We start from the raw sequence: 139,127 nt of genomic DNA, 5'->3' as shown, positions 1-139,127 counted from the left end.
CACCTTGGAGCCTAAAGCTCTGACTGATGGCGGTGTCCCCTTCACACATTTCATGTGTAATTAAAAAATAAACCATATACTCAGAAAAGAAAAACAAAATCCTGATTTTTCTTTTGGTGACTACTTCAATTTCCTTCTTGCAATATCAAATAGAAAAATTCCTTTGGAAATTATTTTATTTTTGTTGTTGAGGCATCTTCTCTGCGGCTGTTGTGGCTCACCCGCCGGATCTCTGGTGACACAGAGCAAGTTCTTTCATTTCTCAAGTCATAGTTTTCTCACCTGCAGTATAACATGGCATGGATAAATTTCCCTCAGCCCTGATTCTCTGGCTTCCTATGGCAGCAAAACAGACACAAAATCACACTCATGATTAAGACCAAAGAAGGATAAATTTGGCAAGAACTAAAGAAGAGAATAGAAGTAGAAAGAAAATCAGAAACAGAGAATAGATGAACAGCAAGGAATGCACTTGGGCACCTGGAGGCTTCCAATTCAAACACACGTGTTGTCCTTTCACTAACCAAAAGCTTAACAGCTCAATCTCCTCAGGGTCACCAGAAGCCCCAGGCCGACCACTGCCAGCTTCAACACACAAAGAACATTGGTCACACCTGCCTCCATGCCTGCAGAGCAGGAACATTTGTATTCCAGAAACAGTCGGAGGAGCTCACCTGGATGTCTGGATTGCCTGTGGATGGCTCAGATCCCGTGGAAGAAGAGAATCTATGTAGAAATAACAAGTGGATGATCTGGAGATGCTATCTATAGGGAGAATGAGTGACTCTCTTTGGGAATATCTTTTCTTCCTGCTTCCTTTTGAAAGGTTGATGTTGGCTGGGAGGCTTCTCTGACTACCTAAAGCACACTCAGCTGGTGCTTCTCATAAGTTCCTGGGCTATTTCTCATGGAGTTTGGGTGTGCATCCCAGACGGCAGCGATGTAGGCTCTGAGATTTTCCTTCTTCAAGTTTTTTTCCAGTGATTGGCCTTATGCTCTTGCCTGAAAGCATTCCTCTGTGGTGAGCAAGGGAATCTCTGCAAAGCCTCTACCATGTGTAGTGAGGAACGCTGATAAATATTACAGGAAATGGTGGTTGTCAGAGGTAAAATTGTTTTAAAATGAGCAGAAACAGTGAGGTCTATGACTACTCTGGGGCCTGTTCCATTGGGGAGCGTCTCCTTGGAAGAGGCTCCGGGGTCTGTGCTGATGATTCGGAAGAGCCAAACCTCTGGAATTTGATTCCACCAAGAGTCTGTGCTGATGATTCGGGAAGAGCCAAGCTCTGAAATTCCATTCAACAAGAGTGAGTATTCAGACACTCATTCGCTGGAACCCATTCACTAGTCCATTTACTTGTGTGCATAGTGATTAATTTGCAGAATTGTTCCTTTCAGCTATTTGTATGACGTATATGTATACTGTTCATTTGGTACAAAGTGCTTCAAATAATGTGTATTTTTAAAGTTAATATTACATAAGAAAAAACACTGAAAATAAATGAGCTAAACATCATATTAGGAAGTTAGATAATAATAGTGAAATAACACCTACCTCAAAAAGCAGAAGAAAGGAAATAATAAAACTAAGAACAGATATGATTTAAATAGAAAGTGGCAAGAACTAAACTCAAAATTGGTTCTTTGAAGAGACAAATCTCTAGTGAGACCGAGTAAGGAGAAGAGAGGAGTGACACAAAGTACCAATAACTAACATCAGGAATGAAAGGGAAAGAAATGCCAGATGATGCAATTATTAAATAATAATACAGAAATCAATAAACAACTTTAAGCCAATGCATTTGAAAATTTAGGTAAAATACACAAATTGTTGAAAAGTATCATTTTAAAAACTGAACTAAGAAGTTTACCAATAGTTCTGTAACTACTGAGGGAATGCTGGCAGTAGGTAATAACGTTTTTTGTTTGTTTGTTTGTTTGTTTTTTGAGATGGAGTCTCAGTCTCTTGCCCAGCCTGGAGTTCACTGGTGCAATCTCGGCTCACTGCAACCTCCACCTCCTGGGTTCAAGTGATTCTCCTGCCTCAGCCTCCTGAGTAGCTGGGATTACAGGCGAGCACCACCACACCTGGGTAATTTCTGTATTTTTAGCAGAGACAGGGCTTCACCATGTTGGTCAGGCTGTTCTCGAACTCCTGACCTCATGACCCGCCTGTCTCAACGTCCCAACAGATTAAAAACTTCTTATAAAGAAATTTCCAGACACAATGTTGGGTGACTTCTTTCAAATATTTAGGGAACAAATAATTTTAATGTTTATGATAACTTGCAAAGAAAGCAAAAGAGGGAGCATTCAATAATATATTTTATGAGGAAAGATGTAACTTTGATATCAAAACATAACATGTACAGTGAAAGAGAAACCTACCGGCCAGTCTAACTCCTAAATATGGAGATAAGAATCCCAAGAACAATATTAAACTTATAAACAATAACTTGCACATATCATCATGCACATAATACCAGGACTCAATATTGCTTTAGCATTAGAAAATTAATTTATTAATCCACTCATGTCAGCAGATGAAAAAGGGAAAAAATGATTATTTCAGTATTTGAAAAACTACTTTTCATTATACTGAAAGTTTATTCAGTAAAATCTTTTTAGAAAATAAGAAATAAAGGTGTGGCTGGCAGGATGGCTGAAGTAGCAGCTCCAGTCTGTAGCTCCCAGCGAGATCAATGCAGAAGGTGGGTAATTTCTGCATTTCCAGCTGAGGTACCTGGCCATCTCATTGGGACTGGCTAGACAGTGGGTGCAGCCCATGGAGGGTGAGCTGAAGCAGGGTGTGGCCTCGCCTCACCCAGGAAGCCTAAGGGGTCAAGGAACTCCCTCCCCTAGCCAAGGGAAGCTTCCAGGGACTGTGCCATGAGGAATGATGCACTCTGGCCCAGATACTGCACTTTTCCCACGTTCTTCGCAACCCGCAGACCAGGAGATTGCCCGGGTGCGTATGCCAGCAGGGGCCTGGGTTTCAAGCACATAAATGTAGCACTTACTGTGTTACAATTCCTTGTAGTATTCAGTACACTAATATGCTGTGCAGGTTTGTCACCTAGGGGCGATGAGCTATTCCATATAGCCTAGGTGTATAGCAGCTACTCTATATACCTTCTAGGTTTGTGTAAGTACACTCTACCACATTTGCACAATGACAAAATCATTTGACAGTACATTTCTCAGAACCTATCCGCATCGTTAAACAACACATGACTGTATAATGCTAGCTTTTTGTAGATGCTTTTTATCAAGTGGATAAAGTTTCCTCTATTCCCACTTTATAGAGAACTTTTATCATGAACGGATATCGAAATGTGTTAAATGTTTATTATGTATCAACTGATACAATGTAACTCTCCTTCTTTTGTTTGTTAACATGGTGGATTATTTTGATTGACTTTTTGATATTAAATCAGCCTTGTATTTCTGGAAACAACCCCCCTAGAACATGGGGTACATTTTTTTTAATATACTGTAGAACTCTATTTGTTAATATTAAGTTATACATACCTTTACATATGCACACACACCCTCTCTCTCCTGGTTTTGGTATCAGTGTAATAATAGCTTCAAAAAGTAAATTGGGGAGTGTTCTCTCCTTTTCTGTCTTCTGGAAAAGATTGTGTAGCATTGGTGTTAATTTTTTAAAAACATGTTAGAGGCCGGGTGCGGTGGCTCAAGCCTGTAATCCCAGCACTTTGGGAGGCCGAGACGGGCGGATCACGAGGTCAAGAGATCGAGACCATCGTGGCTAACACGGTGAAACCCCATCTCTACAAAAAAAAAAAAACACAAAAAATTAGCCAGGCGAGGTGGCGGCGCCTGTAGTCCCAGCTACTCGGGAGGCTGAGGCAGGAGAATGGCGTAAACCCGGGAGGGGGAGCTTGCAGTGAGCTGAGATCTGGCCACTGTACTCCAGCCTGGGCGACAGAGCGAGACTCCATCTCAAAAAAAATAAAATAAAATAAAATAAATAAAAACATGTTAGAATTCTCCAGTGAAACCATCTAAACCTAGAGATTTCTTATTTGGTAGTTTTAAAATTATGAATTCTATTTTCTTAGTCGTTACAGAGTTACTCAGATGATCTATTCCTGCATGGTGAGTTGAGTTAGTTTGTGTTGCAGCAGGAACACGGCATTTTGTCCATTTTGTCTAAGCTGTCTAATTTATGTGTGTGGAGTGGTTTGTAATATTCCTTTATTGTCCTTTGTGATGTGCGGTGTCTGTAGTGATATCACCTGTTTCATTATGATATTTAAAATGTATGTCTTTTCTTTTCCTTTTAATTTCTGCTTGAGTTTGCTAAATTTTTTTAAATCTTTTAACAGAGCTATCTCTTTATTTCATTGATTTAACTATTGTTTTTCTCTTTTAAATGTTAAGTGTTTTCTGTTCTTATCTTCATTAATCCCCACCGTCTACTTGCTTTCAGTTTATTCTGCTCTCCTTTTTCTAGGTTCCTAAGGTGGAAATCTACTGCTCACTCGACACTTTTCCTCTTTCCTAATGTATGCATTTATTGCTATAAGTTTCCTTCTCAGCACTTTGATATGTCACAGTTTCATGTTTATCCAGTCCAATGTATTTTTAAATTTTTCCTTGAGACTTCTTTGTTGACGAATAGATTATTGTGAAGTGTGTTTTTAAATTTCCAAACGTTTAGGGATTTTCATATCTTTCTTATGCTGATTTCCAATTGGATTCCCTACAATGATTTGTGGTTTTCCCTTGCTCTGGATGATTACTATCTCTTTTAAATTGATTGTGGCAAGTTTTAGGGCCTCGGATAGCTCTATCTTGCCATGTGTTTTGTCGGCACTCAAGAAAAAATGTGTATTCTGCTGTTGTTGTGTGGAATATTCTGTAAATTCCAAATTGATTCCTTTGGTTAATGGCATTTTGAGTTGTTTTATATTCTTGTTGATTTTCTTTTTTTTTTTTTTCCTCTTTTTAAAAATATGAAATGTTTCACAAAATTTTGTGTAATCTATATGCAGGAGCCATGTTAATCTTGTCTGCACCATTCTAATTTTAGAAAGTGCTGCCAAAGCCAACACTCCTTGCTGATTTTCTGTCTAGTTCTATCAATTATTGAAAACGGCATGAGGAAATTTCTAACTATAATTGTGGATTCGTCTATATCTCCTTTCAGTTCTGGCAGTTTTCTTTCTTAAAAAAATCAACTAAAATGTATGTAATTGAGCATAAAGTTACTTTCTCATATATCTACAAACACAGTGAATACAGTTCTTGGCATGAAGACACAACCTTTAGAATTTAAAACCTCCCCACCTGCAAGATTACATATATAAAACTCCCACTATTGTTTCTATAAAAGTGGATTAGTTCACCAAATTAAAGTACTTATACTATCTAGAATATAATAAAATGGAAATGATTTACTCATGGATTTGTATTTAAATCATCTTTATTTATAAACTACTATACTAAGAACTATAATTCCTTAAACTTTAATTTGAGAAAGGTGTAATCACTTAAGTAACAGCCGTTACTTAAACTGAAAATGAGATCAGTCTAAATTACTTTTGAAGAGAGCAAAAATATTGTCGGGTTTCTGGTTGTTCAGTAGCAGGCTCCTTGGAAGGCAGAATCAACCCTGAAGGGAACTCGCTTCTACCTTCAGAATGTGGGGTTGGGGTAAAATCCAGGTCTTGGGTGAAGGTAAGGAGGAAAAGCCCTCGGTGGACAGATGTTTCTCATTGCAAATGGAGCATGTGGTGGGCCTGGGAAATCCCTTGGTGGATAGTAATAACCTCGAGACACTCCAAACATGGTTCCTGGAGGAGGTGGGGGGAAAGGCGGTCCTCTTCTCATGAACGGTCCCCTCGTATTCACTGGAAACAGTGGACCTCTGATTGGAGCCAGAGGTGCAGGAACGAAGCCGGTGCCAGTTGCTTCATTTTTAGCAGGGAGAGATGAATCAGGCACATTTAAATTACCAGGATGATCTTTGGCATCATTTCTACTGGATTCCATTTCTGAAGGCATTGACCCATCCATTTGATCCAAAGAAGGCACATTAAAACTTCTGAGTTCTGCTGGCCCAGACAGTCCATCAGAATTAGAATATCCGTCTTCCCTTTGTGGAGGAGGAGCTGAATCAGGGTATGATTGTCCTGGTAGAGGAAACGTCATCCTACGGTCCTGTTCCCATGAGGACGACAGGGACCTAGTGTCAGAAGGAGCCCTGTGAGGATCGGTTAATGTATCGCAGCCTGGTTCTCCTCTTTCATTGGTAATCTGATGGTCCAGAGGATTCCCTGGGCCTCTTGGGCCTCTTCCTCCTCTCCCCGGAAGCACAGGTGAGGGTCTCAGTGGACCCTCCAACACAGTTTGAGGAGAGAGAAAAGCTCTCGTTTCAGATGGAGGCTGACTCAATGGTGAGGGACCACATGGGGAATGCTCTCTGCCAAATGCTGTATTTGAAACATCAGGTGCACAAGGATCTTTTTCTAAAAGTTCAAATTTAAGCTCTGTTTCAGTTAATCTTTTTCTGTTGTGAGCATTTTCTTTCCTTAAATCATTGAGGTTTCTTTCAGCAGTCCGAGCTGCCAACCAATTATCATGTCCTTTTTTCTCATAGGAAATAACCTGCCTTTGATAAAAATTAATAGTTCTCTTCAATTCTTCTTCAAGATCTTTGCCTAGCTTTCCATAGGCCTCCAGCCCTTCAGTGGTGTGGCTGATCTTTTTTTCCACTTTAGAAAGTTTCTCTTCTTGCTGTATCCGGGAATTTTCCTCTACTGTCAATTCCCTGTGGAGTTTCACTTCATTTTCTTGATAGAATTCAGTCATTATTTTAAGTTTCTGTTGAAGCTTCTGATTCTCACGTTCAAAATACATGGTTTCTGACTGCAAAGATGCTTGTTGAGTCTGAAGATTTTTAATACGCTCTGTAAGCTCTTCCTTTGTTTTATCAACTTCAGATAACTCAAAAATAATGTGGTTTCTTTCTCCTTCTAAGGTTTTTAAAGAAACATTTAACTCAGCAGCATGAATCAGTTTCTTCAAAGCTCTTGTTGGAGGATCATCTAAGTAAGTACCATTTTCCGATTCACCGTTCACTTCTAATTCCAAGTTATCATCATCCCTTATGTCCTCTCCAAGCACAGCAGCCTGATCTTTCATCTTTAGCAAGCGTCCAGTCAGAGTCTTGATGTGATTTTCTTTATCATTTAGAACTTGTTCTGCGTGTGCTTTGGAGTCTTCGAATGTTATTTTCTGTTCATTAAGTTCACTCACTTGTTCTTTCCATACTTCAGCTTCTTGCAAAAGCTGCTTCTGGCTTTCCAGAAGTTGAGAATTTTCATTCAAAGCATCTTTTATTGCTATCTCACGTCGTTCTTCACTCATGTTAAAGATCTTGCAGATGATTTTGGCTTCTGCTATTTGTGATTTGAGGGATTTTGACTCATCTTCTAGAGCCTGTATCCTTTTTGAAATATCCGCCATCAATTCATCTTGTTGAGAATGTTTAGATTTCTCTTCTTTGAAGTCTTTTTCTAGACAGAAGCTTTCATCCTCAAGTTCAGAATTGGACCTGTTCAGCTTTTCACAGGTTGCCTCCAAACTTCGTGCTTCTGCTGCCGCCTTCTCAAAGCTGGCATCCTCTAAAGATGACTCTGCTTCATAGGCTTCGTGCTCTTTTTGAATAAGGCTAAATTTTTCAAGTAGTTTACATTTTTCTTCAATTAGTCCAGAAAGCGTTGCAGCAAGTTGTTTTTCTCTTCTCATATAAAGCCGACTCCTAACGGATCTAAAACCTCTCCACAGAAAAAGGAGAACGGCAAAAAATCCAACGACAGCTGCACATACCACCAGTTCCCACGGAAAACCATAAGGACTCGAATATGGTCTCCTACTTTCAGGCAGTGCTGCCACATCCCTGCGTAGCTCCTCCAGGACCAGCCCCAGATAGGGCTGAGGCGTAGCGCCGGGCTCCTCCATAGCGCCGAGGCTGCTCTGGGGTCTCCGCAGTAACACTGGCCACAACAAGCGGTGGAGAACGCGCAGCCTGGGGTCTGGAATCCGAATCCGCACGCGGCAACCTAGCGGAGCGGACCACTGCGGAGTCGGCTGCAGGGGGATCTGGGGAACGCGGGCACCCCACAGGCCTCACAGGCCCATGTTGCTGTCCCCGCATCCTCCCTGCCCCCTTGTTACACTTGACATCCTGAGGCAGCGCAGGTCCGAGTCCCACCCGCCTTAGTTCTGGCAGTTTTCTCATCACATATTTTGAAGCTCTGTTTTTTGGTGAATACACTTTTAAAATTGCTGTCTTCTTCATGGATTAAACCTTTGATCATTATATAATCTCTCTGCTTCCGGTAATTTTCTTTGCTTTAGCTGATATACATACAGGCACTCTTGCTTTCCTTGCATTAATGCTTGCGCAATATACCTTTTTTCATCCTTTTAAATTGTCCTACCCTGTGTTGGTAAATTTCAAGTGAGTTTCTTGTACACAGCATACAAGAAACATATACGAAAGGGTCATACATTTAAATACACTCTTCTATTATCTGTCTCTTAATTGGTAGACCATTCATAATTAAACGAATTATTGATACTTTAGTGCATAAGCCTGACATTGTGCAGGCTTTTTTTTATTTTATCTATTTTATTTTTTTGTAACGCTATACAACCTTCTTTCTATACTCAAAATTTTAATTAGAATATTACTAAAAATTTCTTAATGATTTTATTTCATGGGAAAGAGACTCGGTGAGGAATGTGAAGTATGTCTTACAAGTATTTCTCATTTTGCAGGACACTGTCTGGGTGTCCCTCTCCCATGAATGATCATTGGTGTGGTTTATCTTTATGCTTTGAGAAAACAAGTCTGTAGTATATGTTACTATATTCTACTATATAAAGATACTCTTCAACTTATGATAGGATTATGTTCCAATAAACCCATCAGATGTTGATACTATTCTAAGGTGAAGATGCTGGGTTTTTTTTGTTGTTGTTTTTTTCTAATGTAGACTCTTGTCGTGTTGCCCAGGCTGGAGTGCAGTGGCTATTCTCAGGTGTGCTCATAGTGCACTATATTCTCAAACTCTTCGAGCTCAAACAATCCTCCTCCCTCAGCTTCCTGAGCAGCTGGGTCTGTAGGCACACACCCCTATTCCTGGCTTGAAGATATGTTTAATAAACCTAACCTACCAAACATTATAGCTTATCCTAGCCCACCTTAACCATGCTCAGAACACTAACATTAGCCTACAGTTGGGCAGAATAATCTTACACAAAGCCTATATTATAGAAAGCTGTTGAATATTTTATGTCATTTATTGAGTACTGTACTGAAAATGAAAAACATAATAGTAGCATGGGTACTTGAAATATGGTTTCTACTCAATGAATATCACTTTCCCACCATTGTGCCACTGAAAATCTTAAGTGAAACCATTGTAAGTTGATGACTGTCTGTATTTGTTTATTTATTTTACTACTTTCCCTTTTTCTTTTAATGGTTGAAAGACATGATAAGGTAAAATATTATTGCCTAAAAATACTCTGCTGCTCTGGAAAATAAAAAAGGCAGAAGTTTCCAAGAAATCGTTCAAGAGATATAAAAATCATATGAAAATGAGATAATTAAAGAATAAATCTGTAATTATGCATGTTGTAAAATACAAATAGGAGGCTGGAAGAGAGACTATAGATCACAGTGAAAATGAAAGCAGAAATAAAGTAGGAATGGAAATATTTACATAGGAGTTGTGAGATATAGTATCTTATTTTTGTTCAACACTAAATAGTTTTCAAGTCTAGCAGAGGACTTGGAAATTTTAAGCTACTCAACAGTGAATCTCAGAGTTTTCTCCATTCATCTCACAGTTAGTCTTACATAAATACACAGCTCTGTAATGATTATATGTATCAATTTTTTTTTTCAGTCAAGGAATTTTCCTCCTCCTGTTCATTTCTCTGAAAAATACCACTTGGTACTAGATGATGTAAATGGCTACGATTGAACTGGTTACTTAGGGTAATAGGCTGACATCTTGTTTCAGCAATTAAACAATAAAAAGGATGTTCTTTATTAAGATATGAATTTGTTTCCTAAAGAAATTGGTTCTATAGATTTCCATAGTATTAAGTATGTTGGTAATTCAAATGCCTCATCACTGAACAAAAATGCTCAACCTCAGAGACTGTCCTTGCACATAAAAATTTTTCTTATTTTCAGTTGACTTTGGCCAACTCATATCAAACACTGTTGGTAGATTTCTTTTTCGAGATGGCAATTCGAGGCTTTTAGCATGCCACAGCCACTTGGAAATAGCAAGGCAGTGCATACAGATAAATTCTGTGAGCTCTAATTCAAGAAGGAAAATGGAGATCCACTGGAATTGTGAAGAACACTCCAGATCCCGAGGAGGAGAATGCCGGCAACCAGCCGCCATAATGCTGTCCAGCTGATACAAGTGAATGAAGTCCCAGCACATGAGAGGTAGAAGCTTCCCTCTGTGACTCACGTTTCCACTGGGGATCTGAGCAACCCAGGCTGAGAGAGAGCACTTTGTTTCTCTCAGATCCTGGAGCTAACTTCACGAGAGGCTTGGAGACACTGACAGAGACAGACACTGGAAAAAGCTACAGGCGTTTTCCCAGCCCCAGGACAGAGAATAAGACACCATTTTTAATTTGGGTGCATCTAAAGTCAGCCGTTCTTTGGCAACCCAGCAGCTTGGCCATGCTGGCATTTTAGTATTGGGACAGAGATTGGAGCACCTGCTCTGGATCAGGGTAGGGTCCTCCACAGACAGAACCGTGGAAAACATCTCAACACTAGGCACTGGAATTGTGCTTTCCCCAGTCAGAGACCTTGGGCGAGAGGAGAGCTGCTATGGCTGTGGTTTCTCCTGGGCAATGAGACTTTCAGCCAGGGCCAGCTTGATGAACTAGAACTGGTCTGTGTGTGTTATTGCTGGGTGTCCCAGCCTAATTTCCTGAGGCTGTGGTGTAGCAGGGCCTTCTTCATTCTACACATAAGCAGATCGCCAAGCATTTAAAGCACTTGCTCGCATGGGCTAGCAGCCTGGCTTGCCCCTTCCTTCCTGTGCAGAGATCCTTGTGCAAGGGGGCCATTTCCACTTCAAGCCCAGGCAAATATCCAGGGATTCAGAGTGCCCATTAGCGTGATTCAGCAGTCTGAGCTGCTCCATTCTTCTGGTGCAGAGATTGTGGTGCAATGAGACCCTCTCTGCTTCACAGATTTCCAGGTATTTGGAGCACCTGCCTGAGCCACCCCGTCCTTCCTGTGCAGTGATAGTGGTGCAAGGAGACTCTCTCCACCCCACAACCAGGCAGATCTCCAGGCATTTGCAGCAGCCACTCTCCTGGATTAAGAGATTAGGCTGCCTCTGACACTCCTATGCAGAGAATTTGGGGCCAAGGAGGTTTCCTACCTCCATGCTGAGGCACACCTCTGGACACTTGGTGGCTGCCCACTGGACTCTCCCTCAGAGCTGCTGCTTGTGCCTATCATTGGGGGACCTGTAGATGGACTTGCCAGGTCCAGCCCCACCCAGTGTTTTCCCAGTAAGCAAGGATCAAGTATATACCCAGCCACACTGGCAGCAACCTGCTGTTACCCATAAGCACCATCTTCTGGCTTGTAGGTCAAATATAATATACCCAGCCCAATTATATTTATACCCAGCCCAATATAAAACATGCAGACAACAGTGCACAAGGTTATGGAAGCAAAGCCAAAAGACCCTACCCAGCATTATCCTCAGTCACACCCTCTAGGGAGAGGAGGAAAGGGAAAGGGAAAGAAACAGAGAAAGATATATAGGGAAAGGAAGAAAAATAAAAAATCCGAGCTCTGGCTGGCAAGATGGCCGAATAGGAACAGCTCAGTCTGCAACTCCTAGTGAGATTGATGCAGAAGGTGGGCAATTTCTGCATTTCAAATTGAGGTACCCAGTTCATCTCATAGGATCTGGTTGGACAGTGGGTGTAGGCCACAGAGGGCGAGCCAAAGCAGGTGGGCAGTTGCCTCACCCGGGAAGTGCAAGGGGTCGGGGAACTCCCTCTCCTAGCCAAAGGAAGTCATTAGGGACTGCACCGTGACAAATGGTGCACTCTGGCCCAGATACTGCACTTTTCCCATGGTCTTCACAACCTGCAGATTGGAAGATTCCTTCCAGTGCCTGTGCCCCCAAGGCCCTGGGTTTCAAGCACAAAACTGGGCGGCCATTTGGGCAGACACCTAACTAGCTGCAGGAATTTTTTTTTTTTTCCGTAACTCAGTGGTACCTGGAATGCCAGCGAGATAGAACCGTTCACTCCCCTGGAAAGGGGGCTGAAGCCAGGGAGTCAAGCGGTCTGGCTCAGTGGGTCTCACCCCCACAGAGCCCAGCAAGCTAAGATCCACTGGCTTGAAATTCTCGCTGCCAGCACAGCAGTCTGAGCTCTACCTGGGATGCTCAAGCTTGGTTGGGGGAGGGTCATACACCATTGCTGAGGCTTGACTAGGCAGTTTTACCCCCACAGTGTAAACGAAGCCGCTCTGAAGATCGAACCGGGTGGAGCCCATCACAGCTCAGTAAGGCCACTGTAGCCAGATTGCCACAGCTCAACAAGGCCACTGTGGCCAGACTGCCTCCTTTCTGGGCAGGGCATCTCTGAAAAAATTTAAAAAATTTAAAAAAGCCAGCAGCCCCAGCCAGGGGCTTATAGATAAAACCCCCATCTCCCTGGGACAGAGCACCTGGGAGAAGGCGCGCCTGTGGGTGCAGCTTCAGCAGACTTAAACATCCCTGCCTGATGGCTCTGAAGAGAACAGCAGACCTCCCAGCACAGGGTTCACGCTCTGCTAAGGACCAGACTGCCTTCTCAAGTGGGTCTCTGACTTCTGTGTCTCCTGATTGGGAGACACCTCCCAGTAGGGACCAACAGATACGTCATACAAGAGAGCTCTGGCTGGCATCTGGCAGGTGCCTTTCTGTGACAAAGCTTCCAGAGGAAGGAACAGGTAGCCATATTTGCTGTTCTGCAGCCTCCGCTGGTGATACCCAGACAAACAGGGTCTGGAGTGGACCTCCAGCAAACTCCAGCAGACCTGCATCAGAGAGGCCTGATTGTCAGAAGGAAAACTAACAGATAGAATAAAATAGAATCAACATCAACAAAAGGATGTCCCCTCAGAGACTTCATCTGAAGGTCCCAACATCAAAGACCAAAGGTAGATAAATCCACAAAGATGGGGAGAAACCAGCACAAAAAGGCTGAAAATTCCAAAAACCAGAATGCTGCTTCTCCTCCAAAGGATCACAACTCCTCACCAGCAAGGGAGCAAAACCCAACGGAGAATGAGCTTGACAAATTGACAGAAGTAGGCTTCGGAAGGTGGGTAATAACAAACTCCTCTGAGATAAAGGATCATGTTCTAACACCAAGTGCAAGGAAGCAAGAACCTTGAAAAAAGGCTAGATGAATTGCTAACTAGAATAATCAGTTTGAGAAGAACATAAATGACCTGATGGAGATGAAAAACACAGCACAAGAACTCCATGAAGCATACACAAGTATCAACAGTTGAATCAATCAAGTGGAAGAAAGGCTATCAGAGATTGAAGATCAACTTAATGAAATAAAGGGAGAAGACAAGATTGGAGAAAAAGGAATGAAAAGGAACGAACAAAGCATCCAAGAAATATGGGACTACATGGGACTATGTGAAAAGACCAAATCTACGTTGGATCTTGAGCAGGACTTTGATGTTGCTTTGAGTGCTGCCAACTTAGATGAAGGCCCTCATCCTCTAGCTGTAAAGCAGAGCCAAAGCAGCAACTTCTCTAAATCATGCCTTGAGAGCAGAGATTCAAAAGAAGTAAAAACCCATGAGGTGAGAGAGAAACTCTGGTTTTAAGGGTAGAGTCAGAATTCCCTGGTCATGACTCCATTTAGTGAGTTGATTATTGACCCAGGAATGGATGAAATCCTGATGAATTGGGTTTTATTGTGCTTCCTAGTATACTTTTTTTTTTTTTTTTGCATTTTTTTTGGCAGATTTCTTATTAGCCTTAACCATCTTGAGGCTGGGGATCTTGCCATAACTCAGTTTTTGGTAAGGGGTCTGTAGGTCCTGATGTCCTTTTGTGAGTAGAGTTGTTTTGTTTTGTGGTATTTTTTAAAGCAGGGTCTGGAGGCATGTGGCATAGCCTAGGAGGAGATATGAAGTGACCGAGTGTCCTTCTCTGTGTGGTATGAGCCAAATGGAAAGGCACCTGTACTGTGTGTGGCCTGAAAAACTTTGAGGAACCTAATTATTTCTTTTCTCCAGTGGAAGGTCATTAATTTATGGACATCCCAGAGGATTAGGTTGGAGAAGCCTGTACAAGTATTGAGTGGGCTACCTCTAGTAGCTTATCGATCTGTGTATCTCTTTCTTGGAAAGGGGAGCCTAAGAGAAGAAAGGTAGTATTTGCTTTGGAAAGATATTTCTCTGTAGTCTAGACATTTCTATGGCCCAAAACATCTCATTCTGGGAAGGCTGTTGGGTTTTATACTTTTAATAATCATTTATTTTATGAAAGTCATGAATGTAATGAGATGTTAATTATAGCTTCATATACGTATTGATTAAAACAAAACTCTGGTGTACGCCAAGAGTCAAAGTCCATTTTAGTACAAGACTATGAGCTAAAGAATGAGTGAGTTTGTTTCTCTCACACTAAAAGTAAATTGGTTTGGGAAATTTTTATGGATAACACAAGTAGACAGCATATTGACCAGTCAATTGCTTCATGGGAAGGGTAACATAAATATCTCTTTTAAATTAAAACCAGGGCAAGAGGCTGTGTTTGCTGCAATGGGAACCATTTCACTGTTTCAGTTGGTGATCAGGAGCTGAAAGCTTTTCTAAATGGCCACAACAGAGAGACAAAGAACAAAGATTCTATGCAGAGGACACAGAACTTAAAATGTCTAGGGTTCATTTAAGATAGGAGTGACTTTAATTCCCTTTAGCAGTGCCTGTTATTCCATTTTAACAATATTTGTGAGCAGTAGGAGCTTTGATGGTTCCATTTAGTGTGACCAACCACTGACACTTTGATTTTTTCTGAAACTGTTTCAAAATATTAATTTTTCAAATAAGTCAGGGACTATAAGGCACTCAAGGGAGGAAATATAGGCAGGGTCATTTTAAATAAAGGTAGGGTCATCTTTAAGACTGGTGGCTGTATCTCATGCCTGTAATCCCAGCACTGTGGGAGACCAAGGCAGGTGGATCACGTGAGGCCAGGAGTTCCAGATGAGCCTGGCCAACATGGCCAAACCCTGTCTCTACTAAAAATACAAAAATTACCTGGGCATGGTGGCAAACACTTGTAGACCCAGCTATTTGGAAGGCTCAGGCAGGAGAATCACTGGAATGCAGAAGGCAGAGCTTGCAGTGAGCTGAGATTGTACCACTGCACTCCAGCCTGGGCAACAGAGTGAGACTCCATCTCAAAAACAAACAAAACCACCACCAACAACAACAACCACAAAAACCCACTGCTTTAAAACTTAAAAGTGACCACTGTTATTTCCGTAAAGTATTCTAGGGTGATTTCTGTCTCTTGAAATGTCTCGTTTGCTGGGAATTTAGGTTTTACAGCTATTGCAGCTAATAACCTATAGGAACATATGTGGTCCCTTGTCCAATGCTCTCAGACACGATGATGGGAGTTGGGCATCCTTAAAAATGGTAAAAGCCTTGAGTGTAAGATCTGCTTCCTCTAAGACTCCGTGAAGCTCTTATTTTGAAGCGCGGAATCTTTAAAACCCTCCAGTCTAGGTTGGACACGATCTTGGTATTGGAAAAGAAATCAATTATATATCCTGAGCAAAGTGTTCCTTGGATGAATGACCTTTACTGTAAAGTAACTGCTTTTTTTATGTAACTAGGAATAACCTGATTGGTTTTGGCAGTTGGACTCTGCTTGCTCTGTGATTCAGTAGTCAGACACATAGTCTAATGCAGGCAGAGTCACAGGCGATGGCAAATCCAGTAACTGTATAGAACAGTATGTTGGCTGAGAGTGTGGGCTCCGAATTCTAGGGTTGGAAACGTGGATTCACTGCTTACTAGTTCTCAGCAAAATGAAGAGAGTAATTGTACTCCTTGGTAGGAATGTTGTGAGCATAAATCAATATAAAAGCACTTAAAACAGTTTCTGAAAAGCAGCAGTTTATTGATGATTCACCTAACCTACACTGATATCCTTGGGAGTAAATGTGGTCTGGAAAATAGATTTTTAGGGTCATTGCTTGAATGGGATTATATAATCATATAAATGCCCAATATATTTTTTTGTTATAACTCCCCTGTCTGCTACAATAGTTCAGACTGAACTGAATCTTCCCATATGTAACTTTACTAATTCAAACCTGAATAGTCCTCAAAGCCCATACATTTTAACTACCTGTTCAAATGATTGGTTATTTAAGACAAAAACTATGTGACTGGGGGTTGACTGCAAGATCCTATTAAAAGAAGTATCATTTGTGAGGGTGAATCAGTCTCAGGCATTGAATATATATTTATCTAAGTGAAGCACACAGCTGCTTAGGTTTCAGTCTGCAGACCCAGGAAAGCATTGTTCCAACTGATTGTCAAACCTAAGTGCTGAGAATTTGTTTTTAATCATTGTGAGTGTCCTAAAATGGCTTGGTTCTCCATCGTGAGGCCAATTACACTGGACTTTAATTTCCCAATCTCCACCTAAGTTCTTCTTTTTTAGCAACAGAGAGTGATATGGCTAGGCTTTGTGTCCCCACCCAAATCTCCTCTTGAATTGTAATACCTAGGTGTTAAGGGAGAGAACTGGTTGGAGGTGATTGGATCATGGGGGTAGTTCTCCCCCATGCTGTTCTCGTGATAGTGAGTGAGTTCTGAAGAGATCTGGTGTTTTATTCAGTGTTTGGTAGTTCCTCTCCTGCTCTCCCATCTCTCGCCTGCCACCATGTAAGAAATGCTTGCCTTCCCTTTTGTAATGATTGTAAGTTTCCTGAGACTACCCTAGGCTTGCAAAATTGTGGGCCAATTAAACATCTTTCCTTCATAAATTACTCAGCCTTGGGTATTTCTTCATGGCAATGTGAAAATGAACTAATACAGAGAGTTAGTTGTTTTAGGGCTATCAAGGGCCTAGGAATAAAAAGCAGTGGCTTTGTTGTTGTTAATTCTCCCCTTCCATCTGTAATGCACAATAAAGATGATTGGCTTTTTTGCAGGTTATTCTTGATGAAAAGGACAATACATTCAAGGATACTTGATAAATTTGTTGGTAGCCTAGGGAAAAGAAACCAAGGGATCATTCTTACTGAATTTTAAAACAGAAATGGCTCATCAAACGGCTCCATGGGGCTGCCTTTGGGTTTATCCCCTTGATAGGAGGTAATATGATATTTGAAGTGGTGACTGGGAGGCTGCCCTCAGAGTAAGCTCTAGGTCACTCCTCAGCGTGAGGACTTTTTCTCTCCATCTATTACTCCACGTCTTTGTTCTCTAGATCTCCAGCTTGAGAGATAGTTTACAATTTCTATCTTAATTTTTTCTCAACACCGTTTTTCCCAACCTATGCTTAACATTTCAAAATAATGCTCTCTCCCTTTGTCATCTTGAAGAGTTTATAGAGATGATGGTTATATTTTTATGAAGAAAGTTTCTCATGGCTTTCCCAAATGAAAAGCGAATCAGTATAAAGAGCTGTGTGTAGAAAATGTAGGACCTTCTGTAAGCTGAGTACGGCACCAAAGTATCTTCCTATGAGAACTAGGAAGTGCACCGATCTTGCACAAGAAGACTTTTCAAAATGGAAGCCAGGCATGGTACTAAAGACCTTGTATCAGGAACAAGCTCATGAAAATAATATCATGAGAAGTACAATCATGCCCTGCTTTTAAGGAGATAGCATCAACTGAAAAGTAGCTCTCCTTCTTTGGAAATCTTGGCCACGTCTAATGTCTTGGCTGACCTGCTGTTCATGTGCTTGCTACATGCTGCTGAGGACATATTGTGGGGGCACTTTTGATCTTAGATGAATCAGTGTATCAGAGATGTATCTGGGCAATACTCAGAAAGGTCTGGCTTCTATTTCAAAGCTCCTGGTGAAGACAGCCTAGGGGGCTGGATAAATAACTTATCATAGGAAACTAGGTTAGATTCAATAAGTGGGACAACAATTTGAAGTAGGCTAATAGCATCTTTTTGTTTTCTTCTATAGAAATGGAGACTAACATATCAGATGTACCTGTATGAAGGTGCCACGTATAGGCATCTCAGCTGTCTTGTTTTGGAGTTGGGAGACCACATAAAATAATTTGAATTTTTTTGGAGGGGTTCTTAATTTTTCATTATTGTTATTGTGGGATGTATCTCTGTTCCAGAACCTAATAACATGGCAGAATAGGAAAAATGTTAATTCAAAATGAAAGTGTCTACACTGTAGTTAACTTTGGCTGGAAATGTTAATTAGTAGAGGAGAGGAATTGACACAGAAACATAGTAGAAATAGGGCCCAAGAAATGTCAGATAAATAATTGTTTCCTCAAAATACAGAAAGTCCTGAAAATAGCTTATACTATTCTCTGACATAAGTCCCTAGGAAAAGGAGAAATAAGAATTAACGGAAAATTCACTTTCACAATGCAGCCTGTATTCAGAAGCTGAAAATAGGAGAATAGTTCTAATTGCACTAAAGCTTCTTTCTGGAATAGTGAAACCATTTTCTTGAATAGGGATAAATAAGAGAAGTCTTTTCTTCTTCTTCTTCTTCTTTTTTTTTTTTTTTTTTTTTTTTTTTTTTTTTTTTTTTTTGAGACAGAGTCTCGCTCTGTCACCCAGGCTGGAGTGCAGTGGCCGGATCTCAACTCACTGCAAGCTTCGCCTCCCGGGTTTACGCCATTCTCCTGCCTCAGCCTCCCGAGTAGCTGGGATTACAGGCGCCCGCCACCTCACCCGGCTAGTTTTTTGTATTTTTTTAGTAGAGACGGGGTTTCACCGTGTTAGCCAGGATGGTCTCGATCTCCTGACCTCGTGATCCGCCCGTCTCGGCCTCCCAAAGTGCTGGGATTACAGGCTTGAGCCACCGCGCCCGGCCTTCTTTTTTTTTTTTAGATGGAGTCTCACTCTTGCCCAGGCTGGAGTGCAGTGGCATGATCTCAGCTCAGGGCAACCTCCCATCCCGAGTTCAAGTGATTCTCCTGCCTCAGATTCCCAAGTAGCTGGGATTACAGGCATGTGCCACCACACCCGGCTAATTTTTGTATTTCCAGTAGAGACGGGGTTTTGCCATGTTGGCCAGGCTGGTGTCAGATGCCAGACCTCAGGTGATCCGCCTAAAGACAGCAAACATATACAATAGCTGGAAATCCTCATCTAGTCTTCTCCCATGATCATACATTCTTGTTAGTAATGTATTAATCCAATAGCCCCCCACACCAAAACTGATATGTGACAGGCCCTGCCCTTCGGGCTGTAGATACACTGTGAATAGGGCAGGTCTAGTCCCTGCCCCTATGAAGTTTCCATGTAGTGAGAAAGAGAGATTTTAAACAAATAATTACAAATGGGATGACTGATATATAAAGGAAGTTACAGGTTTTATGGGAACATGAGGCTCAGAGACATGGCTCGAGGAAATGACCTCTGGGTTAAGAGCTGAAGAAAAAAAAAAGAAAACCTTAAAAAACACTGATACCCCAGTCCGAATTAATATAGAGAAGTGCCGTCCCTTCTCCAAGGCTACCACTAGCTCATAAAATGCCTCTGCGTGAATTAGAGAATGGAGCTCTTGCTATCCTGGCTGGCTCAATGGCGCACCCCAGTGGCCCACCTTTGTGTGTGACCCAAATGGCACGTCCACAAAGTGTGTCCCTTCTCCACCGGGCAGGTTTTGTTTTATTATAAACACTATTTCACCGAATTTAGCTAATGGAGAAAATATAGGTTGAAGTTACTCACATTTCAAAAGATTGCAGACCAGTCAAGATTAATTAAGTCCTGGTTAAAGATAATTAAAGATTTAACAGGAAAAAGGAAAAAGTGAAAATGTTTCAATTTCTTATGATAAAATATAAATGATATATGATTCCTCACTCTGAAAATGTAACTCTAAAAAGAACCTGTTTCTAGTTGACTTTTGTTGTTCTACCCAAAAGGAAGCCCAAACATCAGAAACTTCTCTACTCTATTGTGAAGTGGAGGGAAGACCAGGTGGAAGAAAGGAATGACCCAGAAGCACAGAACAATCTGTAGAGATGATGATGAGGGTTGCATTTGCACAGCTGAAATGTGTGCATCACAGCTGCAATAATGAAAGCGAGGGATACAGGTGGGAGGCAAAGCTGGAAACACTCACAGAGACCAAATCATGGAAGACTATGTTGGTATGCAAGCTGTGTTGTGAATTTTAATACAGTTTATATCTTTTTTTTTTTTTTTTTTTTTTTTTTTGAGACGGAGTCTCGCTCTGTCACCCAGACTGGAGTGCAGTGGCCGGATCTCAGCTCACTGCAAGTTCCGCCTCCCGAGTTTACGCCATTCTCCTGCCTCAGCCTCCCGAGTAGCTGGGACTACAGACGCCCGCCACCACGCCCGGCTAGTTTTTTGTATTTTTTAGTAGAGACGGGGTTTCACCTTGTTAGCCAGGATGGTCTCGATCTCCTGACCTCGTGATCCGCCCGTATCGGCCTCCCAAAGTGCTGGGATTACAGGCTTGAGCCACCGTGCCTGGCCTTAATACAGTTTGTATCTATCTTGTTTAAAAGGTGTCATGCTTATATAGGGTAGAAAACATATGTGGTAGAAATACAATACTAAATTACTAACAAAGAGTTTATAAGAAAAACAACAGGAATCTGCCCAAACCCTACTCCCTCTTTATCTCCCCTGTTTCTCTACTTTTTCAATCCTACTCTCCCTAAGAAACTATTTCAAAACTTAAAAAAAAAAACAAGCCTTTTACTTCTCTTTATTTTTCTTTTCTGTTCCTTCTTTTCTTCCTTTCTTTCTCTCTCTCTCTCTCTCTCTCTCTCTCTCTCTCTTTCTTTTCTTTCTGACAGAGTCTTGCTCTGTTGCCCAGGCTACAGTGCAGTGGTGTGATCTCAGCTCACTGCAATCTCCGCCTGCTGGATTCCAGAGATTCTCCTGCCTCAGGCTCCCAAGTTGCTGGGACTACAGGTGCGAGCCACTGCACCCCACTAATTTTGCATTTTTTTTTTAGTAGAAATAGGGTTTCCCCATACTGGCCTGCCTGGTCTTGAACTCCTGACCTCGTGATCTGCCCGCCTCAGCCTGCCAAAGTGCTGGGATTACAGATGTGAACCACTGCGCCCAGCAAAAGTCTTTTACTTCTATAGGTATAAATAGTAGACTTACACCATTACAATTTTATTACAAACTTTCCAATCATAAGCAAAAGTTGAGTAAGGATCCTTCAAGAGCCCCTTCACTCAGCTTCAATAACAAACAACATTTGGCATTGTCGTTACCAGTTCTCCAGTACCAAAGAAAATGTATGCTTCCCAGTACAGCCAGTAAAAGTCTGTGGTATGCACTTCATCACCCTGGCAAGGGTCACCTTCCCATCACTTGAACCAATCCTTGTTGGAAGGTATGGACAATTAGATGAGCCAGGCATGGATTCTGTGCCCACTCCTGCCACCAGTGTGGGCCAACCCCTTCCAAACCAAGTGGACTCTGTGTTGAGGTTGGTGTACCAAAGGAAACCAAAGGAAAAGTGATGGGGCTTTTAGCAAAGCAACTGAGTGGCTCATGGGAGGGAAAAGCAAACCAAACCCATATCCTGTACAGTAGTGATTGGACAAAAATATATAGTCCAAGGGAAATTATAAGAACTAGCTCCAAAGTGAGACAAGCTAGATTCAGTATCTATCCTACTGTTCACAGGACATGATTTTTCTTTGGGTTGGTTCCAAGACCACCCAATAATTTTCTTCTAATGATTTTTCTAGACTTAGAACTGTGAAATTGTGGAAGTAAATGTCTCAGAAATCATGGATTATCCCTATCACTGGCAGCAAATTAGTTTCTATGAATAGACAAAATGATCTGAGAGTATTGCAGTTACAATTAACTATAACTTTAAAACAAGAGGCGAAGTCACAGTCTCTCTGTATGAGAGACAAGGAGCTACAGACTCCAACTTCTACCAGGAAGTGTGTGTATGTGTGGAAGAAGCCAGACATTGTCTCTGTCTCTAGGCAATCTATTAAACCCAGTGATATCCATCATTTTACCCTAACATCACTGTTAAGAACACCAGTTCTGCAACCTACAGAATAGGAGAAAATTTTAGAAAGCTACCCGTCTGACAAGGTCTAATATCCAGAATCTGCAAGGAACTTAAACAAATTTACAAGAAAAAAAAAACACCAAAAAGTGGGTGAAGGATATGAAAAGACACTTCTGAAAAGAAGACATTTATGCAGCCAAGAAACACGTGAAAAAAAGCTCATCATCACTGGTCACTAGGGAAAGGTAAACCAAAACCACAATGAGGTACCATCTCATGCCAGTTATGCCAGTTAGAATGGCTATTATTAAAAAGTCAGGAAACAACAGATGCTGGTGAGGCTGTGGAGAAATAAGAATGCTTTTACACTGTTTTTGGGAGTGTGAATTAGTTCAATCATTGTGGAAGACAATGTGGTGATTCCTCAAGGATCTAGAACAAGAAATACCATTTGACCCGGCAATCCCATTACTGGGTATATACCCAAAGGACTATAAACCATTCTACTATAAAGACAGATGCACACATATGTTTATTGCAGCATTATTTACAATAGCAAAGACTTGGAACCAACCCAAATGCCCACCAATGATAGACTGGATAAAGAAAATATGGCACATATATACAATTGAATACTATGCAGCCATGAAAAAGAATGAGTTCATGTCCTTTGCAGGGACATGGATGAAGACGGAAGCCATAAATCTCAGCAAACGAACACAGGAACAGAAAAGCAAATACCACGTATTCTCACTCATAAGTGGGAGATGAAAAATGAGAACACATGGACACAGGGAGGGGAACACCACACTGGGGCCTGTCGGGAGGTTGGGGGCAATGGGAGGGAGAGCATTAAGACAAATACCTGATGCATGCAGAGCTTAAAATCCAGATGATAGATTGATAGGTGCAGCAAACCACCATGGCGTATGTATACCCATGTAACAAACCTGCACGTTCTGCACATGTATCCCAGAACTTAAAGGAAAAAAAAAAAAAAAAAAAAAAAAAAGAACACCAGTTCTGGAGTTTAATTTCCTGGTTTCAAATTCCTTCTCTACCCAAGGCTGGATTACCCAGAGGCAGACAAATCACATTCTGAGGCAGGTAGAAAATCAGATACCAACACCTTTCTGGAAGTTCAATCTGTTACTGACTGAAAATTCAGTAGTAAACATTGGAAAAATCCAGACTCTGTTGAACATATTTTCATCTATTTTCTAGGTGACATTTTGTTTAAATTGTAAACCATTCATGAAGAATGAGTTTCACAATGTTTTCATTGCTATGGACTTCAATTAAGCCCTGGCTCTGCCTCTTATTCACTTTGTGACTTCAAAAAACTTATTTTATGTCCCTTAGTGTCAGTTTCCTCATCTATGAAATGGGGATGATACTAGTACCTACCTCAGAGGTCTGCTGGGAAGATAACATGAAATTACTCACAGTAAATAGCTCACATAATGCCTGGAACATACTAATCACTCATTATGTGTTACGTGTCATTACTGTTCTTCCCTTTGACAAATATTTCATGAACACCTTTCATGTATAAAGCCCCTGGCAAAGGGTACTAGAGAAATAAAAAGAAATTATCTAGAATTGGGAAGGATATACTGATGGGATTCAGCAAAAGACATGCCCTAAATTAGTTCTCCTCGTGGGAAGTCACTCTACTCTCCACAAAGCCTAAGGAATGATACTCAAAACAAACAATAATATGGTCTAAAAGTAAACTAGAGAAAGTAGCTAGGCATACACCCATGAATCCCAGAGACAAATCTCCAGTGAGAACCCCCCCCAACCGAAGAGTCATGATGGGCTAGAATGAGATTAAGAGAAAGTTCAGGGGATGCTGGGGTGTGGGTTGATGAAGTGAGGATTGCGTCTGCTGCACCCAGTAATCCTGTTCCAGAGTGAAGCCCACTGTGCCTGTGGAGGCCCCACCACTGACAGTGCCTTGATACCGTGGCGACAGATGCCTGTTTTGTGGCATGAACAAATAGGCATGTAGACTTAGTAGCAGCTGTTAACATGACTTTGTCCTTTGGTTGAAGGGCAAAGGGCAAACCCTGGGAGATGGAGCTAACCCCAAAGACCCAACCTCACAGCCCTCAGTTTGAGCACATGGCATTTTTCTTTGGGTTAGGTTATACCCGAGAATCATTCCAGAAGTGGGAGAATAAATAGAGAAAGAGCTAGGATACTGCTGACAACTACCATTATTACCATGTCTGGGAAAACACTGATATTCTCTAAATATACAAGGACTGAATGCTAATGCCAAGGGGGTCAACACTGAAGAGAGATTCAGTGCCCAGAATGTGCACGCAAGACTGAACACCGTAACAGTCCACTATGGGACCAGGAGAAATCTCAGGAATACCCTTATAGACACGTAATGTCTCTGCATGTGGTGGTGCACAAACATGTTCACCATTATCAAACAACAGCTGTGCGAGGAAAAGATTTGTATGCTCATGTCATGGATGTGAGACAGAAACACAGTGAGGTGAAGTGATTTTCCATAGAACCAAAGCCGGTTTAGGGCTCTCTCCACTATTCCAGTGTGTCTCGCTTGCTATATGAAAACTTCTTAAAGCATAATAAATTAGAAGCCGTGTCCAGGGACGGCAGGGATGAGAATGGGATATCAGGTTGTTATGGGAACCCATGGTCTTTAGAGCCTATTGGTCAAAAATAGAAGCCTCAGGATGGCAGGATGAAAGATCCTCTCCGGGAGACTAAGAGGTGAGGTGAGTCTCTTGGGGAAAGCAATAGTGTAAGCAGAAAAACAATAAAAAGAAGCAGAAGGCACCTTTTTCAGAAAGGGGTTCCATTTTTTCTTACGACCTTGGCCACCATCTAGTGGTCAGGCTTGGAAGCAGGATCCAGGCTCCAGATACTGAGCACACATGGCCAAAGCCTCGTGGTGGAGTTGCCGGTGTGACCCTGCTTTTTCTCTCCCGCCTTGCGGGGCATCCTTCACTCCTTGGCATGGAGGTATACTTGCATGGGGTTTTCCTGCCACTCTGGTAGGGAGGCCAGGCTGTCAGCCACCTCCTTCTGGACAGGCCAGCCCCAGGCCTCAAAGAAGGGAACCAGGTTCTTCTTCACTTTCTCAGAGAACTTCTTTACCCATAGGTTCATCCTGCCAGTGTTGTCTTTGGGGAAATGAGAGAGGGTCTGGTACTCAGCAAAGAGCTGGGTGAATGGCTCCCACCCGAAGGCCTCCTGGAGCTGAAAAGGGAAAGAAGGAACAGAATGAGGTGTCAAGTTTGCAAAAGTGATGCGACATGTGCGTTCTTAAATATATTTCATTCACATGATCACCTCCCCTCAATCGTTACCTTCATCCTGAGTATGTGTCCCTATCTCCCCACTCTACCCCTGCACAATAATGCAATTTCATTGCTCATTCCACCTCTCAGCCACAAAACACCATCCCCTGAATCTAGTGGGGGTACTCACGGAAAACCTAATGTCTGAATAGAGGTAAACACTCAATAAATGTCCACTATTAGTATCTTTAATTTAAAAAATTGTCTTCCCAGATCTCAAGTGTTTTCCTCAGCATCAAGACAGGTTTGGATCTGACTGAGATGAGAAACCCTCACTTCCTACATATTTGGCCTAATGAGAGTCTAAAAAGCTGCAAACCTCAAATACTATACTTTCCAGGTATGATACTAATCCTTATTTTTTAAATAACCGTCTCGGACCTGTGACTATCTGCAGTGATACAAAATTGCTCTGTAGAACACTGCATTTAGGGCAGAAAAAGAAAAAACTCCAGCCTGTCTTGAGGGGCTGCAAATGAGAGTGGCTCATACTTCTTAAGGGGCAGCCCTCCGGACAGCCCTTGGCAGAAGGCCCCTATTCACTAAGATTATACAAATTTCCAGTTAGCAGGGATCTGGGGTTTCCATCTCCACTCTCCCTTTAATAGATGAGCATTCTCTGACTCTAGCTTGTAAAAGCCCGAGGATAGATAACACTATCGAAGTCAAGCCTCCCTCAGAGTCTCACTGCTGCACCCTCATTATTGCTCATCTGTTCTTTACTGGCTTGCTCTTTGACACTTATTAATGAATACATCAATAAATTAAGCATTTAATAAACATACAACATGTATTAGACATCCAGACCCTGCCAGCTACTGTGCTAGGCAAACATGATTAAGAGCTCTTGTCCTTCTAGAGAACACTGGCCAAAGGGAGAAACACATGTAAATAAGCACATTACTAAAAATGTTGGTTTATCAAGGAGGCGATGTCCAGGAGAGAAGGGGACAACAGAGCTGAATTTGGACAGGTGACTTGACAGCTAATGGACAAAATGTTCCAGCATGATTCAGCAGCAGGAAGCAAACAAGGGGAAGCACAGAAGCCAAAACAGCAAGATGTGTCCATAAGCATAAGCAGGTTGGCATGCCGGAGGGTAAATGTGGAGGTAAGAGCGGGAGATGTAGCTAGAGGCGCTGGTGGTGCTGGTCATGAAGGGCCTCCTATGCCCTGCTAATGAGCTTGACTTTTCCCTATATGTGCTAGAGAACACTGTAAGCATTTTATAGACAGAGTATTCACATTACTTTGGAAGGAGTGTAAGGAAGATGAATCATAGAGGATTGAGGCAAGATGCTAGGACAATTTAGAAGGCTACTGGAATACACTGAGGGAAGACTAACGAGGCCTGAGCTAAGCAGCAGCAGCACAGATGCTGGGGAGAAGCCCTCTAGCAGGAAGAGGAGTCAGAAGGTGCCTGTTTGTCTTGAGGCCAAGTCCCAGACTTGGTCTCTCTAGAGCTATTGAGAAATGATATTCAGGGCTCCACAGTGAGTAGATAGCAGAATAGGACAGAATCAGGGCTTAAATTTACAGTTTAGGGGCAGCCTACCATTGTGGTCAGTGGTCCTATAGCTAAGGATATGGAAATGAATGCAGTACTAAGTTACCTCATTAACTGGGACTGTCTCACATTCACTCTTCACAAAATTAGTGAAAGGCACAAAAAACTAAGAGAGGGTATGGCAATGCGAAAGCCTGGGGCTTGTCATTAGGTCCTGATTTTAAGTTCTAGGTCCTTCACTTAAATGGGGGATACTGGACAGGTTGCTTAAACTCTTTAACTTATGCTATATTTCTATTTTTTTTATAATATTTTTCATTTCCTCGTACATCACAAAATCAGAAGGTGAGTGAGACAGGTGCTATTCTCTCTGCCTTAGAGGGGTATAACCCAAGAAGCACCACCATGCAGCCCAGTCCCTCTCATTTCCAGGGGAGGTGGTGGTCCCTGGACCTAGTGGGGTGGTGAAGGAGCTGGAGAGCTACTGAGATCCAGGTCGCTACCTAACTGAAGGGTCTGGTCATTCCCTTCTCCCAGAATTTCTGCTCAGTACCTGTAGATATGTTTCCAGGGCTGTCCACACATTCCAGTCACACAGAGGGGCTCCCTTTCCCAGGTGGGCCTTGATTCTCTTCTCTCGCTCTGGAGGGCTCAGAGCCTCGTGGGCCTGAGCCCTGGGGATCCCTAGGACTGTTTCATGCACGTAGACTGACCAAAGGTTGCAGGTGGCCTCAGTAGTGTGCGGGGGGAACTCCCATCCATGCCGCTGTTGGTTGTGGCCCAGCTCATGGATGGGGCCCCACACACCCCTGCTTCTCATGTCCATCTCGTTGATGATCTCCTTCACAGACTCCAGGTGGCACATGATGGGGTATCCTGAATGCATCCAGCCTGGGAACACAGAAGGAAGAGATGAGCATTGAGGAGGGTTTGCCCAAACTATCTCCTTCATTCTTCTCTATTATGGGACTTTTCTTCACCATCCTGATTATCCCCAATAATTGCAGAATCTCTGTGATGATTGGAAAGCAAATAGCTTTCTCCTACTTGGTCAGAAACTGAATAGTACCTAATCCCCTTCTCACACCTGAGTCGTGGCCTCCTCCTCACTCTGGCCCCGGAGAATATGGTTACACTTTACATAGTCATTCTTGCTGTAATTCGACACCTCCATTTTGTGTGTGTGAGTGTCCTTTACATGTCAGTCTGATATATGATGTCCTATGACTGGATCTGAGATCCTTGAGGGCTAGAACAGTGTCATTCTTTCTTCCCCATGTATACTACTTTTGTCCAAATTTACACTCTATGATAGAGGTAATTTTTGTCCTTATTTGAAGCTATGAAATTTGAGGTACAAAGAACTTTCCCCATGTGGGATCCGGAGTTCCTTATTTCTCTTCCTATGCACCGCTTTCTTTTTAATCACTCAGTACTTACCATAAACCTCCTTACGTATTTCCTCTTTTCATTTCCAACTCGGCTTATGTTTGAAGAAAATAGTTGATTTTCTATGCTGTCCTTGAAATGACTCTGGTTGCCATGTATGAATTCGCAGTACAACTTTTTCTGAGATTGTTCTACCATCTGGTGAAATCTCACCTTGTAGATATCAATAATTTGTTTTTTTCACATGTAAACATTCTTTCATCCCCATTGTGGTCAATGTCTTTTATATATTTTTCCCTTGCTTTACTAATAAAATTATGCTTACACATCTTGGATGTTCATAAAAGGCAAAGTAATAGATACATGGTTTCCACTGACTAGGAGGATTCCCTGGGAGCACCCACCAGCTGAGATCTGCACATCAGCCACAATCCTCTCGGGACGGCGGAGAGGGAAGGGCTCAGCCGCCAGCCTGGCCACAGCCTCCATCATCTCATCCCAGAGGCGGAGCACAGGCTCAGGGTCCTTCAGGGCTTGGAGGTTTGTGGTTGGCACTGTCAGGATGATGTTGTCTGTGGCCAGCTCTCCCCAGGGAGCCGGGTCCTCCTGCATCTGCCTCTTCCACTCTTCTAGTGATGTCTTACCTGGGAATAAATATCATGGAACCTACCACACCCACTTCCCCAACTTCCCTTGAGTTGAAAAATGCCACCTGAACTCTGGAAGAACATTGCAATAATGAACCACTATCCCAGGGGTCTATAGGCTATAAAGTGAAGAAAACGCTTCCTGACTCTTCTTTTTGTCTGCTCTGAAGTATCCATAGACACAGGGTATTCCATATCTCCTTCCCCCACGTTCTCCCCAAACAGTTCTTCCTCTTTCTCTCCACCAAACCTTATTTCTCTCCCATTTAGCAACCATCCCACAGTTTCCATGGCATCTGCCGCTCTTCCTCCTCCCTAAATATTCATTCCACTTACCCAGCTTATAGTATGGGGCAGGCACAGCCCCCCTGATAGTGACAGACACAGGGACCTAGTTGGCTGCCCTTGGGCACGATGACGTAGAGGAGGCCGCCCCAGAGGCAGGAGACTGACCGTTCAGTCCTGTCCATACAGCATTGATGAGTCACCACGGGGGCTCGAGATAGCTTCCTGGCCTTGGTTAGGTCATCGGTGTGGCAGCCAATCTGTACCTGGACAGGTGATTCCACCAAGTGATGGAGGAATTAGAATCCTTGTGATGTGTGTGTGAGGTTGTTTAGATGGAAGATATTAGACAAACATGCCCATGAAACCCCAGCTTCCCTTATCTATGTGCTAGGCATGGAAATATCTCAATTTTAGCAGTCCAAAGTCATCTGGACTTCAAAGCATGTAAAATCATTTTTCCAAGGATTTAAACAGCTCCACCATAAATCTTCACCTGACATGAATTGGTGAGAGACCAGGCTGATCCTGGCAAAGGTCTTGTGTCTTTCTGCCAGGCAAAATCCTGGGCTCTTCTAACAGGACCTAAGCCAGTCTGGTGACGCTGATGTTGGGGATGAGCTGGGGGACTGTGCTCTGTCCTCTGTGAACACACAGGAGGCCCATCCAGAGTGAATGAGGTTGATTCTGTCTTCCTCTTTGTCCAGAGCTTCCCTTTCTGGCTGCCAGATGGGTAGAGATCTGTTTTGTCTGGAGTCCTGGAGTTGCTTTTCTTAGGTTTGATATAAGCAAGCTCCAGAAAGAATGCTGACAGAAAAGAGGCTCTAGCTGTGGTAGGAAGTGGCCCTCAGAGCCAAGGAGGCTGAATGAATTTAAATTCTGCATGTAGGGCATATTTTGTGGAGTGATGAGATTTTCACACCCTTCAGATGTCAAGATAAAGAGATAAAACCACAGCACTTTGGGAGGCCGAGGCGGGCGGATCACAAGGTCAGGAGATCGAGACCACGGTGAAACCCCGTCTCTACTAAAAATACAAAAAATTAGCTGGGCGCAGTGGCGGGCGCCTGTAGTCCCAGCTACTGGGGAGGCTGAGGCAGGAGAATGGCGTGAACCTGGGAGGCGGAGCTTGCAGTGAGCCGAGATCGCGCCATTGCACTCCAGCCTGGGCGACAGAGCGAGACTCCGTCTCAAAAAAAAAAAAAAAAAGATAATACCAGAGTTTGTGCAGAATGAGCTTGCTGACACCCAGCCCAAATTTCTACCACATGTTTCATACTCACTCCCTCTGAATTTGCACGTGGGACCCATGAGGAGGCACGAAGAGGTAACTGCCCATGCCCGAGGATTCCCAGCCCTTCCTTTTCCTTCTGTCAGTCACCTACTAATCACATCATCCACTCCCTAAACCTTTTCTAATAAAGTAACTCTTTAAGTACAATGGGACAGATTTGAGCTGGGCTCCTGTCTCCTTGTTAGTCCAGTTGCAATAAAATGCTTTTTTTTTTTTTAAATGAAAAATTCAAGTGTCATAGTTTTGGCTTCAGTCCATTCTGCAGTGAGCTTCTTTTGCTTGATAATACTAGGCACTTCAGTCACTCACTTAGATGGCCTAAAATTTAGCTGCTTCATATGTAAAATCTGTAAAATGGGCAGAATAATGCATCTCTGTACTCCTGGCAGCATTGCCATGAGCTGGAACTAGAGAGTGGATGAGAATGACACAGCTCTAGGGTTTTGAGGGTGGCAGATGTGGGTGTTCAGACCTTACCCGTAGGCCAGCAGAGGCAGCAACTTCAGACAGTGAGACTTCCGCATTTTGTCCTTCCAGGAGGTAGAGCCCGGTACTTACCCAGCAATCACTGTTGCCTGACAAAAGTCATAGAGAAGGCTCAGTTCTTCCTTCCTATGTGACTCTATCTCCACTTAGGGCCTCCCAGCCTCTCCCAGTGGTACAGCTTCTCCCCTGTGTATCTCAAGTCAGCCACACTTCTTCTTAGACTCATCCCTCCTAAACCTTAAGCGGAGTCCCAGCCCACATCTTCTTGAAAGTACCTGATAAAGAATGGAGTCTGCCGGGCCCAGTGGCTCATGCCTGTAATCCCAGCACTTTGGGAGGCCGAGGCAGGTGGATCACCTGAGGTCAGGAATTCCAGACCAGCCTTACCATTATGCATTTATGCTATTTCTCTTACTGCTTATGAAACCCCATCTCTACTAAAAGTACAAAAATTAGACGGGCCTGGTGGTGTGTGCCTGTAGTCCCAGTGACTCAGGAGGCTGAGAGAGGAGAATTGCTTAAACCCAGGAGGTGCAGGTTGCATGAGCCGAGATCACGCCACTGCACTCCAGCCTGGGTGACAGAGTGAGACTCCGTCTCAAAAAAAAAAAAAAAAAAAAAAAAAAAAAAAGAATGAGGTCAATCTTCCTGAAGGTAAGTACTTGCAATGTCCTGTGTAGTGTCAGCCAATCCCACTTTCCCCTATGTCTTTAATGTTCTGGGCATTCTCTCCTGTTTTCATACCTGGGTTGATTCCGTCAATCTCCACAGTGATGGGGTGTTTTGAGGGGTACAAACTAGAGGAGCAGGTCCAGATGCCAAGCCCCTGGGCCAGCTGGGAGCAGTCAGTTCCAGAGTGAGCCAGCCCAGTGGCCAGGGAGAGCATGGCAGCCTCATAGGAGTCACTGGCAACTGGATTTTCCCGGCTCACAGCTGGGAGGCCCGACCCTCGTAGCATCTTCCTCAGGAGCCTGTGCAGGGATATGTAAGCAGGGATCCCCGCCGCAGGAATCTGCAGGAAGGCTGCACCATCAACTCTCAACTTTGCCAGACAGCTCTTTTCCAAGTTCCCATTCTTCGTGGTTCAGGATAGCCTGGAATTCAGAGAGCGCCTTGCGGAAGTGGTAGCTTCTCATCTCAGGGGTGGGAATGGGGAAACAGCCTGCTTTGAGAGTCTGAGGCAGGATGCTGAGGCCAAAGCAGTTGAGGATGACGTTACCAGGGAAGCCAGCCAAGGGGCAGTGGCCAGGGTTCTGGGAGGCCCACCACCAGGCCTGGCCCCCAATCAGCAGCCCCCCACCCTCGGCCACAAACTCCTGCAGCTGCTTTGCCTCCTTGTCACTGTACGCCTTGCAGCAGTAGACACACAAGTTGCTGTTCAGATGAGGCTCCAGGCTGCATTGCAGGCCATGTTCCGATAGGAGGGGACACAGATCTTTTAGATTTGTGTTCACCCCAACTTTGCCTGTCTGGCCTCTGGCCAGCCAGTGCACCGCATTGAGCAAGAAGGACCCCATCTTGGGAGCACAGAGCAGGCACTCGTGGGCAGCCAGGACCACACGGCCCCGGCCATAGCGAGCAGCTGCCAAAAAGCAGTTGAGTGAGGCATCCAGCCCCAGAGGGAAGGCCAGGGCTCCATGCACCAGCAGCTGTGAGGGGACTCCCCCTGTCCTGATGTCCAGCTCTGAGATCCCCTCCAGGAGCTGCTGCTGGTCCTGCCTGACATCCTCCCCACACCTGGAAGAGACAGGAGAAACAATGAGTCTACAGTCAGTTAATGAGCTACTGAATCAAACTCATTGAATAGAGAAATCTATGTGCAGGTAGGAAGATTGCATTGTTCATGTCAATCTTCACATTCTTACTAATATTAGGATTTTAGCATGTCAACATCATTTATTTTCATCATGTTTAAGGCATATTTTTTCACTTTTTTTTTTTTTTTTTTTTTTTTTTTTACAACTGATGGCATATTATCATCTAATTGGCACTGTTTGGTCTTTTTTTTTTTTTTTTTTTTTTTTTTTTTTTGAGATGGAGTCTTGCTCTGTCACCAGGCTAGAGTGCAATAGCACCATCTCAGCTCACTGCAACCTCGGCCTCCTGGGGTCAGGCAATTCTCCCGCCTCAGCCTCCTAAGTGCTGGGACTATAGGCGCATGCCACCATACCCAGCTAATTTTTGTATTTTTAATAGAGACAGGGTTTCACAGTGTTGGCCAGGATGGTCTCGATCTCATGACCTCGTGAGCCTGCCTTGGCATTCCAAAGTGCTGGGATTACAGGCGTGAGCCACCACGCCCAGCCTGGTCTTTCTCAGTGATACATAAAATAATGGCATTTTTCACAATCAATGTTGTCACAGATTTCAGGAAACACTATAGAGGTAGTACCCTTACTTGTATATCTTAAAATCCACATTTTCTAAATGAACACCTCCAGGAATTCCTCCCATTTAGTCAACTAAGTGTTGAATATTGTGGCTTCAGTTTCTTGACTTTTAAAATAATTAAACACATAAACAAATTAAGTTAGAAAAATTAGTTTATTATGTCCAGAGAAAGTAGTACTGCTTATGAATTACTCGAGCTAACTTTCTACAAAGGAAGATTGCAAAAACACCAAATTTGGACTCTCCATAGGGTAGTTCTGATCTAGGAACCCATCAGAAGTAAATTGTTTAACACTACACTTGAAGATTTATACAAACACACACTGTTCTTAAAAACTCACTTAGATCTGGTTAGAGTATTCACTTCTTTTTATTAAGGAATGGTCAAAATGTAATGAATCAAGAAAAGGTTTTGTATTTCAAGAATTTTTAAAAACAATTTGTATATACTATAAACATCAAGCAATAGGAGGTTGGTTAAATAAGTTATGGTTAACAGTAGATTGTAAAACATATTGTGATGAAAATAATTATCAGATAATTTGAAAAATGCTTAATGGAAAAACTTTTAAGATTAGATTCCAGAATACCATGCTCTAAATAAGCCAAATTTTGGGGAAAAAAATCAAAAACCATAAAACCAGACATTGAAGCAGAACCTAAAGCATATTTATCAAAATATCTTTGTTAAAAAAAAAGTCTTCAGTGGCCATCTTGGCTGGTGGGATTTTAGGTCCTTTTAATTATCTTATAAAACTTTATTGTCTCAAATTTTAAAATTAACATCTACTTCTCTTATAATTAAAAATTAAATGTTATATTTTTTAAAAGTATAGTTCATTTATTCTGGTAGTAAAACATTATTGAAAAATGTAACACTTGTTCAGATTCTCTTTCTTTTCAGCATGAAAATGAGGAGATGGCATGTCTTAGTTTTGCCATCCCATTTTCAGGCTGACATGGTAAATGTCATATCAGGTATCAGTTCTGCCTGTGGCTTTTTGTTACCTGTTGGAACTCAAGATAATTTGGGGAGTTAATGACACTGAGCTACAAGACTTAATAATAAAACATTCCACTCTAAGTGTGCTTAGCATCTTCTCACAGGCACCTGGCAAAGTCTCAGCTAATGGCAGTAAACCTTCAATATGGAAAGCTGCGGTTACCTGCAGATATCCTCTCCAAAGCTAATTGAAATGATTGCATACATTCATCCATGTGCCCACACACACATACAAACCACAGTAGCACTGGGAATCTAGGAAGTGACTAGAATGGGTGACAAAAGTTGCAACAACCACATAGAATTAAAGAAAAAACTCAAGAACTTCTTAGCATAAAGGCAGCATAAATAAAGTTAAAGAAGGTGAGATCATTGAGAGAAAAATATTTGCAACAGATTGAACAGATACAAAATTAGAATCCAGAATATATGAGTAATTTCTAAGAATAAACAGAAAAGCAAAAAAACTGAAAATAGTTTTAAACTATATCCTCAAACAGCCCATGAAAGATGAAATCCAAGTGAAATATCCAACATTTGAAAAGATATAATCATGTAAATGCAAATTATATATGATAACGTTTTTTATCCAGAAAATTAGTGAAAGTTTCAAAAGCTAACAATATTAAGTGCTGGCAAGAGTGTGGAGAAAAATAATCTTTCATAAAATCTGGAGATCAATTTGGCAGTATCCAATAACATTAAAAATAGAAATAGCCTATAGCAGTATACACGGAGGCAGTACTAGGAAGTTCATTGCAAATTGTTGGCAATAGTGAAAAAGTATGAAGAAGTTAAATATTCACTAACATGAATGCAAATAAAAATTGGCATTTAATCATACGATGGATTACTGTTTACCAGTCAATAAGAATAGTTCCACCTATGCTAATTAACAAGGGAAGATGTTCAAAACATTTGCTGAGTAAAACAATTTCAAAAATAGCAGAACTTGGTGATGCTACTTATGGAAGACCAATATAAAGCAAAGTAAACATACGTCAGTATATGTCCAAAATGTTAGGAAACAACTACAATAAACTGATAAGAGTTTTTCTATTGGATTGTGGGATAGACAGAAAGGACTGACATTGAAAGAGATGATCAAAGGGGCTTTTGCCTCAATAATTTATTTCTTCAAATAAGGGGAATGTACAATTATATTTCTCAGGTAATTCCAAATTAAATATAAAATGTTAAGATAACTGCTCCAAAAATAGAAGTAAAATGTATAATCTACAAATGTGTTGAGGAAATTTAAGAAATGGATAAAACGTAGTAGTAAGCAAGGAAAAATGTAAAAAGAAATAAAGCATAAAAATAGAAAATAAAATTAAAAGGGGGTAAGAGCAAGAAATACATTTGAATCATCAAAGTATATATGAATGTATTGAATTTCTATTTGATAGAGGCTGTTAGATTAGTTTAAAAACATCTGGATATAAGCTGCTTATAAAAGACACCCTTGAAACTAAGTGACATAAAAGCATTGAAAATGACAAAATCAACAAAGTTTTATTTCAAAAAATACAAAAACAAAAAAGCAGACATGCCAGCATTACTAAGGGATGCAATAATTTCAAAGAGGGAAAATTAAAAATGAACATTTTCTATGGATAAAAGTTATACTCTAACAAAAATAAAAATTTTATTAATTTTTATGTCCTGCAAAAACACAATACTGAAAGCAAGAACTGCTACAAAGAAAATAAAAATATGAATTGACATTACATTTGGAGATGGTAATGTATTCTCAGCATCCATTGGAAAAAAAAAAAGGATGGAGATGATTTGATCAGAATGACTTACAAGCTTACTTACAGCCAGAAGACAATTGTCCTTCATGCTGAGGACAAGAAAATGAGACCCTAAAAGGTTGTGGTCTGCTAAGTTGTTGCATAAATATAAAGTAAAAAGGCGGACATTCTCCAACATGATACATTAACTAAAAAATCAATGCGCAGAGCACACACACACATAGATAAGCATCTGAGATGATCCATATCAAACTTTTAGGATTGGCTACCTCGGTCCAGAGGCATGAGACTGGAGCTGGTGGTGTGGGGAGGAGGATGAGTTGCCATTTTCCTCTCTATATTTCTGTATTGGTGCGCATTTTTTCACAATAAATTTGAATTCCTTTTGAAATATTTTCATAAAGAGGCATTTCTTAAAAAGAAAAATAAAGAAAGAAAGGAAACGAGGAAAGAAGGAAGGAAGGGGATGACAGAGGGAGGGAGGGGAAGGGAGTTGGGAAGTGGGGAGGGAGGGAGGGAAAAGTGAGTAAGCATAGCAGTTAGGATATCAGGTAAATTTCAACAGATGATTTGACAGTATCCTAAGGGCAATATTAATGATCTCAGACAGCTAGTTACCAATATTAAATCTTGTATAATATCTGTTTATAATGTTTAAGTGTGGAAAATAATGAAAGTAGCTGCTATTTAATGAGGTTTAATATATGCTAGGCATTTAATATATGTATTATCTCTTTCAATCATTATAATAAACTTGAAAGTTACTATTCTCACTTTAAAGATGGAGTTTGGAAAAGCTAGGCAATTTTCTCCATGTTTCTTAGCTAATAACTGGCAGGGACAGGAAGCAAATCTGACAGAGCAGGAGCACATCTCAGACACACACCACTAATTTACATTCCAGCTCCCTTTGTAGCCCCATGCATTTCAAGGAAATCACTTCTCTTTTAACTACAAGCAGCCAGAAAGAGCAGACAGTAAAACACAGATAAGACAGCTCTGGCACAGAGGGAGGAGGGGGCAAAGTCTCTTGGGTAACTGCCCAACTTCATCCTCACACAATGGGCCCCAGTTAAACAGTGGGCCTTAATAAGCACATTCCTTTCCCTTTGGGTGCACTGTCAGGGAAGCTAAAAGATAAGAAGCTAAAAGTGGGGTATGCCTGCATCTGCAGAAAGAGTTATGGGAACAGAGACACAACTCTCCCTCCCAGATAAGCACAACAAAGAGACAAAGAAGCAGTCGAAGTCTCTGATAAACTCTCCCATCCTGAATCCTTAAAAACTGTTAGTCTGTAAGGGAGTGTGCCTCTGACCTAACTTGGCCAGAAGCCCCTCTCGTTTGTTTTCTTTAAATTAAACCTGTCCTTGACTGTCAAGCCATCTATCGTGTTTCTTACCTATTTCTTTAATTTTTACTAAACCCAGGCTGGCTTTCTTCCAAAGCCACTGATGTCTACACACCAGAACTCTGTCACTCAATTACTGAGGCTTTGACGGAACCTACATCTGGGTACATGGTTATCAACAGGTATATGTTGTGCAAAGGAAGCCTTACAGGATGTGAAGGTGCGAATAATACTGTGTTTAAGAAAGGAAAAGCATGTGTTACTTCAGAGCTGGAAGTGCAGGGGAAGCCACTGAGGATGAAAAGAAAGGGATATGATGGTGTGGTTAGGAAATGTTCACAAACCACACCTGAGCAGACAGGAAACATGGGCGATAGGTTTCTGAATGTCAATTAAAAAACTGCCAAATTAGGAAGGTACTGCACTGAATAAAACAGTAAGTGTGAAGTGCGCTGCTGTCATTTTCACCATATTGAATGTAAAACATCTAACAATTTATGTATTTTTTCTTGAACATAAAAGTAATGAAGTCTACTGGTAGTAATCAAATATATCTTCACTTAGCTTGTTTTGTTTTTCTGTTCAGATTGTATAGGATGTAAAAATACTCTTCTGGATTTATTTCACTTTCTGATAAATACGAACAGGACAGAAATACTAGAATCTAGAAATGATGTTTTCTTAGGATCTGTAACATCAAGAAAAGGACTAGAGAGAACTATGTTGATCAGATGCTGTAAAAAACATTTTGAAGACCTGCAGCCCCCAACACTTGAGTATCTTTATTTGTATTTTTAATTCCTTAAATACAGATAAACCGTAGTAAATAACAAAACTTTAAAAATTGTCTTCATCATCACTGAACAATATGGGCATAGATGATCAGAGAGGTGCCTTGAAATTGTAAATGTATTTTTTTTCTTTTATTTTAAGCTGGTAAATACAGGGTAAAATCTCTTTAGATCTCAATCATGCCTATTAGACACACAATTTTATTTAACCTATTTAACCTGTCAGATTTAAGAAAATAATTTGGAAAACTCACTTTTGTAACAAATTGCAGGTACATAAATTACTCACTTGGAATAGTCAGAATACAGATGTATTTTGACTGTGAGCACAGATATATCCATATTTATACGTCATACCAAAACCCTGCTTAAACATACAAACATTCCTATGAATGTCATAATGTTTACTCTTTCTCCTGGTTTAATAAACTACATTTCCAATATTATTGGAAGATTATTGTTAGAACTGAAGGAGATAATATAGGATTGAGCAGCTCTTATGGAAAATGCTTGGGACCAAGCACTAGTGTTTCAGATTTTGATTTTTTTCCGGTTGTGGAATATTTGCATACACATAAGGAGATACCTTGGTGACGGGACCCAACTCTAAACACAAAATTCATTTATGTTTCCTATATACCTTTACACAGAGCCTAAAGGTAATTTATAAAATATTTTAAATAAGTTTGTGCATGAAACAAAGTTTGTGTACATTGAACCATCAGAAAGCAAAGGTGTCCCAAAAGTGGGAATTTCCACTTCTGGCATTAACATTGGTGGCACTCAAAAAGTTTTGAATTTTGGAGCATTTCAGATTTTGGATTTTTGATTAGGCCTGGTTTCCCCACTCTTAGGGGATCTAGTAAGCTACGCCCACTTCACCAAACCACAGATGGAACTCACATGGGGAGTTTATACTTGAAAGTTTTTTTTCTTGTCTATTCACCCAATTTGTTCATGTTTCTATGAATTAGAAAGCATTAATGATAACTATTGAATTTGTGATTTTGACTATTTTCTTTCCATTGTACATGGGAGGTTGATTGGTGTAAAGAGATACTCGATCCTGGGCCACTCATCAATCACCTGTTCTTTTTGGCCAGTGTATAGGAATGTATGTCATCATCATAAAAACCTTTGATATCCACCCATTTATTAATTATTTTTCATTCATTTTGTCAAATTTGATAGAGCAATTCTGGGATCTAGCCTCATTTTACAGTTTTTACCTGGAAACTACATTCATGGATCTTGAATATAAACCTTATATACCTCCCACACATTTATCTCTGTCTCTGAGTCAGATTCCCAGGAACCCAAGCTGAAACAAGTGGAATTTAGCAGTGCCTAGAGAAATTATGCATGAATTTCCTTCGTGACTCTGAAAGCCCATTTCCAGTGATATGGCAAAATATGATACACACACAAAGGTATGTGGTGCTTGTCATCTGGAACTCCTTGGACAAAGACTTTCTACTCTACAGGACTTTGTTGAGGACAGAGATAATAAATAATTCTCAAGAGAGTCATAAACCTAAGCCACTAGTACATATTTACAATCTTTACTTACAAAATAGTGACAGGTTCTCACTATGTTGCTCAGGCTGGAGTGCAGTGGTTATTTGCAGATGCAATTATAGCACACTGCAGCCTTGGACTCCCAGCCTCAAGAGAGCCTCCTACCTCAGCCTCTCGAGTATGTGAGTACATGTGCATCAGCATGCCCAGGTACATATTTAATTTTATATGGGCAGCTGCTAATATGTTTTAGAGCTTGTAGATAATACCATGTGTAAGTGTAATGGGTGGTTGGTTGGTATCTGAGGTTAACTTTTCCTCCAGACTCTTCTGTCATGGTATAAAGGTAGCAAGTGCCTTTGGATTTGCTTTTAAGTATTAAAGCACCTGCACTATCCTCCTGTTATATAAACACAGGTGTGCCCTTGGGGATAGGATGTGAGAGGAGCTTTTGTTGGTTTTTAGAGACTGCCACATTCCTTGGCAGGCAGAGTTGGGGCAGGCCAGCAATCAGTTCTCTTAAGAAGCTCCAGGGCCTTCCAGCTGAGATTTGAAGTGGAGGAACCTGCTGGGTCAGTCCAAGTGCCTTTGACCAATATTTGTTGGCAGGAATGCTCACTGAAAACCTCTAATGGGACTTGCTCTGAAGGTGGGAAGAATCTGAGCCAGAGACTCAGACTCTAACCTTCTGAGACTCTCAAGGAATTGGTTAGCTCTGGCTCTGTTGTTGACTGAGGCTGGAAGGCTCTGGCGCAACCCCTAGCCCCATATTCCCTAGCAGGAAGCTGTCTGCAGGATTAACACTAGTATGTGAGGCTGCCTTTTCTCTTGCTATGGATTTGGATGTGTATTCATTCCTATTTTTTCATTAATTTATATAGTTTACAAATATTCATTGATCTCTAATGTTAAATACTCCAGACACTGAAAATAAAGCAGTAAATGCAACAGGCAAGATCACAGAGCTCTATATTCTGGTTGGTTAGACAGGCCCTAGCAAGAAACAGCAGAGATAGTTATAGAGAGTGATAGTGTTTAAGGAATAAATGGAGAAATGTGATGAAGTGAAACTGGATGGAAAGTCCTAATTTCAGTATGGTCACTGGGGAAGACTGCTCTGAGGAGGGTGTTTGAGCTGAAACGAATTAAGAAGAATAAACTGGATTTTCAAGAGCTGAGAGAAAGCTTGATATTTTATAAAACAAGAAACCTAATGTTACATGTTGTGGTCTTTCCATTGAGGAACAGTTCTAAAATACTTCAAAGATGTGTATGGATGACATATGTTATCGCCAACCCCCCAGTACTCAACTAGAAAATATCTGAATATTTAAGCAATCTTCTATTACAGACACATGTTTCTTCCACTGTTTCACTTAACAGTGAAAATATAGGTAAAAAATATTTGGTTCATAGCCCGACTTCTCCCTGTCTCCAATGCTTCTTCCTTCACCTTTCCACAGCTGCTGATCCTGAGAGCACAACCTCATAAACCTCCCACACATTTGTCTCTGTCTCTGAGTCAGATTCCTAGGAACCTCAGCTGCAACAAGGGGAATTTAGCAGTGCCTAGTGAAATTACGTATGAATTTACCCCATGACTCAGAAATCCCATTTCCAATGATATCACAAAATATAAGGATGCACGTACAAAGGTATTCAGTGCAGCACATGTGTAACAGTAGAAGTACCAGAAAAATAATGCATACTGGAAACTCAAGTGCCTGTCAATAAGGGACTTATTGAATAAACAATATCATATCCATACACCATGGTATAATAGAGTATACAGTGTATCTCTATATACTATTCTGAGGCCATATCCAGGAAATAATGTCAAGTGAAAAAAAGTAAGGAGGAAAAAATGTATAGAGTATGTAATTGCCTTAGCCAGTGAAGAGAAGACTACTAATACGTGTGTGTTTGTGGATATATAAACAAATCATGGAGCATTAACCATTAAAAAAAAAGCAGGGAAGGAAGAAGGGAATTGTTTGAAGGAAACAGGGACAGCATATAGGTTACTTAAAATTTTACTTTGGACCCAGATTACTATTTTACATAATTTTAAACAAAATTAAATTACACAAGCAATTCCAAAATGAAATAAAATAACCAATGAATTGACATGTACATCTGTTTAGCAATATAACCACAAAGAGAGGAAGTATTGGAAGTGACTTTAAAGATAGTATTTTGACTTTACATATATATATAATAAAATATATCATCGGGGCCAGGCACTGTGGCTCACGCCTGTAATCCCAGGACTTTGGGAGGCCGAGGTGGGCAGATCACGAGGTCCGGAGATCGAGATCATCCTGGCTAACATGGTGAAACCCGTCTCTATAAAATCACAAAAAATTAGCTGGGCGCAGTGGCGGGCGCCTGTAGTCCCAGCTACTGGGGAGGCTGAGGCAGGAGAATGGCGTGAACCCAGGAGGCAGAGCTTGCAGTGAGCCAAGATCGCGCCACTGCACTCCAGCCTGGGTGACAGAGTAAGACTCTGTCTCAAAAAAAAAAAAAAAAAAAAAAAAAAAAATATATATATATATATATATATATATATATGTATATATATGTATATCACTGGGACAAAAAAACTGCAAGTAATCTTTGCTACAATAATCATCATATTGCTGGTAGTAGTGCTATTATTCATATTTTGCAACTGTTGTTTGTATATCATGGGATAGAGCAAATGGGTAATTACATTGGTGTCTTATAGAAAAAGAATTTTTCATCATGAGAGATAGGAGATGCAGAGGTAAATTGCTGAAATCAAATTAAAACCCTGTAGCCCCAAATCTGATCTGAAGTATCAGTATAAACCAAAAAGATCTATTTCTTAGCTGTGCCTATTTAGAAGGCCTAGAAACAATGATCAAACAATGCACACCTCTAACACCAAGACTGGGGTTTCTAAATGCAAATTAGGACTCCCAGAAATATGGGCTGTATATTAAAAAAAAAATAGAAGAAAGAAAAAAATAGGGCTTTTTGGAGAAATGGCAGCTCCTGGGCCTGAGAAGGAAATACATGAGACCAAATTGAAACTTCCTGTTGTATTAAAAAACCAGGAAGCCCATTGAGATTGAGTGGAAAAGATTCAGGAATCGGCCGGGCGCGGTGGCTCAAGCCTGTAATCCCAGCACTTTGGGAGGCCGAGACGGGTGGATCACGAGGTCAGGAGATCGAGATCATCCTGGCTAACACGGTGAAACCCTGTCTCTACTAAAAAAAATACAAAAAAAAACCCTAGCCGGGCGAGGTGGTGGGCGCCTGTATTCCCAGCTACTCGGGAGGCTGAGGCAGGAGAATGGCGTGAACCCGGGAGGCGGAGCTTGCAGTGAGCTGAGATCGCGCCACTGCACTCCAGCCTGGGCGACAAAGCAAGACTCCATCTCAAAAAAAAAAAAAAAGATTCAGGAATCATCTTGAAATGGCTCACAATGACCAAACAGGACAATTTCAACATCAGTAAGGACAATAAATGAAACACATTGTGTTTCCAATCATGATTTCATAAGAATTCTAAGAAAAATTTAAAAACATTGGTGACCTCTGGAAGATGCTAGGGAACCATCTCAATATTGGAAACTGGTTTTAAAATGAGAAAGAGAGAATTAAGTATTTATTTTGCCTTTCCTATATAAATTATACCATAGAGTATGTAATTGGTGAAGGAAAGTGTGTTTTACACAACTATTCCAAATAACAAAGGAATATTAACATTTTTAAGTCATCATTTTATAAGCACAAATTAACGGGTCTAGGTCTAAGCAATGGTTATTAAGGACTGCCAACCTCACAGTAAGAGAGAAAATTAGACCACTGTGTTCTACCCAGTGGAAGTGCATACTACCACCTATAAAGTAGGTCAAAAATTCAAACATGAATCTCATCAAACCTCTAGATCAGGAGTTAGGAAAGTTTTCCTTAAAAGGCCTGACAAATATTTTAGACAAATATGGGCCATGTGGTCTCTGCTGAAACTACTCAACAATGGTAAACACTGGAGATTGAAAGCAGCAACAGTTTGTGAATGAATGGGCATGGCTGTGCTCCAACAAAACTTCATTCACAAAAACAGGGGCTGGTCTAAGTTTGTCAATCCTGACCTAAAATCGAGATCTAACTTTTAATTTGTATTATACAGAAAACACAAGGAAAAGATGAATACGTTAAATCAGTGGTCCCCGACCTTTTGGTACCAGGGACGTGTTTATAGAAGACAATTTTTCCATGGACCTGGCAGGGGCTTCAGGATAATTCAAGTGTGTTACATTTATGGCGCACTTTTTTCCTATTATTAGTACATTGTAATACATAATGAACTAACTATACAACCCACCATAATGTAGAATCAATGGGAGCCCTGAGCTTGCTTTCCTGCAACTAGATGGCCCCATCTGGGGGTGACGGGAGACAGTGACAAATCATCAGGCATTAGATTTTCAATAAGGAGCACACTACCTAGACCCTTTGCATGAGCAGTTTGCAACAGGGTTTGTCTCCCTATGAGACTCTAATGCTGCCACTGATCTAACAGGAGGTAGAGCTTAGGTGGTAATGCGAGTGATGGGGAGCAGCTGTAAATACAGATGAAGCTTTGTTTGCTCACCCACTGCTCACATTCTGCTGTGAGGTCTGGTTCCTAATAGGCCATAGACTGGTACCCCCGTTTTAAACGATACCATAGGAAGGCAATGCATTTGCCTTTCCAGGTTTTCACCATTGCTCTTCACTCTGTCTGGAATCCTCCTCTCACAGATGCCCTCATGGCTCATTCCCTGACTTCCTTGAGGTCTGCTTTCAAAGTCCAGACTGAAGGAAACTGTTTGATAAGGAGTAGCTGGTGTCTTCAACAATAGCAACAAAACTGCAAGAAATAGAAAGTTGGAAAGGAAAAGTGTATCTTAAAAGAGATAAAAAATTTGTATCAGGAAATCAGAATATTTGGGCTTTATTTAAATGTCAATGTCAACACTTTTTTTCGTTTCTTTTTTTTTTTTTTTTTTTTTTTTTTTTTTTTTTTTTTTTGAGACAGAGTCTCACTCTGTTGCCCAGGTTGGAGTCCAATGGCACGATCTAGGCTCACTGCAACCTCCACCTCCCGGGTTCATGTGATTCTCCAACTTCAGCCTCGCGAATAGCTAAGACCACAGGCGTGCACCACAACACTTGGCCAATTTTGGTATTTTTAGTAGAGTATTCCTATGTTGGCCAGTCTGGTCCCAAACTCCTGACCTCAAGTGATCCACCTACCTTGGCCTCCCAAAGTACTGGAATTAAAAGCGCGAGCCACCACGCCTGGCCCAACGTTAACAAATTTTAAAAAATAAGACAATCATGGAAATAAATGATGATGCTCAAGAATTATTCTTTTAGGTGTGATAATGGTGACTTGCATTTATGTTTTCAACATCCTTCATACCTTTAGAGATGTATATTTAAATACTTGTAGATGAAAAGACATGATGTCTGCTGTTTGCTTGAAAATAATCGTGGGTGGGGAAGAGTGGGGCTATGGGTGAAATAAGATAGAACTGGAGTTGACTATTTTGGGGATGGGGAATGGCTACATGGGGGTTCATTGTACTCTTTTGTCTAGTTTTGCATATGTTCAATGTTTTCAGTAATTAAGAGTTAGAATAACAAACACACAAAATACACCTGAGAATTGGTGGCAGGGATTAAAAATGTAGGTATAGATGAAGAAAAGCAGGTTGAGTTAGCTAAATAGGAGAGTCCCTTGGGGCAATTAAGAGGCATTATGGTGATGAGCTTTCACCTGCTTGTCCCTCCTTAGTGTTAGAATAAAAAAGTTGAAGTGAATCAGATCCACTCTAATGTCTCTGAGAAAACCCATCCCCTCCCCAAATCTCTCAGAAGGGAAGGAATTCAAAGAGGTCCAGAGTTTGGGGCTGAGGGTTTGGGGCACTGCCAGCTGCTCACTAGTATCTGAATGCCCCTTCTTCTTTCTACAGAATCTTGATTTCTTCAGAGACGCCAGCACCCATTTAAAAATAGCCAGCCCTGGCCGGGCGCGGTGGCTCAAGCCTGTAATCCCAGCACTTTGGGAGGCCGAGACGGGCGGATCACGAGGTCAGGAGATCGTAGACCACCCTGGCTAACACGGTGAAACCCTGTCTCTACTAAAAATACAAAAAAAAAAAAAAAAACTAGCCGGGCGAGGTGGTGGCGCCTGTAGTCCCAGCTACTCAGGAGGCTGAGGCAGGAGAATGGCGTGAACCCGGGAGGCGGAGCTTGCAGTGAGCTGAGATCTGGCCACTGCACTCCAGCCTGGGTGACAGAGCGAGACTCCGTCTCAAAAAAAAAAAAAAAAAAAAAAAAAAAAAAAAAAAAATAGCCAGCCCTTCAGACCTTCTGGTAGTTAGGTCTGAAAGTCAGGGCTCCCACTGATTCTACATTATGGTGGGTTGTGTAATTATTTCATTATATATTACAATGTACTAATAATAGAAATAAAGTGGATAATAAATGCAATGCACTTGAATTATCCTGAAACCCCTGCCAGGTCCATGGAAAAATTATCTTCTACAAAACAGGTCCCTGGGAGCAAAAGGTTAGGAACTACTGATTTAACGAGGCTGGCCACTAAAATATAAATAGAAGTCTAGGACTTTCAGAAAATATATGATTGTATAAACTTAAAGTAGGTGTATCCATTCCAATTTATTATTGCATGGGTGTAATTATAGTGCCTGGGGTAGTAGTGGCAATCTTGTAGCCATAAGGATAAAATAACACACCATGACAGGGGCAGGCAGTGATAGGGAGTCACTGCCCCAGAGTTGGACTACCTACCCGTAGCTCATGTTTCATAGAAAAATTAAATAGCTATATGGTTAATCTGCTATACTAAGGTTTCTGCTACATGTGGGCAAACATAAGTAAGTAGTTACTAATATCTGAAACCCAAAACATCCAAAATGAAACTCCTGATCTCCTCGAATCCATTTTCTCATTGTCCTTTCACAGATCACTAAACAGCAGCACCTGTGTTTAATTTTTTGTCTTTTTCAGACCAAAAGTCTCAAATCCTCTTTCTCCTTACTCAATTCATCAGCCAAGCCTGTTGGGTTCTCCCTTTGAGGTGTGTCCAGAAGGGAACCGGTTCTCAGTAGCTCCACAGCTTCTACCAGCCTTGTCTGGGCCACCACCATCTCTCCTGTGGTCTATGTCAGTGGCCTCCTGATTGGTCTGCTGCTTCCACCTTTGCCTCCCACAGTCTGTTCTCCACCATCAACCACAGGGTTCCTTTTGAAGTTTAAGTCACATCATAGCAATCTTCTGTAGAGAATACAAAATGCCTTCCCATCTCACTGCAAATAAGATCTAAAGTTCTACTCCTGGCCTGTCAGTTCTTACATGACCTGAGCTGTCATTCACTGAGCTCCCATCATTCTGGCTTCCTTGATTGCCAGGTGTGTCCCTGGCTGATGGATGAAATGAGTGCTCAGACACAGGTATGCTCTATAAGGACAGCTAGGTGACTGCCTGGCTCTAGTGGCCAGAGAGTAGCTCCAAGAAGCTGAAGGTGCTTGCTTTTATTTACTGCAGGCATAATGCCAAAAGCCTGGAGCCTACACAATCCGTAAATGACTAACATTTATTGTTCCTCATTCAGAGAACATCATGCGTGCGGATGTTCAAATGTCAGCTCCTGTACAACTTCAAACAAACAAGTCTGATCAAGACAAATTCCCCTACAGTCACTTGTATCTACTCCTTGCCCTCTGCCTCAGGGTTACAGAACAGCTGCCTTCAGCTATTCTGCTCTGGGGCTTTGCAGAGCCTTCTGACGTTACAGAAAGGCCACTCCCTTTCCCTTGGAACATACCAAGCAGGCTTCCCTTCCAGGTTTTCACACTCTCTCCTCACTCTGCCTGGAATCTTCCTCTCACAGATGCCCACATGGTTCATTCCCTCACTTCCTTGAGGTCTTCTTTCAAGTGTCACCTACCAGACCAGCCTTCCAAGCTAGCCATGGGCTTGTTTGTACTCATCTCCATTCCCCTTTCATCTTGGTCATCCTCCGTGTTGCAGAAAACTGCATATCTGTGGCTCCCCTGTTCCCTGGATCCTGGTGGGTTCAGCCCATGGGAGGCAGAGGTAGAAGACTGAAATCAGGAAGGAAGAGGGAAGGAGGCTAAGTGTTTGCTTCTCTCTTCAGGCTGTATTTCTGGTAACCACAGTGTCTTCTCTGAGACTCCAGCTCCCAGCAGACAGACCTTGCATCTGTGTTCCAGCTCCTGCTGGGAAGGCGTAGCATGGCTCCCGCTTCTACCAGGTGGCTGCAGCACCCGGACTGCAGTAATACCACCATCTCCCTCTGCTGTTTCTGCTGTTGCTGATCTCTGGGTTTCTTGCTGTCCCCTGTGTGTATTTTCAGCTCCTCTATCACGGGTATAGTCAATTCCCCACACTAAATCCCTTCTGCCAGCAATGCCAACAAATCCTGACCAATCCAACTTGGCCTGACTCATAGGACCTCCCTGAACACCTTAAATAAAATAGCCTCCATCAGCCTTCCAGTTGTCATGCTATCCACTTATATTGTTATCCTTCATGGATCTTAGCAATGCCTGACAGAGCACATATATATTAGTTTCCTTAATTGCCTATCTCTCCCCTGGAATACAAACCTCAGGATGGCATGATTTGCCTGCCTCGATCTCTGCTAGACCCCCATTATCCAGAATGAGGCGTGACCAACAGTAGGTGCTCATGCAAACAAACAACTATTCTTTCATGCATTTAAGAGGTACTGATGAGCACTCTCTATGTTCTATGCACTAGACATGGAGATAGAGTGGTAAGACAAGCTTTTCTATTCAGCTTTGGCCACAGGAGGGAGTGGCAGTGAGGGCCCAGCCTCTCTTGTGTCTTGGTGCATTTTAATCATCCTGCTTTTGATTTGTGGTGGTTCCAAACTGGGTGGAAAATCACCTGATATTGAAAAATGGAAGCTCGTTGAAGAGGGGAACCAACTCTATTGTTTACCCTGAGTCATACTCCCTAAGAGAGGAACAGACACTCACCTGACATGGAGTGGGATCTTGGGCACCTTCTTAGAGACCTTGAACCGGTCTCTGTCCCCATAGGTGTCGGTGAAGTACACTCCGGCCACACTTGTCACCTTGTTCCCAGGGAACCTGGAGAGCACCTTCTCAGGGCCATGCTGGCTGGCCCAGTACCAGGCCTGGCCCCCGATTAACAAGCCCCCTCCATGTTTCACAAACTGGATCAGTGTTGCAGTCATGGTGTCATTGTAGGCATTGATGCAGTAAACCCCTAGGGGCTCTCCTGGTTCTGGCTTGACCTGTGCCTCAAGCCCAGCATCCTGCAGGATGTTTACTAGAGGTGCCAGGGATGGATGCACTCCCATGGGAGCCCCAGGGCAGGGACACAGCCAGCTCACTGCATTGAGGAGAAATGGAGCCAAGCCAGCATGCAACAGGTAGCCCTCATGGGACACAACCACGAGGCGGCCTTGGCCGTAGGAGGAGGCAGCAATGAGCACCTGGCCCTTGTCATTCACCATCACAGGGAAGGCAGCCTCTCCAATAAGAAGGAGTTCACTGGGGACGGGGTCTCTGGGGACATCCCAGCATGTCACTCCATCCATGAGGGCCTCGAATGCAGCAGCGGCAGTGGTCGCCATGGTTCTATCAGCTGCTGCAGGGGGAGGCAAAGACTTTCATGTATTTAAGAGATACTGATATGCACTGCTGGTCAGAACAGATGAAGGAACAGGTGAAAAAAGCAAACAACTAAATTCATTCACCTCCAAATTTTACTGGATTCTCTACTGTGGGCCAAGCAGTGTTCTAGCACTGGGAGTACAGCAAGAAACAAAACAGATAAGGTTTCCCTTTTTGTGATTTGAATATTTTAGAAGGAGAAAGAAAAAAGAATAAATAGGTAGATAGAAAGATAAATAAAATGCAGCAATCACTATGATGAAAATAAAACATGATGGTGTGATATGGAGGAACTGGAAGATTATTTTAGATTGGGTGATAGGAACGGCCTCTGAGAAACTGGCATTGAAGCTGAAACCTGAAATGCAGTGAGCAAAGAGCATTCCAGCAAAGAGACCACTTTGGGGTGGCTGAGAGCCAGGGGCAGGGAAGAGCAGGACCCTAGGAGGAGGGAGGGAGGGGCTAGATCCTGCGGGGCTGGTAGATCCAGGTGGTAGTTAAGTTCGTGAGCCTGAGTTGACACAGTACCTGATCTTTTTGAATAGAAAGGTCATAGACCTGTCAAAACATGCATTTCTTCTGACAGCTCTGATAAGTTGGAAAGTGCCCCCCAATTTATAAAGTCTGCCCTAATGGAGAGGGCCTCCCTGTATTTGGTAGCATTCTGCAGTTTCTGGAGGTCTTTCAAAATTTGCTGTGCCTAAAACTGGGCCTATTTTTCCCTTTAAGCAGTTCCTCTTGGATAAATGACTTCAACCTCAGTTTCCCCATCTACAAAAAGAGAATAATACAGCCCTGGGAAGATTGTTTTTGAAGATTAAAGGAATACGGGTAGGCCAGGCACGGTAGCTTATGCTTGTAATCCGAGCACATTAGGAGGCTGAGGCGGGTGGATCACCTGAGCTCAGGAGTTCAAGACCAGCCTGGCCAACATGGCGAAACCCGTCTCTACTAAATCTACAAAATATAGCTGGGTATGGTGGCATGCACCTCTAATCCCAGCTACTCAGGAAGCTGAGTCATGAGAATTTCTTGAACCCTGGCGGGAGTGGAGGTTGCAGTGAGCTGATATCGCACCACTGGACTCTAGCCTGGGCAAAAGAACAAGACTCTGCCTCAAAAAATAGAATAGAATAGAATAGAATAGAATAGAATAGAATAGAATAGAATAGAATAATAAAACAAAACAAAGAATATGGCTAAAAATGCCTTGTCTGGAGTTGGTACACACACAGTGGGCAAGGAATAAATGAGAGTGTCGGTCCCTTTGCTGTCATTTCTAGTTTCCCGGATTGATGAGGACAGTGTTGTAGATTGCAGTCCTGCAGTAGTCCCCTGGCTGCCTGTGCCACCTAACTATACGCATCTCGGAGGAGCCCACTGTGAGGGACTCTCCTGTGTGTTCAGATGGCTTCTCACCTCTGCAGATGCACAGGGCAGCCCTGAAGTAGCAGTGAGTTGACACCAGGGTGAGCTTCACCCAGTAGAGCCGGGAGTCATAGAAAAGTACCCCATGGCTTTCCAGAGGCGCTCATCACAGAGATCCTCGGAAGGCACCCAAAGGAATGGAGCGCCACGTTGAAGACCCTCAGCCACATGCCCCTCCCGGCTTTCCCTTTTTCCTTGTCTCATTCTCTCCACTTCCTCATTTGGGCTTTTTGGTCTCCCTTACCGCAAAAAAATCACCTGCAGGTAAGCCCTTGCATAAGGCTTTGCTTTAGGGGAGAATCTAAACTAAAACACACACCAAGCCCTTGAGCCACACGTGCCTCCTTCCTCTCTTCCTCCTGTTCCCATATGCAGTCAACCAACTCATTTTGTTAATCTCTCACCATCGCTCTCAAACATCAGTCCCTTTAGTTGGCAATCATTCTAGACTAAACCAATCTGATTTTAGTCCCCGGGATGTATTCTCATCCACAGTCGTCCTCTACAAGAACTCTAACAAGAACCGTTACATTTCGTCCACTCTCTCTAAGGTGAAACTTCCACAGCGCCTCAGCCTCACTTCTCCAGGGTCTGGCATGCCAGTAATTACTGGACGTTTTCCCTGCTACTTTCTTCCACGAAATCTCTCCAAGCTAGAAAGGTTGGCCCTGCATTTCCTGTAGAATTCCATCTCTTCCCCTCTTCCCTTCCTATCTACCACCTTTTTCTTAATAATGCTCGCGGGAAAGAAATTCACAAAAGAGAGCCAATACTCGGCAGAGCACTGAGAATGCGGGTACATGATCTCAGCCTTAGAAGTTACCAGTGGAAAAAAAAGCAGCGGAGAGAGAGATCTGGAAGCTTGAGCTCAAGATCGTGCTAGCTACTTTCCAAAAGACAAGCGACGTCTTTCACTTCTGAGGCAGAACCAGTTTGACAGGATAAACAAAAACTGACAAAAAAACCTCAGATGAGTAATATGTCCCGGAAAGCTGACCCAGCATTCCGCAAGGACATGTGTCCTCGTGCACGCACACACCATGTACATCTTTGTCAAATTCATAATTACAAGTTCAAATAGGAGGGAGAAATGTGTTTTGAGACAAATTGCAAATAGCACCAGACTAATAAAACGAAATGAAACCAGACCTGGACCTAAGAAGGGAGGGACACCTCCTGACGCCGGGAATGGCCTGGGGCCTCTAGCACTTTGCGGCGACTCCCAGTGCCCTAGGTGCTCAGCCACCGCCCCCACCCAGGACCCACTCGGATTGGAAAACTCACCCCTGAGCAGTGCTGGGGACTGAGGATCCCTGGGGACTGAGGGACTGGCTCTGCAGTGGCGCGCTGGGGACGTGTCGGAGGCGGGGCGGGGCGGTCCCGGAGGCGGGACGGTCTCGGAGGTGGGGGCCGTGTTGGAGGCAGGGCCGTCTCGGAGGCGGGGCCGTCCCTGGGCACGGAGCTGTCTCGGAGGTGCAGCCCTGCTGTCCCGGAGGCGGGTTGTACCGTAGGCGGGGCCGTCCTGGAGGCCAGGCTCTTCTGGGGGCGGAGCTGTCTCGGAGGTTGGGAGGTCTCGGAAACGGGGCTGTCCCGGAGGCGGGGCACAAGCTGGGGTGAGGCGGAGCCGTCCCTGAGGCGGGCCCGGGGAGCGGTTACCGCGCCCTGAGCCACGCCCGTGGTCTCCCGTTCCATCGGTGGACCCCACCTCGGGCCGTGCTGCGGACTCTCGGGGCACCTACCAGGTGAGCGACCCCGCCTTCTCGGAGGGATGCTTTGGCCTGCGTGGGGCCTCAAACCGGCTCCCTCAGAGTCTCTGCGGGTTCTTGAATGCGAGAGGGGACCCAGCCAGGTTGCTGTCGCACTTGATAAGAAAAGCAAACCCTAAGTCTCCAATAAACCATATTCTGGGCGAATAGTTGCCTAACAACAACGTATGCCACGGGGGAGGCCCCGCGTGGAATCAGGCTCCCTTCCTTCTGATTCTGGGGTGGGCTCAGCAGAGCCGGTGGCCGCTGCGTCGCCCCAGTCGCTCGAGCCTCTGCGTGGAGGGCTGCCCCCTAGTGGTCAGCGGCGGGCCATGCACTTCGAGCCAGGTGGATGCTTATGGCCATGGGGCGGGTGCTCAACTAGGAGGACATTTTTCTCCAGTAGTATCCACAGAAATGCTGCCCAGTAAGTGATATTCTTGCTGGGAAGGAAACGTGCCTGTGGCATCACTAACACAGATTCATCCTTGCATGGCTGGAGAAATTAAGCTAAAGCTATAGAGTGGCTGGTGCTCGAATTTCTACGCAAGAGAGGTCAGAAGGTGAAAATCAAGGTGGAAGGGTGTGGTTAGGAGGAGGATTTGGTGGAGTCTGGAGGTTAGGAACGTCTTTCCTAGGAAAGTGATGACTATGCTAGAATGAGGGAAAAAAGAATAGTCTGTCTGCATTTTGCCCACCATTGGGTCCTCATGGCCTATTTTCATTTCTGACATAGAATAGGCTTTAGTTTCCTGATAAATAACTAAATATATGCTAAATAAATAAGGATACAGTGAACGTCCAAAAATATGTGTCGAGTTTGTGAGTTAATAACTGACTCTTTAGAGGACTAGTGGAAATCTGATTGGCAGAGGACCAAATACATTCAGGTTTCAGAAACAAATAGCAAGGAGAAACTTACACAGAAAAGAAAGTGTGGATAAGACTTGCCAGAATTTGGAATAATTCAGGTTAGAAATCCAGCGTGTGGTGAAGTACATTGAGTTCTTAGGCTTCATATCAGGGAACAACAGACCTTTGGGAGTTGAAGAGGGAGATGGAAATCAAAAAAGTGGGTCAGTAAAGTTCCACGTTAAAAGCTGACTCAGGGCCAGGTCCGGGGCTCAGGCCGAGGCAGGTGGATCACCTGAGGTCAGGAGTTCAAGACCAGCCTGGCCAACATGGTGAAATCCCGTCTCCTAAAAATACAAAAATTAGCCGGGCCATGGTGGCGCAGGCCTGTAATCCCAGCTACTTGGGAGGCTGAGGCAGGAGAATTGCTTGAACCCGGGAGGCGGAGGTTGCAGTCAGTGGAGATCATGCCACTGCACTCCAGCCATCAACCTCACTCCTCATGGTAAAGTACCACTATTGTTCTAAATTAACTCCTGAGAGTATTTTGGTGTTGCTCTAATAGAAGAAAGGGCTTTAAACAAAGGTGATTTTCTAGGGTCAGAGAACAGAAAGTACCTGCCATTTGGGAGCAGGAGCTGCCTGAGGAATGGAACCTAACAACATAGGATCGACATAACGGCTCATTAAAAAAAGAGAAAGAAAGGAAAGAAAGGAAAGAAAGAAAGAAAGGAAAGAAAAGAAAGAAAGAAGGAAGGAAGGAAGGAAGGAAGGAAGGAAGGAAGGAAGGAAGGAAGGAAGGAAGGAAGGAAGGAAGGAAGGAAGGAAAGATGGTGACCAGCATTTACATTCTGCCTAAATGGTGTCTGACAGAGAATACAGTCATGGGTTCTTAGTTTTTGTTTCTGGTTGGGTGAGTAAAACCCCTTCCTCATCCCTTTTTTCTCCTTTCACTAGAGACAGAAACTAAAAACCATGAATTTAGGCTGCTAGAAGTCTAAAATAAAACAAAACAGATCAACAACAAAAATAAGGCAGGTTGGATAAGCTTCGAAATGGTTATTACTCATGCAAAGGTGCAGGCCCAGATCTTTCCTTTTACTTGGGAGAAAACAGAAGCCATTCAGTGAAAGTCAACATCTCCTTACTGGACTTATTCTGTGAGGCACTCTGGGAGATAGAAATGCTATTATGGTCAGTAAATCTAGAGAGGAAAAAAGACATGAAAACAACTATACCAAAATTGGCTACAAATTAGGTGCAAGGGCACATAAAAGCAGTAGCAATTATTTCTGATCAAAGGATTAGAGAAGAATGTGCAGAGAAGGTGACACAGAAATTCAGCTTAGAAAAATGTATATTTGTGGGGAGATAAGAGTGGGAGGTATTACAGTGTGAGACTGTATAATATTCGAAAGCATGGAGATACGAATGTGAAAGGCTTAATTTGAGAAAGACAAAATATTCATAGTGACTGAAACTTGTTAGCAGAACTTGCATAGTGCTAGCTCTAAAGAGAAGTTTGGGCGCGGTTTAGAGGAACTTCGGCTGCCATACTAGGGAGTTTGGATTCCATTCTACAGTTTGGAGGAAGAGTTTTTGAAAGCACCATTTAGTAAACACTGTGGTTGCCTCCTCAACATCTATTCCTTACACTACTCCTATTGTCCTTTCTAACCAAATCTGTTTTGTTTTTTTTTTTAATCAGATAATCCACCTCTCCCTTATGAGATTCAGGGGACAATGAAGTAATCTCCAGTTCCAAGGGTAGATCTATACTTGCTTAAGTCAGGCAGGCTAACTCATACTTTTTGTGCTTCCATGACAGACTCTTTCTGGGTTATACAAAATAAATATACATAAACAATATTATACTTCATTGTCCAGCATATACAAGAGGCAAACAGAAATCAGAAATATTATTTTTACCAGTGGTACATCAGTCCATGTTTTGTCAAATAGAGAGAAATTGCTGCAGTAATTGCAGTTTATCACTAAGCCAAATGCAGGGGTAACTCATACATGTGCCTTCTAATTGTGGGCTAGTATTAATAGTCACTGGCCTCCTTCTTAAATTATTTTCAGTCATGAGCTTAACTTAATGTGGTACCATATATTCTTTCTTTTAAGGACCTTAAGAATCTGGAAAGAATTAGCCACACTCTAATTTAGGAACAGAGATGGATGAATCCACCTATGGACATTTACTGTTATGAGTCACTGGGGAGGTTTACTAAGTCACTATTTAAGATGATCCAGAACAGGTGTCTACAGCTGCTTTAAGAATGAGTCCTGTGGTGGCGATGAAAATGTTCCTCTCGGATGTCCAGCTGCAGGGGGTGGGTATGAAATTGCCAGATGGCCCCAGCTGGTGTGCTCTGGAATCCTTGACGCCAAGGCCATGCTGCCAAGGGCTTCTCCAGGCTGGTGATTAAATGTAGTGAGGATCCTAAGGCAGGCCCATTCCTGGAAGACATGGGACTCTCCTGATGGGTGAGTTTGGCTCAAGGACTCCTCATGGTCCTGAAAGAAACTCTCTGAGACCTGTACTTCAGTGGAAGCCTTTCTTTCCTTTGCTCTCTCCTTCCTAAGGGTTAAACCTACATTGCAGTCTAATGGTGGCTCTCCTGGCCTCCTCTGGCTCCCTCCACATTTTCTCTCACAGGCATTTCCTTTAATAAATCTCTTGCATATCTGATACTCTCTTGGCTTTTGCTTCTTGGAGGACCCAGAATAACACAAGTACTGTCATACTTATATCTCCTCACTTTAAATCTCTCAAACGTAATTACTAAAATTGTGTTGTAGTGGGAGTCAAAAGCAAAGTTACTCACTTGAGAGTATTTATGAAACACCCATCAAGTTTCATTCTTTAGCACATTTATAATAACTTTTATTCCAATTATAGCATGGTCTATCTCCAAGGGCAAGTTCCTGCCTGTGTCTTCATTGAAAACAGTGGAACTTTGAAGCAACGAGGGAGTTTGTTGCTTCTCTTGACAAGTGGCCAGCCCTAATTCAGTTATGAAAGCTTTCATATTCTGCTTTGGCATATTTGTAAAATATACTTGGGCATACATTTTTTTTTTCTGTTTGGATCATAAGTGTGTGAAACATACGTGGTAAGAGCCAGTTATATTCCAATCACAGAGGATGTCTTGGAACATATCACTGCCACTCCAGAGGTGCTAAAACTTTCTTCCTCTAGTCAGGGACATGGCTCGGGTGGGGGTGAGAAGAGATGTTCTTACATTTCTAAACTGTTTCTTCCATGACCAGACCAGACATAAAGTTTGGTTTTGTCCTGAAGATTTTAGTTGTCTGGGAGCCAGTGGAACTGAGTTAGCCCAAGAATGAGAGTGGTTGTCCTTTTTCTCTTTCTGTCTTTGAAATATTAGATTCATTGGACAGGTGCTCAATAGATCCAATTTTCTTTAATTGCACCTACATCAGTGTAATATAAATGTCTTCATTCACAATCCCACAAGGGCTGTAGATATCAATATGTCAGGGGGGATAGTGTATGGGAATTGAGGGTCATAGTAGGTCAATTCTATATAAGAAAATTCCTACAGAGAGTGAGTCAAAATCTCTACTCCTACGGGACCAGTGCCTGTTATCGTCTATTTCTTTACTTATTTGGAAATGTAAGCAATTATTTCCCAATGGATTTATTACAAAGTTCCTGTGACATCAAGATCGTTCCTTCTCAAAGCTTTTCATTATATATTGAGACTTACAGTCTTCATTTAATTTTGGTTTTCCCCAAGACTTCCACCAAGTCTAGGGGATCGGTAGGGACCATCCTTTCCCAAGGTACATCATGCATACTTTCTGCTATTAATTTTTTTTTTTCCGTCTGTCCCTTGTGGGCAATCAAGAGAAACGCAGATTTGAATCTCTGTAAGAAGAGCAGAGTTTCTCCCTTTTTTTACTTTTGAACTGAGAAAAAAAAAAAAAACCAGCAGCCCCTGCATCCAGAAACTTGTCTGGCACTAAGAGCTAGACCATATTGTTCTCCCATTGTACAAAAACAATTTCAGAAAACATCAACATCAGACAAGGTCACTCTGAGACCATCACAAAGTGAGGCACATACAAGATCACCATGCAACCCACAAAGTACTGATTAACGTTCTCTTTTTTTTTTTTTTTTTTTTTTTTGAGACAGAGTCTCGCTCTGTCTCCCAGGCTGGAGTGCAGTGGCCGGATCTCAGCTCACTACAAGCTCTGCCTCCCGGGTTTACGCCATTCTCCTGCCTCAGCCTCCCAAGCAGCTGGGACCACAGGCGCCCGCCACCTCGCCCGGCTAGTTTTTTGTATTTTTTAGTAGAGACGGGGTTTCACTGTGTTAGCCCGGATGGTCTCGATCTCCTGACCTCGTGATCCACCCATCTCGGCCTCCCAAAGTGCTGGGATTACAGGCTTGAGCCACCGCGCCCGGCCATGTTCTCTTATCTAAAATGAGTAATTGCACTTTTTAGAAACCAATCGCAGCTTTATTCTCATTTTATTTTATTTTTGTTTTTGAGACAGAGTTTCACTCTTGTTGCCCAGTCTGGAGTGCAATGGCATGATCTCAGCTCACAACCACCTCAGCCTTCTGGGTTCAAGCGATTCTCCTGCCTCAGCCACCCAAGTAGCTGGGACTACAGGCATGCGCCACCATGCCTGGCTAATTTTGTATTTTTAGTAGAGATGGGGTTTCTCCATGTTGGTCAGGCTGGTCTCGAACTCCTGACCTCAGGTGATCCGCCCACCTTGGCCTCCCAAAGTGCTGGGATTACAGGCGTGAGACACTGCGCCTAGCCTTTATGCTCATTTTAGTCAGCTCTCCTTATATATGAAATTTATTGAGATGTTAGTCGTAGAATTGCTTCTGGTTCTTGACAGTATGTCATCCAAAATAAAGTCAGACACTTCCCAAAATTATCCAACCAAAGCCCACGGCCTGTAATAGGTTCTTTCTGACAGCTTTTTACTGATGTACCCACAGTTCCCTATGGTGTGCATTTTCCCTAGCTGCAATGAACAGTAGATTCAACTTGTTTAATTATAGATGTGTTTCTGTTGGTCTTGGGCTGTAGGGCATTAATAATATTATGTACTATTAATGCATTAATAATATTAATAATGCCCTACAGCCAAAAGTACTTTTTCCAGTGCTAGAGATCCACCAGGCTATCTGTTAAAGGTCACTCTAACATTACTGACACAAGTCGGTTGCTTGCCTTTTAATGCTTTTGCCAGCTGCAATAGTTTATCTCAGAGTTTTGTATGAGGATCTGAGATTTAAGTCTGCTCTAGGTGTTGAAAGCCACACGCTCATAGTGCCAGCTGTCTTGTGATTAAATGTCAAAAGCGTTAATTAAGGCTTATTATTTTCTCCTTTGTAATACTTTGGCTCCCAGGCTACACAAGCAGCAAGAAAAAAAGGAAAAACTGTTTTATTAAAACTCCACTTGCCTTGGTGGAGGGTCAAGAAAAGGTTTAGAACCTATTTTCAGGTTTTTGGCTCCTGTTTGAAGCATAGAAACCTCACAGACAATATAGGTAAGCCTGCTGGGTCCTGGCCTACAGGGTCTGTTCAGGAAGAAGAGGGGTCTTCTCTCTAAACCTGTGAGATCTCTTCTAGACTCTTTTATAGATTGTTTTTACATTGTATGTTTGATCACTTTGTCCTCCCCTAACCCCCTTTGGGCACTATCTCAGACTTTAAATATACTAAATAATTTTGGCAGTATGTAAAAAGTGAATTTTATGTCACTAAGCAATTCATGGAAATGTTTCTTAGTACCTACATGTACAGATTTCTTAACCAATTATGTATATTTGAGTTCCTAAGAATAGAAGTAACTTTTTAATGACCCTCAGGTACACATATTTGAATTAAAATAAATCTTCGTTCCTGTCATCATTGGTCACTACATTTTAAAAAAAGGTTGCAGTTGCTTCCCAACCTCTCTTTATCTTTCATTTATTTACTCATCCCTTTATTCTATTTATTTCTAATATAATGAGCACCTGTGAAATGCATCCAGTCTCAGACTAGAACATCAATAACTTAAGCTACTCAAACTTTCCTATCAAAGACATGCTTCTTTATAGCACTCAAATGCACAAGAATCCAAATGCATAGGAAGGATTTCTTAGTTCTCTTGATTGTGAGGTAAGTTGTTTTTTTGTGTAGTTAGAAGAAAGATCTCTGAGAAGTTGAAGATCACCTTCTGCCCCCGCCGTATCAAAGACTGACTGCAATGATGTGGGTCAAAGAAAGAAATCATTTTAAAAGTAGAAGCCAAGCAGGTGTACAGAGGCTTTGTAAGGAGTCGAGAATAGAGGAGGGAAATAGTCTTTAAAGAAGGGATAGAGTATGTTACTTTTGTTGGCAAAAAAGAGTCAACATCTAAGGCCATCCCTAGTTATCTGTTGGCCTGTTAGGGACATATATTAGTTTAGGTTTTGACCTTGGGTGAGGACATTGCTTTAAGCACTAAATAGATCAGATTAATCCCGTGAAGAGGAGATAGGAAATATTTCTGATAAATACTGCTTTGAATATTGGCTTTAAGGCCAATACTCATCGGAGAGCTCCAGTTGACTATGGGAGTTAGACAACAGAGGAAAGTAAACTCATGACATATTTCAATTTCTCTTTACAGGAATTCAGATGCAGTGGTATGGTAGAAGACAAAATAATTTGGGTTATTTCTTGATAACATGAGCAATCTGGAAACTACTCCCATTTGTGAGGATAAATCTCTATTACAATACATAGAAAATAGGACAGATGCTAATTCAGGTAAGAAAAGGTCTTTATACAAATATTTACCTTCAGACAGAAATGTTAATGGAGATGGAGAAGGAACAGCTACCAAGAAACTAGGGATAGTAGGACACAAAAAACCTGGTAGTGAGTATGAACCAGTCTGGTGCCTTGCCTACAAGGGGGAGCAACATCACGGAGCTACTGGACAACAAGTCCTGCACTTCCCTTAGACCACAGACCAGCTCACTTTGCAGCCACCAAAAGATAAGCACCCAAGGAGAACTTACCAGCCAAGGATCCTCAGAAAACAGAACAGCCCAGTGCCCAGCCTTCAGGGGACAAGCATCTGAGTAGGCATACCAGTCACACAAACTTCTGCAGCCAAGACACTGAGGTACTTGCAGGCAATACTGACATTAACTACAGCTAAAGAAGCTGCATGGAGACTACACTACTGCATCCACCCAGAACAAAAACAAATGTACCCTACCCAACCAACATGCTAGGACACATCGGCAGGTGTTAAGTCTTTTCCGATGAAAGCTACTCTACAAAGTTAGAAAAGGTGATTGTTCCATTAGATGCACAGATGCCAGTGCAGGGATACAAGAAACATAAAAAAGCAAGGAAACATGACACCACCAAAGAATCACAATAATTCTCTAGTAACTGACATCAACCAAAAATAAAAATTTATGAATTGCCTGAAAAGGAATTCAAGACAGTGAGCTTGAGGAAACTTGGTGAGGCATGAAAGAACACAAACAGATCATTCAACAATCCGGAGAAACAATTCATGATCTGAATGAGAAATTCAACAAAGAGAGAGATATCATAAGAAAGAACCAAACAGAAATCTTGGGGCCAAAAAATTCAATGAATGAAATTAAAAATGCAATTGAGAGCAAATTCAACAGCAAAATAGATCAAACAGAAGAATTTTTGAACTTGAAAACAGGCCTTTTGAAATAGTCCAGTCAGAGGTAAAGGAAAAAAAAAAAGGAATGAAGAAGGCTATGGCACTTATGGGACACCATAAGTGAACAAATGTTTGCATTTTGACAACTTAAGAAGAAGACGAGATGAAGAAAGGCAAAGAAAGCTTATTTAACAAGGTAATAGTTGAAAACTTCCCAATTCTTGGAGAGATATGGACATCCAGATCCATGAAGTTCAAAGGATCCCAGAGATTCAACCCAAAGAGGTCCTCTCTGAGGCATATAACCAAACTGCCAAAAGTCAAAGAAAAAATACTAAAAGCAGCATGAGAAAACCATCAAGACACATAAAAGGTAATTGCCATTGGACTATTAGCAGATTTCCCAGCAGCCACCTTGCAGCCCAGGAGAGAATGGGATGATATATTTAAAATACTAGAAGAAAAAAAAAAAGCTGCTAGCCTAGAATACTATACCTAGCAAATCTTTTCTTCAGAAATGAAGGAGAAATAGTCTTTCCCAGATCAGCAAAAACTGAGGGAACTCATTACCACTAGACCAGACTTACAAGAAATACTTGAGTATTTCTATTGGAAAAAAAAAACTTTTAATGATAATTTCTACCATTAAAAAACATGAAGTATAAATCTCACTGCTGGCAGTAAATGCATTATCAAATTCATAATACTTCATTACTGCAATGGTGATATGTAATTTTTCAAATCTCTAGTATGAAGGTTAAAAACCACAAGAGTTGGGTGCTGTGGCATGTGCTTGTAGTCCCAGTTATTTAGGAGGCTGAAATGGAAGTCTCATTGGAGCCCAGGAGTTTGAGTCCAACCTGGGCAACATAATGAGACCCCATTTAAAAAAAATAATTAAAAAAAAATGCAGCTCTATGGGATGCCAATAAATGAAAATGGTAATAATGATTATAGCTATGATAAGTTGTTAAGGAATAAACAATATATAAAGATGTATATTAAGGCAACAAAATTATAAATCTGGGGGCAGAATGAAAGTCTAGAGTATTGGTATGCAATGAAAATTAACATTATCAGCTTAAAATAGTCTATTTTAAGTATGAGAGTTTTTAACATAACCCCAATACTAACCACAAAGAAAAAATTACAACAGACATACAAATGAGAAAGAGAAAGGAATAAAAGCTTAACACAACAAATACCCTCATCAAGCCAGAAAGATAAACATGAGAGAGGAAGGAACAAAGGATAAACAAAAGAACCAGAAAATAATGAACAAAATGGCAGAAGTCCTTACCTATCAATAATAACTTTTGAATATAAATGAAATAAATTCCCAATTAAATTACATACAGTGGCTGAATGGATTAAAAAAAAAAAAGATTCAGCAACATGCTGCCTATCAGATACTCACTTCACCTGTAAGGCCACACATAGACTGAAGTGAAGGAATAGAAAATGAAATTCTGTGAAAATGGAAACCAAAAGAGAGCAGGTGTAGTAATACTTACATCAGACAAAATAGACTCTAAGTAAAAAACTAAAAAGAGAAAAGAAGGTCATTATATAATAACTCAATTCAGCAAAAGGTTAGGACAGTTGTAAGTATATGAGCACACAACACCAGAGCACCCATATATAAAATAAATATATAAAGCAACACATAAAGCATATATTATGTGAACTAAAGGGAAAGAAAAATTGAAATAAAAAGGACTTTAGCACCATCTTTCAGCAATGGATGGATCATCCAGATAGAAAATCAACAAAGAATTATCAGATTTAAATTACACTCTAGACCAAATAGACCCAGCAGATATTTACAAAATATTCCCCCCAATAACTACAGAATGTACATTTTGCTCAATAGCACATGGAACTTTCTCCAGGATAGAATATATGTTACTCCACAAAACATATTTGAAGAAATTTTAAAAAATCAAAATCATATCAAGCATCTTCTCTTATCACAATGTAGTAAAAACTAGAAATGAATACCAAGAGGAACTATGGAACATACACAAATATGTGAAAACTAAAAACAAGTTTTTGTACAACCAGAGCATCAATAAAGAAATTAAAAAGAAGATTTAAAAATTCCTTGAGGCAAATAAAAATGGAAACATAATATACCAAAACCTATGGGATACAGCAAAAGCTATTCTAAGAGGGAGTTTATAGCAACAGATGCCTATATCAAAAAAGTATAAGAATCTTACATAAACAACTTTATGCGGCACCTCAAGGAATGAGAAAAACAAGGGCCAGCTGAACCCAAAACTACCAGAAGACTCATAAAGATCAGGCAGAAGTAAGTGCAGCAGAGACTGAAAATAATATAAAAATCAGTAGAACAAAGAGTTGGTTCTTTGAAAAGATAAATGTTTTAGCTAGACTAACAAAACAGAGAAGACTCAAATAAATATAATCAGAGATTAAGAAAAGGAGATGCCACGTAAATACAAAGGATCATAAAAGACTTTTATGAGAAATTATATGCCAATAAATTGGAAAACCTAAAAGAACTACATAAATTCCTGAACACATGAAACCTACCAAAATTTAACTACTATGAAGAAATAAAATACCTAAACAGGCCAATAATGTGTAACAAGAATGAATCAACAATAAGTCTCCCATCAAAGAAAAGCCCAGGACCTAATGATTTTACTGCTAAGTTCTACCAAACATGTAAAGAATAATATCACTTCTTTTTAAACTATTTTGAAAAGTTGAAGAGGCGGAAATTCTTCCAAACTCATTCTATGAGGCCAACATTATCAAAACTAGACAAGGATACAACACAAAAAGAAAACTATAGGCCAATCTCCTTTATCAACATAGATGCAAAAATCCTTAATGAAATCAAGTGAAACAAATTCAACAGCATATTGAAAAGATAATTCACCACAATCAAGTGGGATTTGTCCCAGGGATGCAAGGATGGTTCAATATATATAAGTCAATAAATGTGATATATCACATTAACAGAATGAAGGACAAAAATGACATAATTGTTTCAACAGACAAAGAAAAAAACATTTGATAAAATTTAACATCCCTTCATGATAAAAATTCTCAACAAATTAGATATGAAAGTAACATACCTCAACACAATAAAGGCCATAAATGACAAGCTCATAGATAACATCATACTGAAAAGTTGAAAGCTATTCCTCTATGATATGCAACAAGACAAGGATGCCACATTTACCACTTTTGTTCAGTATATTACTGGAAGTCCTAGCCAGAACAATTAGGCGAGAGAAATGAAAGGCATCCAAATAGGAAAGGGGGAAGTCAAATTGTCCTTGTTTGCAGATGACATGATCTTATATATAGAAAATCCTAAAGATTCCACAAAAAAATTGTTAGAATAAATAAATTCAATAAAGTTGCAGGATACAAAATCAACATGCAAAAATCAGTAGTGTTTCTATATGCCAATAGCAAGCTACCTAAAAAAAGATATCAAGAAAGCAATCCATTGACAATAGCTATACAATAAATACCCAGGAATATAGTAAACCAAGGAGGTGAAAGATCTCGAGTGGAAACTATAAAATACGGATAAAAGAAATTGAAGAGCTCACATATAAATGGAAAGATAATAATGAATTGCAAAAATTAACATTGTCGAAATGTCCATATTATCCAAAGCAATTTACGAATTCAACGCAATCCCTATTCTTCACAGAAATAGAAAAAATCCTAAAACTTCTATGGAACCACAAAAGACCCCAAATAGCCAGAGCAATCCTGAGCAAAGGTAAAGCTCAATGCATCACACTACATGACTTTAAAATATACTACAAAGCTATAGTAACCAAATCAACATGGAACTGGTATAAAAATAGACACACAGATAACTGAAACAGAATACAGAACAGAAATAAATCCATGCATTTACAGTCAACTGATTTTCAACAAAAGTTGTCAGCAACATGCATTAGGAAAAGGAGAGGCTCTTCAATAGATGGCACTGGGAGAACTGAATATCCACATGTAGAAGAATAAAATTAGACCCCTATCTCTCACCATATATAAAAATCAGTTCAAAATTTATTAAAAACTTTAAGAGCTGAAACTGTAAGCATACTAGAAGAAAACATGGGAGAAACAATTCATGACATTGGTTTTTTGAGTAAGACCTCAAAAGCATACAACAAAAGCAAAGAGAAATGGTACTACAGTAAATTAAAATTCAAATGTACAGCAAAAGAAACAGATTGAAGGTAACTTAAGGAATGGGAGAAAACATATGCAAACTATGCATCTGACAAGGGGTTAATGCCCAGACTATATAGAAAACTCAACTCAATAGCAGAATAATAAATAATTCCATTTAAAAATGGGCAAAATGCCTCAATAGACATTTCTCTAAAGAAGACATACTAATGCTTAGCATCACTAATCATCAGGAAAATGCAAATTAAAACCATAATGACATATCACCTCAGTCCAGTTAGAATGGCTATTATCAAAAAGACAAAAAATGACAAATGTTGGGGTAAATGTGAAGAAAGAGGAAGTCTTATATGCTGTTGTAAATTAGTCCAGCAATGATGGAAAACGGAATGAAGTTTCCTTAAAAAAATTAAAAAATGGAAGTATCATATGATCCTGAACCCCACTACTGAGCATATATCCAAAGGAAATAAAATCAGTTATGTGGAAGGATATCTGCATTCCCATGTTTACTGCAGCATTATTCACAATAGCTGCATGGAATCAACCTAAGTGTCCATCAATGGATGAATGGATAAAGAAAATGTGGTGTATATACACAATGGAATACTATTCAACTGTAAAAAGAAATTTTGTCATTTGTGGCAACATGATTGGGCCCAGAGGACATTATGTTAAGTGAAATAAGCAAGGCATGTAAAGACGACTACTATACAATCTCACACAAAAGTAGATTCTATAATTTTAAAAGTTGATTTCATAGCAGTACAGAGTAGAATAGTGGTTACCAGAGGCTTGGGAGGGTAGTGGGGCACAGGAGATGGGGATAGACTGGTCAACAGGTACAGAGGTTCAGTTAGATAGGAACAAGTTCTGGTGTTCTATTGCACAGTAGGGTGACTATAGTTAACAATAGTATATTGTATATTTCAAAATAGCTAGAAGAGAGGATTTTGAATGTTCTTACCACAAAGGGATGATAAATGTTTGAGGTGAAAAATATGCTAAATACCCTGATTTGATCATCACAAAATGTATACATGTATCAAAACATCACACTATACCCTATAAGTATGTACAATTATTATGAGTCAATTAAAAGTAAAATAAAACTTAAAAAAAAAAAAGAAAGAAACTTGGTGGCCTAAAGATTTCCATTAGATAGTTGGCTGTTTCTCCAAAGTACAGGGTTAAAAATAGCTGAAAAGAGGTTATGATGTTCAGGGAAAGTAGCAAAGAGTACACCAGGGAGACTGACAGGTGGACAGAAATCCTCTGACACCAGCTGGCCTCATGTAAGACTAAAACTTACTAAAACTGTCAAATGAAGAGGAGTGCAGGAAAGCTTAGGGCCCTGGATGGTCCTTCTTGAAATGTTTCCCAGAAAAGGGGCAAACATCAAAGGCCTTCTTGGAAAAGAATAAAGTTGGCAAGCTTCATTCAATGTTGTATTGGACATTCTTTCATTCAACAAATATTAAAAAAACCACTAGATGGTAAGCTTACTCAGCAGACATGGTGAGATCAGCAGTAGGCTTTGTTTTTTTGTGGAACACCTGTACAAACAAAAGAATGTGAAGTGTGTTTTAGTAACTGGAAGATACTTAATGTGTTTTAACAACTGGAAGATACTTAAGAGACTAGTGGGGAGATATCATGAGTCTGGACACATCAAGTGGACCTAGATACTTGAGGACCTTGAAAACCATGTTAAAAGCTTTAGCTGGGTTGCATCTTAATCAATGTGAAGTCACTGGAAGATTTTTATTTGGGTTTATTAAAAATTTTTTCAAAGTAATACATGCACAAGGTAAAAAATTAAATAGTACAGAAGGACTTAAAATGAAAAACACAGTTTCCCATCCCACCCTTTTTACATCTAGTCCCATTCTCTAGAAGTAATGCTTTTAACAATATTTATTTTAGATCGTCTGGTAACTAACTTTCTAACTTTAAATAATATGTTTGAGCAATAATTTCCTGACTTAGTGACTTTACACCATCTTTAATAATTCCCCATTACAAAAGATAAGGATTTAACTTACACTATCTCCACTTTCCTTTGTCCATCTCTCTCCAAATGTCTGATAGTTACATCATTTTTAATACATCTATTGGTTTGATTTATAGCTTTGAACAATACACTGATCCTCTAGTTCTTGTTCCATTAACTGAAGATCTTTTCATCCCCACTTTGAATATATAAGTATCTCTACCTTTGATTCCACCTATCTTCCTCTAATTCTCAATCCCTTTCTGCTTTCTTTCCCTTTGTCAGCATTAATTACTTTCAACTTCAGTTCTGAATAAAAAATGAAGCCTTTCACACTTTTGTCAATAGGCTGATCTGAACACTGAATACTAATAAATGATATCGACATTATTTTGGCTATTTAGATACTTCTTACTGAGAGCTTACTATAAGCTAGGATATTTTCTTCCCTACACACCCAATATCATCATGCCTGTGCCATAGAAAAGGAAATGTACCTATCGAGACTCTTCTTATTCTTCATGAGTAACTCAAAATCATGCCTCATTTTATTTTGCTCTATAATTGGACCTGAATTTTTTGACATATTGTTGATTTGTCTTTTTCTTGACTAAATAACCTCCTCAAGCATGCCAGCTTCTCAATGATACCATCTATGGCACTGAATGCACATTCTTCCCAGAAAGCCCAAGACTGTGTTCTCATCTGAAATTAGTCTGCTGCATAGCTGTCACTCTAGAGTGAGGCATCCTTTTGGATAACTGTCACTTTAGAATGAGACATCCTAAAGTAAGGTCCACTGTTTTATGGATCCCATTTCTTCTTCTTTCTGCTGTTTTTTGGATCCCATTCCTTCTTCTTTCCTGGTTTTCATCCTCATTTTGCTGGAGAGCTTCCTCAAGATACTTTCTCAGTAAGGGTGCAAAGGAAGGAGACTTTCTGAAAATTTGCCTGTCAGAAAATGTCTTCACTTTGATACTCTTCTTGACAGTTTGCCTTACTGTGAAATTCTAGGTACAAAAATTTTCCATAAGCTATGTGAAGATGTTGACCCATTGACTTCTGGCATTCAGTGTTGCTGATGACAAATCTGTCAGCAGTCTATTTCTCATCCATTTTTGTGTTGAGCTAATCGTGATGACCTCATTGGTTTTCTCCCTGGCCACTTTAATCTCTTCCTTCTATTCTTAATATTCCAAAATTTTACAATATTGTGTCTAGATGTAGATTTTATTGGTACCTCTAAATCTGGAGACTTAACTTGCTCTGTTCTTCAATTCTTTCTCTTTTTACTTCTTCACCTACATTGTCTCTGTTCTCTCTTCCAGGAACTCCTAACATTAAATATTGATTGTCTATGTCTCTTTTCTTTCTTTCTATTTTCTATCTCTTTTTGCTCTTTATCTGGAGAGATTCCCTCAACTTTATTTTCCAGACTGTATACCAAATACTTATAGCAGTCTTATTTTCAAAGAGATCTTCTTATTCTCAGTTTTCTCTTTCTTTTGCTGCTTTTTAAGAGACAGGGTCTCACTCTGTCCCCCAGGCTGGAGTGCAATGGCACCATCATGGTTCACTGTAGCCCTGAACTTCTGGGCTCAAGTGATCTTCCCATCTCAGCCTCCCAAGGAGCCAGGACCACAGGCACATGCCACCATGCCTGGCTAATTTTTAAAAATTATTTTGTAGAGACAGGGTGTTGCCATCTTGCCTAGGCTGGTCTCAAACTCCTGAGTTTTCCGTTTCTTTGTAGTATCCTGTTTTTCATCTTAAATACACCTCAACTCTCTCTGAAGATGGAATTAAAATTAAGTTATTCTTTCTACATTGTCTTTGTTTCCCTCAGAGTTTGTCATATCTTCAAGGCCCCTAATTCTACCTGGTGACTTTTCTTATTCCTCTTCCCTCCCCATCACCCATGTCTGGGAATTTCTAACTCACTATTCCCATTTAAGAATCAACATAACTGTTAACTTCTGTAACAGTCGGCATGGGTTTCCTCTGCTGTTGTATGGTTAGGTCTGTTTCTTCAGCAAATCTCTTCTATACCTGAAGGCAACAGGCACTTGAGTAGGAGGTCTCAGCTGTCAGTAGAGAATTAGCTACTGGCTGGGGGCACTTATTTCCACTAGAAGAGAAATTTTTTTCTGGAGCACCAACTCTTATCTCTCTGCAGGCAGTCTGTTCAATTCCTTTATACAAACGACAGCAACAATAACAAGACAATTTTAATGGGTATCAATAGTGAAGACTGCCTGTGTTCTGTGCATAAGAGTTGGGGAAGAGTAGGAGAGGGCTCAATTTTACAACTGGAGTAATTCTTCAGTAGACAAGCTTTTCAGGTGCTCAAGTCTCTTTGGGGTTATGTTGTTCAGATCAGCTTATATTTTATCTGAAAGGTTCTTCATTCTTTCATTATCATGCTTCATCCACTTTCTCTCTTCCAGAAATGTGCTGAGATCTTCTCCACTTATAACCAAATCCCTTCAGTTTTCTTTGCTGAGATGTGTCAATTCCTTTTTGCATTTCTTGACTTCAATTTCAGTGGGGCCTGGGGAGGGAGGGAAGGTAAACTTATGTTTAGTTCATTATCTCAAATTAGAAATTCCACTGGAGGCTTTTAGACACGGAAGTAACATGGATAACTTTATATTTTAAATATATCCCTGGGATGTACTGCTAAAAATATATTAAAGAGGGCAAGAATGGATACACATATTCTCAAAGATGGAGGTTCTAATTTCCTCTCTGAGAACATGCAGTGTTTGGGATCTTTGGGAGTCAGGTACTTCACTGAAATAGTCCATCATTCAAAATCCAACAAACTAGAGAACACTTTCATGGTGCCCTAGAAAGAATAACCCAGAACCTAAAAGATCTGGCTGATGCTAAAGGGCTCACTCCAGCACTATCTATTGGGAAACACTTCAGGAGCCTACCTTAAATTCTTTGAATTGTCATTTGGGATAAGCAAAATGACTTTTTGTTCTGATAAAAATAGATGATGGGTAAGTATATGCAGCCAAAGCTCCGGCAAGTAGGGACATAATGATCCTTTGGTTTGCTGGTTGGCTTCTTTATTTACCCATTGATTGGGTCATTCAAAGCACTGTAGTTATGAATGCCCATTCTATAATCAGAATGCCTGAATTCAAATCCCAGATCAACCACTTATTAGCAATATAGCCTCAGATAATTTACCTTATCTTCATTAAATTCAGTTCTCTGTTTCACAAAATAAAATGGGAGTGATAATAGTTGCCATGTCATGAGATTATTGTGAAGATTAAATGAAACAATCTATATAAAGGAATCACTACAATAACTGGTACGCACCCAATAATTGATAACAATTATTTTAAATGTTGAACAAATATCCAATGTCTAATGTTTAAAGCAGCTAGGCAATGGATATTCATGCAATCAGGAGAAATAATCCTAGGACTGACAAATAACATGATAAATCTACTGGGAGGCCGAGGTGGGTGGATCACCCAGGTCAGGAGTTTGAGACCAGCCTGGCCAACATGGTGAAACCCCATCTCTACTAAAAATACAAAAAAATTAGCTGGGTGTGGTGGTGGGCGCCTGTCATTCCAGCTACTCGCGAGGTTGCGGCAGGAGAATCGCTTGAACCTGGGAGGTGGAGGTTGCAGTGAGCTAAGACCATGCCATTGCACTCCAGCCTGGGTGACAAGAGTGATACTCCGTCTCAAGGAAAAAAAAAATCCAAATAAAAAATTCTACAAGTCAAATTTTACAGTCTACATATCTACCCAATTACCAATTAAGCAAATACAATGATATTTAAAATAACTAAAATAAACAGTGAGCTAAAGAAAAACTGGCTGGATGTATATGACATCAATCAAAAGGAGCTAACTTTAGTTAAAACTATAAAGAAATAGGGGATTCTGAATAAAATTAAAAGGAAGTAAGTTTGGGTGAACTCTATCCAATCATCTTGTTTCAGAGTAAAGTCCTCTATGTGTGTGGACTTTGTCTGCCAAACTGGTGAGTAACTCGACAGGGACTGTGTCTTGAATCTGCGTTACAGAAATATAAACACTGTCATGAAACCAGATACACTCTGTTTGTTAAGGCCAAATGTCATTAAGGAATTGATCTCGTTTCTTCAAGACATCTAGTCTTGATTTAATCAAAGAAGGAATTGGAACTATAAGATAGAACTGGGTAAGGAGATCCAAGGCAGAGCTCCAAATTCACAATGGGGTTCTTATAAATAGCTTTACAAATCTAAGTTAAACTAAAATTTTTAGCTATTTTTAAAAAACCTATTGTGAATTTAGAGCTCTTCCTTTAGATTCATAAGGCAACATAGCAGAATCCTTTCAGAGGTTGCTGTATAAAGTGCAACATGGGCTAGGATTAACTACAACCGCCTCTGTAAATATAATCTAAAAGTCAAGTCTAGCTCATAAAGAATAATCATTCAATTCGATAATAATAATGGCAGCAGACATTTTCTCAACACCTACTACCTGCCAGGGACTGTTCCATTGCTTTTTAGAGGTATTATAAAATGTAATCTTCACAATAATCCTATGAGATTTTAAAGATGAGAAAGCTAAATCACAGAGAAGTTAAGGAAATTGCCAGGGTTATACAATTCGTGGGTGAAAGAACCAGGATTTGAACACAGGCAAGCTACTTGTAGAAAGAGTTATCCTAACCTCTAAATTCTGGAGAGAGGATGGAAAATAGTAAGCTCATTATCCTGTGGACCAGCATAAAATAGAAAAACCCCTTAGATGACATGCTCTGCAGACCTCACAAGCCTCTTCAGAATTTATCAGTCTGAACCTCCAGACAACCCTGTGAACTGGGAATTTTTATCCCCATTTTACACACAGGAAATGAGAGTACCAAGTTGAAATGACTTTTCCAAGAGCTAACCCTACCTAGTTCTGGGCTCTTCCCACACTATACCAGAATGCTTGTCTAGCACTTTGAAAACTGCTCAAGTCACAAAATATATGAGCCCATCCGGGAGTTGTCTGAGTCTCATGGTAAATTTGTGTTCCAGTTGAGTTTTATGGTCAAGTTTTTGGAACAACTGATCAAAAACAAAGCCCAAAGGGAGTCCTCAGGATGCCAACATGAGAACTACCCCCTCTGGGCTATGGCCTATGATGGTGAATCCAGGGCTGATATAGAAGCAGGTGCCAAAGCTCTCGGAACTGGGCCAGTGCAGGGTCAGGAGGGAATGTGACAGCTGAGAGCAGAGGAATAAGATGCAGAAAAAGAAGCCCCTGCACCTGAGAAATTCTGATTCCACTTTTGGCTGTGTTCTGAACCCACTTCCTAGAGACAGAAGTCGGTAATAAGGTATAGGGCAATGAACTAAGAGGATAAGGCCAGACCCTGGGAGGCAGAGGTAGAGGAGTGAATCCCCACCTCTGCCTACCTCCCCAAACCTCTCTACCTGCCACCTCGATGGGCACTCCTTACATCTGTGTGAGGAGGTACAATTTCATAATATTTTCCTTCCATTCAGGCAGATAGGCCAGGCTGGTAGCCACTTCCTTCTGGATGGGCCAGGCCCAGGCCTCAAAAAACGGAGCCAGGTTCTTCTGCACTTGGTGGGAGAACATCTTGACCCACAGATTCATTTTGTCAACATTATCTGTGGGCAAGTTGGTCTGGTTTCTATACTCAGTGAAGAGACGGATGAATGGCTCCCAACCAAAGGCTTCCTGTAGCTGTAAAGAGAAAGAAAAATACAGGTGAGATTGAGAAATAAAAGAGGGTCCAACAAGAACCACTATAATAAGTGAACTTAGTGTATTTAACCCCTTACCCATCAGCTTCACGTCTATCACCGACCTGCTCTCCTCCCTTTTGCCTACTGGCCTCATGCCCTGCTCTCCCACATTCTAGTCTTAGGAAGGGCCTTGGGACCAGCACAGTGCTCAACACCAAGTGAACACTCAATCAGTGAGGGCCATGGTAATAACTGCAATGCTTAATATCAATATTTTCATTATCCATGTATCCCACTAGATCATGCAAATAGAGATACGATATTACACAAGGATTTAAAATTGGCAGAATTGGAAAAATCCTCCTCTCTCTCAAGAGTTGAAAAGTGAAACTTCAATAATAGGGAAACTTCCACCTCATCCTGGCACAAAGAAATCCTCATTAATCATAGATCTTTGTCAATGTGTAAGGCTATTAAAATGGCCTTTGGGGAAAAAAGTGAGTTGGATAGAAGAAGAAGACTACAGATTTTCTGGGTAACTAGAATTAAGAGTAAGTTGTAATTTTTGAAAAAGGTAGCCATCCTGAGGCTGTTGAGTTACAGAGCTTGAATTATGAAGCACTTGAGCAGTTCTCCAGACCAACTTCACATTTATTTCACCAATGAGAAACTTGGTGTTTCTGGGGCAAAGCAGCCATAACAAGGTTGAAGTGGAGCCTCCCTGGCTGTTTCCCATAATCCTCATGGCAGTGGGAATGAATAGGACAGCCTCCAGCAGGTGGAAGAACCAGAATAGAGCATGCTTGGCCTGAGACTGAGTTCTGAAATTCAAGGTTATGAAACTCTCCAGTTTCATGCCAGGAACTGATCCAGGCATTGCAGGGAGGGAACTGGGCATTAAACAACTGGTCAAAGGCAAGGCCACCTCCTTGTCCAGGTCAGTGAGGACTCTTGGACTGCCTACATAACAGGGACTCTGAGGCATGGCCAAGGCATAATGAGAAGATGGAACATTCATTTAAGGAAAAAAACATAAGTCATAGCCTATGGATTATGTGTATGGGGGAAGGGGAGACTGGTTTTAGATAGCTATTATGTAGAAGAGTTTGGCTTCAGTCTCAGGTATGTCTGGCTTTAAAGCCAGAGACAGTGAGTACATGTATAGTACTTTATTTGCCTCTACCATTTTTAACCTTTCTCAGTGCTTTCTATTTACTATCATGTAGCTCTATGGGGTGGAAGGTGAGGCTCAGGCAATTAAATCCACTTGAGGGTCATGCAAAGCGATGCACGGAGAGACATCATCAATATGACTGTCACAGCTGGACTTTGTCAGGGCCCCCATATCCTGGTGTGGGAGACAGGGGCCATGGGAGGTCTTCTGGGCCACTAGAACATTATATGACAGTTCCCCAGATGGTCCCCGCAGTAGGGGTCCCCCGTCACCTGCCGTTCTTGCCCAGTACCTGTAAATACGTTTCCAGTGCGGTCCATGCATTCCAGTTTTTCACATTGGGACCCTTGCTCAGGTAGATTCTGACTCTTTTCTCCCGAACTGGGGGCCACAGAGCAATATTGGCACGGCTTCGAGGAATGCCCAAGATCGTCTCATGCACATACACACACCACAGGTTGCAGGTGGCCTCGGTGGTGTGTGGTGGGAACTCCCACTCCTGCCGCTGCTGGTTGCGGCCCAGCTCGTGGACGGGGCCCCACAGCCCCTTGGTTCTGATGAGCTTCTCATTGATGAGCTCCTGCACTGACTCCAGATGGCACATGATGGGGTACCCTGCATGCATCCAGCCTGGAAAATGCAGGAGGGAAGACAGAGTTAGGGTCCTCCCCATTTAACTAGTAACATTCTTCTAGGTATTGTGTCTGTTTGAAAACAGTAACCCCAGCCAAATTCCAGCACACCAGAATGCTCAGAAAAGCAACCCAAACCAAGACCCTGCTAGGTGTTCCTTCTCCTCTTCTCATTCTGTAAGAATTCCTTCATCTTCACTCTGACGCAAAATAGTGTGACTATGGAAGGAGATGCAGCTTATAGATAAGGAGCCGTTAATGCTACCATTCAATTTTTCTATTTTGATGAGGATGCCTTATCCATGTGAATCTGTGTCACTATAACCTTTTCTCAAAATTCAGAGCTCTTTAAGGTAGCTCCTCTCTCACTGTTCAGATATGGCGTTGCCACATCAACACAAGTTTACAGTGAACATCTGTATAAGAGAAGAAAATGAGGGTCCAGAGAAATTCCCATGTTTCTTTAATGTCTGTATATTTCCCTCATTTTCCATGTTCCTTGACCATAGGCAAAGATCACTTTATTCAGTGTGTTCATAAAGTTATAAAATATCCCTGTTCCAACCAAACAATTCTGACCTAGGTCAAGGCCCTCTGCCATTTTTACCAGCTTGAAGTCCCTGATGAATGCCTGTGAAAGCTCAGGTGGCATTTCTTGATGTCCTTGACATGCTGACATAAACTATTTTATATATATATATATATATATATATATATATATATATCCTTCCCATTTAAATAGCAAGGATACATCTATATGTCTTGCTAGCAAAATATGTTTCCCCTAATGGCTGCCTACTGCATGGCTGATGAAGCACAGGAAGGCGCTCGGAGGCAGCATGCACAGAGGGTTTGCTTGGAGCACCCACCCACTGAGATCTGCACGTCGGCAACAATCCTCTGAGGCAGGCGCAAAGGGAAGGGCTCAGCTCCCAGTCGCGCCACAGCCTGCATCACCTCGTCCCAGAGGCGGAGCAGGGGCTCAGGGTTCTCCAGAGTACGAAGATTTGCGGTCGGCACAGTCAGAATGATGTTGTCCGTGGCCAGCTCTCCCCAGGGCCCTGGATTCTCCTGGATACGCCTCTTCCACTCCTCCAGGGTGGTCTCCCCTAGGAAGAGAGATCATAGAGCTTGAAATCCTTTGCCAAATCCCACAAATTACAACATACAGCTTGGACTCCAGAAAGAGAACACCAAAATCATGAACTGCCACACCCCTCCTCTTTTTAAAAAAAATTAATTTAAAGTTCCGGGATACGTGTGCAGGACATGCAGGTTTGTTCCATAGGTAAAAGTGTATGATGGTGGTTTGCTGCACCTATCAACCCATCACCTAGGTATTAAGCCCAGCATGCATTAGCTATTTATCCTGATGCTTTCCCTCCATCTGCCCTGCTACCCGGTAACCCCACTGACAGGTCGCAATGTGTGTTGTTACCCTCCCTGTGTCCACGTGTTCTCATTGTTCAGCTCCCACTTATAAGTAAGAACACGTCGTGTTTGGTTTTCTGTTCCTGCATTAGTTTGCTGAGGCCATATCCCTTTTCTCTATGCTTTTTCTATGAAGTCCCCAAGGATGTGGTTTGGTCTTTATCTGTATAACCCCAAAGCCGAATCTAAGGAAGCTGACCCTCCTTCCTCTATTAGTCCGTGTCTCTCTCTTTGTGCATCAAACAGGCTTTAGTCACCTCCTGGACTCCCACACTCTCTGGAGTCATCCCAGTTCTTCCCCTTCCCTCGGGAGCACCCAGAGCTTCCACTCACCCAGCTTGTAGTATGGAGCATGCACAGCCCCCTTCACGGTGACGGGCACAGAACCCAGTTTGCTGTTCTGAGGAACGATTATATAGAGGAGTCCACCCCAGAGGCACGTGATCGATTTTGTGGGTTTGTCCAAGCAGCACCGGTTAATTACGAGTGGGCCTCGGAAAAGCTTGCTGGCCCTGGTCAGGTCATCTGTGTGGCAGCCAATCTGTATCTGGAGCAGAGAGATTCCCCCCCCCAGAGTCACCATGGGACACGAATGGGTGGAAGAAGAGAGCCCAGCAAGGGACTCAGAATGGGTCATTCAGCCATGACCCCACGTGAGCGCAGCCGTCCCACCACTGATGAACCATGTGTGATACCCCCGCGAAACTATAGCATTCCTTGGGGCATATGGACTAAAGAATGTATAAATATTTTCCCAAGGCATTCAAACAGCTCCATGATGGGTCTTGTTAGATAGACATTAATGTAAGGAGTGCCAGGTGTAACCTATAAGGCCAATTCTGAGGAGGGCTGACTCCCATGCCCAGTCCCCTGGTGTTGCTAACAAATAGAACACTCGGTCGTCTATCTCATGGTGGTGATTCCGGCATTTGGAATGGGGCAGAGGGAACCCTGCCTTTTGCTGATCAGAGAGAGGGCCCAGTGGGAGGCAGTGTAATCTGGCTAAGATCGTGGAGGGTTGATTCAGTTTCTCCCCTTTCTCCAAGCTCTCTTCCTGGGCAGGTACTTGGTAGAGTCCTAGGATTCTTTTCCCTGGGTTTATGCTAACCAAGTTCCAGGATAGGCACAGGCACAGAATAGACGAAAACCATCACAGTGACCCTCAAGGGGGATAGGGAAGGACAGCAAACTCATTTTGCAAATGGGTGTATCTCTACATAAAACTGACAGAGGGAAGGTGAACTGGGCAATCCAGGAATGGTCTTGGGTGTCACGGGGAAGAAGCCAAAGTCAGCAAGACCTTGTGCTACCATGGGAATGGATACAGAGATGAACAGTGAACTCAGATTTACTGAACGCCTACTCTGTGCGAGGTTACCTTCCATTTGATATCTCTTATTCCCTACTCTAGGATGTAAGTCAAAAGCACAAAACTTAAGAGCCAGAAATTAGTTAGGTTTGAGTCCTGGGCACTTATTTGTATTAGCTCTATGCATTTCAATCAATCAATCAATCAATCAATCAATCCATCAGCGTTTCTGCACCTTAGTTACTTCATCCTTAAAACAAGGGTAAAATCACCTGCTCTGTATTACCAGCAGGGCTTTGTGAGCATCAAATAAGATACTGACTGTGCTAGGAAGAGCCTTTGGCTTCCATGTTACATGGTGAGGTGGGGCATGGCCTTACCTTCAGGTCGGCAGAGGCAGCAGCTTCAGGCAGTGAGACTTCTATAATTTGCCTTCCAGGTATGTAGAGCCCAGTACTCATCCAGCAATATCTGGTGCCTGCCAAAAGCAGGAGGCATAGGCAGACTTTATCCCTCCTCCATGATGCCATCTCCACCCAGCTTCACCAGAGACCCCTCATAAGCACGTATCTTCCCCTTCATGCTGCCCCGTCTCTTCTCTTCCAAACAGTACTTAAAATCCCAACCCTTATCTTCTTCAAAGTCCATGGTAAAAAACGGAGACCGCCCTCTGGACATGATCGGGTCCCTGAAATGGACTGCTGACGTCAGCCTGTCCCCATTTCTCCATTCCCGTAATACTGAGCTCCCAACCCCTGTTCCTTACCTGGATTGGTGCAGTTGACCTCGACAGTGACAGGAGATTCTGAGGGGCGCAGATAGGGGCTGCTGTACATATCTTCAATTTCTGGGACTAACAGAGAGAGGTCACTTCCGGAGTGGGCCAGCCCTGTGGCCAGGGAAAGCATAGCACCCCTGCAGCAGTCATTGATAACAGGGTTCTCTCGGGTTGCTACTGGGAGCCGGTATCGACTTAGCAGCTTCCTCAGGAGTCGATGCACAGACATGTAGGCAGGGATCTCTTCTGCGGGAATCTGCAGGAAAGCTGCACCATCTGGTCCCAGCTTTGCCAACCAGCCCTTTTCCACATTTCCTCTCTTCCTGCCCATTATAACCTGGAACTCGGCCAAGGTGGAGCGAAAGTGATAGGTCCTTATCCCTGCTTTAGGAGTACGAAAGGGCCCTGGATTGAGGCTTTGGCTTGTAATGCTGATGCCAAAGGGGTTGAGGAGGAGGTTTCCTGGGAATCGAGCCAAAGGGGACACTCCGGGGTTCTTGAAGGCCCACCACCAGGCTTGGGCTCCAACAAATAGCCCACCACCCTCTGCTACAAACTCCTGCAGTTCTTTGACTCCCACTTCGCTCACAGGTTCAAAGCAATAGACACTTGCATCACTGGTCAGATTGGGCTCGATGCTGGTGTCTATGCCCCCCACTGCGAGGAGGCCACTCAGGGTTCTCAGCTCTGTCTGCACCACGATCTTGCCTCTGCGGCCCCCATCCAGCCAGCGGACAGCATTGAGCAGAAAGGGGCCCAGTTTACCAACAGTGAATAATACCTTATGGCCAGTCACAACCACCCGGCCCCGGCCATAGCGGGCAGCCGCTATAACACAGCCATGGTAGGAATCTAACCCTAAGGGAAAGGCTAAAGCCCCATGCACTAGCAGCTGGGATGGGAAGCAATCCGAGTTGCTGATGTCCAGCTCTGAAATCCCATGCAGAAGCTCCTCTCTGTCCTCGGAGAGGTCATCTTCACAACTGCAAAAGACACATGCATTCTTTATTAGAGGTACAGTTCTGTATAAAGCTGTTAGAACAGTGGACAGCATACAGTGAGTGCTATAGATGTGTTAACTTTGCTAATATTGTTATTTTGAGTTCTTAGGGGAAAGTTGGGAGAACAAAATGGACAGATCTGACCTCACTGGGTATGGAGACTTGTTGGAGGGGTGGCAGAAAGACTCAGTGTTAATTCTGCTCTGCTCATTCTTAGAGCACAAATTCTCCAATGGAAATTGCAAAGGGAGCCCTGCTGTGTTTACCCAATACCATGTCTTAAATATTCTGGATTTAAGTTCATGGTAATTTCAACCCTCTAAGCAATACATATATAAAAAAAAGAATGGGAAATCATGTTTTTTTTTTTTTTTTCCTTATAAGGCGTCTTATTTATAAATTGCAGGAAATTGCTGCTAATTTCCTACAAATAAAGTCTGGAAGGCCAAGTCAGTAGTGCTAGTGAAGAATCATTATTATCTCTAAAGGTAGGGTAGGGGAACTGCCTGGCTTCAACTCTAGTGGGACCTTCTGGTTACCGGAGCCCAAGAGGACTTTACTGTCTGCATCTAGAACTCCACTTGTTCACTGCCTGCTCAACAGGAGTGATGCACATCCATGCTATAAGGTTTTGCTCAGCACCATCTGTTTACTGTCTGTGGGTAACCCAGCCCTAGAAGTCCTCAAGATGCCCATAAATCCAAAATGAGATGGAATACTGGATAAGGTGGGGTTAAGGAGTAGAGTGGCCTCTCTAGCTTGAGATTCCAGAGTTGGTTCTGTCACTTTTGTTAGGTAAAGCTATGGCAATGGTATAGCAGGATGCAGCTGTAAGATAACACTAAAAAATAGGGGTCAGGTAGACAATAAATTTGCAGTATTCGTGCTGTACTCTCTATGGCTGGCAGAGCTCTACTGATGGGAAAGCTATGGTCATCTTAGCAAGTACAAACCTTTACTAAAGATACAGCTACCACCATACTAATTGGCAGATGAGTCTCTAACTCCGTAAACAACTATCATTAACATCATTCAACTATCTCTTCTTGCTCTGTTTCGAGGCTTACCAAACAACTCTGTGATTATAATATTGCTTTCCATGATCACCTGCCTAATGAGAGAAAGAAGTCACTGGCTAGGCCAACCAGAATATTCTAGATTTGTAACATTTATTTATTTTATTCAAGCAACATTTTGGATAGTCTGTATTTAATTTGGTGACTCTAAAAATTTTTTTAAATTCATTTTTAATTGTAGTACTTTAAATATGTATGCAAAATTTAATGAAAAATGTGTTTTAGTTCTCATAGAGTTCTGTTTATACATTTTTTTCTCTTTTATTTTTGAGTTTTTAATTTAATGGGGGGGGCTTACTATGTTGCTCAGATTGGTCTTGAACTCCTGGGCTCAAGCAATCCTCCTGCCTTGGCCTCCCAAAGTGCTGGGATTATAGGCATGAGCCATTGCACCTGGCCTTCTTTACAGATTTCATGCAATTATTTTTTTTTTAAGAGTAAAATCAGTGAAGAGGTGGGCTACTGTGCTCTAAGTGAATACATCAGCTTCAGGATTTCTACACGAGTCTACTGACAAGATGAGAGCAACTAAACCTGCAAAGCTGAGATTCAGACACTGAGGTATTAGAACTTCATCTGAACAATGAGACTACATGAGGTCTTGCTCAGTGCTTAGCCAGGGGGCACCCTCGGAGGCATCTGTCTATTAGTTCCAACAGCCATGATTTGTATACAGTAGGGGCTAAGTAATTCTTTAATATATTGAAAAAATAAGTTGGATTTTACTTCTCTTCCTTACCCTCTTCTGAAGTGAAACAAAAGTTATTTAAAAAAATAAATCCTGGTGAAACCCTGTCTCTACAAAAATACAAAAATTAGCTGGGCATGATGGCGGGTGCCTATAATCCCAGCTATTCAGGAGGCTGAGGCAGGAGAATTGCTTGAATCTGGGAGGTGGAGGTTGCAGTGAGCTGAGATCATGCCAATGCACTCCAGCCTGGGCGACAGAGCGAAACTCCGTCTCAATATAAATAAATAAATAAATAAATAAATAAATAAATAAATAAACAAATAAATCCATAATAGCACTGGATTTTGAGAAGAGTGCCATCTGCAAACTGGGATAGTGGGGACATTTATAAAAAATATAAATCAAATGGAATCTGATTGATCAGAAAGCCATGAGAACAGACGACTCTAACTGCATACATGTGAAAGAGAAGATCAGGAGAACAAAGGACCAAGGATTATGATTTGTCCCAAGAAAATGCTCTGCAGTAATCAATAATGATCAACCTAGGATTTAAATGTAATTTAAAATTAAAATAGACAAGAACCACCAAATATTTGACGAGAATTAACAGCATGAAAGAGAAGCACCCAACTAAACTCCCAAGGGAACAACAGCAACAAATGGAGAAGAACGTTCTAAGTATGTATTGCATGTCATCAGAAAGTTCTGAGATGATATATTGCCTCTCTCTTGGAAAAATGGGACACGCTACTCTAAAAAGTTATTGATCAGGCTGGGCGCGGTGGCTCACGCCTGTAATCTCAGCATTTTGGGAGGCCGAGGTGGGCGGATCACAAGTTCTGGAGGCTAAGACCATCCTGGCTAACACGGTGAAACCCTGTCTCTACTAAAAATACAAAAAAAAAAAAAAAAAAATAGCCAGGCGCGGTGGCGGGCGCCTCCCGCTACTCAGGAGGTTGAGGCAGGAGAATGGCTTGAACCCGGGAGGCGGAGCTTGCAGTGAGCCGAGATCGCGCCACTGCACTCCAGCCTGGGTGACAGAGCGAGACTCCGTCTCAAACAAAAACAAAAACAAAAACAAAAAAGTCAAATAAATAGGAAAAGAGAATAAAACAATGGTGGTTACTAGGGATGAGGAGGGGAGGAAACAGGGAGGAGTACCTCAAAGGGTGGAAATTTTCACTTAGGTAGAATGAACAAGCCTAGATAACTATGGATGACATGAAGACTATCTTGAATAATGTATACTGAAATTTTGCTGAGAGTAGGGTGCTTTTACCACACACATACTGAAGAGAAGTAACTATGGAAGGTGATGGATATGTAAATTTGTCTGATTATAGTAACCATTTTGCTCTGCATATCAAAACTTGTTGTACACTTAAATATATACAGTAAAATAAATTAAAAATGGTAAATGGGTTGATTTAAACATAAAAAAGAAAATAGCAAGTTTCAAAAATTTATGCGTAGCATGCTATGTTTAATTTGTGAAATATCTGGAACAATATGTATCTATGCTCATATACTTCCATCAAAACCAAACAGAAAATAACAGTCAAGAAACTAATGAAATTGGGTACCTACAGGAGTTAGTGGGAACAGATTACAAGTAATAGGGAAGAGAATGAGACTTCTTTAATTGCACCCATTTAAATGGTGTTGAAATTTCAAACATGCCCATTTTTAACAATCATCTTCACTGATATGATAAAATTCACAAAGTACATCTTGATGAGCTTTGGCTAAGTTTATACATCTGAGTAACCACCACCACCACCACCACAGTGAAAATATACAACTTTTTTATCACCCTCAAAAGCTACCTTTTGCCCCAGTATGATCAATCCAGGTCCCACACACAACCACAGGCACCTACTGATGCGCTTTCTATCCATAAACATTAGATTTGTCTTTTCTAAAGCTTCATATAATGTAATAATAAAGTATGTACTCCTTTGAGTTTGGCTTCTTTGACTCAGAATAACTTCGTGAGAACCATGCATACTGTGGCACTATCCGTAATGCATCTTCATCTACGGCTGTGTATTATGCCATTCTGGGGACAGTCTCCACTTTGTTAATCTTGTCATCTGTTGATGGACATTTGGGTAGTCTTTGGTTTGGGTTTGCTGCCCTAAACATTAATGTACAAGTTTTTGTGTGGACATGTTTTCCTTTCTCTTGGATAAAGGGTGATGAAATGGCTAAATTGTATGTTAATTGTCAGTTAACTTTATATGAAATTGCCAAATCATCTTCCAAAGTGGTTGTGTCATTTTATTTTCCCACTGACGATGTATAAAACCACATTCTTGTCAACAATTCGTATAGTGAGTCTTTAATTTTGGCCATTTTTATGGTGCCATAGGGTATTTCATTGTGATTTTAGTTTTTGCATTTTTCTGATGATTAATGATAGAATCATTTGGGCTTTTTAGCCTTTTATATTTTATCTTTTGTGAAATGTGTTAAAATATTTAGGCTTAAAAAAAAAAAAAAAACTTGCAGGATGTGGTATCTCATGCCTATAATCCCAGCACTTCGGGAGGCCAAGGCAGGACTGCTTGAGCCCAGGAGGCTGAGAACAGCCTGGGCAATATGGTGAGACTCCATCTCTACAAAAAATGTTTATAATGGCCAGGTGTGGTAGTGTGCACCTGTAGTCCCGGCTACTCAGGAGACTGAGGAGAAAGGATTGCTTGAGTGCCATGTTTGTGCTACTGCACTTCAGCCTGGGACAGAAAGGGAGACCCTGTCTCAGGAAACAAAAACAGAAACAAACAAACATGAGTGGTCTTATTATTGGAATGTAAGAGTTCTCTATGTATTCTGAATGCAAGTCCATTGTCAGATATAAGTATTGCGAATATTTTTTTTCCAGTCTGTGGCTTGCCTTTCTGTTTCCTTAATACTGACTATTGAACTGCAGAAGCTATTTACTTTTAAAAAAATAAAGCTCAATTTATTAATCTTTTCCTTTTATGGTTCATGTACTTTTTGTGTTCTATGTAGGCAAAAACTGCAAAGGTCAAGGTCACAGATATTTTCTCCTATGTTTTCATTTAGAAGTTTTTAAAATTTAGCTTTTGCATTTAGCTCTAGATCTATTTTTAAATATTTGCTTTTATGGAGTGGGGTGAGGGTCACAATGCACCAGTTGTTCCAGAACCATATGTTGAAAAGACTGTCATTTCCTCATTGAATTACCTGAGCAACTTTGTCAAAAAACAATTGACCATAAATCTGTGGGTCTATCTCTAAATAGGTCTGTTTCATTGATCTGCATGTCTATCTTTATGCCAATATCAAAGTGTTTTGACTACTTCATCTCTGTAAAAAGTCTTAAAACTAGCCTATGTTAGTTGTATTTCATTTGTATATTTGTAGAATCATTTTGAACTACGGACTGCATTAAATCTGTAGGTTAATGGGGGGAAATTGACATCTTAAAATATCAAGTGTTCTGATCCATCAACATGGTGTATTTCTCCATTTCTGTAGGTTTTATTTAATTTCTCTCAAAGATGTTTTGTAGTTTTCACCATACAGGTCTCATGACATATCTTGTTAAATTTAACGCTTACTACTTCATAATTTGGGTTCTATTTTAAATGTTGTATTTTTAAATTTTAATTACCAATTGTTGGTTGCTAATATATTAAAAAAGTAATTGGTTTTTGTAAATTGATTTTTGTATCTTACAACCTTGTTAAAATTAATTATTATAGCTTTTCTGTAGATATTTTAGGATTTTTTTTACATAGATGATCATGCTTTTTGCAAATACTTCTAAAAATAAAATAATTCCATTCTAGGAAATGCTCTGCTGACTTACTTTATGTTTAAACAGATCTTGTCATTTAAAAATCTTCTAAATGTAAGATGATTTTTCTTTTAAATTTGTTTTCTGACACCAAGATTCAAACATTTCCCGTCTTTTGACTCAGTGTTCTAGAAAAACAAAACACATATATAAGTTTTTATTTTTAATTTCCAATCTCTATGCCTTCTTTTCCTTGCCTTATTACACTGGGTAGGACCTGTAGCACAATGTTGAATAGAAGAGGTGAGTGCAGGTATTATTCCTTGTCTTGTTCTCAGTCTTAGGGGGAAATGTTCAGTATTCACCATTAAGAATATTTTTAACTATATATTTTTCATAGACATTTTTATCAGGTTGAAGAAGTTCCTTTTTATTTCTCATTTGCTGAAATTTTATCATAATTTGGTATGATTTGGTATTGAATTTGGTCAATATTTCATATGTGTATTACTGAATTATATGATTTTTCTTCTTCTTTTTTTTTTTTTTGAGACAGTCTCACTCTGTTGCCCAGGCTGAGTACAGAGACACAATCTCAGCTCACTGCAACCTCTGCCTCCCAGGTTCAAATGATTCTCACGCCTCAGCCTCCCCAGTAGCTGGGACTGCAGGCGCACGCCACATGCCCAGCTAACTTTTATATTTTAATAGAGACAGTGTTTCACCATGGTGGTCAGGCCGGTCTCAAATCAAACTCCTGATCTCAAATGATCCGCTCACCTTGGCCTCCCAAAGTGCTGGGATTACAGGTGTGAGCCACCATGCCCAGCCTTGAATTACATGGTTTTTCTCATTCATTCTATTAATATGGTGAGTTAATCTGATTACTGAATGTTAAACCAGTCATTCATCCTAGGATAGCTTTACTTGGTCATAATGTATTATTCTTTTTATATATTTCTGCATTCTTTTTTTTTTTTTTTTTTTTTTTTTTGAGACGGAGTCTTGCTCTGTCGCCCAGGCTAGAGTGCAGTGGCTGGATCTCAGCTCACTGCAAGCTCCGCCTCCCGGGTTTACGCCATTCTCCTGCCTCAGCCTCCGGAGTAGCTGGGACTACAGGCGCCGCCACCTCGCCCGGCTAGATTTTTGTATTTTTAGTAGAGACGGGGTTTCACCATGTTAGCCAGGATGGTCTCGATCTCCTGACCTTGTGATCCGCCCGTCTCGGCCTCCCAAAGTGCTGGGATTACAGGCTTGAGCCACCGCGCCCGGCCATATTTCTGCATTCTATTAATATTTTATTAAGAACTTTTTCATCTATATTCACGAAGGATATTGTTTTGTAGCTTTCTTACAATGTCCTTTTCTGGTTTCAGTATTAGAGAAATGCTGTTTTAATAAATCAAGTTGAAAAATCTTCCCTCCTTTTCTATTTTTAAAAAGAGTTTATGTAGGATTTGTATTATTTGTTCCTTGAATGTTTGATAAAATTCATCAATGAAGCTGTCTGGGCCTGGAATTTTCTTTGTGTTGTTGATTTTAAATACAAATTTCTATTTTGAAATGTAAGAAAATTGAAAACTTGCAATATAGTAAAACATCCATTGTACATTTGGCAAAACTAAGAAGTCAACAGTGATCAAATGCTACTAAATAAACTCCAGATTTTATATAAATATCATCAGTTTTCACACCAATGTCTTTTAGGATCCATTCCAGGATACCACATAGTATTTAGTGTTGGAATGTTTAAAATTACAATTCAATTTATTTAGCATATATTTCATGTTTCTTTTTGTATCAATTTTGGTAATTTTTGTCTGTCAGGAAATTGGTCTATCTCATCTAAGGTATCAAATTTATTGGCATAAAGTTGTAATATTCCCTTATTACCCTTGTAATGTCTGTAGAATCTGTACTAATGTTCCTTCTTCTATTCCTGAAATTCATAATTTGTGTGTTCTCTCTCCTATTGTCATAGTCTATCTAGAGGTTAATCACTTTTAATGATTTTTTTTCAACTAATCAGCTTTTGGTTTCAGTGATTTACTTTTTTTTTTTTTAAAGTTGTTTCACAGATTTCTGCTCTCTTTATTATTTCCTCGTTTCTTCTACAGATTTTGAGTTTGATTCAATTTCCTTTTTTTAGATTCTTAATATGGAAACATAGTTCATTGAGTTTCAACTTTTCTCCTTTCCTAATAAAAGTATTTAAAGGCATATCTTTCTTAGCACTGTTTTAATAGAACTCTACATGCTATGCTTTCATTTTTATTCAGTTCTAAATATTTTCTAATTTCCTTTGTAATTTCTGCTTTGACTTAAGGAGTATTTAGAAACATGTTTTTAAATTTACAAATATTTAGGAATTTTTCAGATATGTTTTATGTTATTTAATTCTAATTTAATTCCACTGTGATGAGGACATATATGGTATGATTTCAATTCTTTTACTCTTGCTAAGGCTTATTTTATAGCACAGCAAATGGTCTATCTTCATGAATATTTTCATGTGCACATAAAAGAGTGTGTATTCTGCTATTGTAGCCATGCTAACAGTTAGCATTCATAAGATAAAATTAAATAAACAAATATGGAGAAAACCCCACATGGAATAAAAACAGGCCCAAATGTAAAAAGCAACTCAAATACTTTTGAATATAGTACTTGCTGGACTCTATACGCTCAGTGTGGTATATTTGGAAGGCAAAAATAACTTATCAAGTTTGTCATTGGTAATAGTATGGGTATAGTAATCATGAAACTCGTTTGTGTGTATTACTGGACTGAGCAAATAAGTAAATGTTGAAGCTGTTGAAACCAGGATTCTCACTATGGCAGAAGAATACTAATATGGAATGAGTGAAAGAGAAGAAGAATCCTGTGGTTTTGAATTAAAATTGAAGGTATCAGTATGAATGTATGATTAAAAGATATCATGGTTCTCTCTTCTGAGGAACCCAGAAATGATGACACCATAGCAGTGAGCATGCTTTAGATCTCGGTTTCTAAATACCATTCACCACTAAAAGGAACTAGCATTCCTTGAGGAAATGGCTGAATCCAGGTTTTGAGAAGAGAAGTACAACATAAACTTGCAACATCTTTTTATGTCAGAAATTAAGTAAATACTAAAAAAATCTGATGGGCTCAGGAGACAGCTTAATGAGGCTTTAACTTGCCAAATTTGGGACAACTTGACCTTCAAAAAATACTGACTATAAATGGATTGTAATATATTCGATCTTAAAAGAAAAGGATCCATGAGTATAGAGTGATACTAAAACAAACATTTAAAAAGAACAAACCTAACAGTAAATGTGAAGGTGAGGAGGCAAAGGTCTTATTTACCAAAGGATGTCAATCAGTTCTTGGAGAAATTTACAAGTAAACCATCACTTAGCCCGAGGTAAGTGCTAAGATGTTGGGTTAATATAGGAGCACAAAAGACTCATCTATATCAGAATGAGAGGAGAGGAGTAAGGGACAGGTTTCTAAAGATGTGATACCTGAGATGAATTTTGAAGAAAGGTTCAGAAGTGGCTGAAGTGGTAGAAGTAGCCACTTTCATAAATATTTACTCAGGCACAGATCACCAATGAAACCTAAAACCACTGGGTGAAAGGTTGTTGGCAAACAGGATATTCATATAGATCTCAAATTGTCACACCACACACTAAATTAGTTTTAAAAAGGGGGGGGAAGGAATAAAATAAATAGAAATAAAATATAATAAATAAAATCAGTAAAATAGGAAAATCTGGCAAACTCCAATTTAATTAAATGACCAATTTGAACATCACCAATAATTGGACAAACTGAGCTCATGCGCCTTTAATTTGTGACACTGTGATGAAAGCAACATAAATTATTTTCTCGCCAAAAATGTGTGAACTGAGTGTAATTATGGAAAAAAAAAAACAATTAGACAAAGTCAAACTGAAGGGCATTCCATAAAACAACTGAACTGCAGACTTCAAAAATACTAATGTCCTGGAAGATTTTTAAAAAGCTAGGGAACTATTTTGATTAAAGGAGACTAAAGAAACATGATACAGAAACTTGATTAAATCCTATATTTTTAAAAATCTAAAAAAAGGGATATTTTTGGAACAATTAGAGACATTTGAACATGGACATTAGATAACAGCATTCTATCAATGTTACATGTTTTGAGCGAGATAACTATTGTGGTTATATGGGAGAATGTCCTTGTTAGGAGCTACAGGCTGAAGTAGTCAGGTATGATGTGTCATATCTATCACCTGCCTCCTTCATTCTTGAGATCTGTAGGTTACTCTCAAATGGCTAGGCCAAATAATCTCTTCCTATGTATACTTATGCAGTATATGTGACAAAATGTAACCACTGGTGAATCTAGGTAAAGGGTATGTTGATTATTATGTTATTCTGACTTTTCCTTAAGTATGAAAAATTTGAAAGAAAGAGCTGGGAGAAATTAAAGGCAGCTACAATAATGATACAAAAATTGTGTATAATTTCCAAACAGAGAGAAGGGGAAAAGAAACTCCAATCAAGCTAAAGGCATCAAAGGAAAATTTAAAAAGAAGCAACAAGGATGTTTAACAAAGAACATCAAATAAGATGATGGAACTAGAAGAAAAACATCAATGTCCTTAATTATATAAAAATATCAATGTCCTTAATTATATACATTTTTAACTCTTAATTGAGTTAAAAATCAGATTTGTACCAAGAGATATATCTTTAAAAACAGAAGAAAGAATAAAAAGATCAACAAATAAAACAAAGTAGGAGTCATAATTATGTTAGACAAAATAGAGTTTAAGATGAAAAATACTAAATGCAAGAAATAATATTTTAGACGACAAAAATGTATGAGCCATAAAAAGGTCATGAGTTTTTATAAACATAAAATATAGCTTTGAAATATATAAAGCAAAAGCCAAATTCAATTCTAAAATCACATTGAGAGTATGAAACAATTGTGATATACATATCTCTATACTTAACCTTTAGATCAACATATAATATAAATATATTATTTATATTTCCATGACTTAACTGATTATATAATCAGTTGATTTAAAGAGTTAAGTACAGACATACGTACATAACAGGTGACACTTATGGAATCCTTTTGAAAATGATATGGTTACTGACATTTTGTTAGGACAGAAAAATAGTGATAATCTTAAAAATGGGCTAACAGTGTTGTGACTATATTTAAAAATTTGTCTTTATCTTTTGGAGATATACTGTTTTATGGGAAAAACGATACACTGTTGGAGACTGGCTTCAAAACAAACGGGAAAGGTTAAGGAGTGGGTGGGGTGTGATTTGATACCATCACCTGGGTGATGAGTACATGTGCTCATTGTTCTATTTCTATTTCTGTTATGTATTTAAAAATTTCCAAAATTACATGTTTCTAAAAGGAAATTGCCAAGTCTTTAAAATGAAAAGGGGTATGTCAAGCTTAGGGGTTGTAGTGAAAAGACAGTCATTGTATTATTATTTATAAGAAAAAACTAGAAATAACATTAATGTGCTAATAGGCAAACGGTTAAATGAATTTCGGGACAATTCAAATGAATGCAAGATGGGCTACAAAAGGATGATGCCCATCTTCTTATAGGGATATGAAAAAATGCTCAGGATATAGTAAATGAAAGAGCAAGTTGCAGATCTCTCTCTTTTTCTCTCTCTTTCTACCAGTCCAGCTCTCCCAACTCTAACCCCAATGCATAAATGGAGGAAAAACATTAGAAAAGATACCTTCCAAACCATTAGCAGTGATCATTTCTTGGGAAGGGGCGAAGAAAAGAATTAGTGAGAGGCAGAGGATGAGGTGGAGAACAAAGATCTTTCACTTTTTACTTTGTATGCTTCTGAATTATTTTAGTTTTTTCCCAAGAAGCACGTATTTTAAAATTAAAAAGGAAAAAAATGTTCATTAAAAGGAAAAGAAAACAATTGTGACGAGGCAATCTCTGTTATAAAATAGCACATTTTGCCACTTGTGCTCACTCTCTAAAAAGTTCTATTTTGTGAAAATCAGTTAAAACAACTTTAGTATATATGGCTAAGAAAATAGTAAGAAGTACAAAGCATGAGTTAGGTAAATACATTCACCCCACCACGCTTGAGCACTGATTCTGACCTAAAACCTTTAATTAGGATTCTATATATGCCTAACATGTAACCAGCAATAACCAGCAATGACCTCCAAGGCTGTGCAAGATGCTTATTATAAATAAACTTACAACCAAGTCTCTTTTGTGTCTAATATCCCTTCGCCATTTTTCAAACTGAAGGGGGCATGGATAGCATTAATTTATAAGGTTGGTCAATTCAGGTTTCCTGGGGGTATTTTCAAACCAAATTTATTGGAGCATTTGGGCATTTAGAGTATGACCATTTGCACGGAGTTCTTTTCTATGCATCTCTGATGACTGTGAACATACGGAGATCACTGTAGACTGAAAAATGGAATAATAGCTACAAGGGACAGTAGGAGCTTCTATGCCAACACTTTCCTTTAGAGAGAAAAAGAGAATTGAAAGGACATGTTAAGGTCACACTGTGCAATTACTGGTTGTAGATTAGATCCAGGTTTCCAGGTTTTATGAACAATGACAGCATAGCCCTCTTCCTACAACAGTTACTTGGTTTTCAACTTTTGTTTCCAAGTCTTGTCATTGGAGATGTTCCTGCACCCCTAATTCTCAGATCTTTGCAAATCAGGTTCTTGAAATAAGAAATAATGCCTGGGATATAATATATTCAATAAACTCTGGCTAAATAAATGGATGAATGAACAGAGTTTGAACTCCTTTGCAGAAGCCCAATATTTGGGCTAAAATGATATGAGTCATCTTTTTGTCCAAAACCAGAGTAGACTAACTATTCTGGTTGATCTTCCTAAAACTTCCCTAAAAGTCCCATGCCAAGGAGAAGTCATAGCTCATTTCCCACACCTTCATGATACCCTTGGTGTGTCTTCCTCACCCAATCCTACCTTGCTCCATGCCCATCAGTCAGAAATATCAGTGTTGTTTGTTCTGAGGATGCTGAGAATGTTAATATAGAATATGGAGAGTGACCTAACGTACTTTTTCTGCTCCTGGGACTAATCCAGCTTCTAATCCCTCTCATTCATTCATGCAGTCATGCATGTAAGAGATGTTTACTGAGCACCTACTGACCTGCTATCTGTTAGGCACTATATGTGGTGCTGGAGTGCAGTGAGAGCAAAGCAGACAGGGCAGTACACTCCAATAACTTCCCGTGCAGCCTGTCCCGTACCCATCACCTGACTCCTTCATTACTGATCATCAATCTTTTGCCCCTCCTAGATTTAGCACATATAACTTGGACCATCTTTTCTGATATCTTAACTTCTGAAGGCTTCTACTTCCTATCGCATCCTAACCTCACCTGGATGGACATTTCAAAACCTTTCCCACACATCTCTAGGCTTTGGTTCATGGGGTCCTTCATGCCTGTTTTCCTTTTCTTCACATTCCTGTTGAAAGCAACCTCTCCTGTAAACCATCTGGATTAACTACGCCAACTGTTGGGGTCAACAGCACAGTTTTGATTATGCAAGACACTGGGACCATAGCCATCAGTAAGTTCCAACTATCAAAGAGCTAAATGGTCTGGTCTGGGAAGACAGGGGCAGTGAGGACCTTGCCCCTCCTATGCCTCAGGGCATTTAAAAAATCTAGTTGATATGTAGTGATTCCATAACTGAGTGCCTGGGAGCACTCTTCCATTAGCTTTGGAGCAACCTGAAGCTAAGAACCGGGTCTGCTTTTTAACCCTGGAGCCAACTCCCAAGTGGGGGTAAGGTACTCACCTAACCAACACTGGGATCTTGGGCATCTTCTTGGAGACTTTAAAGAAACTCGTGTCCCCTTTGTTGTCAGTAAAGTAAATGCCAGCCACACTGGTCACAAGGTTCCCGGGGAATGTGAAGAGAACCCTTTCATCATCACCCTGGTTGGCCCAGTCCCAGGCTTGTCCTCCTATGAGCAAGCCGCCACCACGTTTCATGAACTTGACCAGCTTTTCCGTCATGGTTTCATTGTAGGCATCAATACAATAAACCCCCAGGGAGTCTTTCACTTCTGGCTCAACCTTTGCATCCATTCCAGAGCCCTCGAGGATTTTGGCCAAAGGTGCCAGGGATGGGTGTACACCAATGGGAGACCCAGGGGAAGAGCAAAGCCACCCCACTGCATTCAGGAGAAAGGGCGTGAGCTGGGCTTCCACCAAGTAGTCCTCATGGGACATGACCACCAGGCGGCCGCGCCCATAGGAGGAGGCAGCAATGAGGACCTGGCCCATATCATTCACCATCACAGGAAATGAAGCCTCTCCAATAAGAAGCAGTTCACATGGAACGGCATCTTCTGGTACATCCCAGCTTGTCACACCATTCATAAGGGCCTCAAAGGCAGCAGAAGGAGTCGCCATGGCTCTGTTGGTTTCTGCAGAGAAGAAAGCAAAGGCTCAGCTTGGTGAACAATGGATTAACAAAGAAACAAATAGAGCAGTTCACTCTTCCAGTAGCTGGGGGATTCTTCCCACTATGCAGATGAGGTTGACACTGGGAAATGATTCAAGCACTCGGTGTTAGTGACTGAAGTCCAGGAGACCCCACTGGGCCCTCTCCTCTTAAACTCTGTGGACAAACTCAGAGAGCTTGATACTTTTCCATCACAGACGGAAACAAACAGAAGGAAGGAATGAGCATGGAATTGTGTCCCCCAAAGAGACATTTGAAGTCCTAACCCATAGCACTTATTTGGAAAGAGGTTTTCATAGATGTAATGAAGCTAAGATGAGGTCATAGGTGATCCAAATGGGTCGTAATCTAATGACTGATATCCTCGTAAGAGGACATTTGGAAACACATGGGAGAATGCTATCAGAAAATGGGGGCAGAGATCGGAGTGATGAGTCTACAAGCCAAGGAAGACCAAGAATTGCTGGCAAACACCAGGAGCTAAGAGAGGCATGGAACAGATTCTGCCTCAGAATCTCCACACTGCTGACACCTGGATTTCAAACTTCTAAACCTTCAGAACTGTGAAATGATGTCTTCCTGTTATTTTAAGCCACCCCATTTGTGGTCATTTGCTACAGCAGCTGCTGGGAATTCATAGAGTGGAGCGGCATGTTGTGCTCCCAGCCCATTCCATCCCTCTTGGCTCCCACACTAATCAGATTACTCAGAACTTCTATGTGAAATGCCTGGGCTTTCAGAGAAGGTTCTGTGGTCAATGTCACAGGCTAGGTAAGAGGAAAGTGGAAGTCCTCTGTGGTTTAAATGCAAGTCTCCTACCACCAGGAGCAGAAGGTAACAAGATATGAAATTACTGCAGAATCCTAATTGCACCTGGAATGCAGCTGACAACAGTGTGGAGGTGAACTCACAAATATCCTCTGCTTCTTCACAATGAGATCCCCACTAACAATGCTCTATGGTCTGACCTCTGCTACAAGTACTGTACTGAAACACTTCCTCCATGGACAGATGTGTTTTCATGGTCAGGTCATGCAGGGTGTCTCATCTTCAGTGACCACTCAGCAGCACAGAACATCACTGCTCTCCCAGTCCATGAGGCTGAACCACCTCTGTCAGTACTGGCCCGAGGTAACCTCTTTGTATCCAAACTCTAGAACCACTTACTTTCTGTCCTTTTCTGAACTCCTCTTAGAATATGCAGATAGTCCTTACATTTTAATCTTTGGCCTTTACCACTTGTCTATTTCCCTTGTCAGATAACATGCTCACTCTCAACATAATATGCAACACGATTATAAACTTGGGCTCTGGACTTATGGCAGTCTGAGTTTGAATTTCAACTCTGCTGCTTAACAATTGTGAGACTTAGACAACACATCTCAGATTTAGTTTCCTTGTTAATTAAATAGGAATTATAATATCTGCCATATAAGCTTGTCCTGAGGATTAAAGGAAATAACATAGGTTAAATGCCCTTTCATAAGTATGCAATTATTTATATATGCATACTCATATATGCTTATAATTATTTGGTTAAGAATAAACCATTTAATTTAAGTATGTGAGTAATAGAGAATTCTTGCAAAGTGGAAAAAGAATTTAACCTAACATAGGTTTTATAAGCACTGCATTGAGCATGTAGATTCTGATTTAATAGTTTTCATATTTTGTTACCAATATTAATACTAACACTAATGCTAACTACTATTACATTCGTTTCTCATGTATCTCTATGTGCCTTCCACAAGCCAGGATAAAAGAGCCCCAGTCTTGAGGTAACAAGTTCAAGACCCCACTGGCCATTTATAGCCAGTCTCTAAGCTAAAAAAGTCTTAAATTTATTAATTTCCCTCTAAGGGAGCTCTCTTAAGGCAAATTACATAAGCTCAATGTTTTTAGTAGTTAAACAGAAGCATTAATAACCTACCTATCTCAGGGAACTATTAAGAAGATACTGACACGAACATTTGGTAAGTAAGAAGCTTGTCTCTTCCCTGCTCCTCCTGGTGCCCATAAATAATCAGGACAGCAAAGCACACAGTGTCACCGTATGTCCCTTCTCCCTGCTGCTCCCATATCCAGCTGGTCACAAGTCTGATCAATATCCTTGTTCATGGTTTCCAATCACACTGCCATTAACCTAGTTTAGGTCCTTAGTAATTCATGCCTGGACTCAACCGACCCAATTTCAAAGTGACCAGGACCTGTTCCTACCCTTTACTTTTCTAAGACCACTCTAACCATGTTATTTACTCTCAATGCTCCATCTTGGTCTCCAGGGACAATCTACTGCCTTCCAGTGTGGACTGCCTGCAGAGCTGGCCATTCCCTGGCTTTTCCTGCCTTTTCTCCTGCTGCCTGTTTCCCTGCAGCATCCAGTCTGCCAGGTGCCCCTGGACATGTCCTGCTTTCATTTTAGATTATCTTCCCATTCTCTTTCCATTCCGTTCCCTCTCCCAAATCTTTCTATCTATGGAAATACTATCCTTCCAAGAGCAGATATGGCACAGAAAAGAAGATTTAAACGGCCACTTCTGTGGAAAAGATGCTCAATCTCACTAGTAGTCAAGTAACGGAAAATATATTGTGTGTTGCTCATAATATTGTCAAAAAAAGACAATACTCCTTTCTAGGAGAAAGTGGAGGAGGAGAATGGGAAGAACATGAAGATGAAGAAGACAAAGGTGGCTAATAAGTTTTAATATTTGAAAGGCTAATACTGTTCTATACTGAAAGACCATCGCAATCTGCAGGAATGATAGAGAATATCTGCACTCTTTTTCAGAAACAATTTTATGGTGCCTACTTGGCTTCAAAGGTGTGCCTATATTTAGACCCAACAAACCTTCTTCTAATAACCCTTCTTACAGAAATAAGGACAGTATCAAAGATATATGTACAGGGATGCTTACTGCTACACCAAATTACAAATGGAGATAAATGAAAACCTAGAAGTACAGATAGACAGACTAATGACAAAGAATGTTTCCTAGAACCATTTTTGATGCTTGTGGGTGCAGCATCTCTAACCCAAACCCACACCTATCCAACTTCCACATAGCCCCCAGATACCCCATTGTATCCAGCATAAGACCCTGTAGCACTGCCCCCAGTCATCTACCCATACACACCCCCAAAGAGTTGCCCATTAGAAGCCTTCTCCCTCAGCCTCTGCTGCCTCTAGTGCTGGCACAAGTACAACCCGAACAGAGGCCTCACATATCTATCTCACTAGTTGTTTTCTGAGCTAGTTCAAGGATGAGTTGAATATATTTTACATCCACCTAGAAGAATGTCCTAGATACATTTTAAGTGAAAATTTCAAGTCACTATGATATGCAGAACATGAAGTCATTTTTGTATGGGCAAAGATAATAATAGCAGCAGTAGTAATTAGTAGCGGTAGTGGTAATTATTAGTAGTAGTAGTAACAACAGTGCTTACCAGGTTCCTGGCATTATTACATGTGATTTCTGTAACTTATTTAATGCTGACAATAAACCTATGAGGTATTTACTATCACTATCCCCATTTTATGGATAGGCAAAACAAAAACTCCAAAATCATAATGCCCAGAGAATTAGTTATTTGCTCAAAATCACACAGGTGGTAAGTGGTGGTGGATCTAGGATTCAAATCCAGGAAACCCAGGGCCGGAGTCCATACTCTCAAGCACCAGGAATACAAAAGTACCTGTTACATGCCAGGCTTTATAGGCATTGAAAATCTATGGAGGCCACATTTCAACATAATCACATTGATTACATTAGGAAGGAAAGAGGTGAACCGTTCTCTCTGCCTTTAGACAAATCTGCATCCTTTTGAATTGTATTGCTACTACAATGAGAAACAACACCGAGTTCATACAAATTCAGTCAAAGCATGTAAACACACATTAAAAGATTAGATACAGTTTTTACAGGATGAGGTAGACTGGTCAACTGATCCTGGCTCACCGGACCTAAAAGGTCTTCTTTCATCTCTGATCAGGTTGTGCATCTGCCCACCTATGAATTTCATTTCCTCCTCTACAGGGGTTCCTTGAACTCTGCAGCTGGTTGTGTCCCCACTTCAACCAGCTATCAGTGACTCCATCACTTGATTTTTGAACCAAATGCCCCCCCTTCATGCCCGAATCCATGTTTGTCCTCCAATCTTGGTGAGCTCAAATGAATAAAACCTGGAGGAAATGTCCTTTCATTTCTTTCCCTAACCCCTCCCATGGTTCCTGCTTTCTTTCTCCTGCGCCCACCTCTGGCCCCTTTTAGCTTGCTGGAACCAAAGCCACCTCCAAAGCAGAAGGTATTGAAGGCACAACCTGTAACTCAGGGAGAGAGCAGAGCTTCCACTCCTACCACAAAGCAGCGCCATGGCTCGTAAACCTGGTTTCCCTTTGAGAAATGCGTGGAAGGACAGGTGGATGGAGGGCCATGCTGGATGCTGCACCACCCATATCCCGTATGGTAGTGTGATTTCAAATCCTGAAACTAGAGTAAGTGTGTGAGGCCAGAGTATACATTGTATTCTCTGGATGAATAGATATTCCATGTCTGGATGATTAAATGACAGATGAGGGTATAAAGGTAAAACCCAGGATCATTTTTTCAGCAAATGGCTAACCTGACCTTGAAAATTGGTTTATATTACAGACATTCAATTCTATAGGTCTTCTCTCCTTCATGCTGTTTTTTTTTTTTTTTTTTTCTCATGAACCTTCTGTTTCTTTTTCTTTCTACATCCAGTATCTTTTCCAATATATTGGGCTAGTTCAACTCCTTCTTTTGAATTCTGTCCCAGACATTCCCAGCTCAGTCTTAATTATTTTTCACTTAAGATTGTTTAATTCATACATCTGTAAGAGTATGTAATACATGTGGAGGGATATAGATGGTAAAATAACAATAAAACAATCTGAAAAATTAAACTCCCATATACCTACCACTCAGCTTAAAAAATACTTTTACCACCATCTTTGAAGCCCCTTCTCTGATCCTCCCCATTCAGCCCCTCCACTATCCCCATAGGAGTAAGAAGGGTTGGAGTCTTTGCTTCTTCTAGTCCTCTATTTCTACCTTACCAAACTGCCTACTTAATTCTCAAGTTCCCGGGAGGCTCTGTCTTTCACTTCTATTCGCTCACTTTCCTCCCAGGTCACTCAAGAGGATGACATAATTGAGGAGCATAAGCCCAGGAGTGAGAAGACCAGGGTATTATTACCTTTTTAAATGTAGGTGCTGCCTCCCCCCAGCTGTGGATCTGCGTGCCTCAGGGAGTGTTCTATCAAATGCACCGTGTGTGAGAAGGGACGTCTAAACTCCCAGGGGCTGTCAGCACTCAGCTTGGAGTCTGGCGGGGGCTCCACTCTCTCTTTTCCTCCCAGGCCCAAAGCCAGTCTGCAAAGAGCACAACGGTGACGTCTGAGGAGGGAGGGGGCTGGGGAGTGGGGGCAGACGGCAGGGAGGAGGGGAGCTCCTCCGTGTGCGTAAACACACACACACACACACACACACACACACACACACGAACGCTCACTCCAGTCTCCAGGGGCCAGTGCCAGTGGGGGACAGATCTCAGTCCCGAAGACAGTGTTCACAAAGATCAAAGGGCAGTAGGACAGTAGGCCACAAGTGATGCTCTGTCCCAGCTACCCGCGACCCTGCTCAAGCCCCAGGCATTCTCATCTGACAAAACAGGGGATAAGACGGATTAGACGCAGTTCTCTAGGTCAGGCCCTTAGGTAACTCAACCACACAAAGCAAGCACACACAAACATCAGATGTCAGAACCTGGAGGGGAGGAGCAATGCGGCAGGGGGATGCAGGGCCCGAGTGCACAGTAAAATCACCAGCAGAAACACGGACACAAAGGGGATTCTCTGTCCCCGACTTCAGCACACCCAGACCCACAACGCGCCGATCGCGCCCCGCACTCCCGCCCCGGCCTCCCGCACCACCCTCCCCAAGCACCCAGGCCGAGTCCACCATCGTTGGCCCCTTCTCCAGCCTGCGAGGCTTTTGGAGAGGGCCACTCACCAGGTTACCCTGCGATTTCCACGGGGGCAGGTGGGAGCGGGCAGAGCCTGGCGTAAAGAGGGTCGCACAGGGGAGGCTTCCCTATACCAGTGGGCTACCGAGCCGGGATTTGGGAGCGGGGAGGAGACCGGAGCAGGAGGAGAGGAGGGGTTTCCACGGGAGTCCCCTCCTCCCCACTTCCTCCCAGGCTGGAGTGGGAGCTCGAGAGGGCGGCGCTTGGCGGGGGACAGCGCTTCTTTGTGTCGCCGGCCCTGGTTGCTTGGCATTGCTGCGGCTTAGGGACGCCTGGCGACCCCATCCTGGCAGTGTGGATGGCCGTTTCATTAAAGATATAAACTTCTCTGACTCTACATTAGTAAGGGAAAGGCTGAGCAAATTGTGGGACAAACATTCTGCTTAGTATTATTCAGTTCTTACGAAGAGCCTGACTCTCCATTTAGTCGGTGAATACACAGTGATATATTGCCAAAGGGAAAATACAAATTGTAGAAATTGTTGAATATGCTTTTGTTTTTATAAGAAAAACAAACCCCGTATATATTTGTATTATGGTGGGGAGAAGGCAAGGCTATTTCTACCCGTTAGTATTGTTTAACTTGAGAAATAGAAGAGGTGTAACTTTTTATATAACTGCACGGTTTGCAGTTACTTCTGTAAATTAAAAATAATATACAGTTCAAACAATAGTTAACTAAAATGTATTCTTCGGTGTACAGTTCAAATCGCATTTCCTTTTTCCTTTTTTTCTTTTTCTTTGGAGACGGAGTCTCGCTCTGTCGCCCAGGCTGGAGTGCAATGGCGCGATCTCCGCTCTCTGCAACCTCCGCCTTCCGAGTTCAAGAGATTCTCCTGCCTCAACCTCCCAAATAGCTGGGATTATAGGCGCCCGCCATCACGCCTGACTATTTTTTGTATTTTTGTAGAGACGGGATTTCACCAAGTTGGCCAGGCTGGTCTCAAATTACTGACCTCGAATGATCCGCCCGCTTCGGCCTCCCAAAATGTTGGGATTACAGGCGTGAGCCACCGCGCCCGCTCCCCATTTCTTTCCTTTCTGATATCAGCTGAGAGCTGCCCCTCTCTCTTGTGTGTGTGGCCACTTCACCTTTCACAGGTGCTGGCTCCAGCATGGGAGATGCAGGGTGGTGACAGAGACCCAGACTAGGTGGACTGGATTCAAATCCCAGAGCTACACTTTACCAAGGTGTGACTTTGGGCAAATTACCTAATTCCTCTGTGCCTCAGTGTTATTACCTATACAACGGGGATAAAAAAAATACCTATACTAAGCCTTATTATAAGTCTTCAATTACGTGAGTTTATGCTTGTAAAGTTCATGAATCAATGCTTGGTATACGGGCCGGGCGCGGTGGCTCAAGCCTGTAATCCCAGCACTTTGGGAGGTCGAGGCGGGCGGATCACGAGGTCAGGAGATGGAGACCATCCTGGCTAACACGGTGAAACCCCGTCTCTACTAAAAATACAAAATATTAGTCGGGCGTGGTGGCGGGCGCCTGTAGTCCCAGCTATTCTGGAGGCTGAGGCAGGAGAATGGCATGAACCCGGGAGGCGGAGCTTGCAGTGAGCTGAGATCTGGCCACTGCACTCCAGCCTGGGCGACAAGCGAGACTCCGTCTCAAAAAAAAAAAAAAAAATGTATATATATGTATATATATATACACACACACACACACACACACATACATATATATATTTGGTATACGGTAAGACTGGATGAGTGCCTGATAAATATTCAAATCATCCTAAGATTCAATATTTCATATTTCAGGAAAATGCATACCTTTTATTCCTGACTAGGGTTTGAGTCCCAACCTAAGCTATACTCCCTTTCCCCATCTTCCTTCAACTCCCCTTCTCCAAATTGGATCATTAGGAACAAGTCAGCGGCAGGTTTTATGTAAAAGAAATGGCAGGGAGAGAAATCAAGAGAACCTGAATTCAGGATCCTGCCAAGTCACGGGCCACCTGAGAGACAGTGAACACATCTTTTATCTTCTTCAGTGTTCAGATTTTTCAGCTAAATGAGATGGGCTGGTGACTGGCACTCACTAAGTCCCTTCCGGGTCTGCAATGTCAGGACTAACAGCACCGCAGGTTAAAACCCTGTAATACTGAATCTCGTGCAAAAATTTTAAATTCAGAACAAAAACACATATATTGGTTACCTAAAAATACACATTAATTATAAAGGACGAAATATACAAGGGAACGGATGCAAGCTAACTTACCTCGGAGGATGGGGGTATGAGATTTGGTGGGGGGGAAGAGGTTTTTAATTGTTTTATTTCTTAGAAAGAAAGGGGGGTGGAGGAAGAGAGGGAGCGCTGAAGCAAAGGTGATAAAATGTCAGCATATAGTAAATCTGTCTATTATCTTCTGTGCGTAGCTTTGAAATATATTTCACAATAAAACATGTTTTTAAGGGGAAGACTTGCTGGTTAGGTTCCTGGAGAAGAAATGCAGTACGAAAGAAATGAGACGGGAAGAAGCTGAAACAGAAACAGCAATGGAGAAGCGTAGGGAACCCTCTTTGAAAGACATCTATCTCCCTGGACCCCAAACCCAACGAGTCTCAGGCCCAAAACGCGACCACTTTGGCAGCCCAGCGTGCGCCCCCTCGGCCGCGCTCCCCAGGGAGCCCGACCCAGTGCCTCCTTCTCCCACCCGCACCTCAGCGGACTGCATCGGGAGCCGCCCCTGAATTGGTCCGTGTGCCCGGGCCTGCTCTAGTCCCAGAAACCAGCTTTGGACGAGACTCACCCTTTCGTCCAGCAATTTCCACACCGGGCTACTTCGGAGTAGGGGAGTCTTCCACAGAGGTGGGGGAAGGCTCCGGGGCAGACGCCTTGGGATTTGCAAATTGATAGTGAAGTGGCTGGGAAGAGGCGTGTGGGGGGAGGTGGGCTGCAGTGCAGACGGGTGGGCGGTGGGAGCGTCCTCGGGAGCTGATTGGCTGCCGGGGTGGGGGCGGAGCTTGGCCGCCGCCCCCGGACCGCTGAGGCCCCGCTTTGTGTCAGTTTCTACCCTAAGATGCAGCCCCAGATCCGGGATGGAGGCCCAGGCGCCCGCCCTGAGAGTGCGGCAGGACGATTTGTTTCAAAGTAAATCATTGAGACTATTAACAAGGGAGCGATAGATAAATAATGATGATCTCTATATAAAATAATATGCAACCATTTCCAAGGATGGTTTAAATCTACTTATATAAATCTACTTATATATTGCCTCTATCTATATATATGTTTATATACTATTTTTAAAATAAACATTTAACATAGTAAAAAACGTTCTATTTTGTGTAAAAAAACTTAAAAACTGTTCATATGTACTTATATAAACACAGAAATTGTATGGAAGATAAACTACTTGAACCAGTTACTTCAGACAGGAAAGTGCATTACTTGTTATTTTTTTCTTGATACACCTCATTAGCGTTTCAACAGTCACACGTATTATTTTGTAATAAAAATAAATTTAATCAACTAAAAAACGACATAAAATATCCTCGCACAAGCGGCTGGCAGCGGCTTCTCTACAAATATGATTTCTCTCTGTGGAAAGGTTTCTTGAACTTTGTTCCTAATTCTAATTCATGTTATTTGAGTGGAACAGGAGACCTTACCATGGAGCCAGGAACTGGCTTTATGCCTGACCAGGTCCTGCACTCGCATCTGCTTATCTAACCTGGAGAGCTCAACTGTAAAACCTGGAGTCTCTTTTTATGGCTGGTCCCCAGGGACCCAGGGAGATCTGCATGGCCCCTGTCCTGTCTCCAGATTCCTCACCCCTCACTGCCCTGGCCCCTGTTTGCTGGATACCTAAGGAAGGGTTGTGCTGGGACCAAACTGTTCTCAGGAAGAGACCATCGCAAAGCCTTCTCCCCTACTACAAAAGTGTAGTGTCCAGAGTGGACCTTCCAGGGGAATATGGCTTCAGTGGTGAAGAGGACGGGGTACGACATCCCGTATAAATTAACGGTTTCATTTCAACTGCACCAACTAGAGGAAGCATAGGTTAAGAACTGTATTTTATTCTTTCTATTCCCCTACTTCACCTAGATCACAAACAGGTGCTCTGTAATGTCCACTGGATGGATGGATGAAATGGAGTAAGAAAGAAAATCCTTAGAATCATTCCTCAAATTACAAACTTCCTGTGCTGTAAGTTTTCCTTCATCTTTTCTTTTAATGCTTCCTCAAATTTTACTTTTTTTTTTTTTTTTTTTTTTTTTTTTGAGACAGGGTCTTGTGCTGGAGTGCAACGGAGCGAGGCTCACAGCAACCTCCACCTCTTGGGTCAATTGATCCGCCCACCTCAGCCTCCCCAGTAGTTGGGACTACAGACGCCTGTGCCATTAGGACCAGGGATTTTTTCTTTTTTTTTTTTTTGTAGAGATGGGGTCTCACTTTGTTGCCCAGGCTGGTCTTGAAGTTCTGGGCTCAAGTGACCTCCTGCTTCCCCTCCCAAAGTACTGGGATTACAGGTATAAGCCACCCTGTCTGGCTGCTTCCTCAAATTTTGAGCTGGTTCCATCTCCTCTTTCTCAGTCTCAGACACTACATTACAAGCTCAATTTTAAATCCTGGATCCTTTCTTATTTCTACTTCCTCTTGAGTTTGTTTTCCTTTCTAATGTTCTGCTTGGAGTAGCTCTGAGTAATGAAGACTACCATGAAATCCTGAAAGTATTCAAATAACTTTTGAGATACTAAGTTTGGTAAATATTCCATAACATGTGAATAAATGAACAACTAAAAATCCATATTAGAAATATTATGCAATCCTTTAAAATGAGCTCAATTCATACCTTGAGAAATTGTCTTAATGTACATTTTCAGCAATAAAAGTATGACCCTACGTTTTGCAGGGAAAAAAAACTGTCATTGCGTGTTTCTGTTTACCTAAGCACAGAAAACATAATGACAAATTTCGCTGCTTCAGGAAGTGGGGGAGGATTGAGCAGTAATTTTTTTCTTTAGACACTCTGTATTTTGAAAATGTTATAAATATCATTTTGAAACGCAAAATAAGACTATTCAGTAATACCACTCTTAGGTGTGCACCCAATATACACATTTTTACTGAAGGACAATGGAATCCTCAAAGCATCACCATCCAATATAGTCTAAAACTGGAAAACTACTCAAATCCTACCCTCCCTGCTTTCTCAGCTCTAATCCACCCTGCTCTCTATCAGCTGGGTACCATCAACAGTAGAATGTTTAAATAAATTGTGGCATATTCACAATGAAATATGGTACAGCAATGAGAATGAATGATTTGCATTTTTCACAATATAGCTGAATCTCACCAACATATTGTAGTGAACTAAGCCAGAAACAAGAGAGTACATACTATATTGTTATATTTACATAAATATAAAAACAGGTGAAACTAATATTTGATACTAAGACTCAGAATAATATTTACTCTTGGGTCAGGTAGTGACTAGACAGGAACACAAAGGAGACTTCTGGGTCACTGGTAATGTTCTCTTAATCAATTTAGGTGCTGGTCCAAGGTCGTGTTCAGTTTATAAAAATGTATCAAGCTGTACATTTATGATATACTGATATATAACCACACATGCAAATATCTAACTTTAATAAGGTGTTAAAAATAATGTTTTAGTTCTAGAAATGTAGATAAATGTCCCAAAACATACTACTGATGCAAACAACATATATACACAAAATATTATAAATTCATCACTGAGATGATATTAAAGAGTACACAAAGCCAGAAACAAACTAAAAGCAGGAAACATTGAAGGAAGCAAGCATGAAAGCTGGCTCTCACCACAATGCTTCCACAAAACCCTGGAGAATGTATGGGGAGTGACTGTACGAGGTTTCCAGCCTAGGACATTAGGACCAAGCTCACATAAAGAATTTAATTTAAAGTGACATCCCGGCACAAAGCTCAGACACCAAAGGGGTATTCCAACAGGGTAAAGGTAAATAGTAAGTAAATTCATATCACACAAGAAATCAATGCAATTTGCTTGTCTTGACTCTGCTGAAGGGGAAAAAGATCAACAAGAATGAAAAACCACAAACCAGTTTTCCATGTAGGTTTGCAATATTAATTCATGCTACGTCTGTGGATTGAAAAACCCTAAGCAAATAATTTGAGGTGGTCCCAATTTGCTAATGTATTCAATTGGAAGATGCACACGCATATCTTTTCTAGAGAAATTTAACTTTAATGTGTCTAGAAATAATTTCTAGGACAAAAATTCACACGAAAGGAGAAGCTCACATTAATAATTTTTAAAATCACATAACACTCAGGAAATAAAGCACAATGAAAGAGAGCCATTACAAACAAGAGAATCAGAAACAGGCAAAATTCAGATATCAGAATTACTAGTCACAGAATATAGAATAGCCATGTTTTGTACATTTGAAAAATAAAATAGAAACTAGAAACTCGAACAGAAAATAATTGTATTTATAAAAAGAATCAAATAAAACTAGAAATAAAAAATAATTGAAATAAAATAGTTCAAAAAATTTATTGAAGAGACTAAACAGAAGATTAAACAAAGTTGAAGAAAGAATTACTGAGCTGGATCTGGAGTAGAGGAAATTATCCATAATTTAGTCTAAAATCGAAAAAATGATGGAAAATACCAAAAAGGATAGATGATATAGAGCGCATAGTGAGAAGACCTAAGACACATCTGATCTGAGGTTCAAAGAGATGTAACAGAAAGATTGTGCGAGAGTTATTATTGAAATAAAAGACTGAATTTTCCAGAGATCTTGAAAGATACCAATCCTCAGATCCAGGGAGTCTAACAAATCCTAAAATGATAAAAAGAAATACTCATCTAAATATCTGTAGTGAATCAAAGAAGAGAAGACACCAAAGACATCTCAATTGGTTCAGCTTACACAATTCTGACTGAAAAATGAAAGTTGAGCAAATTCTCCACTTGATGGGATGCATCAAGATCAGCTGCAGAAAAGAGAAGAACTTTCAATGGAGATTTCAAACAAGTAAGATCAAGATTCTGAAGCATATCCTCGAAGAACTATAACAGGAGAGGAAACATGGCTTTACCAGTATGATCCTGAAGACAAAGCAGAATCAAAGCAATGGCTACCAAGAGGCAGAAGTGGTCCAGTCAAAGCAAAAGCAGACTGGTCAAAAGCAAAGGCCATGGCGACAGTTTTTTGAGATGCTCAAGGTGTTTTGCTTGTTGACTTTCTGGAAGACCAAAGAATGATAACATCTGCTTATTACTGTAGTGCTCTGAGAAAGTCAGCCATAGCTTTAGCAGGAAAACACCCATGAAAGCTTCACCAGACAGTCCTCCTCCACCATGGCAACGACTTTGTCCATTCCTCTCATCAACTAAGGGCAATTTTGAAAGAGTTTCAATGGGGAATCATTAGGCATCCACCTTAGAATCCTGATTTGGCTCCTTCTGACTTCTTTTTGTTTCCTTATCTTAAAAAATCTGTGGGCCGGGCGCGGTGGCTCAAGCCTGTAATCCCAGCACTTTGGGAGGCCGAGACGGGTGGATCGCGAGGTCAGGAGATCGAGACCATCCTGGCTAACACGGCGAAACCCCGTCTCTACTAAAAAATACAAAAAACTAGCCGGGCGAGTTGGCGGGTGCCTGTAGTCCCAGCTACTTGGGAGGCTGAGGCAGGAGAATGGCGTAAACCCGGGAGGCGGAGCTTGCAGTGAGCTGAGATCCGGCCACTGCACTCCAGCCTGGGCGACAGAGCGAGACTCCGTCTGAAAAAAAAAAAAAAAAAAAAAAAAAAAAAAAAAAAAAAAAAAAAAAAAAAATCTGTGAAGGGTACCCATTTTTCTTTAGTTAATAATGTAAAAAGACTGTATCCACATGGCTAAATTCCCAGACCTTCAGTTTCTTAGCGAGGGACTAAATTGCTTTTATCACTGCTTATAAAAGTGTCTTGAACTTGAAAGGGCTTATGTTGAGGCAACATTTATTTTTTTAAAATTGTTTAATTCCATTTTTTCCCACAAACTTCCTGAAATTCCCTCATATCTTTGGAACAATCCTCCCATTGGAAACAATAATAAAAGCTCAACAAACTATAGGAAACAACTGAAGACTCGGAAAAGTAAACAACATAAACAGGACAAGAGGACTGTAATCCTTGATGAACAGAAAACACGACATGAGTTGTATATTTGCTATGGCTTTTTACTTTGGGACATTTTCCATTTTACAGTGCAGGGTTACTGAGGCTGAATAGGAAGTGTCAGTCTTACTGGTTCAAGACTATCAAACCAGGTGGAGCTCAAAGGCAAAGTTTCAGACATGAAGAAACCAGACAAGTTAATAAAAAATTTTATATATGAATTCCCCTAATGTCACTGGCTTATTCCTAAGCTATACATGCAAGAGGAGAGACCTCAGGACTACTTGTAGGAAATAGTGGCCAAAAAGCTAAACATTTGAGCAGTCATTTCAGTGGTTATATTGTTCTGAGAAAAGCAATGGAGTTTATGCCCCAACAAAAAGAAAGGTTCTTATAAACACTCCATGATTTCAGTTGACACATAAGAAAATCTCTGACATATGAAGAAGAAACATATCTTACGGTTTAAGGACTATGTTCTTGGAGAAAGATCAAACCTTGAATGGGCTAGTCCTAACAAAGCCTAAAACTAATCTTTGATAGCATCAAAGTAATCTGCTGGTACTTTATCTGCCCACTTCCCCAAAAAATCCTCTTGAAAGAAAATAACATCAACCAAAACTTTAATATTTTTTCATCTACAATATTCTGCATTCAATCAAAAATTAAGAAAGAGGTTAAAAAACAGAATAAATTGACAATAACTCAAGAGAACAGAAAACAGACATGGGCATAAGTGGTTCAAAGCAACTGTGATTAATATGTTAAGAAATTATATAGAAACAAGGCTGTGGAATTTCAGCATAGAAATAAAACTCATAAAAAAGTAAAATTAAAAATTAAAAAAGAAAAATAATTAAAATTGGTACTTGACAGATTGCTTTAATAGCATATTAAACACAAAAGACCAGAGAATTCATGAAGTATAGCAAAGGTAAGTAGAAAGTATTCATACATAAGAGGAAAGAAAACATGATACACAAAGAGATCAAAAGATACAGAAAGAGTGTAACAGGATTACAAGACAGGGTGAAAAGTTGTAAGATATGAGTAATCAGAGTCCCAGAAGGAAAGGAGAGAGATAATAAAACAAGCAAAATGTTATTAATTAATGATTTGAAAAACATCAAACCACAAGCTGAAGAAACTTTACGTTTCCCAAGCAGAATAAACAAAAAGAAAACTACATTCAGACACATCACATTCAAACTGCTGAAAACCAAATTCATAGAGAAAATCTGAAAAGCAGCCAGAGATAAAGGATACTTCTCATTTAAATGAACAAAAAAATACAGCTAAGTTTTCAAAACAATGATGAAAATGAGAACACAACAGAATTCCTAAAAGAAAAAGAAAAATCTGCCAACCTAAAATTCTATATATAAGAAAAATATTCCCAAAAAATAAAGGCAATGCAAAGATAATTTTAGATATACTAAAGCTGAAAGAATGTGTTCCCAGCAGAATATAACAACTAAAACTATTCTTTCATGATTAAGGACAATTATTCCTCATAGAAGCACAGTGCTTTAGGAATTAATAGAGAACACTGAAAAGAGTAAATACACAGGCAAATATAAATGAATACTGATTGTTTAAATAAACAAATATAATTCCTTATGGAATATAGAAGCATATAAGAAAATAAAACAGACAACAGTACAGCTGCAAGATGTAGATAAACTTTTAAAATTTTACATTGAGAGTACATAGAAGTAATAATTTAAAGTAGGTCATAACAAATCAGTAAGGTGAACTGTAATATCTAAAGTAACCAATAAAATAATAAAAAATTTATAATTCAAAATATAGAAGAAAAATTAATAGAAAGTGTTGAATTCAAAAGAAATCAAGAAAAGAGAAAATAAGAAAGAAGAGATTGGACAAAGAGAAAACTGTGCAAATTGGTAGACTTGAACCCAATTTTTTTTTTTTTTTTTTTTTTTTTTTGAGACGGAGTGTCGTTCTGTTGCCAGGCTAGAGTGCAGTGGTGCGATCTCGGCTCACTGCAACCTTGCTTAAACCCAATTTTTATAGATTGCATGTTTGTGTCCCTCCAAAATTTGTATGTTGAAATTCTAACCCCCAGTGGAATGGTATTAGGAAGTGGGCCTTTGGTAGGTAATTAGATGTAGGTAGTTAGTGTGAAACACTCATGATGGGATTAGTATCTTTCTAAGAAGAGAACGAGACTAGAGCTCCCTCTCTTGGCCATGTGAAAATACAGTGAGAAAGGTAGCTGTCTATAAGCTAGGAGGCCAGCCCTCACCAGACATTAAATCTGCTGGTTTATCTTTAAATGTTTTCTGTTTAAGTACCAGTCTATCACATTTGTGTCATAGCAGCCCAAAACAACTAAGATACCAAATATGTAAATAATTATACTAAATATACATGGATTAAAAAATCCAATTAGAAAAAGAGTTCATTTAGAAGAGAAATATTGAAAGTAAAAGGATGGAAAAAGGTATACCATGCAAACGTTAACCAAAAGAAAGCTAGTATGGTATATGTACAATGGGCAAAGTAAACATTACTGTCAACAAGTGTTACTATAGATATAAAACACATTTCATAATGATAAAAGGATCAATTCAGTACAGCAATACAAAAATTTTAAATTTGTATCCTTAATAATATAACTTCAAAATTTATAAAGCAAAGTTGACAATAATAAAAGAAGTAATAGACAAGTCCACAAGCATAGTTGAAGATGTAAGTACATCTTTCTCAGTAATCTGATAAAACATGTGCATAAAAAATCAGTAAGGATATACAAGATTTGAATGACATAATTAACAAATTTGACCCTGTTGACACATATGGTACATATACACTCACCAACAACAGAATATACTTGATTTTTAGTGTATGTCAAACATTTTCTCAAATAAAACATATATTGGCATGAAGCAAGTCTCAAGAAACTCAGAAAGGTGTAGAATATATTCTCTGATCTTAATGGAATTAAACCAGAAATAAATAACCCTAATTTAATTAGAAAATTCCCATGTTTGGAAATTAAGGAGTACACTTCTGAACACCCCTAAGGTCAGAGAAGAAATCACAATAGAAATTAGAAAATATTTTAACTAAATAATAATTAAAATACAATTTATCAAAATTTGTGGGAGGCAGCAAGAGCAATTACTTAATAAAGGAAAACTATATAGCTCTAAATGCCTACATTAATAAAAGGGAAAGACTGAAGGTAAACTATTTCAAAATATTAGAAACAGAACAACAAATTTGAAGTAAATCCAAGAATATAATAAACATAAAAGCAAGAATCAAATTTTAAAAAATTTAGAAATTCAGTAAAACCAGAAGTTGGTTTTAATGAACCAAACTAAGAATGATCAATAAAGAGACACAGAGGGCGAATCCATTATAATTATCAGGGGATGTTATTACAATCCCAAAATACATTAAAAATATAACAAAGTGCTATTATGAGTAACCATATGCCAATAAATTTAACAAATTCAGATGAATTTTCAAATTCCTTAAAGAACATAATTTATCCAAAATGGCAAGAAGAAACAGAAAATATAAATAATCCTATACATCAAAAAAATGTAGTCCAAAATCAAAACATTCCGCAAAAAAGTTTGGGCCCCAAAGGATTTTTATGGCGAATTTTCCTAAACACTTGAGAAAAATATAATACTAATATTATAAAACTTCTTCCAGAGAATAGTAAACAAAGAAAGAAATCCTTCCCAACTCATTTTTATTACACTCAGCATAACTTTGATAGCAAAATCACGTAAGTACATTACAAGAACAAAAAGCTAGAGACGAATATTACTCAATGAACATAGATTCAAAAAGTCTAACGGTGTGAAAGGCCTTTCAATAAGTAATTCTTGATCCATTGGACGTCTGTATAAAAACCAGTGAACCTTAACCCATACCTCATATCATATACAAAAAATAACCTGATATAAATTATAAAACGAAATGTGAATGACAGAACTATTAAGCATAGGGAATCTTTTTGTGACCTAGAGGTAGGCAAAATTCTCTTCAATACGACTCAAGTCCTAAGCATAAATATTTGGGTTTATTAACAAAAAAATTAGATATTATAAAAATTAAATAAAGAGGTTCTTTTTATTAAAAGATATAATTGCCAACGTGAAAAGGCAAGTCAAAGATTGGAAGAGGATATTTGCAAATCGCTGATACAAGAAAAAATGTATATGCCTATCCAGAATATCATTTAACACACTCACAAAATTGATTTAAAAAAGAAACTACCCCTTTACCCCCAAATGGACAAAATACATCTACAGGTGCATCACAAAATATGGTATTCAAATGGCCAGTAGGCATACAAAAAGATGCTTAATATAATTAGTCATCAAAACAATGCAAATTAAAACCATAATAAGATACCTATATCCATTCCAGGTGGCTAAAATTAATTATAGTGACAATATCAAATGGTGATGAGAATCTGGAGCTGATGGAACTTATATATATTTCTGATGGGAGTGTAAACTGATACAGCTATGTGGTTAAACTGTTTGACATTACTTAGGCTGATCAGATGTATGTTCATGAAAAGTAAGTTTTTATGTCTACCAAAGATATGTTCAAATGAGATTATTTGTAATAGTCAAAAACTGGAAAAAATAAATTTCCATCAACAGTAGAATGGATAAATAACTCTACATTACTATAGAAAAAAGTACTGCTATATATTATATACCACTATATGGAAGAATCTTCATTAAACTAATGCTGCATAAAACAAACACAAAAGGATACCTATTTATGACTCAATTTATGTGAAGATCAAGATTGGACCAATATATCATGACAAGAGTTCTGAATAGTGGTTATTTCTGAGAGTGAAAATTACCCGGAATAGGGAAAAACAAAGTCTTCTGAAGTGCTGTCAATATTCTATATCTTGATCTGACCATATACATATTTAAAATTTATTGAGCTGTATACTTAATATTTGTGAACCTTACTCTACGTCATACCTCGGGCTTTTTTGCAAAAAGAAAAATCTGTAAACACGTATTGGTAAATACATATTTAATACGCTGATGGTATTAAATAACGATCAAAATTTGATACTTGCAGGGTAAGAGATAAAGTACTAAGGATCAATTTAACTTAGGTATGCTAAATTAAATCTGTTATAAAACTAGTTAAACATCTCAAAAAATAGGAATTATATGGGTTAAATATATTATAAAATTAAAACATCAGAACTAAAACATGTAACGTCCAAATAATAGAAAGGAAAAAATGGGCAAACAAAGACAGAAGAAAAGGTGGGGAGAGGAAGAAAAAAGAAACATAAAAGGTGGAAAAATAAAAAGCAAATAATAAGATGGTAGAAATAAATCTAATTGTATTACTAGTCACAATAAATATACATGAATTATTCAATGACAAGTTATAAATTGTCAAACAAAATTTAAAAATCCAGACTTTAAAAAAAATCCAAGTAAGTTTACTACATATATACTTAAAACATAGATTCAGATGATTTAGAGCCAAATGATAAAAAAGAGATAAATGAGGCAAAAACCAAAGAAACCTTGATTTGATCTTTGAAAAAAAAATAGGATTTTAAAACAAAAAACATTAATAGGTAACATAATGTAAGGCCCCTACATTATAAAATGTTCAATTTACAACAACTCACTGATAACACAGCCTCAAAATATATGAAGCAAAAATATATAGATTAATGAGAAATTGTCAAATCCACCATCATAGTGAGAATATTTAACATACCTATTTCTGTAATTGACGATTCAAGCAAATAAAAAATTAAAGATATGTAAGATTGGGTTGTATTATTAAAAGTTGTTTTAAAGATATACACAGAACATCATGTAATTACAGATGACACATTCTTTTTATGCACACAAAGAAAACTTACTGGGTTTTAAAGCTAGCTTCAGTGAATTTAAAAGAATTGGTACCATGCAATCTCTGACTACGATATAAATTAGGCAACTACAGCTAGAAGATAACAAAAGAAACTTCAAATGGCCAAATGGAATTTAAAAAGTACTTATCTAAAAAATTCATGTCTCAAAGAAGAGACTACAAAGAAAATTATAATTAAAGCTACATGATCAAAAATAATCATATCAAAACTTGTAAGATGTAGCTAAAAAGTAGTGATAGAAATTTATAGCTTTAGGCTGGGCGCGGTGGCTCACGCCTGTAATCCCAGCACTTTGGGAGGCCAAGGTGGACGGATCACGAGGTCAGATCGAGACCATTCTGGCTAACACGGTGAACCCCCGTCTCTACTAAAAATACAAAAAATTGGCCAGGCGTGGTGGAGGGCGCCTGTAGTCTCAGCTACTCAGGAGGCTGAGACAGGAGAATGGCGTGAACCTGGGAGGGGGAGCTTGCAGTGAGCCAAGATCATGCCACTGCACTCCAGCCTGGGTGACAGAGCGAGACTCCATCTCATAAAAAAAAAAAAAGAAATTTATAGCTTTAAAAACTTACATATGAAGAAAAGCTCACCATTAATGAGCTAAGCATATAAAAGCTTAGAAAATAAATCATGGAAAAAATTCCAAGAAAGAAGGAAGAAGTAATAAAATAAGTAAAAATATGAAAAAGACATAAAGCTTTTATGTTGCTGTTTGAACAACTAATAAAGTAGACCAAGTTCTGGAAAAAATAAAACAAAAAGAGAAAGAAAATATACACATATTAATAATAAAAAAGTGGCCATATCAATAGATAATGGAAAGATTTATAAACAGAATAAGAGGATATTATAAACAATTTTATTGATCTTGAATATATATATTCATGTATATACATTTGACCCTTGAACAATGCAGGTTTGAACTGTCTTGGTCCACTTATATCTGGATTTTCTTCTATCTCTGCCACCCCAGAGACAGCAACACCAATCCCTCCCCTTCCTCCTCATCCTCAGCTTACTCAGTGTGAAGATGACAAGGAAGACCTTCATGATGATTCACTTTTACTTAATGAATTGGAAATATGTTTCTCTTCCTTATGATTTTCTTAATAACATTCTCTTTTCTCTGGTTAAGAATATAACATATAAAATATGTGTTAATCAACTGCTTACGTTACCAGTAAGACTTCCACTCACCAGCAGGCTATTAGTATTGAGTTTTGGAGGACTCAAAAGTTATATACAAATTTTCAATTCTGACGGGGGTCAGTATCCCAACTGCTGCATTCTTCAATGGTCAAATGTATTTTCATATATTGAATAAACATATACATGTATGTATACTAATACACTCATGTATATGTGAAATTGTTACATATCTTGGAAAATACAATTTACCACTACTGACTCCATAGGGAAACCTAAATAGTTCTATAATCATTAAAATCTTCTGACAAAATACACTCCAAACGCAGATGATTTTACAGGTGATTCAAGGAAATATTCAAGGACCAGATAATCCCAATCTTGCACAAATTCTTCCAAAGAATAGCATAACGGAGAATGCTATTCATATTATTTTATGATAATACCAACATCAGAAAAGGATAGTACAGAAAAGTATAATTACATGCCAATCTTAAATCACACATATAAATATAAATATCTAATGTTTACCTTTGTATCTATAACCACATACAGAAGTTACTACATATTTACCAGGAAAGGTTTATTCCAAGAATACAAAATTGGTTTAATACCAGAAATTAAATACTATACTATGTTCTTAATATAGTTAAAGGAAAAAAGTATATATATTCTCAACAGCTACAGGAAAACCATTTGAAAAAACATCCATTTATAATAAAAGTGCTTACCAAAAGAAGAACAGAACTTTCTTATCATAGGGAAGATGTTTACAAAGTAACTATAGCAAATGCCATTTTTAAGTTGATACAGTGAAATATTTCTCTTTATTATCTTAAGGACAAAACAAGATGCCCTTTACTACTTTCATTCAACAGTGTACTGGAGCTCCTAGTCATTGTCATAAGACAGAAAAAAGAAATTAAAGGTATAAGAATTGGAAAGGAATAAACAAAATTATCATTATTTTCAGATGATTGCCTATGTAGCAAATCTGAAAGAAGCTACAGGTAAATTTAGAATTATTAATTTTCAAGTTTGATTGATATATAATATATAAAAGGCAACTGAATTTCTGTATGCCAGCAACAATAAGCTAGAAAATATAAGTTTTACAAAAGGAAATACTTACAATAACAGTAAAAATACAATGTGCCTAGAAATTTAACAAAAACTGACCCAAAAGAAAACAATAAAAAATAGTACAAAACATTGAAGATGACATAAATAGTGTCATAAACCATGATCATTGAGGAAGAGAGCCAATGTCTTAGAAGTAATTTCTTCCCAAAATGATTTATAGAGAGCAATGGTTTGAATGTGTCCCTCAAAAAGCAGGTGTTGGAAACTTAATCCCCAATGTAACTGTGTTGAGAGGTGGGCTTAATGAGAGGCCATCAGGCCATGACGGCAGAGTGAATGAATTAATGCCGTCACTACGGGAGTGAGTTCATTATAAAAGGCGGCGTTCACCCTCCTTTTACTTTCTTTCGCCCTTTTGCTGCCTTTATGCCATGGAACGACACAGTAAGAAGGCTCCTGCCAGATGTCAGCCAGTCAATCTTGGACTTCCCAGCCTCCAGAACTGTGAGCTGATAAATTTCAGTTCCTTATACATTACTCAGTCTCAGGTATTTTGCTACAGTAGCGCAAAACAGACTAAGACACAGAGTTGATCCAATATCAATCAGAATTCCAACAGGTTTATTTGCTTGTTTGTTTCTTGTTTTGGAGAACTTGATAAGTTTATTTAAATATTTATATGGAAGGTCAAAGGTCCAAGTAAAACTAAAATACTCGTAACGAAGAAAAAACAGGTGATAGGACTTTTCCTATCAAATTTCAAGGCTTTTAATAAAACTATAGTGGTTAAAAATTATTAGTATTGAGGCAGAGTTAGACAAATAGAAAATAAGAATGGGCTTAAAACAAATTCATGCTTATATGGAAATCCTGATTCATGCAAATCACTGGTGCTGGGGCAATTGATTATTCATATGGAATAAACAACATAAAAATCAGTTTCCATGTGGATTAAGTCTAATTGCCAAAGGCAAAACCATAACACTTTTAGAAAATGATACACTAAAATTAATCTATGATCTTGAGAAAACAATTATCAAACAAGACAAGCTATAAAAGAAAGTACTACTAACTTGAAATTAAATTCAAAACTTAGATTCATTGATAGAGAAAGAAACAGACATAAAGACAGAGAAAAAAAACCTCAAAAGCAATTTGGAAAGATGTCTGTGGCATATATAGCTAACAATTATTGTTTAGTACCCAGATTATATAAAGAAAGCATTCCAATGAGTCAACAAAAAAGGTAAACAATCCAATATAAAAATGAATACGAGACAGGAATCAGAATTTCACAAAGAGCACAAAAACTGATCAACATATAAAAAGACAGCCAATCTCATTAGTTATGGGAAAATGCCAATTAAAACCACAGTGAAATGTTATTTCATACCTGCCAGACTGACAAAAAATGAAATTTTACAAGACCAGCAAGTATGTAGAGCAACAAATGTTCATCCACTGCTGGAGGGAGTGAAAACTGGTTTAACACTTTGGAAACAGTTTAGAAATGACCTAATAAAATTGAATATACATAAATCTTATAATTCAGCAACTCTACTCCCAGCTGTATACTCTAGAGAAGCTCCCACACAAGTGTACTTGAATATTGGAGGACGTGGGCAGGCTTTAAAGGGGCCCCGATAATCCCTGCCTCCACGTGTTCATGTCCTTGTATCACCCCCTTCCCTTCAGTGTCAGATGGACCTAGGGACTCACTTCTAATGGATAAAAAATGGCAAAAATAATGGAATGTCGCTTCTAAGGTTACAAAAAGAATCTGACTTCTGTCTTCTCTTTTTCTCTGTGGGAGCCTTCACTCTGGGGGGAGTAAGCTGCCATGTTGCAACCATTATTTATACAGAGGCCCATGTGGCAAAGAACTGATGTATCCAGCCAGGGTCAGTGAGGCCAATCAGCAGCCAGCAATCACGTGAATAAGCCTAGGAGAGGTCCTCGACCCTACACCTAGCCTTGAGATGACTGAGGCCCAGTCAATACCTTGATTGTTGATACAGCCTGTGAGAGACCCTGAGTCAGAGACCCCCAGCTAAGCCCCTCCTGGATTCCTGATCACAGAAACTGTAAGATAGGAGGTAACATGATTTATTTTGCTTGTTCGCTTTGGTTTGAAGCTGCTAGGTGTTGGGGTAATTCGTTACATAGCTTATAGATAAATCATACACCTCCAAAACTAGAAACAATCCAATGTCCATCAGCAGTAGAATGGATAAATTATGTACATTTACACCATAAACGATGAAAAGGGAAGGAAGCACGAAAGATGAATCTATAAAACTTAGGAATACGTACAGAATAATGTCATTGATATAAAAGTACAAAACTGAGAAAGCCAACACATATGTTTTAGGAATACACACACAAATATGGTAAAACTAAAAAGAAAAGCAAGGGAATCATTAAGATAAAAATCACGAAAGATGTCACATCTCAGAGAAGGGAGGAGAATTGGCATCAGTTTGGACTCATGGGCTTCTAAGGTACTGTGGCACCCTATTTCTTGACCCAAGGAGATGGTCAGGCATTCGTTTCATTATTTTTTAGAACATTCTGAGATGTTTCATGTACTTTTTATTAAACATTTTAAAAACCAAGTATTGAAACCAATTCATCAACAAATCTGGCGGATGAAAGTGATGGACCGATGGTTGGCTGGTCAGCTAGACAGACACATTATGTCCTTTATGTCTAGTTCGAGCTGTACTTCTTCTAAATTTCCATGATTATCCAATTCGCAAAGATCTTTTTCTCCTGTACTCAAGGACTTCTTCCGTTGCAGGTTGGGCCAAACCAGCGGCCAGCTCTCGGCTGTTTACCAGCGAACTGTATCATCCAGCACTTGCTGCTTCAGGCCAAATGCATTCCGGACTAACATTCAGCCTGAATCCCCGCGCCGCTCTCACCGCAACCCCTCCCCAGGTCCCTTCCCCCACCACAAACCCACACCGAGCCCGTGGGCGCCTAGAGCACTGGGGTGGATGAGAACTTCCACCTGGGCTTAACAGAGGCAAGCTAGCCTAGAAGAATGCAAGCCCCCAGCAGGCGAGATCAGATCGCCTCGAGGGTTCCTGCTAGCTCAGATCTAGATCTTAATGGCTCCTTGCGGGGCAAAAAACACATCCTACGAAAATAGGGAGGGTCATCGCCTCCCGCCCAGCAGAGGGCATAACAATGCGGCGAGAATGAAATAGGGACCGAGCTGCAGAGAAAAATCATCAACGGGGTAGAGACGAAGGAAGGGATCCTCGGTGGAACAGCTCTATCACCTGGGGCAGCGCGGAGAGGCCGCAGTCTACGCCCGGCCCTCCCCAGACGCTCAGCATCACACCCCGCGCACCGCTCCCCGACCCGGACACTAACCCGGAGCCCAGGCCTCGGTCACCGCGGGCCTCTCCCGGTCCAGAGTCTACGCTGAACCCCACTCACTGTTTGCCCCGCTGTTCCCTGCAGCGCGGGTTCGGGGCAGTAGGAACCTGCTAGGAGCGGGAGGCGGTTGTTCCCAGGAGGAAGCAGCTTCTCTGCCCAGGAGGCACAGGGCGGCGGGCTCGGGACTGCAGGATGTGGAAAACCGTAGGCGGAGACTGCGGGGGCGGGGGGTGGCGAGGAGGTGCTGTCCCGGGAGCTGATTGATCGACGCGGACGGGGGCGGGGCTTGGGCGTTGCCGCCCCACCCCTAGACATCAGAGGCCCTGCCCCCAGATGTGACTCCGAATCCCGGATGCAGGCCTAGGCGCCCGCCGAGGAATATAGGGAGTAAATTGTTGAAAACAAAACAAAAATGAGGCTATTTCTGAACAAGTGAGGGCCTTGATAAATAGCGAGAGATGTTTATATAAAATAATACACGACTGTTTTTAAGGACGAGTAAAATCTATCGGTTCTAGATATATTTTTTAATTAAAAAAGCAGGTTGTATTAAAATGGAGAGTAGGATCTCTTTTTTTCTTTCTTTTCTTCTTTCTTAATTTCCTTTTTTTTTCTTCGGGGGCTGGGTCTGGTTCTGCCACCCAGGCTGGAGTGCAGTGGTGCAGTCATAGCTCACTGCAGCCTCAACCTCCCAGGCTCAAGCGATCCTTCCACCTCCTCAGTGGCTGGGACCACAAGTGCTCCACCACCGCGCCCAGCTAAATTTTTGATTTTTTGTTAGAGACGGGGTTTTACTTTGTTGCCCAGGCTGGTCTCGAACGCCAGGGCTCAAGTGATCCTCCCGCCTCGGCATCCCAAAGTACTGGGATAGCAGGCCTGAGCCACCGCACCAGCTTTAGCATTACATTCTTGTATGAAGAAGACATGCTGCATGTGCTTATGTAAGAGGCGGGGCTAATGGTGGAGAAATTGTCTGTTGATTCTTACTTTCACAACCACTGAATTGTTTTTTTAAAAATCACATACGTTGTTTTTATAAGTTTAATAAAACAGTAAGGCATTGAGAAAGTTACTAACCAATCAATAGATGACAGATATTGGGCATGAGGGAGGAAACAAAGAAAGGAGTAGCAGGGAAAAAGCCTGGACTTTGAAGCCACCACATCCCCTGCTTAAAAGCTGGGGTGTATATTCATTGTTAAGGCTGCTGTGATAAATTACCACACATTTAGTGGCTTAAAACAACACAGATTCACTACATCTTCCAGGACTATAGGTCAGAAGTACAGCACAGGTCTTACTGGACTATCATCCTGGTGTAGGCAGGGATGCATTTCTCTCTGCAGGATCTAGGGGCAAATCTATTTTCCTTGCTTTTTCCAGCTTCCAGAGGCTGCCTGCATTCTCTGGCTTGCAGCCTTTTCCTTCATCTTCAAAGTCAGCAATTTCATGGCTCCAGCCTCTGCTTCTGTGTCACATCTCCTTCTCCAAGTCTCCTGCTTCCCTCTTTCACTTTGAAAGACCCTGTGATTAAATTGGACCTATCCGTTAATCTAGATAATTTCCCATCTCAAGGTCAGCTAATCAGCAGCCTTCATTCTGTCTGCAACCTTAATTCTCCCTTGCCATGCAGCATTGCATATCACAAGCTCTGGAAATTAGGATCTGGACATCGTATTAATCCATTTTCATGCTGCCGATAAAGACATTTCTGAGACTGGGCGATTTACAAAAGGAAGAGGTTTAATTGGACTCACAGTTCCACGTGGCTGGGGAGGCCTCACAATCATGGCAGAAGGCAAGGAGGAGCAAGTCACATCTTACATGGATGGCAGCAGGCAAAGAGACAGCTTATGCAGAGAAACTCCTATTTTTAAAACCATCAGATCTCCTGTGACCTCTCCACTATCATGAGAAGGCACGGGAAAGATCCGCCCCCTTGATTCAATCATCTCCCACCAGGTCCCTCCCATAATACATGGGAATTATGGGAGCTACAAGATGAGATTTGGGTGGGGGCACAGAGCCAAACCATAGCAACATCTTTAGGGAGCCATTTTCCTACCTATCGCAGAGGACTTGTTAACTTCTGTCTTAGTGTTTTCATCTGTAACATTGGGGATAGTGATTGTCTCTACTTCATGTAATTTTTATGAGGATTAAATGACTTAATACAGATAAAGCTCTTAAAGCAGTGTCTGGCACATGGAAAACCCTATGTGAGTGTTCACCATAACCAGAGAATGGACAGATCCTTCCAGACTTCTTCCATGATTTCCTTGGTCCTTGCCTCCTTTGCTCTTAAAATCTCCAAGCTGTTTGTTCTCTCCTCATTTCCCTGCAAATCTAGTCTCCTTCAAAACTACACAGGCCTGGCCTGAGATTGGAGGACAGACATCGATAGGAGTTTACTTCTAAAAGATTTCTAGAAGTGAACACATCCAGCTACTAGCACAGAGGCGTAGTTTATGACTACTATGGTGAAAGGAAAAGCCAGCGTCTGGGTGTATTTGTGCAGTTAAATGGGGTCTTGGGGGGGGGAACTGTGGGGGCAGGTGGGTGTTTGGGGATTGTAGACTGAGTGTTTCTAAAAGACCAGGATTGCTTGCAGTTACCATCTCTTTCTCATTCTCTCATTTCTCATTCTCTCTGCCAAGACAGCTGCACTTCTCTTTTGCCAGATCCCTCCTCCCCTCAGAAGCTGATAGTCAACAGGACATAAGCCTGCCCACCCCCACACTCTCTCCAGGCACACAAGCAAAACCACCATTTTTGGTTGCTGTTGTTTTTGCTGTGCAATTGGTCATAGAATTTCAGAGCTAAAACATCTCATCCACTCTCCTCCTTTATATTACAGAAAAAGGAACAGTGAAATGCAAACAGCAGAAGGGGTTTGCAGCAGGTAGAGATGGAGCATGACCTTGGAATTCAGTTGCCAGTGCTCTTGTAGTACAAAGTCCTTGAGGCTGAGATCACTGGCTAGTCCTCTCGGCGCCTCATGTTTCTCTCTTTGTGTGTGTGTGTGTGTGTGTGTGTGTGTGTGTGTGTGTGTGTATGTGTGTGTATGTTTTAGGGGCTGGCAGGACATGGGGCCAGTGTAGCAGAGAAAACCCCTTCACTAGCAAGCACACCAAGACTCCCGGACCTGGGCCGTTGCGAGGTCTGGGCTAGCTGAAGCCAGGAGTTTCCATTTCACTTGCCTCCTCCCACTACTGGCCACCCCTCTGTTCCTCCACCCCTCACCCACCACTCCCCCACCCATTTCTCTCCTTCTCAGACTTTGCAGACTGGCTGGGAGCCTGGGAGGAAAGGAGAGAGGGGAGCCCCGCCAGATTGCAAGCAGAGTGCTGACAGCCCCTAGGAGTTTAGGATGACCTTTCTTACACATCATTGCATGTGTTACAGCTCTGAAGAGCAGCAGTCTTTTTGGTGGCTAATAAGTGCAGTACTAGACAACAAGGCAAGTGGTCTGTTGGTAAGAGTTTCTGCCCACGATGCTCTCTACCTGTAAGGAACTAAATTATCTCGGGGATGAAAGTGAACAATATAGAAGAGAGAAGATGGACAGAAAGACCCAAGCGAAATGAGCATTAAAAGGGAAGCAGGGTTTAGAATTGAGGGAGGCCTGTGAGATTGGGGCAGAAAGGCAAAACAGGTCAAACAGGCTCATAAGGGAAGTGGAAGGGTTTTGATTTTGAGAAAGGTGCTGTAGGGAGGAGAGACACAGCGGTGGGAGTGAAGGAACCCACAGTGCAGGGAGAAGATCTTATTTATATTAGAGTAAGGTCATTGCGAGGAGAGAGAGAGAGAGACAGAGAAAGAGAGAGAGAGAGAGAGAGAGAGACAGAGAAAGAGAGGGAGGGGGAGAGAGAGAGAGAGAACCCATCTGATTCCCTTCCTTCTGGCTTGACTGGAAGCTGGAAAGGGTGGATGGAGAGGGTTGGTGCTGAATTCTGAAACCAGTCCTTGGTGACATGGCCTGCAAATTGCTCTCAGCTTTATGAAATTTGTAGTCTTGTCTTTAGTTTAGGATGTCTAAACCTGAACCAGTTCTCGAAAACATGGCAATGTAATCCTCTCCATTTTCCAACTTCCCTGCCACCTCTCAGTCCGGTAGCTAGGATTTGTAATTCCTTGCCTCAGGTACTTTTCCAATGCAGAAAGCAAAGCGTCAGGGCCACTTCATGGATGTGTGACCACTGCAGTCCCATGGATCCCCACACTCAGGAGAGCCTCACCCTTGGAATTCTTAATTCTCTGGTTTAATGCTCTGTTGTCTCCACCTTGGAATTCTTAATATGTTTTGAACAAGAGGCCCCACATTTTCATTTTGCACCATGCCCCCAAATTATGTAGCTGCTTCTGCAAAGCATCCTGAAGGAGTCAGTCTTTAGTCAAAGCCTGAGCCACTGGTCAGATTACCAAAGGTGCTTAGACAGTGAGGTGAGGGTGGGAGGGCCTTGGAAAAGCACCAAAGCCAAGAGGAGAGAATGCGGAGACCTGGGGTAGGACTGTAGACCCTAGAAGAGCAGTGAAGGGCTGACCTACGCATGTGTTATTGTGGTACCCTAAGGAGCTGACCAGACTCCAGAGGGGATGTCCAGGACCTCGTCAATGACTATGACAGAATTTTCTGTGAAATCAGTGGGATAGGAACTCAATGTCCGCATTGAGCTGACTGAATAAAAACAAAATCATTTTTGTTTTACATACATGAAATTTTCAGCTGAGACTGATACTTGCCTCATGTGCAAGCAGAAAAATTTTTTCCAAATTTACTTATAATAGAGACCCCAGATCAGCAGCTCATAGGCTAGGCTTGGTCCCCAAGGGTCTGTTTAGGGGAACTGGATAGTCCTCTAAATCTTTTCACTCATTTCCAACATTTAAGGAATCAGGAGTTTTTACAGAAGGAGCAGACTCCCAGCTTCTCTTAAATAATTTGGAAACAGAGCATCAGAGGGCCTGCATTCTCCAGGCATGACAATCTAAAGCCCCCTTTTAGAAGCATGTTCTGTTGGCTAGACTGCCCTTACCTTCCCAACATCCTGTACCAGGCCCGCTTTGCCCCTTCACATTACTGCCTGACCTTTGTAGGCAGTGGGACTTGTAATCAGGTCCTGAATGTTTCCCAACCATGCCCTTTCACTGCGTAGTACTCCCATGGGTGGGTGAAAGGGATTCCTGCAGTGTTGCAACCTGAATAGGGAAAGCAGATACAGCCTCGCAAGGTGACCTGACAGGCTCCAGAAGAAAAGTTTCACTAGAATTCAATAAGGAAACCAAAGAATTGCTCAGGTAAGTGGTTCTCCACAATATGAACATTTGAAATATTGTTAAGTGTTCTGTGTGGGGGTTTTCTCCACATGATTGGGGGATATCCCATTAAGGAACAGTACCCATGAATGGTGGAAACTGTGAGTGCTGCTGGGTTATTTTTGGGTTTCTGAGAAGACACTGGTGGAGGTAGGAAGACATTTCTACACTTGAAGGATAATATTCTGGCTTTTTCGGGGCCACTCATTACCTCGGGCCACTATTTGAAGATAGGATGATATCAGTTGGAATTCTTAGTGTTTTGTAAACTTCTTTCCTTTGTACAATTTCTCAGAGTGGGCCCTTTGGTAGAATGAGTTGGGGATAGTGTTTAAGCATCGTTCCAAGATGAACCAGACTCTTATTTTTATGGAGGCAGATTTTGCAACCAAGTAGTCTGACTTCAAATATACATTCTGGTATAAGATGTAGTGTGAGGAAAGCCTAGCACATAGTAAATGCTCAGCAAATGCCATTGTATTTTCTTTTTCCTTCTTTCTTTTTTTTTCTTTTGTTGTTGTTTTTTTGTTTTTTTGTTTTTTTGGGATGGAGTCTTGCTCTGTGGCCAGGCTGGAATGCAGTGGTGCAATCTTGACTTACTGCAACCTCCGCCTCCCAGGTTCAAGCAATTTTCCTGCCTTAGCCTCCTGAGTAGCTGGGACTATAGGCACGCACCACCACGCCCAGCTAATTTTTTTGTATTTTTAGTAGTGACAGGTTTCACCACGTTGGCCAGGATGGTCTTAATCTTCTGACCTCATGATCTGCCTGCTTTGGCCTCCCAAAGTGCTGGGATTACAGTTGTTAACCACTGTGCCCTGCCTGAATTTTCTATTAAATTATATTCACTGCTCAAAGGTTATGGAATGAGGTTGTGTCCCATTCCTACTTTGGTTTATGCTACAAAATTCTTTATGTTTTTTAAAACTGTATTTAAATTTATTGTATGACATATTGATAGCAAATCTATTTTTCTGGCATCTTTATTTGGCAATTTCTGCTTTTGCCTTCTAACAGAAGTAAACATTTATGCTAGCCAACTCATTTCTGGAAAGATTTCACCAATTTTCTTTGACAGACTTCTCAAGCAGTCATAGTTTTTACGCTATCTAACGGAAACATTTATAAGTTTTTTTCCCGATCACTGAAATATATAGCCTCTGTACCCTAAACCTGCAGCCCCTTTCTCCTGCCCCACCTCAATCCCATGTAAGAAATTCAAATAGGGTGGTTTGGAGAAAGGAAAAAAATGCCCTAACATCCTCCTAAAGGAAAAACAAAAACCAATCTATTTTAAAGCAGGATATTAAAAATGTCTTAACAACTCTGATTCAAGCCTGGGGTACTCCTCTGTTTGGAAAACAGCAGGTTCTTTTGACATTGATTATAAAAAGCATCCTAGTTTAGCATACTTTAAAATGTGGAAAAAATGAACTACTTTTTTTTTTAGAAATACATTAAAAAATAGTGAACAAAGGAGTATGTAAAAGGGCATTATAAGGATGCAATCAACACCATTTAAATTGTCCAAACTCTACAGGAGTTTAAAGTGTAGAGAACATTTTATTCCCCGAAACATGTGAGAACGAGTTGCTAAAATAGTGCCACAAATCACCCCTGAATATCAAGAAGGTTCTCCTATATAAGCTTCATATAATCATCACAATCAGAAAAGCTATCATTGATACATCACTACTTTCTAATCTCCATACCCCATTTGAATTTTGCCAGTTATTTCAATAGTGGCGCTAATAGCAATAGGATCTAGTCTAGAATTGTGTGTTCCATTTGGTTGTTATGTTTCTTTAACCTTCAGTTTGGAATAGTTCCTCAGTCTTTCTTTGACTTTTATGACTGAGGCTTTTGAAGACTACAGGACAATTATTTTATATTTCCTTGTTTTGGATCTTCCTGGTGTTTCCTTATGATTCGTTTCAGGTTATGCATTTTAACAAAATCATCACTTCTGTGAAGCTGAGCTCTTCATTCTGTGAGATGTCACATGATCTCAATTTATCCAATTACTAATGATGTTCATGATCATTACCTGATTAAGGGGGTATCTTGCAAGCTCTGGTATAATATAGTTAATTTAGTGTATCCTACCTTACAGTCCCAACTAGTCACTCTTTCCAACTGTAACACCAATGGCATCATTAAGGCCACTAATTTGGCATTATTTGTATTTGTACAAATACATAAGACTTTTTGTTTAATTATTTAGAACATCTCTTTTTTTTGATATGCAGTATCACTTCTTCCCAATATAAACATAGGAACACCATACCACTGGTTTCCACCATCTTACTTTTAATATACACATTAATGTACAGAAAGTTTATTTATATTTTCAGGTCTGTGCAATCTCTTGTGTGGAAGACTGACCAAAGAATTCCTTTTATTCTGTATAGAAACAAACTTAAGTATATAAATATGTGTATTTATGTATATATACAAAATCAAGTATATACAAATCAAGTACATACATATATACATATATGTACTAAAATTATTTGTCTAAATATTAGGTTGTTGGAAAATTAAATATAAAGTACAATTTTGATTTTCAAATGAGAAGTTGAAGGGAAGGTCAGGAGGGGGTGAAGTGGGAAAATTATACTGAAGAGGGAGGGCTGTGTCCTCCTCCACCATCAGGAGTCGTGCCTGCACCTGGGTCTGTGTGCCAAGAGTGAGAGTTGGGTGGGGTGTCCCTGCCTCCTGTCTCCCAACACAGGGAGCCAGTGGGTGAATGAGCTCAGCTCTAAGGGTCATGTAGTAAGAAGAGCAAGATGAAAGACCGAGAACTTGGGGAAAGCAGCCTGTGCTCTGTTATTAACTCTTGTGTAATGCTGAGCAATCTTTTTTCTTCTTGGGACCTTAGTTTTCATGCTGTGGAAATGAGGAGAGAGGAATCCCTTTCAACACTGCACAATAAAAAAGGAATAGGTCAGGACTGTAAAATTCTGAGATGAGAAAAACAGAAGCATAAACCTCAAGGACACTTTTGTCCGCTTTGGGCTTACAGAACCTCTAACCCATAGACATACCTTCCTGTGTTTCACACATTTCCAAAGGTTCCACCGCACACAACCTTTAGGACTGTTTTCCAAGGAACTGTCCCTCTGTCCCCATTGTCTTTGCAGCCTTTTAAACTAAATACGTTATATTTCAGAAACTCCTAGGGGTAAAGACACCCTCCTTGCTACTAATGTTGTAGTTCACATGTGCTTAGAGTGAGATTTACCTTCACAGAAGTGGTGAGGAGACAGACAAACAGCCTGGAGATTAAAAAAGTAGGAAAAGAGCGTGAAAATCAGAATTATTGTTCATAGACGTCTCCATCTTTCTTTCCGGGCTTGACTGGAGGTTGGAGGGGGCTGGAGTTTTGCTGTGGAGCTTCCCCATGATTCAGTGAGGTTTATTTATAGAGACAACTTATGGGACTTCTGTGCTTAGGAAATTTATAGAGCTGTGTGGAAAGAAATTACAAAACCATTTAGAAATTGTGTACTCTTGTGAAAATGTGCTTTATTATTACTATTATTATTATTAATGAAGTTATTTCTTAGGCGTTGGTTCTGATACAGCCTTCTCATTGAAGTACTATCAGAGACATTCTGCACTTTGCGAGATTACTAGTTCCAACAGATTTATGAAAATTATCACCAAGTGGCTATCTGGTAAAGTGGCATAAAGGAGAAGAAAGGAGGTTCTTATGTATTAAATTAACTAAATGAGTATGACTGTAAAAGCTGCACTGCCTTCCAGGAATGGAAAGAATTAGTCGTGGGCTTGGGCTTTGCAACTACTTGCCCACAGAGCATCTCTTTCTGTTTCAGGTGGGTGGGGCAAGGAGAAAATATTTCCTTTAGGCAAAGTAGCTAAAAAACACAAACTAAATCTGTTCTTTCAATGAGTTTTCAAATTCTAAGCAAGAAGAATAGACTGTTGCAGTGGCAGAAGGCAGGCAAGCAGATTAGAAAGACTTTTAGAGAGATTGTGAGGATCAGAAAACCTCCAAACAGCTTCTCTAAGATTCCATGTGGTTCACTATGCTCCATGGACCTTCTCTCACCGTAGTGCAAATTAGGGGCTTGGATTGGGGGCTGAGGTTGAGGTAAGGTTGATGCCTTTAAATTCCAAAGATTATTTGAAAGCCTCTTCCCGGGGCAGGAGATTAAATGAATAGCTAAAGAAGAAATAAAGAAACAAACCAAAAATTAAGGCCTAATGTTAATTTTTTTTCCATTAAGAATTTTAACAGAAAGGTAGAAAGATAAAAATAAATATCCCATCGTTACAAGGTCCAAAGAAAGATTTACTTCTCGCTTTTCAAATTTCTATTTTTAAAACATAGCTGCAAATTGTGTTTATTTGTGCAGCAACTTAAAAAACGTTTTCCTTTTGAAATAATGATAGATCTGTAAGAAGTTGCAGAAAAATGTACAGGGAATTCCTATGCACCCTTTACTTTGTTTTCTGTCATGGTAACATCTTGCATAATTATAGTACAATAGCACAAGCAGGAAATAGATTATCCAAATAATCTACAGAGCTTATTCAGATTTTACCACTTTTATATGCATTCATTTGTATGTATGCATATATAGTTATATGTGACTTTATCATGTGTTTAGATTTGTATACCCATCACAATTTAGGTACAGAACTATTCCATTACCACAGGCTCCCTTGTGCTACCTCTCTATAGCCATATAGACCCCTAACGACATATAACTTTTGCACACTTTCTATGTACCAAGCACTGTTCTAGAGAGTAGGAATGCATCACTAGGCAAGTAAAAGTCTATTGAGTCTCTATTGAGAAGACACAAAAAATAAGCAATTCCAAAAACTGAATATATAATATGTATTAGATGATGAGTTCTATAGATAAAAATACATTTTTAAAATTGGTATTATTTCTTGACAAGCTTATAGATTTAGGCGCTAGACTAAGAATTCAACATGCATAGCTGTTTTGCTTTTCTTCGCAGAAATCTGATGAGGGAGATATATTTTCTGCATTTTGCTTATGAACAAAATAAGATGTATAAAGATTAAATGATTTAATCTGAAATCACAAGGCTGCAAGATGAATGAGTAAAATATGGAAGTTTATAATGTGTTTTTTAAAACATCCTAGCATAAGCTTTCTTTCATGTTATTAACAGCTCTTTTAAAACGTTATTTAAATTTCTATGTAATATTTTTTGGTGGATATCCAAGACATGAGCTATGCTAGGCAATGTTTTACAAAACAATTCTTGTCTTGTGAATTATAGTAGCACCTGTGGTGCTGTTTTGTATGTTCCACAGTTACCAGCCTTCCATTTATTCAGGATAGGGCACGTGGGATTAATGCTGGCCAATGGGCTGTGAGTAAAATTACATGGTTCACTTCCGGTCAGAAGCAATAAACGTATGAGTTTGTCATATTCACTTCCCCTGCCACAAGTGCCTATAAAAGCAATGTATTGAGATAGAACCTTACAACGGAGCAAGTATGGATCTCTGATCAGTGGATGAAAAAATGCCCCTTGGCTTGCATTTTTGTGTAAGGAAGAAATAAACTTCTGTGTGCAAAGCCATTGTGTTGTTTATTTTCACAGTAGTAGCCTTGAGTTCAGTTTTTTGGACTCTTACATATAATATTGCATTGAAAAATCATTCTGGATTAAATATTTTTTCTGTTTGAGATTATTTTCTTGGTATATGACTAGAAGTGGAACTAATGGCTCAAAGTTTCTGAGGCTTACTTCCAAGTTATTTTCCAAAGTGTTGTTTCTATTAAAAATTCATTGAGTGCCATTTCTCACTAGACTATCAAAAGCATTAATTACTAAGATCAAAATGATATATTCAGGCACATGAAAGAGACAAAGAAATATCATTGTTGATTTGATTCATACTCATTTCATTATTAGTGAAGTTGACCTTGTTTTCATGCATTTATTTTTTTAATAGCTTTATTGAGGTGTAACTGACCTACAGTACACAGCACATATTAACAGTGTAAAACTTGATAAGTTTTGGTATCTGTATATGCCAGTGGAAACATTACTACAATCAAAATAATGAACATTTGGAGGTGATCTCCAAGACCTTCCTTATGCTCATTTACAATCCCTCTCTTCTACTCATCTCTGACTTAAAAGATGTGGCTCTACTATCTTCGGCTTGCATTGTTTAGGATAAGAAGTCAGATTTCATCATTATTTTTGTACTTTTGTATGTATATTTTTTCCCTCTGACAATTTTTAAGGTTTTCTCTTTATTACTGATTTTAAGCAATTTAATTATTATATGTCTTAGTATAGTTTTATGTGTGTGTGTGTGTGTGTGTGTGTGTGTATTTGGGGATCACCAAGGTTCTTTGACCTTTGGATTTATAGTTTTCATCAAATTTGGTAATTGAGGGGGAATTCTTTCTCCAAATATTTTTTCAATTACATGTAAATTAGGTAGATTAAGTTTCTCATATTTTATATATGCTCAGTTAGATTTTTGCTCTTTTTCCTCTTTGTATTTCGTTTTGAATAGTTCCTATTGCTGTGTCACCAACTTCACTAATTTTTTTTACAATGCATAATCCTGCTGTTAATTCCATCCAGTTGTGTTTTTCTTTCAGGGACTGTATTTTTTCATGTCTAGAAATTTGTTTTGGTTCTTTAAAAATATTTTCCATGACTTTAATCTTTTAAACATATGATTGCAGTTATAATAATTGCTTTGATGTTTTTGACTGCTAGTTCAAATGCCTATACCAGATTTGGGTCTTCTTTTAATCTTAATTTTTTTTTAGAGATGGAATCTCAAACTATGTTGCTCAGGCTGGAGGGCTGTGGCTACTTCACAGGTGAGATCATACCACACTACATCCTCAAACTCCTGGGCTCAAGCAACCGCTCACTTCAGCCTACCAAGTGGTTCTTTCTTGACTGATAAAGTTTCCTTCTTAAAATTGGTCATATTTTCCTGCTCCTTTGTATACATGGTTGATAGTCATTGTGAGTTTTTGTCATTTTGAGTACTGAGTATTTTTGTATTCCTCTAAATATTTATGAACTTTGTTCTGGGATTCAGTTAAATTACCTGGAATTAGTTTGATTCTTTTGGGTCTTGCTTTTCAAATTTGTTAGGTAGGACGAGAGCAGCATTTACTCTAGAGTTAATTATTCACCACTGCTGAGGCAAGAAGCTCTAAGTACTCTATGCAAAGGCTTATAAATTAGTGGGGTTTTTTCTTCTGGTCTGATTGATGGGACTAAGCATTGCTCCTGGCCCATTGTAGCACTGGGTTTTGTTCCTTTTAACCCTTACAAGTAGTTATTTTCTGGTCTCAAGTATTTTATAATGGTGTATAACAGCCAAAATTCTCTTGAAAAAGAATTACAAATTCGGAGGATTTGCACTATTTGCTTCTAAGCCTTTCTATAAAGCTACAGTAATTAAGAAAGTGTCGTGTTTTTAAAAGATCATAGTGAAATCCCGTCTCCACTAGAAATACAAAAATTAGCCGGTTGTGGTGGCAATGGCCTTTACCAAATTTCCATGTATCATCATCATTATTATCATCATCATCCGGTATTTATAGTTGCAAGCAACAGATGCAAACTTTGGTTAGTTTCAGCAGAAAACACATTTATTAAGGAGTGTTAATAGTGCACATAATCTCTGAGAATAATATTTGGAGTTGACTACCATCAAGAAAACCATTTAAAAAATCATTCTACAGAAGTGATTCTATGAAGCATCGATGCAGTTTTTTGGGGGGGGGGCCCAGACAGGGTGGTGTGTGCTGCTGATACCCATGGTACACCAGATAATCCTAGAATTGTTAACACTAGTTATTCAGGAAACTGGACTTACTACTGCCTCTAGTGTCGGTCTCGCCACATTTAATTCTGGGCAATTCCTCCCTTTTTGTATCACTAGTCCTTGACTGGCACAAAAACACCTGAGTAATAGAGACTGGGTCACAAACCTGAGCCCCTACTGCAGACAACGCTGAGAATATTTTAGCCTCTCCTAAGAGAGGATACCCCAAGCATCAAAGGAAGAAGATGCTGGACAGAAAAACAACATCATGACAGATGTTTACATTTCACATCTTTGGGTCCTTCAACATACATACACTTCTTTCTTCTCATGTTAACAACTCTTCCCACTTAAAATGCTCTCATCTGACACTGTGCATAGTTAGAACCCATTAGCCATCTTCTCAGATGATGTCAGAGTTTCATCCATCTCCGAGACTGGATATTTTCGATGAATACCAGGCCTCCTCTGGAATGTCAAAATCCTGCCTTGATATTCTATAACCTGCGGACCAATCTAAAACATATGCAGTCATGAACAAACCCAAATAAAATAGTAAGACAGGAGATGAACGAAGAATTAATCAAACATACCAATATACACATGACACATTAAGAAGAAAAATTTGTGAAGGTGCTTTATCCTCATTTCTGTGACTGGCCACGTGGTCACAGTGTTTGTGACTTTTCTGCTCCACCCATTCCATAATCCCTTTGCCCTCACACAGCTCCTTAGCTTGTTTGGATTATTCACCCAAGGGGTTATCTGAATCTTCATTCTGAAGAAGGAATGTTAGACTGGGCATTAAGTATGTGGAAACTGAATATCATGTACGTCATAGTCAACCTATTAGACCTATTTTTCTCTTTTTTTATTTTATAGACTTACTTTTTTTTTTTTTTTTTTTTTTTTTTTTTTTTAATTTTTGAGACAGAGTCTTACTCTGTCGCCCAGGCTGGAGTGCAGTGGCACAATCTCGGCATACTGCAACCTCCGCCTCCCAGGTTCAAGCGATTCTCCTGCCTCAGCCTCCCGAGTAGCTGGGATTACAGGCACCCACCACCACACCTGGCTAATTGTTTTGGTATTTTTAGTAGAGACGGGATTTCACCATCTTGGCCAGGCTGGTCTTGAACTCTTGACCTTGTGATCCATCCACCTCGGCCTTTCAAAGTGCTGGGATTACAGGCATGAGCCACGGCGCCCGGCCTAGCCTTAAGTTTTTAGGATGGCATTTTACCAGCCAGTGCTAATAAATTAAATTCCTGTGGGCCACCTTGAGACTACAGGCGCTCCTACTTAGTAGTTGCTTATGAAAGACATTTGGACATATAGGAGGAAGGAAGGAGCTATTGATACAGGGACAAAATAAGATGAAATTCTAACCAAGAAAGCCATTAAGAAGAAATTTGTTTTTTAAAGTTGAGCACCAGAAAATATTTGAGAATAAAAATCTGATTCAGTCTCCAATAGGCATGAAGACATCCTTGAAGGTTATCTGTAAAACATGCTCTTTGGGGACATTTGACTTTCACTTGATCTTAGCCAAAAGGCTGAGAAGCAATGGACATCTGGCTTTCAAAGATTGACTTCTCTTTAAATCTCCATAGGCCTTTATGATAATTGGTCGCTATGGATAACATGACTTAATATGTATAATTTTAGAACATGTATAAATAGTCATTTTTTTGTTAATCAAAAATATCTTGATTTGTCTTTCTATTTTCTCCATTGTATAAAAGTGAATAAAGGATTTTAGGATATTCCTAATTTTAAAATTATACATTTGAGTAATTGTTGATACAACAGGTGTTAACAGTGAAAAATATGCCCTTTGGAACCTAGATCTGACGACTCTTCTGGCTCTGGAAGCAACAGAACCATATGTTGGTCACAGATTAGAGCAGTTTCTCAACCCTGGCACTACTGACATTTTGAGTCATACAATACTTTGCTGTGGGGGACTGTCCCGTGTAATGTAGAGTGTTTAGCAGCAACCCTGGCCTCTATTCATTAGACAACCGAAAATTTCTCCAGACACTGCCAAATGTCCACAGGTGGGCGTTTGCCCCAATCGAGAACCACTCAATAAGAGCATATACAACAAAGCAACCTCACAGAATGTTGTTTTGTAGTTGGAGTCATATTCATTCTTCAGTAAGTTATTATACTTAGGTAATGGATTACCTTATGAAATCTGTGAACCCTTAAGCATTAGACTAATTACTTTTAAAAAATTCTGAACAATATAGGAAAAATTTTGAGTTTTCAGTTCTTACTTGGAGTGGTTGGAAGCACTTCCGACGTGGTAACTCATTTAGCATTGAGTGCTGCCCTTTGGGGAAAGCACTTTTATTCCTGAGGCACAAATAGGATAAGAAACTTTCTTAATGTGAAATTGTTAGTAGGGGATAGAGCCAAGATTTTAAAAATTGGTTTTTAAATTTATTATTATTGTTATTATTTTATTACTGGATTTAGAAATGTTGAAATTGGGGGTCCATGTGCAGGTTTGTTTCATGGGTATATGGATGATAAGGTTTGGGCTTCTAATGATCCTGTCAACTAAGGAGTAAAAATAATACTTGGTAGGTAATTTTTAACACTTGCCCCCTCCTTTTGTGTCACGTTTTGGAACCTTCAGCATCTATTGTTCCCATCTTCATCTCTGTGTCTGTGTGTACCCAATGTTTATCTCCCACTTATAAGTGAGAACATGTGGTATTTAGTTTTCTATTTCTGTGTTAGTTCAATTAAGATAGTGGCCTCCAGCTACATCCATATTGCTGCAGAGTATATGATTTTGTTCTTGTTTATGGCTGCATAGTATTCCATACACTACATTTTCTTTATTCAGTCCACTGCTGATGGGCACCCAGATAGACTTCATGTCTTTGCTACTGTGGATAGTGCTGTGATGAACATATTAGTGCAGGTATATTTTTGGAAGAACAATTTATTTGCCATTGAGTATATACCCAGTAATGGGATTGCTAGGTAGAATGGTAGTGCAACTCTCAGTTGTTCGAGAAATCTCCAAACTGCCCTCCACAATGGCTGGACTAATTTGCTTTCCAACAATGTATAAGTGACCCCTTTTCTCAACAGCCTCAACAACATCTATGATTTTTGGACTTTTTAACAAAAGCCATTTTGACTGGTATGATATGGTATCTCATGGTGGTTTTGATTTGCATTTCTCTGACGATTAGTGATGATGAGTATTTTTCATATGCCTGTGAGTTGCTTATATGTCTTCTTTTGAGAAGTATCTGTTACGTTATTTGTCCACTTTTTAATGGGGTTATTTACTTTTTGCTTGTTGATTTAAATTCCTTTTAGGTTGTTCAGGATATTAGACCTTTGTTGGATGCATAGTTGTGAATCTTTTCTCCCATTCTGTGTGTTGTCTGTTTACTCTGTTAATAGTTTCTTTTGCTGTGCAGAAGCTCTGTAGTTTAATTAGGTCCCACTTCTCAATTTTTGTTTCTGTTTCAATTGCTTTTGATGACTTAACCATAAATTCTTTACCAAGGTCAATATTGAGAAGGTATTTCCTAAGTTTTCTTCTAGGATTTTTGTGGTTTGAGGTCTTACATTAAGTCTTTAATCCATTTTGAGTTAATTTTTGCTTATGGGGATGGGTAGGGGTCCAGTTTCATTCTTCTGCATATGGATAGCCAGTTATCCTAGCACCACTTATTGAAGAAAGGAGTATTTTCCAAATTGCTTTTTTTGTTGACTCTGTTGAAGATCAGATGTTTATAGGTTTTTTTGTTGACTCTGTTATAGATCAGATGTGTGGCTTTATTTCTGGGTTCTCTACTCTGTTCCATTGGTCTACATGTTTGTTTTTGTACCAGCACCATGCTTTTTTGGTTACTATAGCCTTGTAGTATAGTTTGGAGTCAGGTAATGTGATACTTCTGGTTTGTTCTTCTCGCTTAGGATTGTTTTTGCTCTTTGGGCTCTTTTTGGTTCCATATAAATTTAGAATAGTTTTTTTTTTTTTTTAATTCTGTGAAAATGATGTTGGCAATTTGATAGTAATAGCATTGAATTTGTAAATTGCTTTGGGCAGTATGGTCATATTAATGATACATTTTCTTCCAATCCATGAGTGTGGGATGTTTCTCTCTTTATTTGTGTTGTCTCTGATTTTTTTTCAACAATGTTTTGTAGTTCTCCTTGTAAAGGTCTTTCACCTCCTAAGTTAGCTCTATTCCTAGGTATTTTATTATTTTTGTGGCTATTGTAAATAGGATTGCATTCTTGATTTGGCTCTCAGCTAGAACATTATTGGTGTATAGAAATGCAACTGATTTTTTTTTTTTACATTTATTATGTATCCTGAAACTTTGCTGAAGTCGTTTATCAATTCCAAGAGCCATTTGGTGGTGTCTTTAGGGTTTCCTAGGTATAGAATCATATCGTCAGTGAAGAAAGATAGTTTGACTTCTTTTTTCCTGTTTGGATGCTTTATATTTCTTTCTCTTGCCTAATTGCTCTGGCTGGGACTTCCAATAGTATATTCAATAGGAGTGGTGACAGTGGGCATCCTTTCTTGTTCCAGTTATCAAGGGCATTGCTTCCAGCATTTGCCCACTTAGTATAACTTTGGATGCTGGTTTGCCATAGACGGCTCTTACTATTTTCAGGTATGTTCTTTTGATGCCTAGTTTGTTGCAAGTTTTTATCATGAAGGGATGTTTAATTTAATTGAAGGCTTTTTCTGCATCTATTGAGATGATCGTATGATTTTTATTTTTATTCTGTTTATATGGTGAATTACATATTTATTGATTTGAATATGTTGAACCAATCTTGTATACCAGGAATAAAGCCTACTTGATCATGGTGAATTAACTTTTTGATAGGCTGCTGGATTCCGTTTGCTAGTATTTTGTTGAGGATGTTTATATCTATGTTCTTCAGGGATATTGGCCTGAAGTTTTTCTTTTCATTGTGTCTCTACCAGAGTTTGGTATCAGGATAATGCTGGCTTCATAGAATGAATTAGGGAGAAGTTGCTCTTCCTCAATGGTTTGAAATGGTTTCAATAAGATTGGTATCAGTTCTTCTTTGTACATCTGGTAGATTATGGTCGTGAATTCATCTGGTCCAGGGCTTCTGTTGTTGCTGGTAGATTGTTTTATTACTGATTTCGGAACTCATTATTGGTCTGTTTTGGTTTTCCGTTTCTTTCTGGTTCAATCCTGAGAGATTGTGTGTTTCTAGGGACGCATCTATTTTCTCTAGATTTTCTAATTTGTGTGCTTAGAGGTGTTCATTATACTCTCTGATAGTCTTTTGTGTTTCTGTGGGATTAGTTATAATGTTATCCTTGTTATTTCTGGTTGTGTTTATTTGGATCTTCTCTGTTTTTTTTCTTTGTTAATCTAGCTAGTGGTTTATCAATATCATTCTCTCAAAGGACAAACTTTTGGTTTTATCAATCTTTGTATGGATTTTGGTGTCTCGATTTCATTCAGTTCTGCTCTGATTTTAGTATCTTGTGTCTCTATTTTTATTTATTTCAAAGAATTTTTGTTTTATCTTTAATTTTGTTGTTTATCCAAAAGTCACTCAGAAGCAAGTTGTTTAACTTCCAAGGAATGTGTGGTTTTGAGATGTCTTTTAGGTGGTAATTTCTGTTTTTATTGCCCTGTAGTCTGACAGTGTGCTTAGTGTGATTTCCATTTTCTTTTTTTTTTTAATTTATAGAGACTTGCTTTACAGCCAAGCATGTTGATGATATTAAAGTGTATACGATGTGCAGACGAGAAGAATGTGGTTGTTGGGTGGAATATTTGGTAGATGTCTGTTAGGCCATTTGGTCAAGTGTTGAGTTTAAGTCCAGAATTTCTTTGTTAGTTTTCTGCCTTGATGATCTGTCTAATGTTGTCAATCAGATGTTGAAGTCTATTATTCTGTGGTTGTCTAAGTCTTTCTTTTGTAACTTTTATTTTAGGTTTGAGGGTACATGTGAAGGTCTGTTAGATAGGTAAACATGTGTCAGGAGGGTTTGTTGTAAATATTATTTCATCACTCAGCTATTAAGCCTAGTACCCAATAGTTATCTTTTTTTTTTTTTTTTTTTTTTTTTTTTTGAGACAGAGTCTCGCTCTGTCGCCCAGGCTGGAATGCAGTGGCCGGTTCTCAGCTCACTGCAAGCTCCGCCTCCCGGGTTTACTCCATTCTCCTGCCTCAGCCTCCTGAGTAGCTGGGACTACAGGCGCCCGCCACCTCGCCCGGCTAGTTTTTTGTATTTTTTAGTAGAGACGGGGTTTCACCGTGTTAGCCAGGATGGTCTCGATCTCCTGACCTCGTGATCCGCCCGTCTCGGCCTCCCAAAGTGCTGGGATTACAGGCTTGAGCCACCGCGCCTGGCCTCAATAGTTATCTTTTCTGCTCCTCTCCCTCCTCCTACCCTCAAGTAGACCCCAGTTGTTTATAACTCTTTTCATCA

The 139,127-nt window shown here is 40.4% G+C and overlaps 3 protein-coding genes and 1 non-coding gene across 16 annotated transcripts; all 4 read right to left on the bottom strand.

Moving 5' to 3' along the window:
• Positions 1–4,975: 4,975 nt before the first annotated feature.
• On the bottom strand, positions 4,976–5,078 carry LOC115898433. Its single transcript, XR_004058167.1, has one exon. It is a non-coding gene; the product is annotated as a U6 spliceosomal RNA (small nuclear RNA).
• Positions 5,079–5,663: 585 nt separating this feature from the next.
• On the bottom strand, positions 5,664–8,331 carry LOC115898330 (cTAGE family member 8-like). 4 transcript variants are annotated; one of them, XM_030932998.1, is made up of 3 exons: positions 7,687–8,331; positions 6,455–7,614; positions 5,664–6,325 (listed from the first exon to the last, which is right to left on the bottom strand). In XM_030932998.1, the coding sequence occupies exons 1-3, from the start codon at positions 7,989–7,991 to the stop codon at positions 5,664–5,666; spliced, it is 2,127 nt and encodes a 708-aa protein (XP_030788858.1). In that variant the 5' UTR covers positions 7,992–8,331. The 4 variants fall into 4 exon arrangements, with proteins under 4 accessions (XP_030788858.1, XP_030788857.1, XP_030788856.1 ...); XM_030932997.1 differs by having other exon boundaries at positions 6,455–8,331; XM_030932996.1 differs by having other exon boundaries at positions 5,664–7,614.
• Positions 8,332–22,827: 14,496 nt separating this feature from the next.
• LOC104674929 (TRPM8 channel-associated factor 2) lies at positions 22,828–52,585 on the bottom strand. Its single transcript, XM_010379409.2, is given in 10 exon segments — positions 22,828–25,552; positions 27,714–28,051; positions 28,954–29,193; positions 29,533–29,584; positions 29,586–29,747; positions 31,253–31,350; positions 32,006–32,336; positions 32,338–32,998; positions 49,138–49,774; positions 52,513–52,585. Coding segments are annotated over 9 exon segments (2,760 nt in total). The 5' UTR covers positions 49,761–49,774; positions 52,513–52,585; the 3' UTR covers positions 22,828–25,297.
• Positions 52,586–67,445: 14,860 nt separating this feature from the next.
• On the bottom strand, positions 67,446–119,783 carry TCAF1 (TRPM8 channel associated factor 1). 10 transcript variants are annotated; one of them, XM_030932757.1, is made up of 10 exons: positions 119,516–119,712; positions 99,022–99,197; positions 93,130–93,763; positions 78,735–79,729; positions 78,349–78,446; positions 76,993–77,206; positions 76,098–76,337; positions 74,889–75,226; positions 73,170–73,420; positions 69,294–70,248 (listed from the first exon to the last, which is right to left on the bottom strand). In XM_030932757.1, the coding sequence occupies exons 3-10, from the start codon at positions 93,747–93,749 to the stop codon at positions 70,239–70,241; spliced, it is 2,766 nt and encodes a 921-aa protein (XP_030788617.1). In that variant the 5' UTR covers positions 93,750–93,763; positions 99,022–99,197; positions 119,516–119,712; the 3' UTR covers positions 69,294–70,238. The 10 variants fall into 10 exon arrangements, with proteins under 10 accessions (XP_010377715.2, XP_030788617.1, XP_030788621.1 ...); XM_030932761.1 differs by having other exon boundaries at positions 119,629–119,670; XM_030932760.1 differs by lacking the exon at positions 119,516–119,712 and adding an exon at positions 99,837–99,978.
• Between the last annotated feature and the right edge of the window lie 19,344 nt (positions 119,784–139,127).

Source organism: Rhinopithecus roxellana, chromosome 6 (genome assembly GCF_007565055.1).
Source record: "Rhinopithecus roxellana isolate Shanxi Qingling chromosome 6, ASM756505v1, whole genome shotgun sequence".
Lineage (NCBI taxonomy): Eukaryota > Metazoa > Chordata > Mammalia > Primates > Cercopithecidae > Rhinopithecus > Rhinopithecus roxellana.
Note: the sequence above shows the minus strand (reverse complement) of the source record. Positions and strands in the feature narration are given on the sequence as shown.

Excerpts from the sequence above, each read along its gene's own strand:
- LOC115898330 (XM_030932994.1), bottom strand. The coding sequence starts at position 7,991 with ATGGAGGAGCCCGGCGCTACGCCTCAGCCCTATCTGGGGCTGGTCCTG.
- TCAF1 (XM_010379413.2), bottom strand. The coding sequence starts at position 93,749 with ATGGCGACTCCTTCTGCTGCCTTTGAGGCCCTTATGAATGGTGTGACA. Across the intron at positions 77,207-78,348 it reads CTGCCTCTGCCGACCTGAAG|ATACAGATTGGCTGCCACAC; the intron begins GTAAGGCCATGC and ends TCTCTGCTCCAG. Across the intron at positions 75,227-76,097 it reads CGACGTGCAGATCTCAGTGG|GCTGGATGCATGCAGGGTAC; the intron begins GTGGGTGCTCCA and ends TGCATTTTCCAG.